This window comes from Phoenix dactylifera, chromosome 11 (genome assembly GCF_009389715.1).
Source record: "Phoenix dactylifera cultivar Barhee BC4 chromosome 11, palm_55x_up_171113_PBpolish2nd_filt_p, whole genome shotgun sequence".
Classification (NCBI taxonomy): Eukaryota; Viridiplantae; Streptophyta; class Magnoliopsida; order Arecales; family Arecaceae; genus Phoenix; species Phoenix dactylifera.
The window spans coordinates 20,919,083-21,063,261 of NC_052402.1; the positions used below are offsets into that span (position 1 = coordinate 20,919,083).

The window sequence follows — 144,179 nt, forward strand, 5'->3', positions numbered from 1 at the left end:
ATCAACATAATATTATATATATATATATATAACTATATAATATTGACATAATATATTGATGGTATATTGATATATCAATTTTTCTGCTAAATTGAGAGGTATTTTTGTCTTTAACTTTCAACCCAGAATCACTGCTCTGGGGTGATCTTGGATTTCCGACCTTAAGGATGGGTATCCATCATCGGTTTGGGCGGTGAGTTGAAGAATGGAGGTGATTTAGAATCACCGCCACGTAAGATAACCGTGGTGCAACCAAACGCGGTGATCTCATCACCTCCACCCACATCACCCTTGATCCTGGGACGATCACTCCATACTAAACACCCCCTTAGCGGATTCTAATGAACTCCATCCATATACGCTCATCTAATGCCTGATCAAAAACTCTCTTTCTCAGACCTCTTCTATTCGTTTTCTTTCTAACTTAGGAATCAGAGGGACTTTTTCTTCCTTGTTTCAGGTCGGATCTGGAGTCCTCGCCCGAGCACAACAATCACCAACCAGTCCCTCTTCCTCAAGCTCAAAGACCGGCAATGAGTTCAAGCCGGACCTTCCCGATCTGAACAAAAATCTCACTGACCTCACAGAAAGCTCCCCATCTCAGTGCCTATCAGGCAGGCCGGGTTTCAACGGCAACAGATGGTACTTGTATCATAAATTTTCAGAATTAATGCTGTCTCTTACTTTGATCCTCCCAAGCATGCATGGCATTCTCGTTGTAGATGAGGAAGGAGGTATCGAGCTAGTGGGGTCAGCGAGGTCCCTCTAGCTCCCTCGAGGGCCTTTCAGATGGTGGGCATAGAAGAGGTTGTCCCTGATAGTAGAATTAATAGAGGCTATCCATGTCCTCGAAGCCAGGCTGGGTGCGGTTGCCATCACCAGTCTACGTCTGCATTGATCCATGGAGAACATACTCGAGTGGGCCACCACCGGGGTTTGGCCTTCTACTGGCTCGGTAGGGATTGACGGAGAAGAACCTTGGTGTTGGAGCATTGGATACTATCTGATAATATAGTTTAGAATTGATCACTTGTTAATCTGCTAGTGTTACTGCAGGTGTGAAGTTAACAGGAATCAGCTTAATGATCATTTGCTATCTTGATCCGTTCTATAAACCCAACAATCATCCATTTTGAAAGAAGGGATTGGCATGCATCGTCAAAAGATTTTGTTTTCCTAGTTCATACTGGGAGGTGAATTGTAACCTTAATTTCCTTCATTTTTTTTATTTACAAAAGAAAAATTATATGATATCTAATTTGAAACATTAAGTAGAGCTAGAAAAAGAGATGGAACTCGCATGATATTTAAATGTAAACTTAATAGTAGGAAAAAAGTGAAACTAGGGGTGGCAGTAGATCAGGTTGGGACTAATTCGGTTTATGTGTCATTAATTCTTGCTTCTCCTGGGTGAAACTTGTATTGACCCAACACTAATTAGATAATTCCTCAAATATTTCTTGATCAAACCATAGATTAAAAAAAGCAGTTCAGTGCATAAGGCTCCCACTATTACATGGTCTAGGAAGGATCAAATATATGCAGCCTTACCTCCGTATACTATTTTTATTTTTCGAACCTATGACTTTCGGTCATAATGGAGCAATCTTATTGTTGCATCAATACTCATCTTATATCTTTGAAATCATGGATACACTCCCTAAACTCCACAATTCATGTGCCATGAATGCAAGGTTGGTAAGCTAGGACCTAGACCACTTCTTACTACTGAACCTAATTTTATATATCTATAAGCTTTTGGCATAGTCAAGCAAGATAAATCTATTGGTGGACCCGGCGACCATCTGCTTATGATCATATGTGCCCTATTAATTTGATATTTAAATTTGCTTTATAAAGAAATTATAACCCTAAATGTGGTCTACCAGCTCAATTGTAGACCAGACCTATACAGCCCCCGCATGAAGCTACAATGTTTTTTAAAAAAAATCAAGAGAAACCCTCCAAGTGATTTTTTTAAAAAATTCACTGCAAAAGAAAAAAAGAAACAATAGAGAATGAAAAAGAATAGAAATAAAGGAGAAAAGAAAAGAAGAGTAAAATGATCTGCAAAGGCTTTGACGTGCAACAAAATTCAAAGAGATTTCAAGATTTTTGAGCAGCAGTGTTGGCAGCCATATGGACATGATATAAGTGGTTTTTACGGACCATATGGATCCTAGTCCCTAGAGGGACTATATGGACTCATATGGTTTTTGCTGACCTTCGGGATTAGTGCTGGCGTGGAAGTGAATGGAATTTGATTCGCGTTTTGATGTGTTTTTCCTCTTCCAGTCTTGGTTGAAAGTATTCCCTCAATAATCCCGTCATCTTGGAGCGTCTGGGTTAATAATTCCCGGCTTAATCTTTATGTATCGCTGCCTTTAGCAATAGCTAAATTTAATATTATGATTGGATATGTGCAATGGCATGGGTTTGAATCTTTGGGTTTGAGAATTTTAAGTACCTGTATTCGGTAATATTTATTGATAAGGAATCCAGGTTGTTTAATTAAAATTAGATTTTAGGCTTTTAGCATTTTCTTAAGCTTTCTAAGGTGCTCCATGCAACCTTTTAGGATGTTGTTTAGGCTATGTAGCCAACGTTAGTAGGTCTCCAAATATCCAAATGTGAATTTCTAGATTTTCTAGTTCATAGCGGTTTTGATTTTCCCATTGCAACCTCCATGCTGCTTGGCATTACTCCGCTTTGTAAATTTGGAAGTTCAAAGAGGAATGCAAACTAGAATATATTAAAACCCAACTTTTTCCAGGTTCATTATTTTGGAGGGTAATAATAAGAGATGGTAACCATGATAGATATATTAAATTTACAAAGCATAGATTGTCCTGCAGCTATCAAAGGCTACCATCATCCTTCTGGTGAATGATGTGGTCTTGGATAACCAAATCAATCCATGAAAATTTCTCTCATTCAGACCCTCTCTTTATGGATTCTGCAATCCCCTTGGAGAGACAGTAGGCGATGGACTGGATTGGGATCATAGGATTAATCCCAGCAGCACTCGGGAGCATACTCCCATCACACACATTCAACTTTCAACAAATTCAAAGTAATGGGAGTCACCGAAAGTAGGCTAAATCTTGAGTTGCCCTAGCCCCCTGACCGAATGAGGGTGTGCTTGCATACGTCCAACTAATGGAGGAGTTTGGGTTTAGGGTTTACGGTTCATGGCACTTGAGTAAACAAATTCATCATCAAACAGCCCCGTGATGGTCCACATTCATTTGACAACTTCAGCTTACTAGAAGTTGACACGTAGCTGCTGAACACTGAGAATCATGTCCTCAGAAAAATGTTCGGTTTCCATTAATTTGAATCTAACAGCTTCCATCTACTATCAGTTGTTCAAGTAATTTAGGCGATGCAACATAGCTGCTAATACAACATTCAATGCACCAACGGGGTCGTTATCATCATTCAAGTTTCACTATCACGATGAGGTCAGCAATGGAGCCAAATGCATTTGAAAAAAAGAAAAAAAGGGGCTTGTAATTCACCACATCCAAGCTTAGATGAATCAGAAATCGAATCCTGCTCACAGGACCCAAACACCGCGGAATACATTCCAAAAAATCAACAGAATTTCTGATTGGATAGCATCAATGGTCTAGCCAAATTTTTTTTCGCAATGATGACTGCTAATCTGTACCATCACTTGCCTTGAATAGGAGAAGAACAACAGAATCTCCAACAACGGGAAGATGGAGCAAGAAACTAAATCCAGAGACACTGCTCACGCCCAGCAAGGGCATGCCACAGGTTTTATTTCAGAATACAACATATTGACTGCCAGCCATCTATCAATGCAGAAATCAAAACATTTATCGAGAATAATATTTGTACAGAAAAATTTCAAATTACCTATATCCAAGGGGCAAATCATGCAAGCGCAATGATACAGCTAAATTAACTTTGACCCCATGTGTAGGGTTATGCTTACTGCAAGTATAAACAGTACTATTGTGGTATGGCTGAATTAGATTATGGGGCTTTGAAGCAAAAGACCATTTGCAGTTTATAACAATATAATAGCATGAACACAGAATATAAGAACCGAGATAAACCAGAAATGGAAGTATTCAAGTTAGAATATGAAATCCACATGACTAATACATCTTATGAGTCACTCTTCCATGGCATCTCCCTCAACAGCCTCCACCTTTCTTTCCTTCAACGGAGTGATCTTGGTAGACAAGACTTCTGAATACAATTCACCCAGGAATTAGAAAGCTACAACCCAAAAGTTAAAAATGAATAGATAAAGAAAGAAATCTAGGAGATCATTGGTGCAGGCCACTGTGACAAATATATGTCCTTTTTTACCATAAAGCCCCTGACATATTGCAAGATCTAGTAAAAGCCCCACATTAGAAAAAAAGTTATCAAACCTTCTTGTCACTATTTGCGGTCAGACCTGTGTTGTTAATACAGGTACTGAAACTCTGGTCAATATGTGATCTTTAGATTGTTTAGCAGTAATCTTCAACTTTGTTTTTCATACTTCTATATATGTTACTCATAGTTTTCTTTTAAAAAAGCTTAGAACAACTAGAGGAAATTCAATCCTTACAAATTTCATGAGAACTTTTTTGCCAATATAAATCCAAAAAAAATTCCAAGTTAGTTTATAAAATAGTCATTTGTTCTTTTTTGAGAATGATATGAAATTTGAAAAGAATATCTCCAAACCAACCCTGATATTATAATTAAATATCTTCAAATAACTCCAATATGAACAATTAACCAAATATTGAGTACTTCAGTGTTTCTATCATTATTCATGAAATGGTCATGAATAACTGAATTTTTGTTATTTGTGATTGCTACAGTTTTCTTTTTGTTGCTTCTCCCATGCTTGTTTTTGGATGTGCTTGCACTCAACATTTACAGCCTAATAATTTCTTAACAAACTGTATTGTTTTTCCAACTTCTCTCAAAACCTCAGATCAACTAGTCTTATTTTTCTTGAAAGATACAGGTAACTCTATGTATATATACACAGACATGATAATACAGGTAAACCCCATGCATATATGGATAAGAAATTACCAGTATGCCCTTTGACAAAGGAATAGCCTTTAGAACTGACATAGGTCCTTGGATTTGGCAATTGATGATTTCTCAAGTAATCTTTGTGGCCCTAATTAGCAAAAGGCAAATTAACAGATAATATTAGGAATGGCCCCATTAGAGAAAAATCAAATGTCACATCAACATGGCAGGCAATTATACAATGTATACCTTTGTTATCACACAAACATCAACATTGCTCCCACTCCCCAAGTCATTGAAGATGCCAGAGCATATTGCCTCACATACAAGTTTTATTCCCTCATCTCTCTGCAAAAGAAACACCAAAATTCAAGATTAATATGAATATTTGAAATGTTACACAAGTAGTCTTGTACATCAGAAGAAAACTCAAACTCCTCTCCTGTTCTAATTTAACATCATAAATGAACAAATTTATTGAACAGATCTCTCATCTCAGGAAAGTGTGTCAAAATACTCCATCAATGATTTGTCAAATATTTGTTGAAAATACATGTTATAACTGTTCCAGATCGCTGAATCTTTTTATGAAGCAAATTCTCTATTTACAAAGTCTATATCCATATAAAGTTCCGGGATCAAGAATTCATATTGAGCTTCTCATTTTCAACAATATTAGATTTTTACCCCTATAAATCCCAACACTTCCAGCTTTCTTGACATTAAACATTTCTTGTGGTATGTTTTCAATGTTATACATGGAATAGTTTCCAAAGCGGCAAAGATTTTCACACACACACACACACACAGAGAGAGAGAGAGAGCAAGCTGCATATGTGTATATCTAAAAACTTGATGGTTTATATCACTTCAGAGATTATCTACTACATAATTACATATGAACTAATGTAATCACTTGAATTTCATATCATTGCTAGGATTTTAGCAGCTTCAATAGGTAGGATCCTCTGAAAGCTCATGCAGGTCATCAGATTTTTCAAGACGAATGCTTTCAAAACAAAAACATATAATGGATTCTTTACAGGTCTGTCCAAAGATTTAGCATAAATTTCCCACCAATAGACATATATGAATGTAATCTACAAACATGCTAATAGAAAGAACAAAAAATGCTAAATGTGTGAGAATTCTAAATGCAACCTATTAACGTGAATTCAGTGTCCAATTCTAGACAATCACATAAATAGGGAACCTGGTTATGACACTTTCACCTGCAATAAGACTAACAATTTTTTAGGGCTGATCTACATGTTCTAATACCATGATTACCCTCAATTATGAGGGTGGAACACTACAAACTTACACATGCAATGTTCCTACTTTACTGTAATCAGAAAGCTACCTTCATGAGTACGAAAATCTCACAAGGAGCCCCAAATCTGTCATGGATAATACATATTGGCTTTACCATATGCATAACATAAACAACATATCACAATTCAGCAAACTTAGTTAACTTACAGTTAGTCCCTCTCTGAATTTTGATTCAAATACAGCCATAGCAGCAAGAGATCCAGAACCCATCGTAGCAAAAGGGAGGGTATCGGTTGAACCATGAGGATAGACCTGCATGATATATGTCCATTGCATATAGCATTCACTGTCAAGAAACAGATCAGAAATGCTTGGAGGACAGCAGACAAATTTGTACTCACTGTGTGCAAATGAGGTCCCGTAACATCAACGCCACCAAGGACCAAGGCAGCGCTAATATGCCCTTGATAACTGTCCAAAAATTCAACATTAAATTTATTTACAAATTGTGCAAAGACAATTTTAGATAGTTTCTGAACTGCCTAACCTGAAAAGGTGTGACTTTAAAAGGGTAAGGGCAGTAATAACCCTTGATTCTCGTCCAGTTGCATAACGGTGCAGCTGCAGTTGAGAGCTGACCATATCTGAAGAAAAATCAATTCCTAAGTTTAACTTCTATGAGAAGTAGGTAGTTGTCAAGTAACTTCAAATAACAGAACGAAAGCTTCAAGTCAGTATAAGTTACTGTCGTGATGCAGTTTCAACATCCAAAAACAAATTCCATGGAGGAAATTATAATTTCTATTATTTATACCAGTAACTGCCTCTGTATCAGCAGCAGTTCCTGCACCACAGCAGTAAATATTTGGTGCCATGTAATGAATCTTTTCACAATTCTTGTCAGCTACTATAGGTCCTTCAGTTGCCCTAGTATCTGCACCTAGAATAACACCATCCTGAAAATGACAATGATAGATGTTGAGATAAGCACAAATGCAAAATGATTCAAACCTAAAAGCCAAACATTGTGATGCACATTTCTATGTTATTTGTACATGTGTGTTTGCAAAATCAAGAATCATAAAGCAAATCTGCCTCCATCCTACAGCAATCAAATAAAACAGTTATAGAAAATCTTAGGAGGTATAAAAGCTGTCGAACTACCACCTAGCATGTCAAACACTTTATAGTGTCAGACTCCAGAGTCCAAAACAGAATTGTAATAGTTTTCAACAAGCAGCATATCGGCAGAAGCATGCTAGGCAGGTTTCTCTTCATATTTGTTTCAGCATAAAATAAATAGCAAGTTGCACTCAGCTTTAGATCTCTAGATGCTTACAACTAAAAAGAAGGCCTGAATTCGTCATATTGCCATTCAACTTGGAAGCCAAAAGAACATCACCATAATACGCAGTAGTCCAACTGTCTTTCCATGCATGAAGGCTCTCAAGCCACATAAATCACTGCACATAGTGCTATTGTTTGTTAATATGAGGATAATCAAACTTTTCCAGGCTCCCAACTTCTTCATGAATATACCTCTTCTCCAGGCCTTCACCTGATTCTAGCCATCCAATTATCTGAGGGATCCAACTACCATGATCCATCATTTTGGTAAAGGAATAATCATAGATCGGAAAAGGCAAACCCTGTCCCAGTAATCTATCAGTGCACAAAAATCACCCAGCAGTGCAAAAGAACAACTTCTTGTACAGTTAGAATGCCTCCAAAGCAGTAGGAACTCCAAATGTGCTCTTCAATAATGTCAATGTTTCCTTACGCTACTCCAAGATGATTTTCATGCATAATCTCTTTCGCTAGTTATATTAGCCCGTAAAAATCTTTCAAGAGCCTCTATTTAGTAGAACCTTGAATGATGATAGCAAATGTATTTTTAGATTATCTAATCATGATAGAAATTATCTACTTTAGATAGCACTCTCAACGCCAATTAACTCAATTTTCTCACTGAGGCCTTATCCAAAATGCTCTCACTAATTTTTGTTACCATTGAAGAGTTCCATTCTATCCCACTTGCATTTACTCAAAGTATAAAGTTTTTTACCAGCAAAATTCTCATCAGTAACATCAGAATATATTCTTGAAATCTACCTTTTAATGTCATTAAGGCTCACTTGAACAAATTGAACCCACTCTCAGAGTTCCTAACATGATCTACATCTCCCTCTTCCCACTAGAACCACTTTGTCTTATATGGCAAAGCCATTAACTTCTTCAAAACTTGACAGCCCTGGATAATGTCAAAAACTCAAAAAAGAGACACAGTAAATCGTCATGCTTGTTCCACAAGTAACTCTTATTGGTGAGTCACACTAGTTGCTATGATTGAATGTAATAAAAAGCAACAAAAATGTCAAAACAAAATCTTCTTTGGACTAGTAGCATAGGAAGATAAAGAAAAAAAAATCACAATCCTTTTAAGCTCTCATACCAGATAGAAAAACACGTATATTACTATCAAATGGGATAAACCAAGTTGGTGCTAGCCATGATTTGATACAGATACTGATATGGGTATTCTACATAACATTTTGGTGCTAAATATTTTATATTCTTTACTATCACATTGAATTAATTCTTTCAAAGAAACCAGAAGAAGCCTCCATTAAGTAGCTGCAGCACCCCCTCCTCATGTTTATAAATCAAGTGCCCAGTGAAAGCATGCCAAACTAGTACAGGTATCTGTTTGTCTTAACTCTTAACCATTAAGTGTACACACTACAATGGACCAAACTTGCAGATGGACAACTTTATGTACCTGAAAGACCAAGCCCACAATGGTGGTTCCAGTCTTCCTGAAAGATGGCATCTGGACCCCTTTCTTCAACAGCATATCATTTCTGCGGCATAAATCAAAGCTGAACCCACCTTTTGGTGGTAAATCTGCTGCAGCTGTTGCCATCTAAACATTTTTTCAAAAAATAAGATCAAAATAATAACAACTTGTACAGAAACTGCATAATAGATAATACTTCATCAGAAAGAAAAGCGTAAATATATAAAATTCTAAATTTTTTATAATCTATGGGAACAAGACCTGGAACTGATATCTATTTTAGGAAAAAAAATGAACATTTTAGTTTCAACAAAAGTAACATGGGTCGTCCTTAAAACCTAATCCCCAAAATTTGGAAGACAATCTGAGAGATATCTCAAGATTAAGAAGCCCATGTTATAAAAAAATCACAACTCGAGTACTAATGAGCACCCATCTGGGAGATTCCCTCAATAATATGTACGTCTAGAAAAAAAATCACTACAGACATAGTTTTCGTTCCTCCAAGAATCAACTTCCAGTTCATTAAATAACAATAAGTTTCAATCACTTCTCTGCTGCGATCTCTTTCACGTCACACTAGCAAACCTTCAAAAGCGTGACTCTTTACGGAAAAGATATCAAGGGGGAAATAAATCTCTCGTTGGCAAAAGAAAGAAAAAAATCTCTCATTTTTTACAGACGAAGCAGATTGATATGCTTACCGATCTGCTCGAGACCGTGCAAGAGATGGGCGACGTCTTGGAGGACAGAAGAATCGGACTCGCGAGGAGGGAGAGCGCCAGAGAGAGAACGGGTGTTTCTTGGAGCCGAAGAGAAGACGGAGGAATGGAGAGGGATTTCTGCGATCGGTTCTCAAACGAAAAAAAAGGGGAAAGAAGAGTTTAAAAAACCCTTTTTTTTCTGTGCGAACCGGACTAGCTTCGTAACCGAACCCAGATTGGGGCAAGTCTAGCTGGGGTCTGATCAAGCTTGGTTTGAGATCAGTTTCAAGCTTGGACTTGATAGCTTGACTTGTTTATAATTATTTCGAAGTCGACTCAAACTTAATTCTAAACCAAGCCAATTACCAGCTTTGTTAAGCAACTCAATTCAAGCTTGAGTTATGGCCTGATTTAATCTTTATTTCAAGTTTGATTTAGACCTGAATTAATATTTAATTGATTCAAAGAACGAATAAAATATACTAATTAAAACTTTAATCCAATCATTTATTATCTATGTAATATATACAACATAAATATATTTGATTCTTACCGAATCGAGTTTGATCAAGGTTGACCAAGGTGAAGATAATTTTCAACTCAGCTTGCCATTAATTTGAGCCTATTTTACTGGTTCATATTGGATTTTGTCTAGCTTCAACATGTTAGATTTCGATCTTGGCCAGATCCATTTATTTATCAATTAGGATCCAAATTTTTGCCAGGTTCAATTTGGATCTGAACTATGAACGATATCAGATCTTGTTTTGAGTTAAGAACTTAAGACTGTTTAATAAGTGTTTAGATATTGTCAACCTTGCACACACGCTCAACCTGTTTGAATTTTTTTTTTTAACCAAATTTAATTGTCTGGAGGTTATTATTGCAAGGCCCAATTCATTTTGTGGAGTGGCTGCTCTTGTAGCCAGGGTGACAATGGATCCATATGAAAGTTGGATCAGCAACAGCATGTCCTTCCCTGAAAGCAATATATTTGTTATCTCTGCATGTTTTTCGCATAGGTAAAAATATTTTTATGCACTTCGATACATTATAATTTTCTTGCTCGATGCACCAGCTTCCGGCTGTGGCTTATGCACATATGTAGACCATCTTCATCAGTGATTTAGGCAAAATTCATGATCCATGAAATCAAAGAGAGATAACCACCTTTTTGAAGGAGGAAAAATGTCTTTGGCAACCCTTTGCCATTTACATTGAAGCATGGTCAACTTTTTTTTTAAACACCATCACTTAAGTTAGTAAATGCTTAAGACAATCCTTCATGCAATTCTAATGAGTTGAGAACATGGATCCTTGTAACTTAAATAAAGCAGTAAATAACAAGGAAGGCACATGATGCAAGTATCCTTAGTTTTCTTAAGCATTCTTTTACTTGACAAAGAGCTCTAGTTATATGGGATCCAAAAATTTGCACAAAAAGTCTTAGAATGAATTCAGATATATAATTTTTATATCTAGAAAATAAAAAGAAATTCTACTTAGTGTTTCAAATAAATATAATATATTCTTGAGACATTAGAATCACTCATTAAATTTCAATGCATTACTTTTATGACATGCATGGTAGAAAGTTCACAAAGCTGGCATAAAATAGGTAAAGAATACTTGCCTTTAGAAAAATGCATTACTTGAGGTCTCCCCACATCATATAGCCGAATCTTCTTTTGCCAAAGCTATAAACATGTTAGACATGGTTCAAAATAAAAAATACCCAAAGATTGGCAAACTATCATCTACCATAACAACCTAACTACCACCTTCTACCAGTATCACTTGACCCAGTTTCTCACTACAAGGCCCCACAAATTATTTCTGGTTTAGCCTAGTCACCATATTAAGGAAACTAGTTTAGCAAAATTCATACTCAATTTCTTTTTTTTTTTTTGCTTTTTTTTTATCCGAAAGAATATTCACACTCAACTTCAAAAAGGCTATCCATGTGGTATGATTCTAAAGCCTCCTGTAAGCAAATTCAGCTGTCACCTTGCAAAGCTCCATTCCTTTGAAGCTTACCATTGACTAATTCATTACTATGAACAAACAGTAAGACCAGCATCTATGTTATACCAGGTAATTCCTATTCGAAAATTCATTTGCATTCACTGAACAACGTAACGACAATAGTACAGTAAAACTTCATTCTGAATTTAGGCTCCAAACTTTCCCACAGGAAAAATGGCATGAAAGTTTTCAAAGCTGCCAAGGTCTTAGCAGTTCCTTCAGAAACTATCCTGGGGTTTACTTTCCTGTTCAAGGAAGCATCCATTTTGTTTCATCTAACCATCCTGTGATAGAACTTGGCCATATCTTGCAAATGTTGGCGACAGTTCACAGCTTGTCCAAGCTCAACATAAAAGTAAACATCCACTTTTTGCATAATTGTATCTTTCACCAGGAATTTAATCAATTCAATTGCAGTTGAACCCCTACCAAAACAACACCAAATTACCACAACTCAGTAGAGAGGGCCTGGTGATCAATAAACGGTTGCCAACATACAGAAGCCATTTTCTGCAGGAAACATCAGGACTTATGCTGAGATTCATTGAACACCCTGCAAACAAATCAGTTTGGATTAATAGGAGTAAGTGAAGCTCTTTCTAAGGCAGCCATAAACAGATGAGATTAAACTAGCAATAAGGAGGTTATGTTAACAGCAAGCCAGCTTATACAACATCACCGCCATGCAGCCCATCAGGCCTAAAAAGTTACCGAGACCCGCTTAACTGCCCCAGAGGTACCTTCCATTGCAGGATAGTACAGGTGTCTAATTAGTATAATGCAGGCCCCACCAAAAGCGAGATACCTGCATGTATTTTATCCACCTGAAATAAAAATTGTCAGGCATTGAGGTCTACCTTAATCATGAAAGCCAGATCAGTGGATATGTCACTGATCTCCAATGCTGCCTGAGTTCAATGTTCAACCAAATACTAGCAGCTCACAATCCAAACGTAAGCTACACAATATTGAGCAAACCATTCTAAACATGTAACTCCACCTGAAAGTGAAATATGTGGGCATTAAGGTAAACCTGAATCATGAAGCCACATCAGAGCTGCTTTAGTTCCATGTTCAATCCAATAACAGTAGTTGAGAATCCAAACATGAGCTACACAGCATGGCAGCAGCCCATTTAAACACACAGTAGGCTTTTCCATTTTTCAGTAATTAACAACCAACAAGCAAATGATATTTGAAAAAAGGTGCATAACTTTCTAAGCCTAGGCTACAAGTCAATCATCCTTCTTATGAAGGAAATTCGCTTATTCACCCAAGCGCAACTTGCATTTTCTCCTTGTTGGAGACCTGTGCTTGTTTTAGCATCCACCATGCTTAACAGCTCATCCAAGCTATCCAAGCAAACAAGGTACAATTTGGCAATTTCCAAATGAATCAGAAAGCTTGCATGAACTAGATTGCATCAATTCACATGTAGATTGTATGAACCTGATTCCATCATTTACATTTACCTTTCCCCACCTAATTTGCTTCAGAAAATTTGAAAATAACTTACCCAAGTTATCAAAATTTGAATACAAGTTACCCAAGTTATCACATGTAGCAACCCTTTTTTAACATATAGCAGCCTTTTTCCTTTTATTTTTTTCTTCCCAAATAACTTGGTACACATGACTTTTAGAAAAGGAGGTGCATATTTTTCTGACTCTAGATTAACCATCAATCATCCATCATATGGAGGAAACTTTCTTCCCTAGTCTGAATGGCCTGTTTCCTTAATGAAAAAGACCTTCGCTTGTTTTAGTAACTGCCATGCTTAACAGTTCACCCAAGCTATTCCTGCAAACTTTCACACACCTAAGTCCAAATTGACACTTTCCAAATGAATCATATAACTTGCATGAACTTAATTCCATCAACTTCATATATCTTTCTTCACATAATTCTCTTTGGCAAAATTTGAATATAAATACCCAAGTATCATATCAATTGATTTATGAAACCACTGATCTCACTAGCTATACCAAGGCCTTGCCTCCATTCTCTCACCTCCTGAGTGCCTGCCAATGGATCTCTTTGCTCGTACTTTCCAAAGCCATTCCTCCAACAAACACAGCACTTAGACCAACCTCATCCAACAAGGTCATGGCTCTCAACTTCATTCAAACAATCGCCAAATTGCATCCTTCTCAGTCCAGTCCAACAAAAACACTGTCTGGATACCAATCATGGTGCATAAGGAGCCAAAGCACACATCACACTGTGCCCGACTGTCCATAATTGAACACCTGACATCCTTCCTGGAGCTCTGGACCAAGAGGTTATTCTGTTACATGATCCAACTATATGGCAGCCACAGGATGCTAGATCAAGCATTCCACACCTCCAAGGAGATTGAAGGTCATGGTATCCACACTACCGCCAGACCACTAGAGGAGCTGATTCGGGCATATATACAGAATAAGAACATCAAGAGAGTGAATCATGCATTTCATGAACTCCGACAAATGCATGGAATGGAACTTGATGCCAGCACATACCATACTGTGTTAGTTGCATATCAGCCTTGGCTCAACTGCTTTAGGATATGCTATTCTGGAAGAGATGTGTACCAAGGAGAGTTGCTTGCCTGCTGAATACAGATATAATATCCTGATCCATGGATTTTATAAAGAAGAGAAGTATGATGAAGTTGAGAAAGTTAAGAGCAAATGGCAAAGAATGGCTGCCCACCAACTGAGTCTGTATACAATCAGATTAAAAGGTTGTGCAAAATAAAAAAAAATGGATGGACACGAGAGCTATGATGGTTGAGATGAGGTCGAAAGGCATGAAACTCGATAGTGATCTCTGTGCACACTTGATTCATGGGATCCACAAGGTCGGAAGCTTTGAAGAGGTTAAGAAGGTTGCAAATGAGATTGCCAAAAAGGAAGTTCTAAAAGGTATATTCAACTGTAGTTTGGTGAAACATCTTCTAAAGAGACATCAACAAGAAGAGCATGGTGAAGTCCATGAAGAATAGTTATATCTATATCTTTGGTAAATAAAGATTGATGAAGACTTTAGTTACTATGCCATTATTTAGAGTCAGAAAATTACAATCAAACTGATAGCGAAAACAATGTTACTTTTATACTGTCATAATTGATGTTCTATTCTCTCTCTCTCTCTCTCTCTCTCTCTCTCTCTCTCTCTCTCTCTCTCTCTCTCTCTCTCTCTCTCTCTCTATATATATATATATATATATATATATATATATGTTATTTTCTTCTCTTTTTTTTTTGTGGGGGGGGGGGGGGGGGGGGGGGGGGGGTTGATTTTTGATGAGCCATCTTGTGTGGCACAGAAAGGCTCTTAATAAAATCTAACGTACCAGTCCTTGGAAACTTAGTTTCTGGTTTTTTTAAAAAAATCTTTAGGAGGGATACCTTTCCTTTTGATATGGTGATACTGGAATTAGTAGAACCAGTATCAAATTTTTCTTTCAGCCCACTGTATTGCCCCTAACCATTCTTTCTGCTCCAGGAATATGGTTACCTCAAGGCATATGCAATTGACTGCATATTGAGTTTATAAAGTCCTCTCTTCTCTCAATAACTCAGTCATAAAAATATTATTCTTAGTTATGTTCCAGAAGTGCTCATTCCCTCCTTTTCACAATAATAGATGATGCAGCAGCCTTCGAATAAAAGGTATTATGACCAATCAAAATCATCAAATAAACAATAACATTACTGACAATGTAGTTGTAGCAGGAGGAAGAGGTGGGTGGTTTTCTTTGGGTGGAGGGTTGCTCTTTTTGTCCTTTTTGTGGTCTCTTATCAATGCTAACCATGGTCACTTTTGTTTCGCAATGAATCAGGCCAAACCAGGAATAGTTGATTTGTGCTGTTCAAAGCCTGTTCTCTACTCTGCTTGTAACCCAAAGTTATTCTCATAAACAAAAGTTGAAATGATCATAATTATGACATTACTTTTCAAATGGCCCTAGTCAGCCAATCCTTTTCTTTCCTCATCAACCAAATATTTCAAGTCTTCATTAACATCAAATTTTAATCATTCCATCTAGTGATACCACACTGGTTTAAAAAGGATCTATGCTTTCATCAAAACTTAATCATCGAATGCCAATAAGCATATTTGCAGCTGAGAACTCTTAATCAGTCATCAACTTGCATGTACATTGATTAAGAAAAAACCATCTACTGAAGTTGGCAGTGATATTCTCATTAAGTATCAATGTAATTAGATCCACAACCTGCCATAATGGTAAACTGTTCGTGTGAAACAAAATGTTTGATAAGGAATTTTTTCTGGAAGACTGAGAGGCTCAAAGCCAAATGAGCATACACCTGTTTTGGCCTCTTTCAGATATTATACTGCCTCTTTCAGATATTATGACTGGATCCACCAGGCATGCAAGGTTTTGAATGAGAGTACTTGGAGTTTATCCAAAACATAAACCAACTGATGGGTAGCATTGAATATTACTCGATAATTGGTCCATATTGTTAGCTTACGTTATGTTTTTTTTACTTTGATTAATTATATTGGCATTTCTCAATACATACGTTTATTGTTTCTTACTCTATAAGACACTAATCCAAATTAGAGTACACTAGTAGTTATAGGTAACATGATTGTTATTTGAACAGATTCTTTTCTAAATTTCGATAGGAAGGACTGCTTCCATACCCTAGACCCTTTCCTTGAAAGTGATCTCATCTCTGGCGCGGTAGGAGCTTTCTTTAAGCGCGACTTTTCTTGCAATGCGACCAACCGATCGAAAAGTGTTTTTCGAACGGATTTGATCCTCTCTGCTTATTGTCATAAATTGTAAGGCCCATATATGGTTGATCAGCTTTATGTTAATGGAAAGCTAAATTAATTGCAACTAAATCCAACAAATGAAGTTCAAGAAAAAGTTAATATCTCCTCTCAGTCTTGTTATATTATCAGTAATCTGTAACATATGATTTCCATCACCCTTTTTTTAATCATATAAAGAGAAGATCATTAATAAACAGTGGGATAACAATATAAATTTTAAAATATCGCCTTCTGTAAAGATGGATCATCACATTACATTTTAACACAGCAACACATGCACATTCATGGAGAGAGCTAGAGGTAGACGGATAGAAAGCAACAAGCATAGACAAATTAATTGTACTTAATACTCACAAAATGGATAGGGAGATCAACTGCAAGAGGACAAGGGACCAGATATGCCACATTTTACCAGTGAAATGAAGCCATTAAGCTAATAAAATTGCATTCTACATCTCTGGAGGAAAAAGAATCAACATTTTAATAATCATGATACTTCATCACCAAAATTCTTTCCCATAATCTAGAGGGTTTCAACAAATTTTACATGATAAAAGAAAAGCACTCAAGAATCTTCAGCACAGACCATTGATATTTTAAACATTCATAAAGATAGAGGAAAAAATCTCAGGAACATTCACTTTCATGCAATTAAGCATTTGCAGCATTTAAGCCATGCACATATAGCTAAATCTTGCTGAATGTAATTTTGGTTCATCCAGAATTTCAACCAATGCCAGCCAACAAGGAATACCTTATCATTCCCTTCAGACTTACTGAGGCAATTCTTCTTCCACTTCCTTCCACATATCAGCATTCCCTGAGAACTTCTCCTTCATCTTCTCAATCAGCTCCCGTGCCTCTTCAACTTTCGCCCCCCTCACAAGCCCATTCACAAGCATCTTCATAGTTGAAAAGCACGGAACCCAATTCCTTGCCATGGTCTCCTTGGCCACTCCCAGCGCCGCTTCAAAGTCTCCACCTTGGCAGAGGTAATAAATTAAAGTAAAGTAGCAGCTACTATCCGCGACACACCCTCTTTTACCCATCTCTTTGTAGAGTTTCTTTCCCTCTTCCAAATCCCCCTCCTTACAGAACCCAAATATCAGATGGTTGTAAGTAACCCAGTTTGGCTTCATGCCTTCCGCCACCATCTCCTTAAACAATGCCTTCGCCTCACCAAGCCTCTTAAGCTTGCACAAGCTCTGTATCCTCACATTGTAGGCGCTGAGTCCGGGATGGCAATCATGCTTCTTCATCAGCTCCAAAACCTTTCCCACATCGTCGAACCGTTCCTCCCGGTAAAATCCGGCGAGCGCCGTGCAAAAAGTCATCATATTTGGCTTAATTCCGATTCGGACCATTTCGTCCAGCACCGAAAAGAACGACCTTGATGTGCCCGACTCGCAAAAAGCCTTGATGACAGTGTTGTAGGTGTCGAGATTGGGGGTGATGCCATAAGAAGTGGGGAAATCTCGGAAGATCCGGCCGACCTCGTCGTGCTTCTTTGCGAGGATGCAGGCGAAGAGGAGGGCGTTGAGGGACCGGACGGAGGGAGAATCAGAGGCCTTGAATGTACGAACGGCGTCATCGAGCATGCCGGCCTGTCCAAAGAGGACGATGGCGTGGGAGCGGAGCCGGTCAGAAGAGATGTCAGGGCGGGGGGAGAGGAAGCCGTCGAGGTAGGAGCGAAGGGCGGCGAAGGAGCCGGAGGTGGCGAGCTTGGAAGTGGCGATGGAGAGGGCGGTTCGGTCGAGGTGGGAGGCAGGGGTCAGGTCGGCGGCGCGGCAGATCTCGACGATGCGGGCGGGGTTCTTCTCGGACTTGAGGAGGGAGAGGGCGGCGCGGGACTTCTGCTTGCTAGTGAGGACGGCGGAGGGGTCGCCGGGGCTCAGGATCGCGGCGGCAGAGGAGAAGCGGCGGAGGAGGAGGTGGGGGAGGAGGAGAGGGAGAGGGAGAAGGCGTTGGCGGAGACGGGCGAGTGTGGCCATGGTTAGGGTTTTGGAGGTGTGAAGAGCTTAGAGAGACAACGGGGTTAGGCTTTTAGACTCGGATTGTAGAGACACTGGAGGAGCTGGGCCGGAGGTTTCGGGGAAGGAAATGGGTGGACCTGCGGAATAGGATAATACGGTGCGGCTTCGTGGGGGAGGCCTGATCAGAACCGTTGACAGGCGGGCACATGAAAAACTTTAGCGGGTCGTGCGGGTCCCAATATGTATGAAGTCCACAAGGGTCAGTTTTTTTTTTTTTTTAATGGTTAAAACAGTGTTTCATTTCGTATACTTGTAATGTGAGTACAGCCTCCATGCCAAAAGAGAGTAAATAATACAAAGAGTATGGAATATAATCTAGGCTAGTGCAGTAGACCTCTGCAATATGTAGGGCAATATAAGAAACGATCCAATCTGCTGCACTGTTCGTCTCCCAATATACATAAGCTAACTGGCAGGAGGTCAACTTCCGCACTAATTTACATGTGTCTCGTATTAGAGGGTGGCCATTTCCATATTTGTCCACTCCTCGGATATAGTCAATCATTGTGGAAGAATCACCTTCGAGAAATAGACTGTCGGCTCCCAGCGCCCGTCTGGCATACAAAATGCCCTCCCAGGATGCCCGCAGCTCTACTCCCACGACCATCAAACCAAGTGTGCTCCGCCCTCCAGCTGTAATAAATCTGTCCCTATGATTCCTTATCACAAAGCCCACGCCCTCAGATGCGCCATCCTTCGCCGTGTCTCCATCAAAGTTTACCTTAAGATAACTCGGACTTGGGGTTACGATTATTAAAAGTCAAGCCGACCTTTGTGTACCCAATTTAAAAAGGGAGGAAGAGAAATGAGGGAGAGTTAATCAATTTTGGCACATGTCACAATATGTGTATGAAGTCGGCAAGACTTAGCTCCGTCCAAGCCGACTTTGTGTAACCATCTTTAAAAAGGAAGAGAGATGAGGAAGAGTGTATCAATTAAAAGTAAGAGTCCAATCAGCAACCGTACCTACCATCCTATGCATTGGATCGATGTATCGAACACCAGTTGTATGCATGTGTAACATGTATTGTTTATTAAGAAAACAAAGGATTTTATCATGAATAATTTTTCTGGTTTCCATTATCCTTCGGCACCTTACATCCTAAGGCTTCCACATTGGCCCCTTCTGCAATATCTTGACAATTGAACTTGAAACAATTCTCAGACTAGTATTGAAAATCCAATGCGAGACGCCATCAGAACATTAACAAGCATGCCTTCTATACAGAATAAATTCAATTTTCTAAAACTATATGCATTTAATGAAGCTGCCACATAACCTCAAAAATATGAGAAATGTCCAACTTTACAAATAAGTTGTACTAAAAAATGTTGAGGAAAAAGCTTGACACACTTGGCACTGAGAGCTTTCCAGTTGTGGAATACAACAATCTTTGAATAATTTAATTTTGAATAGTATGAATCTTCTATACACTTTATCAATAATTTTTTTGATTTTTTACTTTATAAATATTAATTTCATCATTACACCACCAAACTGTAAAATACAAAATCTTACACAACATGAAATACTCCAAAAGTAATGTGCGACAACTTTTCTGGCTTTTCCTTGAACTCACCAGATATCTAGCATGCAGCAGTAATTGAATAACGGTTTCATAGTTCCCCAACAAATTGTCTTTCCCAAAATCCATGTAAATTTCAACGATAGAACTGTTGGAAAGAGCAGAAGGTCATTCCAGTTCTGTGTCTCTAAAAACAGCAGCATCAAGAATTAATCCTGCAGGCGCAGGAAAGAAACAGATCATCAACACTTAAAAAGGAGCAGAAATCAATTGGCTGTGCTGTTATATTATGATAAGCTTTCTATCTCTTCGATGGAAGTCTTTCAATTCTCACTGCTTCACAAGAGTAAGCATGAAACAATTTCATGGCATCAGATAAGTCAACAAATCTCAAGGTGGAAACGACATGTTGATGAGAAGCTTCACTGCTTAAATGTCCGTGCAGGTCTGAAAGTCCAAGCACGTTAATATCATTAAACAACCCTCTGGAAGAGTCACTTGAACCAAATTCATGAGATAAAAAATCATGAAAATCTATCTCAAGCAGGCCATTGGGGTGATCAAAATAAGAGCTGGCGAGGTAAGCTTGAGTGCATGACAGACCGAAAAATATTCTCCGATCACCACTTCCCACATTGCTCACCTGACATTAAATGTAGTATGCAAAAAGAAAAATATTAAAATAATTTATGGTTAAAACTATGGTATGTCGTACTGCCCAACTGGATGGTATGAAATCTACCGTATCGTACTGGATCGATACCGGTATCCGGTACGGATGGCGTATCAAGTATAGGTACACCAAAAAAAATTCAAAAAATAATTTGTATGGTATCATACTAATACTGTACTAGTGTGGTACCAATACGGATCTGGTATGACGAACTTTGGTTAAAACAATGGCCAAAACAACAATAAACATAAAATTGCATGACCAAAATTGTACATTATAGTCAGTGGAAAGATAGCATACATTTCTTTCAAGGCACGCTCAAAGACCGAGTTTATTGCAATCACAAGAATCTTACCTAATGATAATGTTAGGAGACTATAGTGCAGCCCATAATGCAAGACATATAACTCCATGCTAATCTGGTCACGAGACGAAGCAACAGCATAACATGCTCAGTTAAAAAAGTCCAAAATCATCAGCCATTGGACCCTATAGTGGCATTGGATGTCCATATAGCAATGATTTCACTTCCACTGGAACTGCAAATGAGAACAGGCACTAGACATTGTGAGAATCTTAATTGTTCTCCATATATATGGTAGTGGGGTCACAATGAGCATTCATGTTACATTAATTGAAAATAAGAAACAAGAGGGGGAAAAAAATGAAGTTTTAGAGGATTAGTTAGCTGATTCTGATTTTTGAGGGAGCTAAACAAGTCAGTTTGGGGATGTAATTCAGCAGCAACTAAATAATAACTAAGAAAACAAAACACGAGATCCCTCGGTCAGGACAATTTTGAAATTTAGACAATTTTGGGTTTCCAACTCTACGACCTAACCCGAACTTGCCTATGAGATAGCATTATTTAGTTTTCCTGATCCTCATTACTATTAGAAGAAAAAGAAGCATGCCCACTCTAATTATCTGTTAATGATATCTATTTCTTGAGTTGGGCTTTTTTTTTTTTCTTTTTATGAAAGAATGGTAGATTTCAGGGATGCAATCTACCGGAGCATTACTATTGAAGTGTTTGACCCTGAAGAGTTTCCAGCATCAATAAACTTGTCGACGAAGCACAAGGTCCTTGACCTTAAACAACTGGATTGAAACATCCATTGTAATTTGGAAGAGAAAGACGCATAATAAGGATGGCAAGTCATCTTGGGGTTGAGCAGTTTGAAAAGAGAGCATAAACTTACACCTTATCAAACAAAGATTGGATGGCATTCCTCAATCAACCCTTGACATAAGCAAAATCAAGTACAACAGAGTGAACTCTCTCTTTCCTCATTATCCTAAAATAACATGTCTTTCCCTCAACTGAAAAACAATAAAAGCAAGTTCTTAACCATCTATTGAAATTTCGGCAGGATGTTGGACAGGCTGTTATGGAAAGCTACTCGATGGTTCTAGAAAGCTTAGCATTCACCGTGATGTTGCGAATTGAAGATGTCCTTTATGCAGACCCTATTACTGGAGATTTTATCACATAAGGACTCAAACACAAAGCACTCATGGTCCGATCCAGAGCCTGCGTCCAGCCAGTGAGTAGATGGGTTTCAATGTCTCTTCATTTATCTGGCCATCCATCTCAAACCTTGCTTCTGATCCTTATGATATTGGCCTTGACTCTCAAGTTTTATGTGCATAAATATTAGACAAATCGAACCTGACTATCTACAAACCACGTAACAATATTGACCTCGATGTATTATTGCTTGAGTAAATGAACTTTGTTGCCCCCCGTAACTTTTGACTTGATTTTCTTTTTTGCTCTTTTTCTTACTGGTTCTTTGTTTCCGTGTGTGTGATTGCTTTATTTAATTTCTCTTTAGCAAATTGAAGATTTTTATGCAGCAGTTCTCTTTATAAGCTTCTTTGAATTGTCTGTGGTAGACTAAGCTTGGTAAAGAAAAATTTCAGATAAAAAGTTCAACCTTGAAAAAGTAAATTATATTTCTTTATTATGAATTATAGCATGACCCAACACATATCCGAACCGGACCTGACCGGGACTCATTTCAAACCTAATTTTTTTGGATTGGGATCGGATTATACATGGACCCAACCTGTCCCGAATGATCTATTGGATCAAAAATTGTAGCCGTGAACTCAATCCAACCCGATCTAATCTTCTATTGTTTTGTGTTTGGGTCCAACATTAGGACCCGAATAAAAAACTAGATAGGGTTGGGGTGACTCAGGACCTAGTCTGACCCATTTGTGGTCCTGGTTTTAACTACACTCGACAAGCAACTTGTAGTTCAATTTTGACAGAGAGAATTTTACATTTAACTTCCTAATGATGACCACTATTAGTATTAGTATGGAGTCTAACATCTATATATACATGTGTATATATATATATATATATATATATGTATATATATGTATATATATATATATATATATATATATATGTATATATATATATATATGTATATATATATATATATATATATGTATATAAATATATATATATATATATGTAGATATATGTATGTATTATATATGTATGTGTATATATGTCTGTATATGATATTAATTTTGATTTGGTTCTTGCACAGGACAACGACTAGCTTAAATTGGATACATGCAGTTTTACATTTAGGGTGTGTTAGAGAAAATGATATTGGATCTATTGAGATCAAGCGGGATGAGCTAGAGAGAGAGTTGGGGAGTGAGGCTAATCTAGTGAGATTGTTTAATAAAATTCTCCTGAATCGGTAACACCCACACACTTTTTATGCTCTCTCTCTCTCTCTGTCTATATATATATATATATATATATATATATGCACGCACCGAAATGAAGTCTCTGCTTGTACTAAGAGTGGAAACTAATATTAATGATAGAACTTAAGTCCGCATTCCACATTATCATTAAAAAGTTGAAATCCATATATTAATTAAATCAACTTATTAATTAGAATAATATATTAATTGAATGTTGGTTTTAAAATAATAATTTTTAATCATTGGCCACAAGGACACTAACATTAATGACATGATTTAAATCCTTTCCGCATTGCATTTTATCATTAATGAGGTGAAAACTATGTATTAATTAAATCAACGGGACAAGAGTAAACAAACGATTATAGGCTACAAAAATGGTTTTCTAATTTGTTATATAAATATTATAACAATTAGGAAATAATCTATATAATAATTAAAATAATATATCCAGCATTCATAATTTATTTAATATAATATAATAATTATATAATAATATATAAAATAAATATATTTTAATTTATTATAAAAAATATATTTAATATTATATATAATTACATGTTCACAATTAAGTTTTAATTTAAACTCAAGCCAATTGACGCATTTATGACCTTGAAATTTAGTATAATTTATACTCTAACATGCATATACGTAAATTAGTTTGTGATTTCAAGTAGCAATTGTTACGATATCATTATTATACCATAATAGTTGAGACAAACCTACATAATATCTTAAATATAATTTATTATATTATTATATTACACTTCAAGAAAAATTTGAAAATAGAGAAAAAAAATCATATCCGTATATCTCATCAGTTATATGTTACTAAACTAAACTATTAAGTGAACTCGAAAAATGCTTCATCTCTTCCAAAATAGGTATGGGACAATAGGTATTTAGAACGTTAGGATTATTTTTTAAGAAAATGCTTCATCTCTTTCAAAATCCCTCCAAAATTTGTTCAATTCATGTTTTGTTGTCTTTTGAATGGCAAAGTTGGCATCTTGGCCCTAATAAACCATGGCTTGTCATGTTTGGTACAATATTTACATCCGATGTGAGAAGATTATTGGATAAACATAGCAGCATCCATTTTTTTAAAACTTTTGATTGTAAGAAAAATGTGTTTTTTTATGAGACCACATATATTTACACTGTGGGTCCTGTAGTTGTTAGTTTTATTTTTAAAATCTTTTTTGTTTTTCCAATTCTAGGAGTTCCCTTTACATGATAGTGGATTAGAGCTTCGGACACACGTTACAAATACCTTTTTTGTCTGTCCAATTCTAGTTTTCTCTATATAACGCTAGATTAGAAGTTTGCGACTGAAATGTACCTTGGAAATAGATTAAATAATGTGCTTCGGAGTGGAGTCTTATGCACTGTTTATGAGTGTCCTTTCAATGTTGCTACCTTAGTTTCAAATTTAGTCAATTGGATCTAAATGTTAAATAGAAGCCTGATAAAGGATAGCGTTCAAAACTTTTCTAGCTATCCTTGATGGATCTAGCTATTTAATTCAGCGTATATTGATGAGATTTTGGATATCAATGTGATATTATACTGTTTCAACGTAAGTAATGGATCTAATTGTTAGAGTTCAGTCAAACGAGGGACATGGCACTAAGTTTCCCTGAGTTTATCTGAATGGATTTATTTCAGGATATGCTTGGTGACAACGGACCAATAAATTTAGTAACGTCCCGGGTCTCGGTTTCCTGACCATCCCGGCCCCACGTAATGAATGAATCAGCTGGCTCTCGCCCCCCCCGCAAAGTGCCAACTCTGCTTTCCACCCGGAATCAAGTGCTAGCCTCCAATCTTCCACGCAGGAACGACTTTGGTCATGCGGAACATCACACCCCTCTGCCACCTAGCGCGAAGGTTATGTATATATAGGATGACAGGTGGCAGATTTAGCAACCACCTCAACGGCCGGATACGGTAAGACAAAAAAAAAGGCAACCTTTTGAATTCTTTCCTTCTCTAAACCCTTCTTCACCCCCCCTCGCCACTTTCCCATGCCCTCTTCCTTTCACTGAACCCATCTACTCTTTTTCTTCTCCGGGTTTCTCTTCTTTCCCCTTATTCACCCATTAGACCTCTGTTTTCTCCTCTCCTCTTCTCTCTTCTCTGTATCTCCTTCTCTCTCTCTCTCTCTCTCTCTCTCTCTCTCTCTCTCTCTCTCTCTCTCTCTCTCTTATCTTGTGCTCCTTTGGATGAGCCATTGAGACCAAAGGGGAGCAAAAATGGAGGGAGAGGAAAGCAAGGAGGTTCTGGTGGAAGAAAGAGAGGAAGACATGGTGGGAGTAACGGAGCAGAGAAATCCCGTCAGAAGAATGGGTTGGTTCATCAATCCCAGCGGGGGCTCTGGCCGCGCTCCCTTTGTGCCTTCGCGGCATAAAGCCGCCTCCTTTGCCGCTCCCGAGGCCCCAGAGATCCTCTTCAAAGGATGGCGGTCCCACCTGAGGAAGTGGGAGGAGTGGGTCCACAAGCTGGAGCCCATTTATGGCGATTCTTGGAAAAAAGCTGGGATTTCTGAGGCGATCAAGGCCTCTGTTTACAAAATCCGGAGGGACGCCGCTCTGGTTTTGGGGATCGCCGCGTACTGGTGCGAGGAGACCAGCTCCTTTCTCTTCCCCTGGGGGGAGGCCACTATCACGTTAGAAGATGTCATGGTTCTCGGTGGGTTCCCGGTGGTCGGCGAGCCGGTGAGGGGATCGTTGGACGGCGAGCTTGCAGAGATGGAGCTGAGGCTGGCGGTCGAGCACAAGAAATTTTATAAGTATTCTTGCAAGAAACCTGAGCAGAGTGCGTGGATGAGGCACTTTGTCGAGGGCGAGGGCGACGAGTTCGAGCACGTGGCCTTCTTGTCGCTGTGGCTGTCGAGGTTTGTCTTCCCTGCTCATCCAGAGAAAACTGTGTCTCTGCAGATGATACCAATTGCCGTTCGGTTGGCACGAGGGGCGAGGATAGCCCTTGCTCCGGCGCTCCTCGCGAGCCTCTACCGGGACCTGCAGGCAGTGAAGAATTGTCTCATCAGCAAGTGCAGGGAAGAGGTACCATCTTTATTTGTCTGGGCACCTTTTGATCTATTGCAAATGTGGGTATGGGAGCGGTTCGTTGCTCTGAGGCCCGAAATGAAAAATTCTGTGGATTATGGCGAGCCAAGGACCAAAAGATGGCATGATATAAGTAAGAAAATGGAATTCTCATTCATTCGCTGGGTTTTTGAGTCGCCTAGCGAGTTTCAGTGGCGACCGTACGTTAGTAATCTGGATAATTGGAGGAAACCCTCCTTTTATAGAGAGAATGGTGAATGGATTCATGGCTGTGCAGATAAAGATGAGGACTTGAGATCATTCGCTCAGTGCTTGAGAGCTTCTGCGCTAGTAGGAGTAGATTGTGTCAAACAGTATCTTCCACATCGGGTGGCGATGCAGTTTGGATTGGATCAGGACTTGCCTGCTTATGTCCCCCGTTCTTATTCGACATGGGAGGCTGCATGGAAAACATATGAAATTGATGCAGACAATGTCGTGTTCTATGTTCCTCCTCAGCTCTTCGAGTCGGATGTCACGCTCCAGTATTCAGTTTGGTGGAAGAAGTACATGCTGTCTTGTTGTATTGATGTGGTTAAAAGTGTTGTAGGTCCACATATTTCCTTGGTGATTGGCGAAAAAGCTCCGCGGAATGCAGCAGCAGTGAAGAAGAATAAGAAGGAGAAGAAAGATGTCTCTCTGACTATTCATAAGAAGCGAAAGTTGCAAGATTTCTATGATACCCCGCTCTCAGATTGGCCTGATTTTGAAAATCGTCGCTGTGATGGTGAGGAAAAACATGTAAAATCTGACAAGACTTCATCAGCTGCTAATAAAATTCAAAACCAGAAGCTATCTGGAGAGGGCAAAGAAGAGAACAAAGAAAATTTGGAGGCTCTGGGGCATAATGAAGAACAGAGAGCACAGACTGAAGAAGATTTGGCATCTGAACCACTGGACAAGGAGGGTGAGGCAACTGTGGACAAGACGGCTGTGGGAGATGTTGAGAGAACAGAAATAAGTATGAAGCTATCTAAAGAACATGCAGAGCAAAGCAACCAGATTGCAGCGGAAACCAGAGAAAACAAAATAGAGAACAAAACAGAACTGGGAGAAGCTTGTCCACCTGATCCATTGGAAATGATGTATAGGGAACTGCTGGAAGATGTTCAGATAAAGGAACCTGAAGCTTCTGTTCCATTTCTACTACAAGCAAGATTCAAATTGGAACAAGAGCGAAAAGCTAAAGAATTAGAAGAAGAAATGAAGATCAAAAAGCTTAAGGAAGAGATTGCTACTATGCAAGCAAAACTTATGGATCTAGAATCCCAGTCTGAGGTGTGTTCCAAATTAAAATTGCTCTTTCTTTTAGTTTATATCTATTCAGTATTTAGTATATGTACAGTATGTAACTTTGAATTCTAAGTAGGTCTGCTAGTTAGCTTTTAATTAGTCTGATGGTTCTGAAGGTCACTGAGCTATACCTCATAGATGGCTTTTATATGCTAATATAGATGACTACTTTTCCTATTCTTAAGATTGTGTCTTCCCTTCTTTCTTTCTACTCCTTCTTGGGGAAATGCTGTTTGTTTATTCATTATTATTAATGAATTAATTTTGTCCAATCTTTTTCCCAAAAAGTGTCTTGCGGTCAATCATTAACTTGAACAGATACTATAACATTCTGATCCAAGAAAATCCAGTGCTTAGGAACTTTAACACCATTAAAACATTAAAAAAACTTAATGCAATTCACTGTGCTCATTATGTTGCTAATCTGGAAGCAAGACTCATTGTTCTTTGAAGAAAGCCAATTATAACCAGAATCATCAAGTCCTATCTCAACTATTTGGTTAGCCTCTACAAATTCTCATTTGCCAAGAATTCCGATTTATAGCTATCTTTAATGTTATTTTAAGCTGCACTGCTTCTTGGATCCCCCCTCAGATCTTAGTTCTATCCGTCTGTATCATCTTAATTTTTTTGCACCATTTCAGGATAAAGTGATGGAGAAAAATGATAAAAAACTAAGTACTGCTAGAGAATGATGAATCAAGTAAAAGGAAATTTTTGAGCAATATGGTTGTCAAAGTCCAAAATATGGTTTACTTGCATGAACTTTACAAACCTTTATCCTCAGAACTTTGAAAATGAAATTAGCAATTATTTAACTCTTAAGAACTATGAAATGCAGAAAAAATTACAAGAAGAATATATATTTTTTTTTTGAAAAAAAATTGAAGTATGGGCTTTGACAAAAAAGAAGAACTAAGGATATTTGTTACATCTCAAATCATTTTCACTAACATAAATCACTTATTTTGAAATATAATGGAGAAAACTTTTGAAGTTTACATATGGAGTAAATATTAGTATAAAAGGCAAAAAGAACCAAGATAAATGCTGCCAATTCCTAAACTTTCTGTTGCAAAAATCAGATCCAAGAGCCTCATAGTAAATGTTGCTGAAGGAAACAAATATTATGGTAGCAAAAAGATCTGATCAAGCCATCAAAGATAATAGGACTATAATTAATAAGAGTATTACATAAGCAACAAAGTGTCTTCTCTAGTGCCCTAGCTATAAGGTCCGTCTAACTTAATTTGAGGCAATCATCTGCCCAAAAAGCATGGCAGCTGCTCACTCTTGTAGGTGTTTGTTTTCACAGTGACAATCTTGCAGACTAACAAGAGAATTTGGTATGTCTAGAAAATATTTCCAATAAAAGAGGTTATGCTATAAGTTGCATATCTTTTATGTCCATCCTTATCTGCTTACTGATTTACTTTCTGATGCTTCCTCTTTTATCATTTATAAGTCCAACTTAAGACGGGCAAAAATGAGAGGCCTTTATAGTGAATAACATTTTAAGTAGCATGTTGTTAATCATGAGATTTTCTATATGGCTTTAAATTCTCTAGTTTCTCCATTTTGTTTATGTAATACTTTCTGATTCCAATAAACTCAAGTTGTTTGTCTTTAATTTGGTCATACATTGTCTTTGAATGAACTAATGAAACAAAATTGCTTCTAAATAATGTATTTAGAATATTTGGTCTTAACTGCTTCCTACTTCCACTAAAAATGAAACTAAAAATTACATGACCGATTTAATACTTGCTGTCAATGATGTTTGTCCCTCTCTCGAGTTCCAAATCCTCACATGAAAAGTCCATGAGCACATGCAGCCATGTGCTCGCACAGGATTATGCAATGGCTTTCCCAAGTGTGATTAGCCATGCGCCTCTTGAATCATTCATGGACCAGCGAGGACAGTGGTGCACTTCCATGTTAGCGTGCAAGTGTTATGCATGTTCACCCTGCATAGGCATGGGAAGGCTCCTTCTCATATGGTGAATGTTTCATGTCATCTGACACTTCAACGGGTTGTCCTTAAGAAGCCTCACTCATGGATAAATATTATATCTCGAAAGGGGATATTTACAAATGAGTGTTCGCCTTTTAACCAATTTCAAAATAATTGAATGCATGTAATTGGTTAGCCAAATATGAGAAACAAGGTATGCTGTACCGGCCTGTATGGGCCGGTACGAACCAGTCCGGGCAGGGATCGGTACCGGATCAGCGTGGGATCCGGTATCGAAAGTTTTTCATTGAAAAATCAGCCGGTACGACTGCCGTACCGGTATGGAACCGGTACGGATCGATACGGAACCGGTACGTACCGGTCCGGGCCGCCATCGGTACACCGACCGGCACTAGTACACCGGCCCTTGATGAGAACAATACGAAAAGGTGTACAAATGTAGTGCTAATTATCCGGCAATCTTTACAGTGTCCTTATGCAAGTGCTTGTTAAAGAGTTGAGATGGGTGCCCCAAACTGCTTCATGCAAGAACTACAAAGCATGGACGCTAAAACAAAAGGCGGCAACATCATGATATGGATATGTGGATAGAACAAGTTTTGAAAAAAGGGCATGACAACCTAGTATGCAGCAATATATATGTATATATATATATATATTATACACATATTATGAGAAAGCAGCCATAAATCGGACAATAAAGTCCATTTGTATAAAAACATATAACATCCAAAAACTCCATCATTTAATGAACATTTAAGTTTGTAGATCACAATCCACACTTTATGTGGTAACTTCAGCATCACGTACTCTAAAATTGACCATCCATCATGAAAAGTTCAACATTGATTGAAAGAAAGAAAGCACCTCCTCCGCATCTTGGATATGCTACACATCTTGGGCATGTTGCAGAAGTATCTGGAGCCCTTATTTAATTTTAAAAAGTAGAATATGTCAAAACAAGTATCCAACACATATCCTAACCTTCTGCGATGAGTATATGATATATATTGGATAAGAACTTGGCATGCAATTTCCATTATCTAAACTTCCAGTGCATCGACATGGCCAGAGTCCGATCACTTCAATGCTGATACTATAATAAGTGCTCTGGGTTATTTGTATCATGCAAATATGATGCACAAAAATCAATTACTTGTATTACTTTTGTATGAACATCGACCTTTGAATCTATATTTTTTTTCGTCTCATACTTGTTACTGCTAAAACTACTAAAATGCTTGGCCACCGCATATCACTAAATTACTTTACTACCTTTGGCGAGTTAATTTGAGATCTTCTCTGCAATTGTCTGGCCGAGGGAGATTTTATTTCAAAGTTTTTGTGCATTAAAGCCAAAAGGCAGGTGCATCAAAGGAGGGTGATGATCAAGAAATGCCACCTTTGTCGAATGCCTTGATTTACTTTATTCTCCAAATGCCCATAAGGAGTAGTGGGAGCTTGCCTAGCCTTGTATTTGTAGTAGGCGCTTGAAGGAGCTTTAAATCTCATGAGAGTTGGGGAACCAAAAAAGAGATGGGGCTAGTTTCTAGCAAATGACTCCAAAAGAAGCATGAGCTAATTCACGACCAATTCCTCTTGTAAAGCATTTCTTCTAGAATTATATAAGTATCCTATTTTTGATTGCTAACCATAAGAACAATTTCATTTACATTTGTATTTAGGTTAACAATGGGCTTTGGTAGTTTCTCTCTTAATTATGAAGGTGTTGAGGAAGAAGTGGTAAGATTTCACAAAGAACTATTCAAAATAATTCCAACACTGAAATACCTTGATGGAACTAGGTCATGGAGGATGCTCAATAAATGGGTGAATTATGCTGCTAGATCATTGTCAATGTCGCCATCAAAATCATGGGTGATAAGAAATAGAACTGTTGATCTCAAAGGTTTTTAAGGCTAGAATATCCTCATCACAAACAAAAAGAAGTTTGGGAGGCTAGAATATCCTCTTTACGTTGTTGGACCACTATGCGAAAGGGTCAAATATATGCGGCTAGTTTCTATCTAATAGCCTTCTTTTGTAGTATATTCTTGAGATTTGGGTCTTCCAAGGTTCAAAATAGTCTTGCAATAACTATCACATCCACTTGTTAAGAAAAAGCAATACCTAGGCTCCCTTCCGATAGTTCTGTGTACCTAGCCCCCCTAATTGGGCCACATAAGTTTTGATTTTAGTAGTTTTATTTGTTTCACTAGTTCTGGTGGTTTCGGTAACTAAAATCCGAGAAATAAAAATAAATAATAAATAAAAAGTCTAAAAAATATTCCAAATGCTAATTTAGATTGTGTTGGTTCTTAGATATGTTTTGGTGTATGGTTCTTTTGATTGTTTAAGCCAGGACAATTGGATGATTTTCAAAAAAAAAAAAAAAATCATCAATAGCCTCCTTTCAGTGTGCAAACTATAGTTTATGTTTGATGACATTTTTAACATATGAACTTTTTGTCTCTATGAGATTTGATCTCAAATCCAAGTTCAGATCATGCAACTCGTCTTTTCTAGGTCTTGATCTACTCCACAAACTCATCTTCTTCACTTCTTGTATCAAATATCATTCAAACATTGGAAAAAGTTGCCTTTTTCACAAGATTCTTGGAAACAAATGTTTCTAACTCGAAAGGAAAAAGCCCAAGTTTCATATTAGGAAAATGTATCGCGAGGCTTTGGTTTTATAACCCAAAAGTAAGTTCCTTTTTTAACTCAAAGAAATAAAGATATGACTTAAATATAAATCTAATTACGTACATATATTTAAAGAAATAAACAAATAACACTAGAATGACACTAGTTATGTGAGATTTTATTTTAAGCTTCGCTTTAGTGAGTTTGAGTCAATTTTGGAAGACACCACTGAAACTCCTAGTCAATTTAGTTGAAGGTAGTAAAATTTGTTGAAACAAGAGTGAATTTGGATTGATTTTGGTCAAAAGTTAAAAGAGGTATGCCAAACCAACCCGAACTGCTCGATTCGGGGTGAACCGACTGGAATTGGTGGTGTATCAGGTCGCAAAGGCAGGTAAGGGGCCCAAACCAGCTTGAACTGAGTGGAACCACTTGGTTTCGCTATAATTGAGAAGGCATCCCGTGACCATCTCCTCTTTCTTCTACAAAAAGAAAATGGTTTTTGCAAGAAAAATTTAGGGAAGAGGGAAGATATGCTGATTTTTATGCATAAATTCAAGCCAATTAGGTAATCCCCATCTCTTCATTCTTCTCGTTTTTCATTTTCATGCCTAAATAGGCTGAAAATTGGCAACATTAGGAGAAATCATGTCAAAATTTTATAGTGCGCTTGCTAGAGATTTACATTAATTCAAAATAAAATTAATTTTTAGGCTTTTTGTAACTCGGAGTGCATATTTTGGACATGATCTCTAAATCGGGCATTTGGTATAGAATCATGCTAGAAATAGGACCTAATAATAAAGAAACATGCTACAATTATTCAATTGCAATTAGGGACAGTAACTAGACAATAGCTAGACTTTTGGGGGTCGCGTCTGCCTATATATTGGGATACTATGGCTATCTAAATCCATAAATGAAGGCAAAAGCAATAGAGTTAAAAGTAAGGGAAGGATGATAAAAGTCGAAAGTAGATTTGAGAAAAAGGTAGGTGTTCAAAAAATGATGTAGATGACAAAAACTAGAGCATACGATGACATGCATTTGCGTATCGAGTTATCTAGATTTAATTATTACAACTGCATCTATTAAACAATATTATGGTCTTTCGGGCCCAAGGTTCGCCGTACCGGTACCAAACTCCGTATCGGTGCCGCACTAGTATAGGCGTACCAAGTGTCGGTACGGTACGGTATGTGGTACGCCAGGCATACCGGCATTGGCGTACCGATACCGGTACCCATCGGTACGGATACGGTACGTCCGGTACCGTTCATTACCGACCGGTACAGCATACCATGCTCGGGCCAATATAAAATAAAATAACATGAAAACATCCTTAACATGATTATTTAAAGATTCATAAATTTTAAAATAACCTTAAAAATAAAAAATAAAAAAATAATAAAAGGAAAAAAATACTGAATTGGTGCCGAACCGATTTGTATCTGCGTACCTAGTGTCAGTACGGTTCAGTTTGTACTATACTGGTACTTGATTGGTACCATATTGGTATGGTTCAGTTTGTACCATACCATGCTGGTACCTGACTAGTATAGTACTTGGTATTCAGACTGCGGACTTAGCCGAAACCTTTCAAATGACGCTAATTCGCTTTTGAAGCCTATTCAACAAAAATTTTAAAATTCTAACATAAAACTATAGGCGAAGACAAACACACGGAGAGGTTGTACTATAAGTAGAAGTGTGGATAAAAGATTCCATTAACATAACTCTTAATTATTGATAATTGAAAGGTCAATATAGAAGAGGTTGTACTGGAAAATGGTGGGAAAAGGATGGCAATGATATGCCCAATTAGTGATGAGAGAAAGGGATTTGAATTGCTGAAAGCAATTCAGTCTAGGATCCCAAAAATATATGATTTTGATAGATGCTTACCAAGCAGCAAACGAAGATCTGGTTTTGTCCATTTATTCCTCGTCAAAATGCATATAGGAGAAAAATCAACTTAAATTGGAAAGTTCAGTAAATAGTTGAAAAGTAGTAAGTGGCCAATCTTCTTATAATCTTGTGGAAAAGCTGAGCCAATTCGTGCAAGTTTGATCTGTGGATGGAAAGTTTGATCAGTGGCAAACCCCATGACAACCAACAGTAGAAAGGACACACTGGTTGAATCCATGAATCCAAGTTGACTCTTATTATCTTTCCCTCATTCTCCAGTTGCTTTGTTGCTACCATGAGAATCCTTTTCCTCTTCGTCCTACTTCTATAATACTTTTCCTCTTCTTAGATGATGCGACAGTCACCTTTTCAAGGAAAAAAGGCACCTATCTAGATAGAATATTGAATATAGTATTTTTGGAGAAGGCTCGTCAAAAAAGAACACCACTTGAGAGTACACCCATAAGAATGCACATTCTTCTCATTCTTTGACATATAATGGATGGACTTAGATATGTGTGTTGGGTGTGGGTGTGGATGCAGGTGCATGTCCCAGTGTCATAACAATAAAGTGTCAAGTATTGGAACTTAAGGCTAGGTGAAAGAATCGGTAACATTGTTTGTAACTTCATCGCTCAACTTTTCTTATCTCTGTTTCAAACTACTGCATCTATGCAAAAAAATAGGCTTACAATAAAATTTTCCTAGGTCCCATGTATTTGTAATCCCTTGCAAAACATGGCTCCTGAAGCTGCAGCAATTTGCTAGAGTCAGCCTGGTAGTGGTCAATGTAACTCCAAGAACTATCAAATGTGCACATTTTCCATATCAAATTCAAACTACCTCTTTCCAATGTAACTATAATATTTAGTGGCCACAGATAACAAAATATAGCTTCAATCAAGATACATTGTATCAGCCCGAATTGGATGATATAGGGCATATCGTATCATACCGGTACTCGGTACGGGTGGCGTACCAACACTTGATATGCCAAAAAACTCTGTACCGTACCGTACCTACATTGTGCTAGTGTGGTACCGGTACGGGATCCGCTACTGAGATAGGAAACTTTGGCTTCAATAAATAAAAACTGGACACTTATATCATAATGTTGCAATCTATGTCCTTTATAGTGTCACTAAGCCTATTTATCCTGGTATGCAGCTTTACATATAAACATAGTCTGTTGAACCGGTCGGAACCGACCGTTCAGCCTATACCGTACCGGTACCAGCCTCCACCGGTACGGTACTTGCTTGCCCGTACCGGTGCGAACTGGTGCGGTTCGCACCGGTACAAGCCCAATACAGGTGCGAACCGCACTGGTACTCGCAGGGAAGAAGGGGGGAAGAGAGGAGAAGAGAGAAGGAGAGAGGGGAAGAAGACCTCTCTTCACTACTGGGCCTCTTTCTTTCTCTCGAGCACCTCGCGGGGAAGAAGACCTCCCTTGCTCGTAGGAGAAGGAGGGAAAGAGAGGAGGAGAGAGGGAAGAAAAGAGGAGGAGCTCGAGAAGAAGAAGAGGAGAAGAAAAAAAAAAGAAAAGAGAGAGAGAGAGAGGCCGCAGGGAATGCACCCGCGCGCAGGGGTGAGGGCACGAGTGGGGAAATGCATCCTCCGACTCGTGCCCGCGCGTGGTCCACGCAGTGGAAGTTGCGGTCCATGTGCGGAGAACCGCGCACGCGGTTTCTCGCGCGGCGAGCCTGCATGGGGCAGCGAGCCCACGCGCTGCCCCACATGGGTTTTAATGCAGCAAAATGGCATTAAATGCCACTCTGTAGCATTACGCGGACGCACACGCTTCCGCGCGTTTTTTCCTTTTTTTTTTTTCCGAACCGGTTCAGTACTGGTTCCAACCAGTACCAAACCGGTACCAGTCTTTACTGGTACGTCGATTCGTTCGGTTCTGCGTATCTTGCGTATAAACAATATAAAAGGTATCTTATTAGCAAAGAATAGCGGCAACCTTATGACAGCATATCAATTCTTCCTTTCCCCATCTTGAGCAGTAATGGAAAAATGTCATGTATTAGCATTAAAACAGTGCATAGATAGAAAGAAGTATAAGACATTCCAATTACATCCATGGGTTTATTATAAGCATTTTGGATTTTGCATTAATATGTCCTTAATACAAACAGGAGATTCAACATATAATTCTTGTCTATGCAACTATAGGTATATTCTTAGTGTTGGATGTGTTGGTTTAGTGAAATGTCATCTCTTTTTTTCTACCTCCAACTTATTTTACCGAAAAGAAATGTCCAACTTTTGAATGTTGAGTTGATTTTCCTTTTATCTCTTCTGATTAGCTTTGTGCTCAAGAAAATGATTTCATGTACACCAACAGCAGTAGTGAACATGCAGATTTCCAAGAAGTATAAACAAATTGTAATTAGTTGGCTACTGTTTAGGACATTTTTTATGAGACAGTTTTAATATTTTAACTCTTAAGAAGTTTCTTCATCTTAACAAGCAAGTTTTTTTTATTCTTATGCAGAGTTCAGGTAGTCATGGGGGACGAAGTTAGACCAGTTGATGTGAAAGACTGCTGCATCAATGTGTAAGAGATTAATAATTTTGAAACCTTCGTATGACCATTGCATGTAAGGAATGACACCATTCTTTGGCTATGGTTTACTATCTTGACTTTTGAGAAGATGAACGGACAAGAGGATAATTTTATTTGCATAGAAATCTATTAAAAAGTTAATTTAGATTAACGGGTTGAGACAAACTTGGGGCAGGTAATAAAAGGATCCCAAACTTTGATGTACCATACCTTGATCAAGTGACTTTGGAGGAAATCATGGGACATGGTGATGGTGGATGTATGCTGGGCGATCTGTATAGAAAGGAATGCCAGAATTTTCAGCAGGAAGAAGCAACTGCAATGCAAATTAACAGAAGTGTCAGGGGCTGACGGAGGACTGGTTTAGAGTGTGCCCCAGCAAAATTCAGGGGGTTGAAAATCTGTTCAGGAAACTTTAAGTATTTAAACATGGTTGGAAGTTTGGGCTGGGTTTTGTTTTTCTTTTTCCGTTGCTGTTATGTGGCTTATATTGTTAGGTGGTATCTTTGATCCTTGTCTAACTTGAGGAGCCTTCCTTTCATCATCTCAATGAACTTGATTTGGCACATTGTGCGATGTGCCCTACTTTAATACATGAAGTAGATTGCACAGACAAAGTATAAGGCTTGATATTTAGGTGTTCAATTGGACTTGTGACATATACCTTCCAATTCTGAAGAGCTATGCATCTTCTTATTGTCATTAGTGAATGGTTTTTATATCCTACCTGTGGATAAATTGACGTAGACTTGGTTGTTTCTTGTTATAAACTGGATTTATGATGTTTTCTCCAAATTGTCCATATTTCCATCATTAGTGAATGGTGAACTCGTGAGTAGTAAAATATGAAGGATATGCTGTCAGCTGAACCAGTCTTGCACATGTCTCCCTGGTTTTGTAGTTATCATCTGGTGAATGCTTCTTCTTATATGATACTTAAATCAGTTGTCCTACAATGTTGTCTTACAAACTATGAAAGACGTACTTCATTCATGGATGTGGTAGGCCTGTTTTGGACCTACAGGTGTAATATGATTAGTATCTTGTGGGTATAAAGCACTCACAAGTTGTATTAGTATTGATATGCATTAGGATCTGCTTGCTCAATTGTTTTTCTTGGTTATATATTTTTGCAGATGATTATATCAAAGGTCCATAATGATCATGCAGCATTGATTGTCCTTTATCCGAGATAGGATATATGATATAAAGCTTAACCACTACTTGCAGATTTCTATGTGCAATTGCAGTTCAGATAAATGGGAGTACTAAAGAAACAAAAAATGAAAAGAAAATTGAAAGACAAAGCATATCCACTGTCCATCAAGGGTAGTTTCTTTTTAGTGTTATGGTCTCATCCACTGAAGGAAATTTCAGTGCCAGGGACAATGTTTTTGTATCTAATTAGTTTCTTTCTGATGGTTTCCCCCAGATTAGTTATTATTCTAATTTAAGATGACAAGCACATTGTTTATTAGCTTTCATAGTAAGCGTGATTGCCAATTGTGGAACGAGCTGTAATGACGAGAGTAGCAGAAACTGCCATATGTACCTTCAGATCCTGCAGAAATATTCATTTCTTCATGCAGCCATGAAAGTTCCCATTAGCTTATGGCAATTTTATTGGTCCATACTGTTCCTATATTTCCATTGTTTATACACTCAGCTCTGTATTGTTCTTTTTTCCCCTTTTACAATCCTCGGTGACTGTTTCTTGCTGCATACATTTAAATTGGTTGTATACTTTAAGTCACATTACAGTTATTATAGTCATTTCTCTACTTTGTAAATGAAGTTTTAGAACCATTAAATTCATCTTCCAATAACCTGTGAAGTGATCTATGTGGCAAGAACTTTTAGTTACCATAGCTATTGAATTATCCGATAAAGCAAGTACTCTTCTGTGTTTCATGGTAGGACTCTTGCTTAGCATTTTCCTTGGACTTCTTAGAGGTGTCGTGGCCGTGAAAATATGCTTGATCCTTCTTGTAAGCCTTTGAATACAGATTTGCTTCATAAACCCCTGTTACAATGGGACACAATGCTCCATTTTTTTGAACAAAAGTTTGCAGACTAAAACTACTTCAACATGAATTCTTTTGGAACCGTACTCCATTCTTTTGAGCAACAATTTTGTTTCAGTAATATTCTGTACTCTTGTTTACCGGATATCATGAATATTCACTAATATTCAGTAATATTCTTTTAGAAGTCTCATAATAATAATTTAGCAAAAAATTCGTTGCAATAATATGTGTACTTCATTGCTGGAAACTCTTAATACATGCTAGTTTTTCAAATTAAGTGATTTTTAAGAATATAAAGCTATAGTCAATGCTTTGGTGGAGGTGATCAAGAGGTTTCCTGGATCACTGAGAAAGTAATGAGACTAGATATACACAATGTTTCTCTTATTTTAAAGAAAATTGGGCCCAATAATTTTCTGCCGGGGATAATATTAAAGCTTAATTACGATGATTATTAACTACTGTATCCCCCCTCCCTGCCTTGTTTTAGGGTGCATAAATTCTTGGTCTCTGAAGATGCTGACTTGAGTACATTTTCATGTAACATTCCTTTAAGAAAAATTCAATTACCATTTCGAATAATAAAAATTAAGAATGTATAATTTCTCTGTCTCATCTTAATTGAAAGGCAAGGCTGAGTACAAATAATATATGTATCTTGTATGAAGGTAAATAAAGCAACAGGTCTACTAGGAGAAGACTGGCATCTTACACCAAAATTACTACATAAGGAACACCAAATGAAAATTTCTTAAATGTGCTGACAAAAATATGTTCAAGTACAAAAAAGACTGACATTTATTATAAAGAGGTGGTTATAGGAAATCCCATAAAACATCATTCTTTGGTTGGGGAAGTTGTGGAAATATTAACTCATATATTGTAATTTTGCTCATGCTTATGGTGCTTTGCTAAGCATGATCTCTAAGAACAGTGTGACATGTGAAACAGGGACGAAAAGCCATTCTAAGTGCAACCTTGTTGTCTTACTTGGCTATTGTGTGAAAAAGGAGATTGTTTCCTCAATTCTCCACATTTGTCTAATTTTCGAGGCTATTTGCATCTAATATGAGCTTAGTATATGGCATGTAACTTTAAAAAATAATACGAACGTTTTGGATCTGGGAGAAGAAATAATTTCAGAAAATAAATTCAAAGAACAAAGACCAGTTTTGTAAAGCTCGGTATGTTTGATTGGTTCCTGTTAGATTGAGTCATGGACTCGGCTAATTTCCCTCCTCACCTTGCTTCTCTTGAGGGTCTTGTATAATATATAAGAAATAACAGAACTATAGGATGTAGCCAACACAAAATGAAACTGTAGTTTGTAACATAAATCTCAGGCTATTATCCTCTAATGCTATCGTCCATAACTCCAATCATAACATTCAGCTCAATCTGCATTTCTCCATACCAATCTTATGCACAAGCATTAGATACCATGGCATTTCCATAGAATCATGGTTAAGTATATCACTTTATCTAAAAAAGTAAAAGGAAAAAAGAGATGCAAACACAGCATCAACCCTTTTTTTATGATTATTATTAAAAGATACCCTCCAATCCTTACAGATTCACCAACCCCAAGGGCAAGCAAATGCTAAACACTTCAGGCAATCGTCATTATATTCAGGAATTATTCATGAACATAAAACAAATACCACCATAGGCAAGCTAGTTGAATTGACACATATTGAATGGTGATATATTTGCCCTGCCCGTTCCTGTATCCTTCAGAGCACATGCCATAGAAAGACATTTAAAAAAAAAGCCTGCTCATTACACCTCAATAACTCTTATTATAGTGATTGTATCACAAATTCTTAAAAGTTAAGATTGATTCAGACTAGGTAATACATGATAGGTCCCTTCAGTGATCTAACCTCTGTGCTGGCTTGGTCATAGCTGGATAAGAGGAATTTTAGTATATTTCAACCAATAATTAATAGAATCTAGCCATATGACCTCTATCATTATTGCTACGACAAACAATGTTATCACCTGGAATGACAAAATCTTTAACAAGATTTTAGAAGTCAGAACATGGAAGAAAAATCCAAACAATTGCAAAGATTACAGTGCAAGAAAAAAAATTTGTCATTCAAGACCGACACAGTTAGAAGGGCAAATAGTGACTTGATCTCTCGAGTTAGACTTTGAAGATCAATATACAAATTGAAGCAAACTGAATTGAAGAACCCTTCATTACTCTCTAAAAAATTCTATCAATATGTCAAAAAGCCACTCTCATATAATGTATTAGAAGTATATATAGAATATGACCCCTCATCCTAATTCAGACATTAAACTAGGCACAAATCATATTTGAGATAAGGCTGAATAATAAGGAAATATGCTAGAATTATTTAATTCCAAATATAGAAAACTAACTAAAATTTGGTAATGTTGCTGGAAATTGAATCCGGGGGCGATCGTCGATCGAAGAGAGGGAGCGGCAGGTGTTCACAGGGGAGCGACGGTCCGTCGGCGGGCGGCGTCCTCCGTCCGGGTGCCTGCAGGAAAGCCGGTGGCCGGGTCTTCCGGCGCCGGCCCTCCGACGCTTAAGTCAGAAGGGGGGCAAATTGTATGAGAAGAGAAGAAGAAGAACAGTATTTGTAGAGTGCGGAGTCTCCAACCCCCCTCTGAGAAGCAAGGGCTCCCTTTTATAGGGGGGTCGGTTTACCTGTGATGTGATGGGGCGAGGCCATTGTACGGCTCGGCATGTTGCTCGGATCGGCGCACGATTGGGTGAATCATCGCATTGATGTCGGAGGTGAGGTCGTTGTACGACCCGAGCTGGCACGCGATCGAGTGAATCATTGCATTGATGTCGGAGGTAAGGCCGAGATCAGAGACTTATCATGGTTGATTGGACTCTGCGGAGCTGACTTGCCGTGGAGAGCTGCGGGTCCGTAGATAACAGGAGCCATGCGCATTAATTGTGGAGTAAGCCGGAGATCCGCATTAATTGTTGAGTGAACCGGGGGTTTGCAGGGGTCATGCGCAATAAATGCCGGGGCAGTGGCAGGATATGGCCCTCGGCCGGACCTCGGGGGGTACGGCCGTAGTAGGTGGTCGATAAAAACAGACCTCGGGTGTCGGGAGTTTTCCGGATCGGAGGTTCTGAGATCGGACGTTCCAAGGTCGGACGCCGACTTCGGCTGTCCAAGGTCGGCGGTTGTGCGACTCCTTAGGGGTAATTATGTCGCTGGGGGAAAACCATATTCCCCCAACACTACCCCCCGACTTCCGAGTTCGAGCAGCTTGCAGGCTCGGACGCGGGAAGTAGAGATTATTATTATTAAAGTTGGAGGGAATCACGTCCGCACCCTTACGCTTCTCGGAGCTTTTATAACGGAACCTGCGCCCTTTGGCGCTTCGAGGTCGCTTTAGTCGGCGAGCTTATGATGGGGTCTGCGTCCTTACGTTTTCCGAAGCAGCCGCAACGGGGATGACGCCTTTTGGATCTCCGAGATCGCTTCGTGCGGCGAACCCATGATGAGGGTCCCCGGGCCCGACGAGGCGGCGCCTCGATCTCGTGGTCGAGGCCTCCCTCATAAATAAGTATGCCGTTTCGTGCTTCAAAATGAACACGCGGCGTGATCCGAGGTCGGACGCTTCCGATCTCGTATTAGTGGATCACTGATCTGGGGAGGTGGAGGCTACATCGGCACTCCACGTGTCCCGGAGACTTATTAAATGAAGGGAGCGGGGGTGACGTCCGCTCGTCTTTCAAGGAGGTCCGATTTTGCGGACCCATGATGAGGCCGTGAGATCCGATGGGACAGCGTTTCGATTTTGTACCCGACTTATTGATCCGGAGTGAATGTGGTGCCTCGGCTTCTGAGGCCGACACGCGGCGCAATCCGGTCGGGGGATGGGAACCGATCCGGTCGATCTGGGCCGTCAGGGGGGTCTATATAAACCCCACGAGTCTGCCCTAAGAATTCTATTTGGTTGCTTCTCATTTTTGCCGTCTCCTCCTTCGCTCCACCCTTCGACCAAATTTTGCCGACGGTGCCCGGAGCGATTTCCGGCGACTTCCCGTAGGTTCCCACCCTGTACTAGCTAGGGTTCCTTTTCCTCCTCCCTCCTCTATCTTCAGTTTTATTTCATCTTTCTGCAAAATGGGTCTCGGTCCCGAGGAAGTAGGGTCGAGTTTGTCGGGGGAGGAGTTGGAGTTGATCCGCTCCCGGTTCTTCTTCCAGCCCGGATTTCGTCTCGAAACTGCGGGACCGGAGGATAGGGCGACGCGGCCGCCCCCAGGTCGGATCGCGGTTCACCGCGAGACGCTCTGGGCCGGCCTGCGGTTCCCTGTTCACGAGTTCGTGAACAGCTTGCTGGTAGAGTACCAACTCGTTCCAGCACAGCTTGCTCCGAACTCGTGGAGGACCATAATCGGGTTCTTGTCCTTGTGTCTTGCGCACGGGATCCCGACCTCGGTGAGTGTTTTCCGCCGGTGTTTTTTATTAAAGAAAAATCCGGCGGATGCAGGGTAGCTATACTTCGCCTTACGGGGCGGTATGTCACTTTTTCAGGGTGCCCCTTCCTCTATTCATGAGTGGAAGGGGAAATTTTTCTTTCTTGCATCCGAGGTGCCGTGGGGGTTCAACCCGAGGTGGGGGCACCCTCGGTTGAAGGCTCTCAATAGGCTCTCCGAGCCTTCGGGGAGGGAGTTGAGGGTCTTGGACTCCCTACGGGCCCTCGGGAAGGGGTTCAACCTGACCGAGCTCTTACGGGAGGACGCCTTGGCGAGCGTAGGCTTGAGTTCAGCGCGCCCCGAGGGTAAGGGTAGTCGCATCGCTTCGTTTTTATCTGCTTTCTCTTCTCATAAATATTGGTCTGACACTTAAGAAAATTTTTGGTTTCAGATATCCCCCACATGCCGACCAGCAACACGTCCCTTTTCTCTCGAATAAAGAGGCGAGAGGCCGAGGCCGGGGGGGCTATTCCCCAGCCTCGGAAAAAGTCGAGATCGGCCGGTGCTTCTTCATCGGCCGGGACGAGAGGCCCAGAGGCGGGGGCCTCCGCAGCCGACCAGGGGCGGACGTCGGCCGCCGGTGATGCGGGCTCGGCGGCCCCGCCTTGTCCTGCCCCCGTCGCCCAGCGGGGGCCGACCATGATCCACCTGCAACGATCGGGGCCTGAGCCGAGAAGAGGCCCCGAGGTCCCCAGTTCGGGAGAGCCGAGCTCTTCAAGGGGGCCAAGGGAGGAATCGGCCGAGCCGGGGTCCCCTCTCCTCGAGGGGAGCTCGGCTATACACGACGCCGATGTCGCACGAGCCGTGTTTCGGCGTGCGATGCTTCCAGCGGACCGGGCCGAGTTCCGGAACTTGCCGCTGGAAGAGATCGTCGACGGTACCTACCGCAATACCGTTCGGGTAAGCTACTTTCCCAACTTTCCTTAGGCTACTGGCGAACACGCTGTATGTTTTTCGACTCATAATTGCTTCATCCTTTTCCTCTTGCAGCACATTCACGAGGTCGACACCCTGGTATTCATTGCCCAAGGGTGTCAAGAAGAGACTCGGCGGCTCAGCCGGCAATTGGAGCCGGCTAAGAAAAGAATTGCTGAGTTGGAGGCGGCACTGGCCGAGGCCGAGGCCGAGGCGCGGAGGGAGGCCACTGAGGCCGGGCGCCTAGCTATGGTCGAGGTGCTCGAGGAGGAAAGGGCCGCCCATTCGCTGGCCAAGTCGGCCCTGCGCGCCTCGGAGGCGCGACTGGGGGAGGCCCAGTCCAAGATCGCGGGCCTCAAGTACGAGGGCGGGGTCTTCCGCCTCAAGATCGAGCAGCTTGAGGCCCGGGAGAAGAGGGCGCTCGAGCGAGCCGAGAATGCCGTGGAGCTCTTCAAGGAGTCGGAGGAGTTCCGCGACATGCTAGAGGAGGAGACTGTGGACGGGTTTCTCCGGGGCTTTGATAACTTCCGAAAGCAGATGGCTCGGATCTGCCCCCAGTTCGACCTTTCGACGATCCGTCCGAGGATGAGGCTGGGGTACAGCTCCGACTCTGACGACGTTCCTGCCGCCCTTATGTCCGAAGAAGATCTCGCTGAGGCCGAAGCCGAGGCAGCCGAGCCGGCGGTGGCGGAGGCCCTCCCTCACGAAACCAGCGAGAACGTTCCCGCGGCGCCAGCCGAGGCCCCCGCCGCAGACCCCGAGTCCGTACCCGCCGAAGGCCCCCAGGTCATCGCCGTGGACGACCCCGAGGGTGACGCGGACGCTGCTGCCGCCTCTTAGGACTTAGGCTTTTATCTTCTCTTTACTGTAAATGAGGTCGGCCTTCACATTTGTTAAACGGCCGACCTCCAATTTTGTACTTAGCCTTTCGGCATTTTGCTAATGAAAGTATCTTTTTTTTTGCCATTCTGTGCTTACTTTTCCTTTTTTCTCCTTTAGTCGTAAGCGAGACCGGTGCTTTAACTCATTATTTTACCGACCCTCGACTTTTCGTCCTAGCCTTTGGGCTGCTTGATAAAGACATGTTCTTTGGCTGTGTTTTGCTCTTCTTTTCCTTAGCTTATTTAAGTGTCCAACAAATTTCACCAGGTGTTGGAGCTCGGATTTTAGAGCTCACAGGGGTTGTTGGGCTCGGTTTTCGGATTCTTGAGGCACCAAGTTCGGGCCTCGGACCCCCGGAAGGGGCCTTATCAGACTTGCATAAGTCATTATTGGGGCACTTGGCCGAGCTTTCGAGTTCGGCTTTTTGGGGCGTAGGTTCACAAGAATGTCAGGGCTGTTCCCTGACGGGGGCATGAGCCAATAGCCAAGCCGCCGTCGGGGCTTTCACGGTCGTTGCCCTCGGACTTCACCGAGGTTCCGGCAAGCAGAGTTGGAAACTGTAGAGGGTACCTCGGCCTTCTTGGGCTCGATTAGCACGCCCGCGGTCGAGGTCATCTTCGATTGATGCCTCGATGTATGGGGGCCGAATCGGACCCTTGCTCGAAAAGGTTTGCATGAGTTGTCATGGGGGTTATCGGTAGGGGGAGCATGCATGAGGTCGATGGGACCTTGGTCTTAGACCGACTTGTAGGGGCGACCCGGCCTTGGCCGGGGTAAATTCCCAACCTCGATCGGGATTTCGCTAGCAATATGTAGATAAATATAACAAGGCGGGCGTCGAGCGGGATGTACCTTTTGCGCCTCCGTAGTTGCGCGCTTTATAGCGGAGCGGATTGCCTTGTTCCCTCGTCGACCTTCGGAGTCACTCTTCGGCTTGGGATCGTGGGAGCTTGGGCTTCCTACGAGCCTGGCGGCGCCTTCCGAGGTCGAGGGAGTTTGCGACTCTACGGTCGATTCTCGGGACATCTCGAACATAGTTGAGGGATAACACACTAGATTGAGGGGGCCGGGGCCACATTCCCGATCCGGGATGCTTCCCGAGGTCGATGGAGTTTGGAACTCTACGGTCGACCTTCGGGGCATCCCGGCCTTAATTGAGGAATCTTGCGTCAGGTCGGTGGGTCTGGAAACGCTCTACCGACCTGCGATACGTCCCGGGGTCGAGGGAGTTTGGGATTCTACGGTCGACCCCCGGGGCATCCCGACCTTAGTCGAGGAATCGTTCGCCAGGTCGACGGGTCTGGGTACGCTCTATCGACCTGCGACGCTTCCCGATGTCGAGGGAGTTTGGGACTCTACGGTCGACCCTCGGGGCATCCCGACCTTAGTCGAGGAATCTTGCGTCAGGTCGGTGGGTCTGGGAACGCTCTACCGACCTGCGATACGTCCCGGGATCGAGGGAGTTTGGGACTCTACGGTCGACCCCCGGGGCATCCCGACCTTAGTCGAGGAATCGTTCGTCAGGTCGACGGATCTGGGTACGCTCTATCGACCTGCGACGCTTCCCGAGGTCGAGGGAGTTTGGGACTCTACGGTCGACCCTCGGGGCATCCCGACCTTAGTCGAGGAATCTTGCGTCAGGTCGGTGGGTCTGGGAACGCTCTACCGACCTGCGATACGTCCCGGGGTCGAAGGAGTTTGGGACTCTACGGTCGACCCCCGGGGCATCCCGACCTTAGTCGAGGAATCGTTCGTCAGGTCGACGGGTCTGGGTACGCTCTATCGACCTGCGACGCTTCCCGAGGTCGAGGGAGTTTGGGACTCTACGGTCGACCCTCGGGGCATCCCGACCTTAGTCGAGGAATCTGAGGATCACAGATGACCCAACATTAGAAGAAATAATCATAATCATTGAAATGGGCGAATTATTTGTAGAAAGGAGACTGAGTTCATATTCCTGATCGTCTTGAACCCCTAGGGGTTTCATTGGTAGTACATTCGTAGATTCTCGGAGTTCCAGCTTCGCGGAATTGGAGTTCCCTCTAGGGATTTCAACTTGTATGCTCCGGGTCGTTGTACTCGGGCGATTTGATACGGCCCTTCCCAATTTGGGGCGAGTTTTCCCTGCTCGGTCGGTTGAGAAGCCTCGGCTCTCCTGAGGACAAGATCCCCTACTTTGAAGAGCTTGGGCTTAACTCTGGAGTTGTAGTATTGGGCCGTTTTCTGTTGGTATCTTGCCATACGGACCCGGGCGACCTCTCGTGTCTCTTCAACGAGGTCCAGGTTGTTTCTGAGCCGGAAAGAGTTGGTGTCGGGGTCGTAATGCTCCACCCTTGAAGAAGGGAGGCCGATTTCCAGCGGGATGACGGCCTCAGTGCCATATGCTAGGTTGAAGGGGGTCTCTCCTGTGGGCAGTCGGAACGTAGTCCGGTACGCCTAGAGGACGTTGTACAAGTCCTCGACCCACTGTCCTTTGGACCGATCAAGCCTAGCTTTGAGTCCCTGCAAAATGGTACGGTTAGTTACCTCAGTTTCCCCGTTTGTCTGGGGATGGGCGACCGAGGTGAAGCGGTGGTCGATGCCGAGCTCAGAGCAAAATTTCCTGAAGTGGACATTGTCGAACTGTCGGCCATTGTCGGATATAAGGATACGGAGAAGTCCGAATCTGCAAATTATGGACTTCCACACGAAGTCCCGCATCTTTTGCTCGGTGATCCGGGCTGCAGGTTCGGCTTCGACCCATTTGGTGAAGTAGTCGATGGAGACGACCAGAAATTTTCTTTGCCCGGTGGCCAGAGGAAAGGGCCCCAGAATGTCAATCCCCCATTGGGCAAACGGCCAGGGGGCGATGATTGAAGTTAGCAGGGCCGAAGGTCAGCGTTGGATGTTAGCATTCCGTTGGCACCGGTCACACTTCCGAACGAAATCCGTCGCATCTTTCTGGAGCGTGGGCCAGTAATATCCTTGTCGCAGAATCTTATGGGCTAATGCCCGACCTCCCAGGTGATTGCCGCAGATTCCTTCGTGGACCTCTCGGAGGGCATAGTCCGCCTCAGAGGGGCGGATGCATCTGAGAAGAGGAGAAGTAAATGATCGACGATAGAGTCTGTTTTCATATAAGACATACCGGGGAGCTTGGCGCTTGATCCGGCGAGCCTCTGTCTCATCATGGGAAAGGGTTCCGTCCTGGAGATAGCAGACGAACCCGTCGATCCAGCTCGGTTCAAAGTCGATGCACATGGTGGGTTCTGGTTCATCCGTGCTGGGAGTCCGAAGATACTCGAGCGTTGTCCCCGTGGAAAGCTCGCTCATGCGGGAGGTCGCTAGGTTGGACAACTGGTCTGCCCTGAGATTCTCCGCTCTGGAAATGTGTTGGATACTGAAAGAGCTCAGGGTAGACACGAGTTCCCGTACTTTTTGGAGATATTTCTGCATGGATGGCTCTTTTGCTTCAAAGTCCCCCTGGATCTGGCTTACTACCAGCTGGAAATCACTGAAGGCCTTCAGGTCTTCTACTTTCAGCTCCTTTGCTAACTTGAGCCCGGCGATGAGAGCCTCATACTCGGCCTCGTTGTTCGAGGCCGGAAACTCGAGGCGTAAGGCTTGCTCGGCCACCACTCCTTCTGGGCTGGTGAGGATGAGTCCAGCCCCGCTACCCCCCGAAGTTGACGACCCGTCTGAGTGTAGGACCCATGGTAGTCTTGGGGTTTCCTCTATGGATACGGATGGTAGCTCGGGGTCGTCCGGCAGGGTGCACTCTACGATGAAGTCGGCGAGTATTTGAGCTTTAATAGCCGGCCTGGGCCGATATTCGAGGTCAAATTCTCCGAGCTCGACCGCCCATTTGGCGATCCTCCCCGCATGATCCGACCTTTGCAGTATTTGCTTCATAGGCTGGTCGGTCAGTATGGTTATTGTGTGGGCTTGGAAGTAAGGCCTGAGTCTCCGAGCTGAAATGATAAGAGCAAAGATCGTCTTCTCAAGTTTGGAATATCGAGTCTCAGCATCCCTGAGGACCCGGCTGATGTAGTAGACCGGCTTTTGGAGCTTGTCCTCTTTCCGGACGAGGACTGAGCTCACTGCAACTGGGGAGACGGCCAGGTATAAGTAAAGGACTTCGTCCCTCTGAGGCTTGGTGAGCAGCGGGGGAGAGGCCAGAAGGCTCCTGAGCTCTTCAAAGGCCTGCTGGCATTCTTCTGACCACCGGAAATCCTTTGGCCGCTTGAGGATCTTGAAGAATGGGAGGCAGCGCTCAGCCGATCGGGAGACAAATCTCCCCAAGGCGGCAACCCGCCCGGTAAGCCGCTGCACCTCCTTGACTGTCCTCGGGGGCGTCATTTCTTGCAGCGCTCGGATTTTCTCGGGATTGGCTTCAATTCCGCGCTGGGTTACTATGAAACCCAGAAACTTGCCCGAGGTGACTCCGAACGCGCACTTCGCTGGGTTGAGCTTCATTCGATATCCCCTGAGCTTGGAGAACGTTTCGTTGAGGTCAGCTACATGGTGCTCCGCCGCTCGGCTCTTCACCAGCATGTCGTCCACGTAAACTTCCATATTTCGGCCGATCTGGTCTTTAAAAATTTGGCTGACCAGCCTCTGATAGGTGGCTCCAGCATTTTTCAGGCCGAAGGGCATCACCTTGTAGCAATAGGTGCCCTTGTCGGTGATGAAGGCCGTCTTCTCCTCGTCTTCTGGCGCCATTCGAATTTGATTGTACCCCGAGAAGGCGTTCATAAAAGTCAGCAGTTGGTGTCCTGAGGTGGAATCGACGAGCTGGTCGATGCTTGGGAGGGGGAAACTGTCTTTTGGGCAAGCCTTGTTCAGGTCGGTGTAGTCCACGCACATGCGCCATTTTCCGTTGGCCTTCTTTACGAGGACTATGATGAGAGCACAAAAGTGCGACCTACATGTTACTAAAATTAGTGTTATTGTTAACCGATAATAATAAATTCACTAGATTAATATTATATTTGGATTTAACATAGATTAGTATAAATTATAGATAAAATGCACATTGAGTACAAATTTGACTTCAGATCGGGTCCGAATCGGATCCATTTCTTTTGAGCTTTTGGAAAATAATTTTGGGCAAATCTAAATTTGCCATAAGGTGCTGGGTGACCCATGACTTGAAAGAATTGCACTTGACCTCCAGCCAGAATAGATGACCCAAAATTTCATATCATACTATATGACTAATCGGATGGAACTTGATGTCTCCCATATCCTCCCAGCCGTCCGCACGCATCACAAAGCTCTCGGCTCCTCCCTCCTTCCGCGTTCAAGATCCACCGCATCCGTGACACACCTCTGCACCCACGGATCCATGTCCTTCCCGTGGTCCCGTTCTTCAACGCCTCAGCCCGCCAGCCAGCCACACCTTCCGCTCCTTCCCAGCAACCAAAGAAGGAAGTCCTTCCGCGTGCCAGCCACCGTGCCAGCAACGCCCGGAATCCCATCATCCCGAAATCCCAGCACCCAAAGAAGGAAGCCCCAGCCGTGATCCAATCTTCGGCGATCCCGCACCGCGTTCCCACCTTTCGTTTCAGCTTCCAGCATCTTTCCTCTTCCGCTTCCAATCCCGACGATCCCCCACCGCGTCTTCATCGCATCTCCTTCCGTTTGTGATCAAGGAACCGCATCTCACTGCTTCCCGAATCAGCATCCACTGCATCCGTGGTCAATCTCCTCAACGGATCACGCCAAGATCGCTCCTCCTCCGCCTCGCAGCCGTCCATCTCACCGCATCCAGCTCCTCCCAGCAGCCGTCCACGAAGCTTCCGCCCGTGATCAGCGATCCAGCCTGCTCCCAGCGCCCGGATCTCGTCCGTGATCGACTCCTCCCCGCGTCCTCACCGCGTCTGCCATCTCCCTTCCGCATCAGGCGTCCGTCCGCGGCTATAAGAAGAGAAGGAGGAAGAGGGAAGGAGGGTGTGCTCGGTTGGGGTGGGAACCAAAGGAGGAGTCGGCTGGGTGTTGAGAAGAAGAAACAGAGCAAGGCTCTGTTCTTGGGAAGAAGAAAGGAATAAAGAAAGTATTTTATTTTGGGAGCTCCACCGTGGGAGAGAGAGGGAGAAGAAAAGTGACTTGTTCTACTTTCTTTTTCTTTATTTTATTTACAAAAGAGAAGGAGTATTAGGTCTAATCTCCATTGTTATTTGTAATCGGTGTTATTTTTTATCAAATCTATCATTTCTTTTTCATGCAATCCTTGTTCTAGGTTTAGTTTAATTTCTATTTTCTTCATGCAATGGTTTAATTTTTCTTTTTATACAATACATTAAATTTTCCTTTATGCAGTTTCTTCTTGTTTTCATCCATTTTTATTTATGCCAGAGCTTTTTTTTTGATTAGTTAAAAATATAAATGCTCTTTAAATCTAAGTACATGTCTTTTTATTATTTTTAAATAGAAAAATAATTCTCCAGTAGACTAGAGAATTCATCATCATCCCCGATACAATGTTTTTCTTCTATTATTCAAAAATCGACTTTGAATCCGAGTGAACGTTCTAATTTTTATGCAACTCCAATCACCTCCCTGTGGATCGACCTCTTACAACCACTATTCTTCGAGTAGAACAGGTAAGAGTAAAATTAAATTTAACTTTTGTCCGTCGGTTCTAACAACGATCTGTCTAGCATATTTTTAGTTAGACAGGAATCGGACGAACAAAATTTTGGCGCCGTTGCCGGGAAGGCAAATCGAGAAGCAAGAACGATCACGAAGATCAAATCAAATTTTGGATGTCCGAAGTGAACGTACTCCGGTAGTAAGTTTTTATTTTTATTAATTTTCCTTATTTTGATAATTTCTAGTTAATAATTTCGTAGTTATTAAATTCTGAAATTTGAAATTCAAAAAAAAAAATTAAAATTAAAAAAAAAATTCAAAAATTCAAAAAATTTTTAAATTCAAAATTTGAATTCTGAGATTCGAAATTTGAAGTTTAAAAAAAAAAATTTTCTAATTAAATCAAAAAAATATAAAAAAAAATTATTATTTTTGCTAGTAATTGATAGGGTGCAATCCCCCGAGGTTATCATGCCTCTATTGGGACTCCTCACGGAGTAATCTCCAGAGCTTATTCAACGGGTATTCGGAGATTGACTGACGCATAAGAATTGTGTTTAGTTTACATTCAAGTTATTGCTATATAAATAATAATAATAAAAAAAAATATAAATAAAAATAAAAAAAAATTATAAAAAAAAATAAAATAAAAAAAAAATTTTGCTTGCTCATTTAATCAATACAACCTAATGACATTGCGTAAACTTTAAAAAAAAAATATTGATTATTTGCTGCATTTAGTATTAAGCATTTGCATAAAGTAATTAAGGGCAAAACCCATTAAAAAGATAAGGTCGGGAAGTCATTACCTGTCCTTAGCCCAAAAATCACCACCTTGCATACTTATCCTAAGCCAAATTAAATTAAAATCAAATTAGACGTTGGCCTTAGGGTTTTCGAGCTCAATTAGGCTCTTGGAAAGAAGCGGCTGAAAGCCACTCCAGTGAGGATTTAGTAATTGGTGATGTCTAGGAAAGTTTTACAACAGTAAGAACTGTTACGGGTATTGTGGTATCGGTGTATCCCTTCTGGCACCACCGCACACCCCGGGACTTTCCTGGTCACTGGTTACTGGATCACTTAACTGGTAAGCTCAAGCTTAATCTGAAAGAGAGATTAGGAGCTGTCTAATCTAGAGAGAATTTCAGAAACTTTTTAACCTGATAAGTCTCTGTGCAACTAGATTTAAGAAGCTACTAAACCTCACTTAGCTCTAAGACTAATAGGGTCAAATTGTTGTGTGGTGTTGATTGTGGTCATCTTGGTCTAGCCCTTCTTCTTATCTTTTAGGATTTCGTTTAAAAAATTGAGTCTAATTAAGTTGTGGAAAATGTATGTATGGTAGAAGGTCATTAAGGGATAAGTTAACCCCATTTGATCCTGAGATTGAAAGAACTTTTCATCACAACCTGCGAACTGTAAACCAACCGTCGATCACTACAATGGGTGAACATATTAGAACCCTGAATGAATTATTCGCTCCTGCATCCGCTAGTCCACCTACATGTATAGTATTGCCAATAAATAATGCAACCCAATTTGAAATTCGGGCTGCAACAATAAACATGTTACCCAAGTTTCATGGGTTCGAGAGTGAACAACCCTATATTCATCTAAACAAATTTTTGACAATATGTCAAACGTTTAGAAATCAAAACTTAGATGAAGAGGGTATTAAATTAAGGTTATTTCCCATGACTTTAGAGGATCGTGCTGCTGCATGGCTGTATTCCCTAGCTTCAAATTCCATTACATCATGGGAACAACTATCTAGGAAGTTTATGGCTAAGTTCTATCCTATGGTAAAGACTGAAAAAATTAAGGATGCCATCAGAACTTTTAGAGAAAAATCTGAGGAGGAATTTTCCCAAACTTGGGAACGGTTCCATGACTTGTTGGTCAAATGCCCACACAATGGGCTTGATAAGGCTGATCTAGTACATTTCTTTTACAAAGGACTACCTCCGGCACATAGAAACATGATTGAGTCCATGCACAAGGGTAGGTTCATGGACCAAATCCCGGATCAAGCCTATGAATTTCTTGTTGACTTAGCCGAGAACGCCCAAAATTGGAGTAGCTATGGTGAGGAAGTAAATAGAGATGAGTTCGGGTCCAGAAAACTAAGTAATTATGAAATGAAAGCAAACCCAGAACTCAAAAATGTCATGTCCAATCTGGTGACTGGAATGAACAACTTAAGCAAAAAGTTTGATGCTTTCACTGTTTCCACTAGCTCGAGTTCATATAAAGAGTTAAATCCCATCATGAAAGTGGATCATGAGTCACATAGTTTATGTATCTTGTGTAATAGTTCTGAGCATCTAGTGGAGTGTTGTCCTAGTTTACCCACCATAAAGGCCGAGCAAGCAAATGCTCTAAATTCATATAGTGCCTTCAAAAAGCCCACTCCTAATTCATTCAGTCCAGTCTACCACCCTGATAATAGGTTCCATCCAAATTTCTCATACAAGCAAAATGAACCTATTCAGTATCAAAGTGGTCCACCAGGTTTTCAGAACAACTTCCCCAGGATAGGTCCACCACAAATGAACCAACCTTTGGTTCCATCTGTACCGCCTTATAATGCCCCTATCCCACAGCAACCTTCACAATTAGAAACCATGATGGCTAATATGATGAAACAACAACAAGATTTTATCAAGCAACAATAACAGACCAATACAGCCCAAGCCCAGACTAACCAATTCCATGCGCAAGCAATTGCAAAACTTGAGGTTAGTCTGAGCCAAATAGCTAACTCTCTAGGGGATAGGAAGAAAGGTGAACTACCTAGTCAACCAGTGCCTAACCCTAGTAGACAACAAAATCAAGGTCAGATAGGTCAGTATCAAATCAATTCTAATGGAAATCCGACCTATGAAGTCCAAGCAATTACCACTTTAAGGTCTGGCAAGCAAGTGGACAATAAAGTCCAACTTCCTGAAAATGAAAAAGAAAATAAAACTGAATCCAATAAAAACCCTATTCAGAAGAGGGGTCAAGAACAGGACAAACCGGAAAAAAGGGAAGAACCCATAGAAACATACAAACCCAAGGTTCCCTTTCCCAGTAGACTTCAGGACTCCAAGAAACAATCTAACTTTGATGAAATCATGGAAGTCTTTAAAACTGTTCAAATAAATATACCTTTTCTCAATGCCATAAGACAAATTCCCTCCTATACAAAATTCTTGAAAGACCTCACCACGGTCAAAAGAAAAACAAGTATTCCTAGGCAAGCTGTTATGGCTGCACAAGCCTCATCCCTCATTCAACAACAGATTGCCCCGAAATTCAAAGACCCTGGTTGCCCAACTATTGAAATAAAAATAGGAGAGACGATCATCCAAAGAGCTCTATTAGATTTAGGAGCCAGTGTAAATCTACTTCCCTATTATGTGTACCAAAAGTTAGGTTTGGGAGAATTAAAGCCTACAAATATTACCCTTTCCTTAGCAGATAGGACAGTGAAGTACCCCAAGGGAATTGTAGAGGATGTAATAGTGAAAGTAAATGAGTTTTACTATCCTGTGGACTTCGTTATCCTTGAGACCGAACCTGTAATACATCCAGACAATCACACACCTATAATCTTAGGTAGACCCTTCTTAGCCACAGCAAATGCTGTGATCAATTGTCGGAATGGGATGCTGAAGTTATCTTTTGGCAATATGAAAGTCGAACTTAATGTCTTTAATATAAGTAAACAACCACCAGACGACAAAGAAATCAATGAAGTTGACATGATTGAAAGTCTGGTTCAGGAGACTTTCTTACAAACTTATAATAAGGACCCTTTAGAAGTTTACCTTGCCCATTCTGAGGAAGTGGTCGAGCATGCACCCCCTAGTTCTGTTCCTCTTATAAGCATAGATCGTCACCAGCCAACTGTTCTTCCTTGGACTCTTCCAAAACTATTCTTAGATAATGGTTGAAAAAAATGGCGATTTACATTTTGTCTGGCTGAAGACATAAAACTTAGCGCTCTTGGGAGGCAACCCAACATGTAAATATTTTCAAAAAAAAAAATGCAGGTTTGTGATTTTTGCCCCTATTGTCACTTTACCTACCCATATTAGGTAACTTCTCCTCTATCCTATTACTGTTTTAAATTTTCTTTCACATTGAGGACAATGTTAGATTTAGGTGTGGGGGAGAGAATATTTTTGATGCAATTAAAAAAAAATATTAAAATTAAAAAAAAAATAAAAAAAAGGGGGATTTCAAATTTTTAACTCAAAATCTAATCTTTTTGGCTGTATAAAGTAGGAATTGCTTTGACAATAGCTTTGAGTTAAGGAATATGATAGCAGTTTTAGCTTGAGTTGTCGTCCCACCTATCTTCTGCTAACATGATACAAGATGAGTTAGCACCTACACATAAGCACATGAATAGTGGGGTATGTAAACTTACGACTAATATGAATACTTTTAATCTTCGGGATAATTTAGAGTTATATGTGTGATGAACACCCTAACCTAACCAAAAAAAAAAAAAAAGAAAAAAAAGAAGAAGAGATAAAATAAAATAATGAGTTTAATTTAAGTCTCCTCACTGAGTAACCGGGCCTCCTGCCTGGCAAGCAGCGAGTGTTCGCGTAAAAAGGTGAGGACATTGAGATTAAACTCTGAGTGACTAATTTGGCCTTGAAGCCTAGTTAACTTGAGTTATTAAGCCTATTAGGGTGTCTCTACACCTAGTGCCCTGAGCCATCTGGATCGGGAGTCATTGGCCTAACACTCGCTACATGGGTTAGCTAGAAAGCTTAATAAGGCTAGATATTGCACAAGTCATTCTTCTTAGCATTCAGTCTGAAAAAAAAAAAAGAATAAATAAATCCGGGGTGTTCATTACCATTTAACTCTAGAAAGTCTTGAAAATTGGAGTGATCATGTTGGAAGTAAGTGAAAGCCACTCATTTATATGATACTATCTTGCACCTCACTACATTCTTGACTTGTTAGCAGATAGATGGGGTGTAATGAAACTTGAGTTAGAGTCTGTTTAAATATGATAACAACAAGTCTCTATTGTCCTTGCAATTCTAGTTTCATACAATAATACTTGTTCAAATTTCGAGTTAAAATTTGGAAATTCCTGACTGATGAAGTTTGTGGGTAACTTCACTGCAAACCCTCACGAGACAACACTCGTCCGCTAAGGGTAACCTAGGGGTTTAACGGCTTGTTGCACATGCTAAGTGCAATCGTAATGCTCTACGAAAGTGAGTATTTATCTTAGGATATTTATATAATAAATAACACTTTTGCTCTCTCATTTTATCATTTTTGCACTGAATTGCTAGAGACTAGCAATAAGCTAGTTGGGGGGTGTGATAAGAGCACAAAAGTGCGACCTACATGTTACTAAAATTAGTGTTATTGTTAACCGATAATAATAAATTCACTAGATTAATATTATATTTGGATTTAACATAGATTAGTATAAATTATAGATAAAATGCACATTGAGTACAAATTTGACTTCAGATCGGGTCCGAATCGGATCCATTTCTTTTGAGCTTTTGGAAAATAATTTTGGGCAAATCTAAATTTGCCATAAGGTGCTGGGTGACCCATGACTTGAAAGAATTGCACTTGACCTCCAGCCAGAATAGATGACCCAAAATTTCGTATCATACTATATGACTAATCGGATGGAACTTGATGTCTCCCATATCCTCCCAGCCGTCCGCACGCATCACAAAGCTCCCGGCTCCTCCCTCCTTCCGCGTTCAAGATCCACCGCATCCGTGACACACCTCTGCACCCACGGATCCATGTCCTTCCCGTGGTCCCGTTCTTCAACGCCTCAGCCCGCCAGCCGGCCACACCTTCCGCTCCTTCCCAGCAACCAAAGAAGGAAGTCCTTCCGCGTGCCAGCCACCGTGCCAGCAACGCCCGGAATCCCATCATCCCGAAATCCCAGCACCCAAAGAAGGAAGCCCCAGCCGTGATCCAATCTTCGGCGATCCTGCACCGCGTTCCCACCTTCCGTTTCAGCTTCCAGCATCTTTCCTCTTCCGCTTCCAATCCCGACGATCCCCCACCGCGTCTTCATCGCATCTCCTTCCGTTTGTGATCAAGGAACCGCATCTCACTGCTTCCCGAATCAGCATCCACTGCATCCGTGGTCAATCTCCTCAACGGATCACGCCAAGATCGCTCCTCCTCCGCCTCGCAGCCGTCCATCTCACCGCATCCAGCTCCTCCCAGCAGCCGTCCACGAAGCTTCCGCCCGTGATCAGCGATCCAGCCTGCTCCCAGCGCCCGGATCTCGTCCGTGATCGACTCCTCCCCGCGTCCTCACCGCGTCTGCCATCTCCCTTCCGCATCAGGCGTCCGTCCGCGGCTATAAGAAGAGAAGGAGGAAGAGGGAAGGAGGGTGTGCTCGGTTGGGGTGGGAACCAAAGGAGGAGTCGGCTGGGTGTTGAGAAGAAGAAACAGAGCAAGGCTCTGTTCTTGGGAAGAAGAAAGGAATAAAGAAAGTATTTTATTTTGGGAGCTCCACCGTGGGAGAGAGAGGGAGAAGAAAAGTGACTTGTTCTACTTTCTTTTTCTTTATTTTATTTACAAAAGAGAAGGAGTATTAGGTCTAATCTCCATTGTTATTTGTAATCGATGTTATTTTTTATCAAATCTATCATTTCTTTTTCATGCAATCCTTGTTCTAGGTTTAGTTTAATTTCTGTTTTCTTCATGCAATGGTTTAATTTTTCTTTTTATACAATACATTAAATTTTCCTTTATGCAGTTTCTTCTTGTTTTCATCCATTTTTATTTATGCCAGAGCTTTTTTTTGATTAGTTAAAAATATAAATGCTCTTTAAATCTAAGTACATGTCTTTTTATTATTTTTAAATAGAAAAATAATTCTCCAGTAGACTAGAGAATTCATCATCATCCCCGATACAATGTTTTTCTTCTATTATTCAAAAATCGACTTTGAATCCGAGTGAACGTTCTAATTTTTATGCAACTCCAATCACCTCCCTGTGGATCGACCTCTTACAACCACTATTCTTCGAGTAGAACAGGTAAGAGTAAAATTAAATTTAACTTTTGTCCGTCGGTTCTAACAACGATCTGTCTAGCATATTTTTAGTTAGACAGGAATCGGACGAACAGACTACGTTGGCGAGCCAGTCTGGGTAAGAGACCTCCCGGATGAAGCCGGCTTCAAGGAGTTTATCCACCTCCTCGGCCGCAGCTCGTTGCCGTTCCGGGGCGGAGCCTCTTTTCTTCTGCTTTATAGGTCTGCTGGTTGGCTTCACCTGAAGTCGATGGACCATGACCTCAGGGTCAATTCCCGGTACGTCCGCGGGCGACCAGGCGAAGATATCGGCATTGTCCCGCAGGAAGCTGATGAGGTGATTCCTCTCGCGGGCGCCAAGGCCGGAGCCGACCTGCACAGTTAGCTCGGAAAAATTTTCTCGTAGTGGAACTTGAACAAGAAGCTCACCAGGCTCTACTTGCTTCTTCCAAAGGGTGTCCCTCGCATCCAGGGTTTCTATGGGTAGTGAGGGGCCCATTGGCTGAATCGGCGCCTCGGTCGGTTGCCTTACTCGGTAGGCCGCCATGTAGCACTGCTTGGCAACCAACTGGTCTCCACGGACCTCGCCTACTCCTTGGCCGGCGAGGAACCGCATGAGCAGATGGCGGGTTGAGACCACGGCTCGAAGGGCGTTTAGCCCTGGCCGCCCAAGGATGGCGTTGTAGACTGAGGGCAGGCGGACCACAAGGAAGTCCGTCCTCACAGTGCTCTCCTGGGGAGCGAGGCCAACTGTGACAAGGAAGCTGGCCTCGCCTTCAACTGGGACCGAGTCCCCGGTGAACCCAACCAGTGGGGTATTGATTTTTCGGAGATGTCCTTCTGGCAACCCCATTTTTTGGTAGGCATGATAATACAAAACGTTGGCTGAACTTCCATTGTCAACTAGGACACGTTTTACATCAAACCTGTTTACAATCATAGAGATGACCACAGCGTCATCGTGGGGGGTCTCAATCCCTTCCAGGTCCTCGTCCGAGAACAAGATGACTTTATCAGTACGCAGGCGCTTCGGGGAGGCTCCCTGGGCTGCTTCTCCTGCCGAGGCTCCTCCGATCATATTGATGGTGCCGGCGATAGGCCTGTTGTCGTCCGGGTTTTCGGGCGGTGTGACGTTTTCCGTCGGCCTCCTTTCCTCACGTCGGTTCCTCACGAACCGGTTGAGTACTCCTCGACGGATGAGCGCTTCTATCTCGTCCCGGAGCTGGAAGCAATCTTCCGTGTCGTGCCCACGGTCTCGATGGAAGCGGCAGTACTTCCTGGGATTGCGGGGAACTCCCGTATCCCGCATAGGAGGCGGGGGTCGGAAGAAATCCCGACCCTCGATTTCCATCAAGATCTCGGCCCGGGGGGCATTGATAGGCGTGTAGTTCTCGTACCTCCCTGGGTACGTCCGGGGCCGTGGTGGAGACCTTGGTCGAGGTGGGGTCCTCCGCTGAGGTCGTCCCTGCTGCCGAGGCGGGCTCCTCGGTCGGGGGAGGTTCTTCTCTCGACGGGGGGATCGACTCCTTTGTCGGCCGCGCTCCTCGCGGCGTTTCTTCTGCTTCCTTGAGGCGGGCTCAATCGCACCCCGCCTGGAGGCGACCGCCTCCTCGGCCTTGGCATACTTCCGGGCTCGGGCTAGCATTTCGGTGAAGTCGGCCGGGAAGCTCTTCTCAATGGAGAAGAGGAATCGATAGGAGCGAACTCCAGTCTTCAGGGCCGACATGGCTATTGACTGGTCTAGCTCGCGAACTTCCCACGTAGCGGCAGTAAAACGGTCCAGATACTCCTTGAGGGATTCCCCCTCGTTCTGCTTGACGTCCAGGAGGGAGTCTGACGTCCGCCGTTGGCGTCGGCTGGCAGCGAAATTGGTAGCGAACTGCCTGCCGAGTTGCTCAAAGGAGGATACCGTGTTCGGCTTTAGTCCAGAAAACCAAAGCCGAGCTATCCCTCGAAGAGTCGCTGGGAAGGCCTTACAAAGTACGGCCTCCGAGGATCCTTGTAGAGCCATGAGGGCTCGGTAGCTCTCTAGGTGGTCGAGGGGGTCGGTAATTCCGCTGTAGGGCTCCACCTGAGGCATTTTGAACCTCGTGGGGACCGGCTCATCCTCGATCTGGCGGGAAAAGGGGGATTTGGTGGTGAACTCAAAATCTCCCTCCTGCCTTGCTTTCTTACTGTGGAGCGCTTCAATCTGGCGCTCCAAGTGCTCAACTTTCCTGTCGAGCTCCCCAACCCGTGGAATCGTCGCCGTGGTTTGCTCCGGCTCACGGTGGTCTGGGGCTGATTCAGCTTCAGAGGGTTGGGGTCTTCTGCCGAGACCTTCCCCTAGTAGCTCTCTCTGGGGGGAGGTTCGCCCCTCATTGTTGGCTCTGGAGGAGCCATGAAAGTTCTGGCCTGGGAGAACCGGGCCGTTGGGAGGAAACTCCGGCTGGACCTGGGCCTGCGGGGGGAGCGTTGGTAAGGCCTCCTCGCGTCGCAGGCTTTGAACGGCGGCGGCCAGGGCCTGGACTTGCTGTACCAGAGCATTGAATTGCTCCGGCCGGACCTGAGGAACTGGGTCAGCCGGAGTAGGTGAATTCTGGACGGAATGTCCAGGACTCTGTGGGGGACGCCGGGAGATGTTGGAGGCTCCCTTGCTTCTCAACTTCATGATCGCTACTCGGGCCCTCCTTCTAGCGCCAACTGTTGCTGGAAAATGAATCCGGGGGCGATCGTCGATCGAAGAGAGGGAGCGGCAGGTGTTCACAGGGGAGCGGCGGTCCGTCGGCGGGCGGCGTCCTCCGTCCGGGTGCCTGCAGGAAAGCCGGTGGCCGGGTCTTCCGGCGCCGGCCCTCCGACGCTTAAGTCAGAAGGGGGGCAAATTGTATGAGAAGAGAAGAAGAAGAACAGTATTTGTAGAGTGCGGAGTCTCCAACCCCCCTCTGAGAAGCAAGGGCTCCCTTTTATAGGGGGGGTCGGTTTACCTGTGATGTGATGGGGCGAGGCCATTGTACGGCTCGGCATGTTGCTCGGATCGGCGCACGATTGGGTGAATCATCGCATTGATGTCGGAGGTGAGGTCGTTGTACGACCCGAGCTGGCACGCGATCGAGTGAATCATTGCATTGATGTCGGAGGTAAGGCCGAGATCAGAGACTTATCATGGTTGATTGGACTCTGCGGAGCTGACTTGCCGTGGAGAGCTGCGGGTCCGTAGATAACAGGAGCCATGCGCATTAATTGTGGAGTAAGCCGGAGATCCGCATTAATTGTTGAGTGAACCGGGGGTTTGCAGGGGTCATGCGCAATAAATGCCGGGGCAGTGGCAGGATATGGCCCTCGGCCGGACCTCGGGGGGTACGGCCGTAGTAGGTGGTCGATAAAAACAGACCTCGGATGTCGGGAGTTTTCCGGGTCGGAGGTTGATGAGAGCACAAAAGTGCGATCTACATACCACTTAAATTAGTATTATTGCTAACAAGACAATGATAATATGGCTGATTTAATATTATATTTTTGTTGGCACAGGTTATTGTAAATTAGAGTTTGAATACGCATTTTGTATAGTTTGGGATAAGGCATGGCTCCAAGCCTGATGATGTTAGGAGCGTAATTGAACCTGGTCAAGCATACTTGCACCGGAGCTACACAAGCCTACATGCCACAGCTTTTTGAGCACATTGGGGATCAAAATAAAGAAAGATCACGTGTAATTGGGGAATTATTCCGAGTATTGGCTGGCTATCCCACGCTTCATCTTCAGCTGTCCAAGCCCCCAATCCAGCCATCTGCAGTCAGCTTCCTGATTCCAAATCAAGGACTTCCCAGATTGAGCATTCCCTTTCCCAGCCGTCCACGACCCTCTCGCAATGCATGCCAAAGATCCCGCGGCAGGCTTCTTCGTCGACAATCTCGTGCTATCCCACGCGTCCGTCCGCTCCTCCCAAGGCTCATCCGTCCGCATCCAAGCTTCCACGTCCAGCTCTCACGATTTCCTTCCCCATCCAGCGCGTCTCACAATCCTCAGCATCCGCGTCCGGGTATCTCGCAGCTGGTTAGGATGCTCCTCACGAACGCACTCCTCGTCCGCTCATCCCGTTCGCCTTACGAGCCACAGCCTCATCGAGCCGTCCGCCTCTTCTGCATCTTCCAGGCGCCAGCCGTTCAATCACCCCACGATCAGCCTTCCTCCCAGCCGAGATTAGCATCTCCTTCTTCCGCGATGGAACAGCAGCGGATTCCGGACTCGCGATCGTCCTAGCATCTCGTTCTTCAGCCAAACCAGCGCATCAACCGAATCCCAGCGTCCCGAGCTCGCGATCCAGCCGTCCGTGGCGATTCTCCCGCGTCCAATTCCCTGCAGTCGTCCGTTTCCGCACCTCAAACTTCTTCCGCGATCCCAGCATCCGCAATCCATTTCCGTTCGCGTCTCAGCTTCATCTCAGCCATCCAAGCGTCTTCATCCGGGGGGCATCAGAATCCTATCCGTCGGTCTCCACCGCGTACGAGAAGGGGATCAAAGGCCAGCTTGATATCTTCCGCTCGGCTGGGGGAGAGCCGAATATCCTCATTCGGTGAAAACAGAGGAGTCCCCATTCAAAGAAAAAAAACAGAGAGAGGAAACAGGGGAGGCCCTGTTTCCAAAAAGAAAAAAAAAAAAAAAAAAATTTTTTTTCTGCTGTTTTTATTTCCTGCACAGTCTGCATCAAACTCTGATATCTGAGTAATCCACCGTCTGATTGCATTCAAATTTTGTCGACTGGTGTAGGACACAGGATGCTTTCATCTGAACGGTCTGATTGATATTCTGAGTTGTTTCGACCATTAAATTAATATACAACCTTGCTGCTGTCTGCTTTGAATTTTCTGTGTTTAATTTTTTTGTTTAGAATCAGAATTTTATTATCATCATATCTCATTAACCCTTGTTGCTACTTGAAAATTGATAAGAACTTTAAGAAAAGATCAAGGGTAATCATTTAACCAAAAAGAAAAAACAAAAAAAAAACAAACAAATAAATAAACTCTGAAATTTTGTATGCTAGGTTGGAATAGGGACAACACTGGACGTCTGAGTCGACAAACATTTGACAATTCCTTAGATCACATTATTGAAACTTTTTCGCAAAATCTCAGATCTGGTGAGATGGCTGATGATGATGTAGGAAGTCACCATGGTGATGAAGGTAGACCCCCAGTTATGACACTTCGACAATACTTACATCCCACTAGGACTAGTCAACCTTCATGCATGATTATTCCTGAAAATGTAGGACACTTTGAAATCAAACCAGGAGTAATTCAATTGCTGCCCAAGTATCATGGGATGGAATCCGAGAACCCTTATCTTCACCTTAAGGATTTTGAGGAAATTAGCATCACATTTAGAGTGCCAAATGTATCGGAAGATGTCCTTAAATTAACCTTGTTTCCTTTTTCCTTGAAGGATAAAGCCAAAACATGGCTGAACTCCTTGAGACCAAGATCGTTAGGAACATGGCATGATATGCAAAGAGAATTCTTGAAAAAGTTCTTTCCCGCACAAAGGACTAACTTTTTGAAAAGGCACATTAGTAATTTCCAACAAAAAGACCATGAAACATTTTATGAATGCTGGGAGAGATTTAAAGATTTGCTTCTCTCTTGTCCTCATCATGGGTTTGAAACATGGAGAACCATTAGTTTCTTTTACGAAGGGTTGTCCCCACAGTTGAAACAATTTATAGAGACTATGTGCAATGGTCTATTTCTGGAAAAGCAACCCGATGAGGCATGGGACTATTTAGACTCTCTCGCAGAGACTGCACAATTATGGGATACAGGGGATAGAGTGAATAAACCTTTGCCTAAGCCTACTAGCATTCCACACGGGGGCCTTTACAACCTTAATACTCAGGATGATATTCAAGCTAAAATGGCAGCCCTTACTCGGAAGGTAGAGGAAATTGAACTTAGAAGGATTGAACCCGTCAAGACCGTAGAACATAACAGCGAGTGTTGTAGGATTTGCGAGATGCCTGGCCATCTCATCACTGATTGCCCCACAATACCCGCATTCAAGGAAGTCTTGCACGATCAGGCCAATGTTATGAATACCTATCAAAAATTTTTCAATAATCCTTTTTCGGGTACTTACAACCCTGGATGGAAGAACCATCCAAATTTCAGGTGGAGGAATGACCAACCTCAACAAGTATATAACCCAACTCCTCCACCTCCGCCACCTCATTATGCACACGCACCCCCTCAAAAACCCAGTCTCGAAGAAACTTTACAATCTTTCATGCAAGGTCAAGCTAAAATCAATGATGAATTAAGAAATCAACTGACAACGCTGACCACTGCTTTAAGTGCTCAAGAGAAGGGTAAGCTACCAGCTCAACCACAAACTAACCCTCAAGTCTACGGCGGTAGCAATGCATCATCTTCAACTTCGCATAAAGAGCAAGCAAAGAGTATAATAACTTTGCGAAGTGGAAAGATTATTGACCGACCAGTCCCGGAACAAACTCAAGTCATACCTGATTTTGACCCTCCCAAGACAAAAGAAAAGGATAATGAAGAAACTGAAGCATCAACATCTACTGAAAAAATTGAATGTCCTTTTCCTGCACCATTTCCACAAAGGTTAAAGCCCTTGCAAAAGCTTGAACCAAACTCTGAAATTCTTGAGCTTTTTAAGCAAGTAAAAATCAATGTACCTCTTCTTGATGCAATAAAACAAGTGCCTTCCTATGCAAAATTTTTAAAAGATTTGTGCACTGTCAAGCGTCGTTTAAATGTCAAGAAGAAGGCATTTCTGGCTGAAAATGTGAGCGCAATTTTACAGCATAACATTCTTCCTAAATATAAGGATCCAAGTTGCCCAACTATCTCGTGCATCATTGGCAATTTTAGGATTGAGCGAGCATTGCTAGATTTAGGAGCGAGTGTGAATTTGTTGCCATATACGGTATATGAGCAACTCGGTTTGGGTGAGTTGAAGCCAACAACTGTGACCTTACAACTAGCTGACAGGTCAGTGAAAGTCCCTAGAGGGATTATCGAAGATGTGTTGGTCCAAGTAGACAAGTTCTATTTTCCTGTTGATTTTATCGTACTGGACACACATCCGGCTTCCAATTCACCACATCAGATTCCGGTCATCTTAGGACGTCCATTCCTTGCAACTTCTAATGCATTGATCAATTGTAGGAATGGTGTCATGAAGCTTTCTTTTAGCAATATGACCTTGGAACTGAACGTCTTTAGTATAGGTAAACAACCCAGTGATCATGAAGAAAGTAAAGAAGTTGAATGGGTTGAAACCATTGCGGAAGAATATTTGTTAAAAGAAACATTTACTGAATCGGCCGACAATGGTTTGATAGATTGGTGTTCTGAAGGTACTGCTAATGATGAGGTCCCACCTGGTTTAGATAATTCGGATGTTATGATGGTCAATGGGTGGAGACCGCGAATAGAGGAATTTGAACATTTGCCATCTCGAGGAATAAAGATAGTACCATCCCATGAACAAGCACCTAAGCTCGAGTTGAAACCTTTACCGAAGGAACTCAAGTATGCCTTTCTTGGATCCGATGACACTTTTTCTATAATCATCTCATCTGATCTTGATCATGCCCAAGAAAGAAAATTACTTGGTGTTCTAAAGAATCATAGAGGAGCTTTAGGGTGGTCTATTGCAGACTTGAAGGGGATTAGCCCTTTGATTTGCACGCACCGGATATATTTGGAGGATAATGCCAAAATCACAAGGCAAATGCAATGCAGGTTGAACCCTACGATGAGAGATGTGGTTAAAGCAGAAGTCCTCAAGTTGCTTGATGTGGGTATTATTTACCCAATTTCCGATAGCAAGTGGGTAAGTCCTACTCAAGTTGTGCCCAAAAAAGCAGGTCTAACGGTAGTCAAAAATGAGCAGGGTGAGTTAGTCCCGACTCGTGTCCCCACGAGTTGGCGCATGTGTGTTGACTATCGAAAATTGAATTTGGTCACTAGGAAAGATCACTTTCCCTTACCCTTCCTAGACCAAGTTTTGGAAAGAGCTGCAGGACATAATTTTTATTGTTTTCTCGATGGCTATTCCGGATACTATCAAATCGAGATTTCACCAGAAGATCAAGAGAAGACTACTTTCACTTGTCCTTTTGGTACATTCGCTTTCCGTCGGATGCCGTTCGGGTTATGTAATGCACCTGCAACATTTCAAAGATGCATGCTCAGTATTTTTGAAGACATGAATGAGAAGTTTTTGGAAGTGTTCATGGATGATTTTTCTGTTTTTGGCGATTCTTTTGATGATTGTTTACTACATTTACAAGCTGTCTTAGCTCGGTGTATAGAAAAGAACCTGATACTGAATTGGGAGAAATGCCACTTCATGGTGCCAAAGGGAATTGTCCTAGGACATATTGTTTCATCGAAGGGCATGTAAGTTGATAGAGCCAAGATTGACTTAATCGCCAAGCTACCTGCACCCAAGACGGTTAGAGATGTTAGATCATTTTTGGGTCATGCCGGATTTTATAGGAGGTTCATCAAGGACTTTAGTGTCATAGCCCGACCATTATGTAACCTCCTATCCCTTGATACACCGTACAATTGGACTGAAACCTGTCAAGAGGCATTCGAAAAGTTGAAGTCTATGCTTAGCACTGCACCCATCGTGCGACCACCCGATTGGTCATTACCTTTTGAGATCATGTGCGATGCTAGTGACTCTGCGATAGGAGCTGTCCTAGGACAACGCAAGGATAATAAGCCATATGTCATTTACTATGCAAGCAAAACTTTAAATGATGCTCAAATGAATTACACCACCACCGAAAAGGAATTGCTTGCAGTAGTATTTGCATTAGACAAATTTCGCTCTTATATCCTTGGTGCTCCTATTGTTATCTTTACGGATCATGCAGCGCTAAAATATTTACTGGATAAGAAAGAGGCTAAACCACGCTTAATATGATGGATACTTCTACTCCAAGAATTTGACATCACTATCAAAGATAAAAAGGGAGTAGAGAATGTGGTTGCTGACCATTTATCACGGCTAGTTTTTAATGATTCGGTGCCACAGTTGCCCATCAAGGACTCGTTCCCTGAAGAGCAATTGTTTGCACTTTCTACTATGCCATGGTATGCTGATATTGTAAACTTTTTTGTCACTAACCGGATGCCGGAGCATTGGGGATCGAATGATAAGAATAATTTCTTGCGTGAAGTAAGAAATTATTATTATAATGCTCCTTATTTGTTCAAGTATTGCAATGATCAAATCTTTAGAAGATGCATTCCGGAACATGAGATACAAAGTGTACTCTCTTTTTGTCATGCCAGTGCTTGTGGAGGACACTTTGCATCTAAGAAAACGGCAGCTAAGGTGTTGCAATGTGGTTTTTATTGGCCTACACTATTTAAAGATGCCCACGAGTTCTGTAGGACATGTGACCCATGTCAACGTGTTGGAAGTCTAACTCGTAGGCAAATGATGCCTCTTCAGCCTATTACTGCTATTGAAATTTTTGACATGTGGGGCATCGATTTCATGGGCCCATTCCCACCGTCGTTTGGATATGAGTATATTTTAGTTGGTGTTGAGTATGTGTCAAAATGGGTAGAAGCTGTTGCCTGTAGAACTAATGATCACAAACCTGTTTTGAAATTTCTAAAAGAAAATATTTTTTCACGATTTGGGATGCCCAAGGTTATAATTAGTGATGGGGGAAAACATTTCTGTAATAAGCCTTTTGAGATCCTATTACGAAAGTACGGTATCACTCATAGAATTGCAACTCCTTATCACCCGCAGACTAGTGGCCAAGTAGAGCTAGCCAATCGGGAGATTAAACGAATTTTAGAGAAAACGGTGAATCCATCACGCAAAGACTGGTCTTTAAAACTTTCTGATGCATTGTGGGCTTACCGTACTGCTTATAAAACTATTCTTGGTATGTCCCCGTATCGGCTAGTCTATGGAAAAGCATGTCATCTACCTGTTGAATTAGAGCATAAATCATATTGGGCCATTAGAAAATTGAACTTTGAATTGTCAGATGCTGGTTTAATTCGAAAATTACAATTAAGTGAGTTGAATGAAATTCGTCGGGATGCGTATGACAATGCTAGACTTTGTAAAGAACGAATGAAAATTAGGCATGATAAATCAATTCTAAGAAAATCTTTTGAACCTGCACAAAAAGTTCTTTTGTATGACTCTCGCTTACATCTGTTTCCTAGAAAGTTACGATCAAGATGGACAGGTCCTTTCATTGTAAAAACTGTTTTTCCACACGGGGCAGTTGAAATTGAGAATCCACAGGATGGTCAAATTTTTAAGGTAAATGGACACAGATTAAAACCTTTTCTTGAGAATTTTGCAGATGAAGAGGACTCCTTTCCCTTGGAGGAGCCTTCTTATGACTGAGCATGACGGCCAAGGTATGTGTATATTAGTTAGAATTAAATTTTTTCTTTTATTTCTAGTTTTCTTCTTATTTTGTAGGTCTTCTTTTCTGAAAATCAACAGCTCAAGGTATTCTTCTTCTCTCTATTATTTTCTCTATTGTCTCTAATATATAATTTTCTTGCATTTTTTTTTACATTGAGGACAATGCAATGTTTAAGTTGGGGGGAGGAAAATATTTTGAAAAAAAAAAAAAACTTGTTTTTGCATTTGATTTATTCTACTACTTTCTTTTCTGAGCAAATGCACATGTATTTTCATATTGAGTGTGTACAACTATTAAGGCAAGGAACACATGCATACTATGACTGATCAGAGACCTATTATTAGATCCCCACACGTGTACTTAATGACAATAGGAAGGCCTCAGGAGTTCATATTTGTTAACTGCATTTTTGTTAGCTTTATCCATAAAAGAAGTATGAGTATCCTTGTTCGTACCATAAGGTTCAGGATTTGGTTTTCACATAAAGATAGAGGTTGAATATCCCGACTAGATTACTTAGGTGCCTTATGATCCGACTTTGGTTGACCTATAGTCACGATGCAGTCACATATATAATAAAAATATTTATATGGTTCAGTCTATCATTTCTTTTCTTGCATATTTATTATTCAAAAAATAATAATAATAATAATAATACTTATGATGACAAGTCTGGCCTCGTGGCGTAGTCTGGTTCGAGTAATTAAGTCCGAGGGGTGTTTCACCTAATGTCTTGAGCCAACTGGATCGGGGGTCATTGACTGAAAGCTCGCTACATGGACCTTACTAGAGCCTAATGGGGTTGGATAGCTGTAGTTGTCATGTGTATTGAAAAAAAAAATGAAAATGAAATAAAAATAAGCATGAATGAGTTGGTTAGGCTGAACCTAGTGACATGTGGTAATGGCTGGTTTGACTCCATTGTATTGGACCTCTGTGTACCCGGGTTGTTTAGTTGAGATTGATAGCTCTTTCTTTACATGCGAACCATTCTTGACAAATTTAGACAACATGTGATATTCTGAAAATTTGATGGATCAGGTTCTAATAAAGTGTAGAAAACATTTGTGGACTTGAGTAGTGCACCTAAAACTCAGGCGGTGCTCTGTTGTGGTGGAGGTATTAGTACTCTGAGAAAGTCATATGATTTGATGCACACTACACTTTTATATTCCTTGCTTTGACAGTTGCAATGCTTGAAAATATATATCGATTAATTACATGTGTATTAGCTTAGAATTTATTTCACATTTTTTTATTAGGATCTCATCTCATGCCATATAATTCATGATGTTTGTGGATAACATCCCTGAAAACCCTCACGAGACAACACTCGTCCACTAGGGTAACCTAGGGGTTTAACGGCTTGTTGCACGTGCTAAGTGCAATCGTGATTCCTACGAAAGTGAGTACTTATCTTAATTTTATGCAATTAGTTCTAATAAAACATCAAAGGATCAACCAACACTTTTCGTACTCTCATGTTATTGTTTACTCTGAATTGCTAGAGACTAGCAATAAGCTAGTTGGGGGGTATGATGAGAGCACAAAAGTGCGATCTACATACCACTTAAATTAGTATTATTGCTAACAAGACAATGATAATATGGCTGATTTAATATTATATTTTTGTTGGCACAGGTTATTGTAAATTAGAGTTTGAATACGCATTTTGTATAGTTTGGGATAAGGCATGGCTCCAAGCCTGATGATGTTAGGAGCGTAATTGAACCTGGTCAAGCATACTTGCACCGGAGCTACACAAGCCTACATGCCACAGCTTTTTGAGCACATTGGGGATCAAAATAAAGAAAGATCACGTGTAATTGGGGAATTATTCCGAGTATTGGCTGGCTATCCCACGCTTCATCTTCAGCTGTCCAAGCCCCCAATCCAGCCATCTGCAGTCAGCTTCCTGATTCCAAATCAAGGACTTCTCAGATTGAGCATTCCCTTTCCCAGCCGTCCACGACCCTCTCGCAATGCATGCCAAAGATCCCGCGGCAGGCTTCTTCGTCGACAATCTCGTGCTATCCCACGCGTCCGTCCGCTCCTCCCAAGGCTCATCCGTCCGCATCCAAGCTTCCACGTCCAGCTCTCACGATTTCCTTCCCCATCCAGCGCGTCTCACAATCCTCAGCATCCGCGTCCGGGTATCTCGCAGCTGGTTAGGATGCTCCTCACGAACGCACTCCTCGTCCGCTCATCCCGTTCGCCTTACGAGCCACAGCCTCATCGAGCCGTCCGCCTCTTCTGCATCTTCCAGGCGCCAGCCGTTCAATCACCCCACGATCAGCCTTCCTCCCAGCCGAGATTAGCATCTCCTTCTTCCGCGATGGAACAGCAGCGGATTCCGGACTCGCGATCGTCCTAGCATCTCGTTCTTCAGCCAAACCAGCGCATCAACCGAATCCCAGCGTCCCGAGCTCGCGATCCAGCCGTCCGTGGCGATTCTCCCGCGTCCAATTCCCTGCAGTCGTCCGTTTCCGCACCTCAAACTTCTTCCGCGATCCCAGCATCCGCAATCCATTTCCGTTCGCGTCTCAGCTTCATCTCAGCCATCCAAGCGTCTTCATCCGGGGGGCATCAGAATCCTATCCGTCGGTCTCCACCGCGTACGAGAAGGGGATCAAAGGCCAGCTTGATATCTTCCGCTCGGCTGGGGGAGAGCCGAATATCCCTCATTCGGTGAAAATAGAGGAGTCCCCATTCAAAGAAAAAAAACAGAGAGAGGAAACAGGGGAGGCCCTATTTCCAAAAAGAAAAGAGAAAAAAAAAAAGAAAGAAAATGAAAGGGGGATTAACGTGTGAAATGGAAGGCTAAAGTCCTAGGGAGGGTGATGGAGGAACCTTTGATGTATTGCTCTTTGAAGTAAACTCTAAACTTTTGCTTTCAATGATTTATATTTATTGACATGTTCTTGATCCATGCGTAGTTATTTCGTAGATAGATCTTTAATGGATTATGATTATTGATATATGAATTGCTTTAGTATTTGATTCATCGTAGACGTAGAAAGCACGATGAATGCTTAGAAATTGAGTTCATATGTTCATGAAACATATACCATGATTCGATCTATCCTACATTTCATCTTTAATCAAGAACCATAGAGTTTATTCCTTGGATGCAATATCATCAAGGGGGATTCCAGATCCCTACCATTTTTTTATTTCATTGAATTGTGTTTATTATTCTCTGCATTTAGTTTCTGAAAATCAAAACATCATTTTAATCCACAAATTTATTTAATTAATTAATCTGAAAATTACGCTAATAATCTATAAATTTCGTTCCCTGAGGATTCGACCTCGGACTCCCGAGATTTTACTACTTGTGCGATTCTCCTGCACTTGGGAGAACAATTTTATTTCTGCATCAGAGGTTCTGAGGTCGGACGTTCCAAGGTCGGACGCCGACTTCGGCTGTCCAAGGTCGGCGGTTGTGCGACTCCTTAGGGGTAATTATGTCGCTGGGGGAAAACCATATTCCCCCAACAAGTACTATCTCCAATGAAAATTTGTAGGAACCAGTGAAAACCTCTAAATCCTATGAGTGAGGAAAATAAAATCAAATACTTATATGTTGAAGTCTTTGCCCACGAATCTGATGGCTCCTACAAAGTTTGGCATAGTTCAGTAGATCTAGTACCTATTTTAGTTGCACCCTGTGCTACATCGAAGATAGTCTCTATTTAACTTAAATTCTGGACACAAGTAGCCAAAGAAGCCTTAAGCAAAAAATATTAACTATTCTATTTCCTACAAAAAGGTGATGAACTTATTTATCAACTATTCCAAACATCAAAACCTTTAGATGCAATTGGCTTGGAACGATAAACATGATCAGCGCTTCCATCAGCCTCATTACACCGACAAGAAAATGACTTGTGGAATCATGAAGGCCTGTTGCTTGAGCATATACACCATTTCTCCATGTTAGAAGCTGATCCCTTACTGGTGTGTTTTGCTCCATTCGCTACTGAAGGAGCTGCTGTTGTTTGGTGGCAGACAAATAATTTGTTACAGAACTTGCTTTGTAGCCATCTACATAATTTCCCTGTTAAATAAATTTAGCAATATGCTAAGTATTATACTAAAGTAATACACTAGCAGGTGTCAGCTAGAGTTACAGTGCACAAATACTTTGATCCATACATATCCATATCAGCATATATTCACCTGATTTTTCCAGTCCAATATTGGTTGACTATAGAGAACAGCTCCCATATTATTGTTCAAAGTCATTCTTATGGTTTAAAGCCCTTTCTGAATAAACATTTTATTACTTTATCGGATCGTTGCTAGGCACCAAGTCCCCAATATTAATTTTTCTGGATCTTATATAAGTACCCAAGATCTATCAAGTGAATAATTGATGTGTGACTAAACACACATCTGCGCGGATCCTCATATGCTCCCCATATTTAAGCCCTGACGTCCTCATCAGACTAAGGGTTCAAATCCTTTCAAATTTAATCATAAGCATCATGATCGGCCCATAGTCAGCCCTAATGGATCTGTGCTGCAGTGTCCCTTAGTCCACATAAGTTATAGGACAGATCCACTCTGATACCATTTGTAACAATTTAGGACCTTACCTAAAAATGGCTAGCCGGAATGTATTATTTGGGTTCCTTGATCCTATATAAGTATCCAAAATTTACTCAGCGAATAATCAATATGGGACTAAACATACGCTTGTACGGGTCCTCACATAAAGAGAATAATTTTAAGAGAGAGTCACCAAGATGGCTATGGAAAAAACACTGCCAGCCAAGAGGAAAAATTTGCATGTGCTACTTTAGGGGAACATTTCATTTAAAACAAACCACTCAAGTGTGCAAGTGAACTAAACACCAGGGTCACAACCTTTAGTGATTGAAGGAAAAGAGAAAAAAAATATATACAAGCATATGACCTGGGGGTGCTTTTTGCCTTTCACCTATGTATGATATTCAAAAACACAAACATTTCTAGCATCAAATTTCAGTAAATCATGTTAGATCAGTTTAAATAGTTGCTCTAGCCCATCCGAAAGGGCATATGAATATTGAAATAAATGCCACATGACAAGAAAAGATCAAGATGTATGCTCAACTGTGATAGGTATTCCTTAAAATGGTACTACTCGTGTCTCGGCGACAAGGTTGTTCAAAGCACTTACAATGTAGGAGGTTTCTTATCCATCATAGCTGGCGAGACACATCCAATTAAAACCTGTATTGAAAAGATACGAAATGTTTGAACATTTTCACATTGATTACATGATTTATGATGAAATACTAACAATTGAAGATGAAATTAAATAAATCACTAGTTCAATGCAAGACAATTTGACCTTGTGAGCAAGGGGATGAAGAAATGATCCAATCACTGAATCTTTCTTGCGGTAACCCATCCAACTATAACAACAAGAAGACGAAAACTCTGTCAGAAACGGGGATGATATTATGATAATTCTGCTGGCATTGATTTGCAGAGTGAGGTAGTCTGACCCAATCACTTGATCTTGAGATGACCAACCCAACGAAAGCAGGAAGATACGACTCATTCATTATCATCCTACACAGCATGAATAGGTCATTAGAAATCCAAGTGGACATCAAAAGTGTGCAGGGGTTTTGAACCCCATCTCCATGGGGATTTGAGCATGACATTAGTGTCCCACGATGTATAACAAGTTCATGATAGAAATGATGATTCTGAAAAAAATCCTTCTGTATCTTCCATGTCATATATTTTTTTTTTCTCTTCTTAAAAATGACTACTTTGTTGTAGCTGTTTGACCGTTTAAAACCATTGAATAAGTATCATGAAATTTGAAAAGCTCAGCATAAGCATTTATATATGAGTGTCGCATAATGCATGTCTGTGTTGGATTCACTAGTTGTCATTTGTCACTGCATGCACTCAGTCTCTCTCTTCCCCTTCCCAACCAGCATATACATGTACATGCAAAAAAAAAGACAAGAGAGAGAGAGACAGAAGAAAAAGAAGAGCAAACCTCCAAACTTCAAATGGAAATAGCAGCACAATATAATAATGTACCGAATGACAACCATGACAACCAACAAAAAATGACATCTAGGGTGTTTCTACTTTGTAGTTCACAACTAGCAAGGGCAAGATCTTAGAATCATAGCTAATATTATAACAGGACATATTTCTTGTCAGATCTCTTTCTGCAAGCAGTTGTCAACATGATGTCAACCATTTGGATAATCTTCTGAGCAGGGAAGTAGCATCAACAATATCTACAAGATAGAAAGGAACTTGAAGAAACAAGACAAGTAAATGACTAAATGGACAATTGAGACGAAGATGAAGAAGGAATTTTCAAGCAGTTTTAAGAGTTTGGAGCATTCCAAATTATCCAAGGGGATTTGAACATAAGATATTAGTGTGACACCTGAAGTTCCAAGTACACAAATGACAAAGATCAGGAGGGACAAGCCAAGTGGAAGTTCCAGATTTTGAATATAGCTCCCTTCTGTTTTCCTCGAATTTGGATATATGATTTTGATTTCCTTTAATCTTATATATGGTGCCCTTCACGCTCAGCGGAGTTCATGGTTGTTTTTCACATATTGCTAAGAACTAGCATTGTATATATATTGGGAACATATTGTACACCGGCCTAGAAATTTTGCCTACTCCGTCATGATTTTTCAGTAATAATAGCTGAGCTGCAACCAAATCTACATGTTGGGCCTCACAGCCCACCCTTGAAATCGGGTAGGCTTGGACACTAAATACAGGCTTGTAGGAAGGGCTAAGGCTAACAAACATGCCCAATTTGACAGTAGTGGTGGACTTTCGAGGGCTTCGAAAGACATGTGGGGGGCTTGGAGGGGGGTGGAGGGATAGTGAGGAGGGTGGGGGCGAGCGAAGGGTGAATCGGGAGGGGCAGTGAGATTGTCTGGTCTGCTTGACCAGCCCATCTCTAAAACAGCCCCAAGCCCACACACACACATGAAAAAAAAAACAAACAAAAGAAATTTTTTGGGGTACGTGCCTTGCACGTGTCTAGCTGGAAGAGGACCCCTGATGGGAGTCTTCTTCCTCGATGACTCCTAGTGGGAGTTGGAGTTCTTTAAAGGGACTGGAAATTAGAAAATCGTAGCCTCCACCTATATTTAAGAGCCTCCACACCACAGCTTAGCTCCAACGCCTATGATCTACCCTCATCACCGAATGCCACCTTCGTCCCTCTCTTACTATTGTCCCCTATTATTGTGCTTGCTAGAAATTAAGGCTCTTGTTGGAGCCAAGATAGGCCCCCACCTCTCTTCTCTTTACTATGTCATTCTTCCTTGGACCTTAAATCACCACTGCCAACTTCGATTTTTTGCCAAAAAACAACCAAGAAGAAAGCCATTATTCCATCCCCTCTTTTTGGCCATCTTCTCTTCCTCTTTTCGGCAATGTCTGCCAGCGACGCTCGTTGCCGAAGCCCTCGATTGGTCCTCCACGTTGGCTTGTGGCTATCATTGGAGACCAAGCCAGCTTGGACCTAAAAATGACCGAACAAAGGGCCTCTTGCTTAGTCCTATTTTTGGTTGATTTCCACACCTCTTTTCCATCGGTCACTATCGCCAGCCATGCATTGCTGCTTCTGCCATACCTTTGGCCAAGGTCCATCAGCGCCACTGCCCAATCACCAGCCCTTCTCCTCCACCATTCTTCCCCTGTAAAGGAAAAAAAAAAGAAAGAAGAACAAAAGTTCCCTATGTAATCACCCTCTTTCTCTCTCCTATTCTTGACCCATGGGCCCCACCAGTGTCCTTGCAACATTAGTTGAATCATAGTAAAGGATCCCCCATCCACCAGTGTCGTGGCCCCTTAATTGAGTTCCTTAACCTCTTTATGACTCCCCAAGACGAAGCCATGACCACCAATGGATGGCCAACAACCATAAAAAAAAAGAAAATCTCCTTGTCACCTATTTTTCCAGCCCTTTTTTCTTTTGATTTGTTGCCAATCGGTCTCTACTGCCAGCTATCCAATACCTCTAGTCGTCAACCATGCCCCCTGGCATGGTCTCCAACGATCGTCACCGCCCCTTTCTTTTTTCTAGGAGAGACGAAGCCTTCTCTTTCTCTCTCTACTTTCTTTCTGTTTTTCCTGTTTCTCTCTAAGCAAACCCAAAGATTCTAGTACAGAGTTTTGCCTCTTCTTGCTATGGACTCGAGTTGACCCCCACAAAGAGGCCCTAAACTGTCCTGGTGCCTAGGCAATTTGTCGGACTGATCATCTTGGCTCTTGTTGAGTATTATAGAAATCCACTATTGATGAACCCTATCAAATAATTTTGGCTTGGATTAAGCTCGTTCTTTATGATTCATCGATTGAATCGCTTAGACCCACCTAGAGCTGCCAAACATCACCTGACCAACCTTCACCCTTTTTCTTGTCATGTTAATACTATTAAAGTTATCAAAATAGGAATTAATTGTATGTTTAATATCTTTAAAAAGATCTAGCTGATTTGCCTAATGAATTTTGAAGGTTCAAAGTGGAAAAGGTAAGTATATCTTAGACTCCTTATTAGTTTTCAAATTATTATATATTTTCTATGCATATGGTTTGTCATTGATGATATCATTTTTTTAAGAGAAAATATCGACATATATATTACAAAAATGATACTTTGTTATGAAAAATGGTTTATTTTTAGTGAATATAGTTTGTTTTGTGAAACACGAATTTTGTCATACCATTTAGTGTTTTCTACTTAGTTATGTGTATGGGTTAAGAAAAAGGTATAAATGCTTTTAAGAGCCCTCAATTCTCAAATAGCTATAACACCCTATAGAATTAGGGGTCAATTGATACCCTAGAGCTAGCACCATATGAAATACAACTCTGCTAACACGTATAAAGTTGGCATATGAAATACGATACTTTGTCAATTACGAAATATGGCCCTATCACGAGTATAAAGTGATCTTAGCACAAATATCTATGAACAATGCTTTAAACTGTGATACGACTAAATGGAAAAGAATGGTTTATGATTTTGTTTGTAATATAAACTTGAAACTATGTTTATGAAATATGAATAATTTGTACTTTTGCATAATTTGTTTTATAACTTGCTTTATCATGTACTATAAAATACTTTATTTTGAAGTAATTATTACTTTCTTTAATGATGTATTGTTTAAATAAAAGCTTATACTCCGGTAAGGAAATGCAAGTTTTACTTATTAAGCACTGTAGCTCATATTTCTTCTTTCCAACTTTTTCAAATGAGTGACGTTACTAGGAATAAGAGTTGATATAGACTTGGAAGGTTCATGCTAGCAAGTTCGGAGGTTTTAGTAGTAGGATTTTAATTTATTAATTGCTTATGAACTTGTAGTTGGTGACTTATGGTATTTAAATTTGAATTTAGATGCTCTGAACTGGTATTTATTTAATTACTTAAAGAATGATGGAATTGGACCTTTTTATTATAATTTATTTATGATGGATTTGTATGCAGATTATGATCGTTGGCTTCATATTATCGTGGGCGGTACCTTATAGTAGCATAGCCATGTTATATTCCGAATTTGGGGCATGATAGGTTATTTAATAGTTTGGCCCATTCACCAAGTATCAAGCTTACAGGGTGAATCATTTTATTTCCCCATCGGTTCGGTTTAGTATGCCCCAAATCCTACAGTTTTGGGTAGTACCACAATTCAGGGCCCAGAGAACTTCTAATAGCCGGGCCCATAGAACTTTTGATGTGCACTAAAGTGCACCAAATCGTTCTTCCATTTCAATATATTATACAGTTGAATCTTGAGATCTCTAATTCGTCATGGTTCTCTTCATAGGAAATAATATGATTGGCCTTATCTTCGTTGCCCACCTCCAATGACTTATGGTTGTCCATCAAGCCCGGTCTCTTTCCATGGACTGCACCAGAAGGTTAGGATTTTTGGGCTCAATAAGTGAGGGCCTACTCCTGACCATACTCGGAAGCACAAAAGACCGTTAATAAGTCTTTCATCCCTCCACCTGCATTCTTATCAGTTTCTTCCCAACCGAAATCCCAGGCCAGCCCAAGTCTCAAGCAAAATTAAATAACTGATTAAATAAATAAGAAACAAATGAACTCAAAGTTAAAACTAAGAAAAAAAGAATCCAAATTTAGCCCACGCTCTCTGTCCAACCATCAGGCCAAACAAACCCGGCCATTTCTGTCCATTGGAAACAGGCAAAAATCAAAAACTAAATAACCATAAAGCACTTTTTTCTTCAAAAATCCCAGATTTCTTCTGTAATTGTTTTTTTTAAAAAAATCATAATCCTCAATCTTTATTCTTATGGTTTCAGCTTGAGAGTGGATTGATTCACTCTTGGGTTGATACACAGAAGCACAATATCCATCATGGGGATAATAAGCTGCACAAAGAGGAGAGGAAAGAAGATGATGAGTTGTGTCTGTTGTAACGAGTCGCCGGAGGAGAACAAAAAGCAAACAAAGAAGAGGAAGACAAAGTGGCCATGGAGGATGAGGAAGGAAAGGAAGAAGAAAGGGAATGGACTTAAGTCCCTTGTTAGCAACATGTCCTTCAGATCCAGTATGCACTTTCTTCCCTGCTCTTATCTTATCAAGACAATAATTATCATGGTCGAAATGATAATTCATTTTTTCTGTTTCAATATATAAGCTAAAAATTTGTTGACATTGATATTGAAATTGAGTTTTTTTTGATAGTTTGAAGGATAATTTTTTAAATTTGCATCATTTATTAGGTTTATTTCATGTTGCAGTTCTTAATAGAATTTTTAAGAAGTTATGTGCTGCCATCTCAATTTTTCTTCCACATTCAATGTCATATTTTGGTGATACATTAGGATAGAGTTAGCTTGGACTAATTCAGATGTGTCGATAAAAATGGTTCATCAAGTATGAGTTTATAATTGCTTTGTATTGATGATTGAATATCATACCGAAATATGCCATATTTTTTCCCTCACAGACAAAAATAAAGAAAAAATCATATCATTACAAAATTCTCCTGTCAATGAAGGCAAAAGTTTTAAAATTTCCCGATAACTTAATCTTATTCAATAGCTTTTAACTAAATATTTTATAGATGAATGAGTGCTATATTTAGGCCTTTAAAGGCAATACCTTCTTATACAACCATTCTACCTAAGAGGGTATTCACCAATAGGTGAGTCAACTACTAAAGAATTTTTTTTCCATTATATATGAGCTACAGCTATATAGGGCATGGCAAACTAACAAGTAACAAATAGGCCAGCATATTAAATAAAAAAGTTTAGCAGGACACTAGCTTGACCCTGAACTAAACATTAGAAAGCCCTTGTTTAATAATTCTTCAAGGAAGATGAACAAAATCAAGAGAGCACCATATTTCCATTCTAATATTGCTTCATCCCACTTATAGTGTTTCAAAGTGGCTTTATCTATTGGTTATTTATTTATTTTCCTTTCTTTTCCCTTCATAAAAAAATAATTATTTCCTTCATTCCTTGTTTCAAATAAATGGTTGAATGAAAACTCTGTTGCAGCTTTAGGACCAATTTCTATAGTTCATTTTGTCGAACCAAACCAATTTTACTTCTAGTTCAGATCCACTTTTCCATTTCTGAGGAAACCAAAATTTTATGTTTGCAGATAGTGACAAGCATAGGTCTGCAGCTGAGGAAATTTTGCGGATTGGCAATGAAAATATTGCATCTCGGGTATTCAAATTTCATGAATTGGCAGCAGCTACCAAGAACTTCAGCACCTCGAACCTACTTGGTGAAGGTGGATTTGGAAGAGTGTATAAAGGACGCCTTGAAGGCACGAATGAAGTAACGCCATTTCTAGCAATCTTTCTTCTGCTATAGACTATAAAAGGAGCCTGATCTAATTCTCAGTTTAACTTCCTCAGGTTGTAGCAGTTAAAAAACTCGATAGGAATGGATTTCAGGGAAACAGAGAGTTCCTTGTTGAAGTACTAATGCTCAGTCTCCTACACCACCAGAATCTTGTCAGCTTGCTTGGATATTGTTCTGGTGGTGACCAAAAGATTCTAGTATATGAATACATGCCACAGGGTTCATTGGAGGATCATCTCTTAGGTATAATTCATGAGACTGTTGATTCCTTTCTTTATACAATGAGCCAAGGTTTCTCCAATTAACCTTTGGTTTTACTTAATTACCTACAGATCTATCACCAAATAAGAAGCCACTGGATTGGTATACAAGAATCAAAATCGCAGTTGGTGCAGCCAAAGGCCTTGAGTACTTGCATGATATAGCCAACCCGCCTGTGATTTACCGTGATTTAAAAGCATCGAATATACTTCTTGATGAAGATTACAACCCAAAGTTATCTGATTTTGGCCTAGCCAAGCTTGGTCCAGTAGGAGATAAGAGCCATGTTTCTACAAGAGTGATGGGGACTTATGGCTACTGTGCTCCAGAGTATGCATTAACAGGCCAGCTAACAAAAATGTCGGATGTATATAGTTTCGGAATTGTGTTTTTGGAGCTAATTACTGGAAGGAGAGCCATAGACTTTACAAAACCAACACATGAGCAACACCTTGTTCATTGGGTATGTCTACTAATCTGACTTTACCTTATGGGGCTTACAAAATATACATTACATACAGTTTGGTGGCATAAGAAGTTAAAATGTACTTTGTTTCAGTTCAATTGATTGCCCAATTAAAGCTTGTGTGGCTTAAGCACTTACAACCATGAGAGATAAGGTGTGACCTTTCTATGATAACTGCTCACAAGATATTTTATGACCAAGATGAAGAGATGTGAAGCCTGTTTGTATCAAGGCTAAACTGAGCACTGATTAATTTGCTAACCTAGCTCAACTTTGAGTTTGATGCTCACTGAGGCACTAGATTCTCAAAGAGCTTTGTAATGTTACATCTTCAAAGATCCACTCTCCTTTCCACCACTACTGTATTATACAACCGTAAGTTTAATCTACGAAGAAAACAAAGCTGGATAATATTATGTCTTAAAAACTAGAGTGAATTATGCATGAAACCATTCGGAGATTTTCTTTATAATTTGATGCATGCTTCCATGTTGTTTGCAACATCACAATGTGAATGTGCGTGTATATATACGTATGTGTGCATGTATCTGTATATGTACATAAGCTTGTATATGTTTGTATGTATATATGATAGGGTCCGATTCAAGTTACACTTTGTGTAACTCTTACAGAGATGTACATCCTGTGTGTTGGATGATGGAGTCCCATATCGATAATTTGAGTTATTGGAAATGATGTACTATCTCTAAACTATTTACAATCATCTGATTTAAAAATCTCCAACCTATGCATCAAGTGGTTAAAATTTGGACAATTTATTGACTTTTTGATCATAAGCTAAAAGCCTCCAAATCACATGACTTTTTATATGTAAGTAGTTTAGAAATAATAGAATATATCCAATAAATTGATCATCAATGTGGGATCCTCACAGTCCAATTCAAAAAAGGTATAACTCTATAAGATTTACACCAAGTGTAGCTCGAACACATCCTATATATTTATATGTAAGCATACAAGTATGTATGTATAAGTGCAAGTATATACGTATGCATGTATACATGAATGTTTTTGTGTGTATGTTAATGATTGTATTTCTTCTAATGGCTTAAATTAAACAGTTTAACTTCTCTACCGCGAGTCTAAACATGATATCATCTTTTGGTGCAATTGTGCAGGCAGAGCCACTCTTGAGAGATAAGAGGAAGTTTGTACAAATGGCTGACCCATTGCTTCAGGGGAAATTTCCCATAAAGGGTCTATACCAAGCTCTTGCAGTTGCTGCTCTGTGTCTTCATAAGGAAGCAAGTTCTCGTCCACTAATTGGTGATGTTGTAACTGCTCTCCAGTTTCTGATTAATCCAAATACTGCAGAAGACTGTGAAGAGTCGATCCCTAAGAAATCACCTCCTCCTGATTCAGAGATAGAAAGAAATATTGCTGGGAATGACAATGTACTTATATAACAAAGAAAATCTAAAAAGGATGAGAAAAGCTGTTCTCCAAGCAGAGTGTAGGAGCTCAAAATACATGGTCTTATAACTTCATCACATTAGAGCTACAATGCTTGAAACTAGAGTATGGATCTAGGAGCTTCAAAAGCAACTTTCAAACTAGTTGCTTTTTTGATCTTATAATGCAAAATTTAACACATCCAAGGTATACATGAAGTGCTTTAGATACATTGTTTTTCAATTAAACTTTGTTGGCTAGGCTTGTGGAATCTACTAATTCAAGTTTAGTTTTTCAAAAAAAGAAAAGAGCTTTAGTTCTTGTTAAAAATTCAATGAAGTCAATGATGCAAGTTCTAACATTAAGAATTTGCATGACAAATTTCGTTTTACTCTCCATAAAGATGCATTTATAAAGCTTATTCAAAAATAATTTGTTTATCATAAACAAATCAGGGACTTATACTTTCTTTCATGAGAAACAACTTTTGCGGTGAAGGGTTGAAGCTTGATAGAAGGGAAAAACAGGATCTATAATGTAAGTACTTATGCTTACTAATAATATAATGGTCCTGAAACAGGTTGAGTGGTGCACCACCCCCCCCCCCCCCATGGGAGAATCATTCCGTCTGGCAAATTTATTCTCCCAATTAGAGTATTAAGGAACAGAAGAAAAAAATATAAAAGTGGATCAAACTGCACAATGCCAATATCATGGCTTAATTATATAACTGTGGCATAGCATGTAGCCTTATCAATAACAGCAACAACTGCCAGCTACTGTGACAAAAACACTGGCTAATTTGTTGAAAAACCTAATGTTAAAAATAAATGTTGAGGATTACTAGCTAATCCTCAAGTTTTTTTCTTTTTGTTTTAAAAAACTTTTTGGGGTAAGAAATAAGATAGGAACACTAAGGGATGCAATTTATGACCTAAAGAATCCATCCAACCCGCAATTGATATACTTTAAGTAGGTTTGGATACAGCGTAAAAACGTTTAAGGCTATAAATGGGTCAACCTGCCTAAACCCATTTATTAAATGGGCCGGGTTCAGATTTGGACCTTTGGTCTATTTAACCCAGTTTGATTAGTTTAATAATTTGGGTCGGATCATAACCCGGCCATTTAAGATTTGTTTAAGCTATATAAGGCATGTTTGACCCTTTTAGACCCGTCCATCGCAATGTGCTTAACCTGTTTCATCTATTTAAACCCATTTAACTCATTAAAATGCCACCTAACACATTTAAACCATTTAATCTAATTTGACATGTGCAGTAAATGGGTTATGTGGGTTATTTCAGGTTAACTGTTTAATAAAATGATCAGGTTTGGACCTGAATTTTTGACCTATTTGATAGATATGCCTAATTCGGATTTACAAATTTTTGACCCCATCAGTATTGATCCACCTGACCCACCCAATTGCCACCCATAGGGAACAGCTCGATAGGGTTCAAACCCAGGACCTCACTCCAGCAGGAGAGGGATGGAAACCACTAATCAACCGGGAATTTTATAATGAGAAATGGCAGCAAAAGTCTTCTCAAAGAGAAGGAAAGCAAAAGCATGCAACCAAATAAAGTTCAGAATTGTTGCTAATGGAAGTTGCTACTCTTGTTGGATAACCAGCAAATTCCTTCAAGCTAGTGGATCGCCCAACCCAGTCCGACATACGCAGTTGCTTTGCTTGACAAGCAAGGTGGTGAATCCCTCAATAAGAAACAAAGTGCAAGGTTTAAAGATTAGGGAGACATTTTTTAAAAGGGCACTGCTAGCATAACTTCTTCACTATCATGACGTCAAACAAATGATGTTTTAATTAAATGCATGAGGGAATGGAGATATTGTTGAATACATGGTCACTAATTTGAATTCTAGAACATTTCCCTTTCGCAAAGTTTTGCCAAGTATTGTGGAATTTGGCTGATTTCTTTACGCAAATTGTGTTTAGTGCCTCCTTCACATTATCCATGCGAAAATTTTTTTGGGCAACTTCATTACCTTGGACAGGATCAGATTGTAACAACCATGCTAGTCGGTGTTAGAGAGAAAGTTGCTAAAGATTATCGAGACTCATGAAATAATTCTACTTATCGACACCACCTGCCAACTTCATATATCACAAAAAAAAAAAAGGTCCAGTAGAAAATTTTAAGTCAATTTAAGGCCCTGTGAAATTTGACACATTACATATTAACATATCCCATATAAAGACTGCAAATTAACTGCAGTCTAGATTAGGATTTGGCACATGCAACCCAAGAAATAAAGAGATGAAACCATCACACATTTGGTGGTTTTAATATCAGCTTCAATCTCTATCTGAATTTCTCTCTCTCTCTCTCTCTCCCCCCCTCCCTCCCTCCCCCCCTTTCTCAGTCACCGCTCACTCTCTCTCCTTATGGGCCCTCTACGTTCCTATAGCTACATTTCTCACAAAAGTTTTCTCCTACCAATAATCTTGATTTGGAGGAATATATGTATTCCTCAAAAGCCCTATATCTTCAAGTAGATATATTTTACCTCCATTGTTCCCCATCTATACTCCACTCTTGCACTTAGTCCTCAAAGGAAAATCCTAGACTGAGCTTATTCAGCCATTAAAGATGTCAAATACATGCCAATTCCATCCAATTAAACATTATCCATTTGTTTTTTCTAGATTGGGATCACCAAGCTAGCAACAAGGCTATGTTAAATCTACTGGCATGCTATTGGATTAGTCGGAAAAAGAGAATAGTGTAAAGAGGATAATAATAGTAGCATGAATCTAAAAACCTTTAAGAACTTTCGTTATTATTATATCATTGAAAAAGAAAATAAAGGGATAGGATGTAGCCCAAGGCTATGATCAAATTATTACGAACCCTAAAGGTAACTAAAGTCATACTTAGTAAACTATAAACAATAAAAAGTAAGATAAAATAAAATAATTAAAAATAAACTAAATTCATTAATATATCAAAAGATTTTTTCATCCATGTTATAATTCATTTGTTAATACTCATAAATAAATAATATTATAACTACCCATTTGGTGATAAAAGTTCAAATATGACCTTCACTTCTGACAGTTCTGTTAATTATTATCATACGGTAGAAACCATGCCTCCGACATAAGGGCTGGTATTCCCACCAGTCTGAAGGATACAGATATACATGGGGCAAAACTATTAGGCTTTTGCTGCAAAATCTATTAACTAGCGGACTTCTTTTTGTTTTTGCAAAATCCACTAAAGTTGTAGGAAGAACAGATTTAAATGTGTGCCGTAAACGTGCAACCGTGGTAGTCATAATCAATGCAGAAGACCAAAATAATTGGACGGTAACTTTTTGGCTTATTGATTTAGCTGGCAAGCTTGTACATCCACTAGAGCTCTATTTATTCAGAAAATTTTGCATGAAGTCTTCTACAATTATACAAACAATGGAGATCAAACAAGAACAGGAGAGGCCACAGCCCTGCTCGATAGCTTGCCTGGGCAACCCTCACAATCAACTACACTGGGCAAGCCCAATGTATTCACCTGGATGAAACATTCATCAAATCGATACATACATGCAATGACTGTTTTGATAGTAAGAAAAAGAAACCGTTTAATAATAATAAAAAAAAACCAAAGTGATTTTTGTGGCTTAAATGCATGCTCTTCCATCTTCCTATATTTCATTACATATAATGTTAAATGCTTCAAAAGAACCAAGACAAACAAATAATTATAAGAAAACAAAGTACACAACCATGAGAGATTATCCAAGACACTACTTGACAAGCTGTTGTAAATTGATTCCCCAACATGAAGCTAACTGCATCATTATCTGGACAGGGGTAGCCCCTTCCCAATCCTCCGGTGGTTCCACTGCAGAAGCTTCACGAAGGCTCAACAAGATCTCTCTCTTCCCTTCAACAGGGATGCTGAGGACGTCTGCTCCATTTTCTATGACCAGATCAGTCAACTGCAAACAACATTCAGTATACACGGTTACAGACATGCTACTATTATATTAAAAGGCAATACAACTTTGTGCTGCAAATGATGTGCAAGATGAAATGGTGTGCAACAGACTGTATATTATGCATTCAAGAGTGGCCTGTACATGAAGATGACATGGATGGACTGGGCAGAAGATTCTAGACAGATGAGACTGACTGATAATGTTCTGATAAACTAATGGAGTGAAGCAGAAGCTCCTGAGACCGGTGAGCATTTGGATGTATTTCAAGATCATGGTTCTTTATGATTTTACATATATTTTGAAATTTGAAGTTTGCGAGTTTCTAATATCTAGTGCTTGATTGTGCAACAAAATTACATTAATGTCCTCAAATCATAAGACTCAAGTAGAATTTTCTGAGGGAATGTTTTTAGTAGAATTTTCAAAATTCATGTCTCTCTGTGCCGCTGCCATGTTACAATTTGTCCCCTTATAAAGATTCCATTTTCAATAACCAAATACCTCCTAAAAAAATCTTAACTTTTGAAATTAAATCATGACTCTGAGAACTGATTTTCTGCCAAATCTGCAGATTTGAACCTTGAACAAGTGTAAAGGTTAAATACCAGTAAAAATCCTGGAAAGTGTGGCGCATTCTAGCATGCGTCCAACCCATTTACAAACCTAGGCTTCCTCCTCTCTCCTCCACTGTATCATGGACCTCTATGAATTAATGGTACAATTTGCTTTGCAAGAATTAGTTCTATTTCTCAGATTCAAACGTAGAGTAGGAAAAAAAAAGTGAGATTGCTACTAAAATAATATTCCAATGCCTTGTCCTCCTTCCCTGCATGCTTACATATATATAGCCATGCAAAACCGTGCAAATGTGCACATAAATTGTAAACAGGAAAGTTCCCATGCATGTACAATTGGTTCCTTTACGTAGCTACTCCGTTAAAAAGCAGCTTCACAAACTTCACATATTTTTTGTTCCAGTCTAGATAAACAGAATTTAGATAAAACAGCTGTGGAAGCAAACTTCCCAGAAGCATCATGCAACAAGCAGCCATGCATACATGCATTGAGATATCTCATGTAACATATCTTAGACATACTATCATAAACTATAATCATATTAACCAATAGTTTCCAGACAGAACAACAAATTTAGAGACATACCTGTTGAAGCCAGGTCAGAGCTATATCAAACAAGCTTTGTTCCATAAGAAACTGTCCAACCACATGCAAGACTTCACTTGCTATTTCATTGGAAAGTTGATCGACAACTGGACCAGATTTATCCATCAACTTTATGAGTAATATATCATCACTTGTAGACAGAACCTCAGCATATGCTGAATCCATGTCACCAACATGAAGCGAATCCATAGCACGGGTCCAGGAAGCCCAAAGTGGACCCCTTTCCTGCCCTGGGTTATCATCTGTCAAAGCTTCAGCATCCAGCTCCGGCATAGCTATTCGTGTTGTGATTCGAGAGGTCCCATTATCTTCGCCAGCCACTCGGATAGCTTCCAACGTAGCCTCATCCTTTGACGCTTGCCAAACACTTCTTGCAGAAGGACCCTCACCAAGCCTAAATGGTCCTTGCCCCTTATCCCAAGCTCGCCTGGCGCCAACTTGATCACCATCCTGTTCAGTTCTAGGTACCCTAACATCAACAGAAGCAGCACCAGGACCTCTCCTCGAGTTCATGACTCCATTTCTTGGAGCAGTATATGCATAAGGATCCCGTGCTTCAGCATCTGATCTCCAAGGGGGATCTCTTCCCCTATATCCAGAAATTATACTATCTGATGAGAGATACCTTTCTGCAAAAGGAATCCATCCATCACCGCCCCTGCCAAACTTTGAGCTTGAATAGTCATGAAGGCCATTATATTTGGTTGAGGACCTACCAGGAGATGCCTCAAAACCCAGCATCATGTTAACGCCTCTCCTTCCTGATGATATTGCCAAATCTCGTGCCATCTCCTCAACAACCCTCTCAAGACCCCGAACTCTGTTTTCTAGTGTTACCATGCTGTCATGGGAGCCTCCCATAAAATCCTGAAATTTGTAAAACAAAACAAATAGAACATGTAATAGCAATTTGCTGGCATAGATGCGAATTAGATAAAGATAGTTGCTGATTAAACAATGCAGTATAAGATAGTCTCTTCATCCCCAGATCTACATACTCTTATTTGATGCTTTATAAAATAAAGATTTTATTTCTTGAGCATTAGTTGATTTTTTAACCTTATCTAATTAAGAGATGTTCATGTTCAATGTCCAAATGACAATTAAAAATGTTCAGCTAGGATCAGCAGCACATAGCCTGTAATAAAGACCTCACTTGACAAAAACAAGTAGGCACATTATGAATTCAAAGGAGAGAAGTTGTTTTATTAATGCTTCAGCTGAATTTCTTTGTCTAGGGAAAACTTCGTCTGAATTTCATTCTCATACGAGGGAACATGCATGGAAATAGATCTGCAAGCACACCATGCAGAGCTAACCTGAGGGACAAATTAAAACCTGGGATAAAACAGTTATTGAAGTCTCTGGCTACAAATTTAAGTTGCCGGATGTCATCTGGGAAAAGGAGAACAGGGATGTTTCATCCAAAATTGTAGAGAATTTTCTCAGGGTGAGTCTTAAGAATGTGCAAAACACACATAAGATGCTTGTTTCAAGTTTCCTTTATCTATAAATGGCGGGTTTCATGGCAGTCGACAATGTGCATGTATTCACATTATACACTGCAGAGATGCTGAAGAGTTGGAAAGCTACTACAAGATTCAAATGGCACTTCTGAGATTACCAAGAGGTCTTGCCCATGCATATAGTCTAGAAGACCAAAAGAACATATTCTATTGCAAAACCCAGCCCTTCTGTTTACTGTATCAATTGTCAGCATATTAGATGGTGAACCTCTATCCAGCTTGATGTAGAAGAAATACTTTTCAAGAATCCACAAAATACAAGGTGTATTTCAATGTTCCACTAGCTTCCAGTGTCAAGACAAAGATGGTTTAAATTGGAAACTTAGGGCATGTTTGGATGATTGGGCTGAACTGGTCTTTTTTTTTTCTCCCTATGGGATTCGGACCAGCCCACTCCAATGTTATTCCTAGGTATTTATGAATATAGGCCTAACCCAGCCTGTAATCTTATGATCTTGCTAGTTGTACCGGCCTAATCCATAAGTCCTATAGGATTTTCAGCTAAATCATCCAAATAGGTCCTCAAAAGGGCAAGCAATATGTAAGGTCGGCATATAAGCAATATGTGCTGTGTAAATCTTAATATGTTGTAGCATTTTCGAGAAGAAAGGAGAAAAAATGATCTCTCTATATCAGTAGCATTGTTCAAACATAGATGACAAGAATCATAACATCGCTTCAGAAAATACAATAAGCAACTCCAAAAAGTTAAGAAATGTTAGTTCTGATGAATTTGAAATTCAACAAGTTCATTCATCAACCCTCTTTTTCTTTCTTTCTTTTTTTTTTTGATGATGTATCTTTAGAAATTTCAAAAAATGATCATTTAGATCCATCTGACACCAGTGCATCACCCCCATCAATTTGGACACCACCTTCGATATACTAAGCATAGAAGTATTACCAATTGAGTGGTTTTCAGTCTTCATCTATTTTCCACCCCAAACCAACAATAGAAACTCCACAAACCTCCTAACTTTATTTCCAGAGTTAGTTCATTCAATCCCATTAATGTTTGTCCCTTCACCCATCTGCTATCTTGTAAAAAAATATGGCGCCACTTACCCTTCTTAAATTAAAAATATTTGGGACTTGTCTCCAATTCAATGCTTTAGGGTTAAGCCATTCACCATATTTAATTTTCAGCTGACCCCTTCAAGTTTTATAGCCAGCAAGGGATTAGTACAATGAAGGAATTGCTATATTTTTCCTTTTATAGAATTAGTAAATCTGACGTGACAATGAAGCTTGTTTTCCACAGGTTACTGAGAATTTTGCTGTTCCCAAAGTTTTTCATGAATCAGCTTCCAATCAACTAAACCACATTGTTCCTTTAATGCAAGCAATAATCAAAAAACCTCATACTGGTTTTGCTAGCTCTAGCATGGCATCTCTTAGGTTGATCCCCTAAAATGTCAGGATTGAACACAAAATTTTCTCATGTTAAAATCCAGCTTCACAATAAATTACAGCATAGAAAACATGAATGGTATGTTGCCAAATCAATTTGGTAAATAAGAACACTCATTTTTCATGGCCTATCGAACAAAAGCCTACAAGAAAACAAAAGGAAAATAAATTGCAATTAGACAAACAACTGATATGATGGTACTAAGACAATCGCTGGTAAGGCCATCGAGCATGTAATGCACCATATCTGTTTATCTATCCCCTCTCCCCCCCCCCCCCCCCCCCTCTTCTTAATCTCCTCATATATATTCCATCATGTATAAATAAAAGGAACATGTGCAAAAAGTTCACTGACTGTTATTTTGGATAATAGAACTGCAGCTATCAACTTCATTTATAAACAAACCTGCAACATGTTCACGAGATTGGTTTGTTGCCTCTCCAATTGTGATAACTGCCTTTGAATGGCCAACCAATTCCCTTTGTTGTTCATGAAGGACCCTTCAGTTTGGCCATCACCTCTGGTGATATTCACACGGGCAGAGGGATCCTTCTGACTGACTTCAATCCTATCCTCAATATCAAAAGCCCTTGCTTTTGAGTCATTAGCCCTAGATCCTCTTTGTTCTGTCCACTTATCCCGAGCAAAATCATCAGAGTGTTGTGGCCTATCATATTTCCCTGATCTTTTCTCGGCATTCTGATAATTAGGATTGATGCGTCCATGAGTGTCGTTCGACTCACGACATGTCAAGCCATCATGATTTGGTATGCCCCGAGAATCACTATCAGACAATTCTGGTTTTTCTTCACCTTGTGAGTGGGAAGACTGATGACAGCTACGAGGTACCACAACTTCTACAGGCAAGTCATCTGAACTTCTTGTTTCAAGTTTTTGGAAAAATTCTGGATTCAACTCTTTGTCGGTTAAAGTAGGAGGTCTTTTCTTTAATAAAACTGCTGCTTTCTCTGGTATGCTAGTACCTTTTCCTTTGGACACAGGATTAGTAGGTGAAGAACCAGCAGATGAATCTTTTATGGATTCTGATCTTCTACAACTGGAATTTGACCTTTTAATCTCTGACTTTTCTTCAGTATCAGGTGATTCACAATTTTTACCATCTGCAACAAAGGGTGTAAATCGAAAATAAATTCAAGTAGTACTGTATCATGGAGAAAAATAAAAAAAACAAACTGAGAAAGAAGAACAAGACAAATAATCATTGTATAATACAGACTTTTTAAGTCTTCTGAATTTTCATCTTCTCCCTTTCCTGTAATCTTCTTCCCCTTTCCTGTAATCTTCTTCCATGACAACAATGCCTCTATCATGCTATCTCTAACAGGTTTCACCTGAAATGCAGACAACATTTGACTAATTCATTTAGCAGCCTGACATGAAAAAATAGCAACATCAAGCTTATTGAACAAAATACTTTCACTATAATATATGGACTTCAAAACGATGCATTTGTAAATAAGAAAGCTACCTTATCAAAACGGCAAGCCTCAAGAGCAGCTATTGTTGGAGTAGCCCCATCGGCAATCAAATGGCTTGAAGAAGATGTCAACACACTCAATGTATCAGCTGCTGCCTTACGGGTAGCCCCAGTCACTATTCTCAAGGCATTCACGAACACTTTGCAGCATTTGTTGCATATTCTGAGGACTAATAGCTCCTACCTGAAACAGATTTATATAGTAAGTACTCTTGCTACAGATCAATTAAATTTGTATAGCTACTTTTCCTTCAGAATTTTAGAACTAAACTTCTTCTCCATCATTGATTCGAGATGGGCCATCAGCTTCAACACTAAAACTGAACAAACTATGGTGTTAATGCAGAAGCTACCGACTCAAAACACATAAAGATTTATTTACGTATTAATTTTATATGGGCAAGATTTCTGTTTTTCAATATGTTTGATCCATCAGCACTTGGAAACTTTATTGGACGGCAAAATGCACATTACTTAACTTTTGAAAGGGTCAAAATACATCTATCAGCACGCATCTAAACTTGTCCAACATTTTCACTTAGGATGGAGTTGCATTCACAACGGAGACGGTTTAAGTGGCTCATTTATGATGAGATCATGTATCGTTAGATACAGGAAAATATCAGAAAGATTAGAATCAAAACCTCGTGACACCAAAGACAAACAATTGGAAGAGAAATACAAGAAACAGAATGGATACCTAAAAGAAAACAATGAGAGCAATAAACAAGATCAAGAAAACCCTGCTGACTTCTAGACGCCCTGTCTGGAGCAGGTTAGATCAAGCAACAATCAACTCGAATAACACAGAGCTCATTTGCTTTAATAAGAAAAAGGATAGCTTTTTCCTTAAAGAAAAAAAGAGTTACAGATCCCATCTCCTTCAATTGGGCGATGTGGGTTCTCCTGAATTCCGTGGTAAGAATCCACCTATAGGAGCCCAAGAATCCCCTAAAATCACAACTTTAACATAAAATAAAGAAATAGTGCCCATCAAAAACACCTACATTCATTTTCTCTGTTCGGTAAACTGAAATCTAATCACAGGACAAACCTGAGCCAAGCTGGAAACGACCAACAGAAGCGCTCCCTTGGCCAGAAAGCTCTGCCCGCCAAGCAGCTTGCAGATCCTGGGGCACAGCCCTCTGAAACGCCGCCCCAGCCATCGCCGGCCGTCCCCCTTCCCCATCCCCGCCACCGCCGGCGCACTCCACCACCTTAGCGAGGCACATCGCCGCCCCGGCCTGCACCGCCTTGTTCTGCTCCCCCATTGCCTCGAACAAGGGCTTCACAAAGAGGGAAACGACGGGAGAAGAGGACCCACCGCCGCCGGCAGCGGCGGAGGTGTCCTCACGGTTGTCGGCGGCGGCGGCGGCGGCGGAGGGGCGGAGGTAGATGGAGGCAAGGGAGCCGGCGGCGTCGCGGCAGGCGTCGCGGACGGAGGAATCGGAGGCGGGGTCCTTGAGGCGGCGGACGAGGTGAGCAATGATCTTGGGGAGGTGGGCGGCGGCGGGTCGGGTTGGAAGGAGCAGAGGAGGGCGAGGAGACGGAGTGACTCGCGGCGGGCGACGGTCGGAGTCTGCCGGGAATTGGGATCGGGAGGGGGGGAAGGGTCGTGGAGGAGGGAGTTGAGGAGCATGGGGACTCCGTCGGAGGGGAGGGTACGGATGATCTTCTCGAGGTCGTCGACGGCGATCTGGTGGGTATCGCGGTCGGAGAGCTTGGAGAGGGCGGAAAGGATCCGAGACTTGAGCTCCACCATAGCCAAATGAGAAGAAAGCGAGGAAGAGGAGGACTTGGAATTGGAGGATTGGGAAGGGGATTTTGAGAGCTTTGAGGAGGGTTTTGAGATGGTAGTGGCCATCTTTCTTGGCTCTACTCTAGAGAGAGAGGGAGAGAGGAGTTAAATTAAGGGGGAAGCGAAATGATGGGAGGCATTGGGAAAAGGAATGGAAGAGGACTTCTTGTGTGAAGGTTGGAAGTGGGAGATGTTGAGTGGATTTAGTAATTGGGAGTGAGATGTGTTTAAAATTTTATTGGAGGGTGTACGTTGTAGGGGTCGAGAAAGAAACGGGAATGAATGAGAAGGGGGTGAATGAGGCTTGTAGTTCGCTACCGCTATGGGGAGGAGATTGGGGAGGGGCAAGGGTTTGAAGGAGAATGGGGGGGGGAAGAGAGAAGACGGAATTTGAGAGAGAAGAGGGAAGAGTGTTGGGAGTGATGAAATTGAGTGAATCACAAGGTTTGGTTGAGCCCACAATTGGGTGTGAAGTTTGTTGATGGAACACAATGGGGTGGGAAGTTAAAACGAGGATTGAGGTGCAAGCCGGACAAACCAGATTGGGACGGAGGGAGGCCCCACTGTGGGTTTGGGATCTTTGGTGTATCCACTACCGAAAGCGAGAAAAGGCGTATAATCAAAGAAAAAAATTACGGTGGCATCTTCCATATTTAAGCTATTTATGTTTAGATCCTAAAGATTTGAAAATTATTAATCCTCGTTTCTTAAATTAGGCATCAAAATCTTAAATTCGCTGCAATTTGGCCCAACTGTCTATTTTTGTTATAAAATATTATTACTTGAAGGTCACCTATAACTTTTATAAAATTTCAGAACTACCCTTCCCGCTAAGTTAGCAAGATGATCTTCTTTTGGCACAAACGATGAAGGGAGGGAGGGAGAGTTAGAAGAACAAAGTACTTTGAGTATTGTGCAAGCGAATAAATGACAAAGAATTGAGCATTTTAAGATCTATGCAGATAGATGGATGAAAAGGATTGTGCGCTTTGAAATCTATGCAAGCAGATGAATAATAAAGGGCGAAATACTTTAAGCTTTGTGCAAACAAATGACGGAGAACGAAGTGATTTGAGATATGTATGAGTGAATGGACAATAAAGGCTGGAGCGCTCTGAAATCTATGCAAAAGATAGATGATAGAGGATGAAGCACTTTGAGATCTGTGTAAGATGGATGCATAATAGAGGATAGAGCGCTTTGAGATCTAGGGCAGACGGATGAATAACAGAAATAAAAGCTTTGAGATTTGTGCAGATGGATGCATAATAAAAGATACAGTGCTTTGAGATCTAAGTAGATGGATGGATGATAGAGAACGAAGTGCTTAGAGATCTATGCAGGCAGATGAATGATAGAGGACGAAGCGCTTTGAGATCTATCCAAGCAAATAAATGATAGAGGATGGGATGCTTTAAGATATGTGCAGGTGGATGGCTGACAAATGATGGAGTGCTTTGAAATCTGTGTAGATGAATAGATAATGAAGGATAGAGTGTTTTGAGATCTATACAGGCAAATGGATGATAAAGGATGGAGCGCTTTGAGATCTATGCAGGTGAATAGCTGATAAAGAATGGAGGGCTTTGAGATCTATACAAGCGAATGGATGACAGAGGATCGAGCGCTTTGAGATCTATGCGGTTGGATGGATGATAAAGGATGAAACATTTCAAGATCTGCCATGATCTGGCCTCTTTGAATCAAGGTTTATTCTGTCTTTCTTTTCATTTCATTAACAATGTCAAGATCCAGATAGATGGTTAGACCACATTAAAATGAAAAGGAAGTTTTGGTGGTGAATTAAAAACTTCTTTTATTTTTGAGGTCTAAGTGTAACGGGCCCAAACTTGAAGAGTGTCCCTATAAATTTTTCTCCTAAATTAAAATTTATAGTCATTTGAACTTATGAAACGGCCATAATTAACATGACATTTGATAAAACTATCAATATATATTCTAAATTAAATACATAGGTCAGCAGTAATAAGAAATGTTAGGTATGTAACTTGTGTACATGGCACTCAGCTCCACAACTAAGATAAAATTTCTGCTGAACAAGCAAATGCAATAAATCTCCTATAGTAAAACCTTGGCCTGCACCAAGTTGACTCCACGCCCATAAATTTGGCCAAACTTTATGAATTAAATCATCAAAACGGGCTTCCACCAATTTTTTATTACATTCAAGTGGTCCTATTCGAAGTCCTATTTAATTCCGGTTATACTAAAGACGATGGACCGCAGTAGATCCCAGTGTCATTTGGCTGTTATGGAAGATGTGCCATCCACCCCTATGACACCATCCTTGGATTGCCCAAGAATGTAGTAATTGGAGTCTTTCAGTGTATAAGCCGCACACCGGATCACTCGCGTTCTTTTCCAGTGTCAGGTGAGCTAGCCTTTTTTAAGTGTCCTCTTCCAACTCAAATGGCATTTATTTACTAATTTCTTGGTGCAGAAGCGGGTAGATGGGACCCTGATCTCGTGATATATATCCAAGTGTCAATCATGTGAAAGAATTTATACACCATTCTTAAATCAGCCCCCCACCTAACAAGCACAACCTCTCAACCTTCACAAGCTCCCACGAACCAATTCCTACATCCTTGGCTCCGAGCTACTCCATGGAAGCTAATGTTGCTACTTCTTACTAGCTGGCTAGTTGTTACTCCACCAAAACTCGAACATATCCTCTCTCTCTCTCTCTCTCTCTAACATGAATTATATGGACCACTTACAATGCAGTCCACTACGTTGCCAAATAAGTTGGGCAGTCATGCTAGCAAACAAGATCTGAGACATGATTGACCTTAAGAATGGAGTCTCTGTTTATGTTATATCACTTCATTGGAGTTTTGGAAAGGTCCCTCTTATGATCAACATTTACTGATGTGAGAATGTTAAAACTGAAGGCCATGTGCAGGATGTAATTAAAACGATAGGCCATATTTTGAGGCAAAGGGATTCCATATGTGCACATCTTAAATTAAATTTTCCTTGTCCAATACCTAATGTTGCCGTTGAAAACCGACTAGCCTTAGGCACCGTGGTGAGAGATGTGACAACACTTTGGCTGGCACGTTGATCGGAATTGGAGAAAACGAGCGATGCTTGGTCGCTGCGGCTGAGATCCTCGTCGAATAGCAGCATCTCGACCTGAACCAACACAAAACAAGAAAGTCCTCTTACCGGAATGAATCCGACGGGGACCCTCCGATACCTAAGTTAGTAGTTCTCAAGAAATAGAAGGAGGCAATCTCTTTGGTTGTAAAAGTGTTCTTCTTTTGCTGACCTCTCCTCCTTTGTGTATATTAAAAGGAAGAGTTTATTTGCCACCAGACGATGTGGGCATGTGGGTTGACCAAAAGTAGATGGTTTGAGTACGACCTAGATATCGGGTATGAATTCTTTGCACATGGACGACATTCCACCTGTCAAATCAGTGATATCGTGATGATACTGGGTCCCCTAGTAAGGATGTGACCAACTGTAGAGAGCTCCCGATAGGCAAGCTCAACGATATGGCATCGGGCCCATCCGGTGGCTGCCCTCAATCTGCTACGTGTTGGCGTCATGGCATGTTTTGATTGGTTGGTCCTTTTGATGAACTGTAGCCGGTTTGGAGGCGTATCATTTGCCTCCACTTTCGCAATCCGAGCCAAGTATCATGCTCGGGCTGTGAAAGTAGATTTTGTAGAAGGGCCGCTTTAAACAAAGATCGCCAAGCTGTATTTATGGTGCCTTCTTTTTGGGGAAACAGAGATTTTTTAAATCCCACATATATGGAGGACATGGCCCCACTATTCTTTCCAGAGCACTATAATCATGGGCGAGGCGTCCGTGAGTTTAATTGGCATCCAAGTCTTGCGGTGAACTGAATAGGTCGTCTCAAGGCGAACGCCCAAGAGACACGCATTCGAGGCTAGGTGAAGTGTCACTTCGGAAGAGGTTGCTCAAACCCTCGATAAATATGGGAGGTTGTTGTCGTAACCCATTTACCTCATTTCTTTTACTCTCCAGAACTCGGAGAGAAAGAAGGTATGAAGTTGCAGGGTTTAACTTGTGTACTCCTATTGCAACTTGCAAGGTTCTCCTTCCTTGTTCCGACCAGAATCTTGCTATTGTTTTCTGGTGGGTTATTTTGCTTTTTTCTCCCCTTGTCGTCTCCTTCTTTCTGTTTTCTTCTTCCTTTTTCTTTGGACCCATCTATTGGAGGTCGGTCCTCCGATGATGAGGTAGTGGGTCAGGGTTCTCCTAACCAAGTTTCTACAACCTCAGGAAAATTCATCCCACTATGACTACTGTCGAAAATGCTCTCAAGCATATTAGGCTTGGCATGCCAACTAACCTCTCTAGTTTGAAAACAGCCTAAGCAAAAGGCCGGCCTCCACGCCGAAGGCTTGGTATGCCAACCGACCTCTCTAGGTCGAAAATGGCCCAAGCATAGTCGAGGCGACCCAAGGAAGGTTGCTTGTCCACAGTTGGCTAGCTTGACTACTTTCTTCACCCAAGTCGGAAAGAATGGCTCATACTCAGAAGTCGGGGGGCAACTGATTTGGCCAAAATCTGATCCTCCCATCACAGGTCGACACGTAGCGAGCATTTTGGAAAGATCTAGATTTCAATTCTTTTCGAATCCTTGGCAGGGTCCACAAATTAGACAAGAAGATATGGCAAACCCTTGATATTTGCCCCCAAATCATAACGGATCCAGGCTCCCTTCTCTTTAAAAACAAAGATAGGAGGAACAAGAATGGGAGAGAGGAGGAGCAACTAGAGGCTCCTAAGCACAGAAAGTTTCCAATGAGAGGCTCTCAAGCTTTTATGGCAATAAGCTCTTGTAGCTACCTCTACACCTGACTCCTCTTCTAGGGCCATTCCCACACACTATCTCATCTCCAAAAGGGATCTGAATCCTTAGTGATCAGGATGCAAGCCCTACGAGGGTAGGACCTGAGACCTCCAACTAGAGCCTTGCCGAGCTCACAAGTTGAACTCCCAAGCTAAGCTACTAGTCTACGCTCCTAATACGTGCATGCTTCATGACTAGGATGTGACTCCCATAAGGCTAGGACCCGTGACCTCCAACCAAAGCTATGTCGAGCTCACAAGTTGTGCTCCCATGATGAGCTCCCAAGCTAAGCTTCAGTCTGCGCTCCCAGTACGTGCATTCTTGGTAATCAAGATGCGAGTCTTAGGTGGCCAGGACCCGTGACCTCCAACCAGAGTCATGCCGAGCTCACAAGTTCAGCTTTGATGTCGAGCTCCCAAGCTAAGCTCCCATACTGCACTCCTAGTACGCGTATCCTTAGTGATCAAGACACGAGTTCTAGGAGGCCGGGACCCACAACCTCCGACTAGAGCCATGCAGAGCTCCCAAGCCGAGCACCCAGGCCATGCTCCAAGCCGAGCACTCTAGGCCGAGCTCCTATTACGAGCTCCCAGGTCGCGCTCCAATGCTGAACACTCAGGGCGAAGTACTCTAGGCTAGACACCCAAGGCCTAATGATCTAGGAAGATCATTTTACTTCGATGCTTTCTATTCTCTTGTTATTTCATGCTGTTGTTCTAAAGTATTGCCTAATTTAAGAATTGGAGGAGGCCCGGCTAGAGCCACCCCGGTGGGCCTTTTCTTATCCACGATACTCCACAATAGTTGGTGTTTCATCTTCCACCATCGTGGATCGAGCTAGTTAATCTGCACCATCCTCACCTCTGGATCATCAGAGTATGGTCGGGCTGGATTTGGGCATCAACACCTAAAGCTAATGTGTTATATATTCAAAATCCAGTGCTGTCAACCTATGGACACAAGAAGGACAATGGATCTCACCCAAGAATGACATGTTACTTTCTTATAGACAGGCTAACATGTTTTTTTTGGACTGATATATGGCTCTGCAGGGACTGCCACGAAGGCCCCTCCATGTGGTTTATATTTTTAAGGATTAGGTTCAGATTGCCTAGCAATTGAAAAGATCCAGATTACACTTCCATGATTGATTTCTCATGTCGTTCAGTATTTTGGATAAGGTGATTCCAAAATATAGAGTTTCTCTTCAGTTTTCACCTTTTTTTTTGGTGCCGGGGAGTTAAAAACATTCACTACAATTGGATGAAAGATAAGTCTGTTATGGAAATGTTGGACACTCCGACCTTAAGCTAGACCTTCCTCCTCGACCTTGGACGTGAACGAAGGCCAACAACTCTAGCTCCAGTCGAGCAACCAATCAACCGAGGTAAGCGAATTCAGCTTCGACCGAAGAGCCGATCAGCTGAGGAGCCATCATCCGAGAAGAACAATTCATATGTGTCGACAACGATCGACAATCCTAACAACTGACAGTCCTGACAGCCTGCAGTTATAGCAGTACTGCGGCCCGCGCCTCACTGGTGTTGCCCGCCGCCCATGCAAACTGGCACCCATGCGTCGGTCGTACGATCGGCCGTTATCTGACCATCATTGTACACCATATTAGATCTGGTAACGACAAAGTGAACTTTCCTATATAAAGGAGTAGCCCGGAAAACATCATGTACGCATACAATATTACTCATAGAGACCACACTCTGCTGAAATTCTCTCTCTTTTGCACTTTTGTCTTATTATTCTGACTTAGGCATCAAAGGGTTCTCGGACAAAAACTCTCCGACAAAAAAACTTTTTGCAGGCCACACACGGAGGAGATCCACCTCGGCACCTCCGTCAACCTACTCAGCCCATCTCCAGCTGATCTCAGGGTCATCCGAGTTGCGCTCCGATCTCGGCCCAAATTTGGCGGCAAAAAAGCCTATTGCATCCGCTCTAGTGGATTCAACCAGCAAAGGAGTAAAATCCTCTTGCCACACTCACTATTTATTTTGGATTAATCTTAGAGAATAAAATAATGCTATTTATTTTGGACTACATTAAGGACACATGAGTGCATTCATTGAGTTCCAAGTCACAAACATCTTGCCTCCCGGGTCGCCTATTCTACCATCCTCGCGATCTTTCGTGGCAAGTTGGCAATAAAAGCTTTCGTAGAAGATGATTTGTAAAGGGTCAAATATTAAATACTTGTACTGGGGGCTAGATCTCAAATGTTAGATCATTTGGTCAACCATAAAGCGTGCATTCCGGTCAAGACCTTAGAGGAAATAGTCTGGCGTAGTTTTCTAACTCAAAAATCTAATTGAGTCAATATCAACGGGCCATCTGTGACAGGGTTTCAGAAGAAACAACGGTGCATGAAATATCTTCCGTTTTCAGTTATTCTTTCTAGGAGACAAATTATATGAAGGGATTATTTTGAAAAATAAACTTAGAATTTATAGTTATACATTTTGGGCGATGGAGCTCGATTGGTAACTCAATTAAATTTATCTTAGAATATTTACATTTAAATCTGAGAAATTGCAGGGTGTCAACTTGATGGAGTTGGTGAAGTCTTTCAAATTGATATCGCAGATGCAGGTTCGAGTCGATTTCGGTGAAAGTAGGCTTATGGATTGCGCCCAAATCTCATCATTGTCTCCTACGGGGTCAGATCCATTTGGTGTTATTACTACATCTGGCCAACAAACGGGCCAGGCTCAACTCAAGGTACCACTTCATTTAGTCAAGCTCGGGTCGGCCTGGTCTGGCCTTCAAGCCAACTTTCTAAATCGAGTCTGCTACTTATCGGGCTTCAGACTTCCAGGCCAGACCCTCGAGGAGATAAGAAAAGCGAAGAGAATACTTTTTTTATCTAAATTTCCCGTGATTCACATTATGAAGATGGTCTCGTTTCCATGGAACTCTGATCTTTTCAAAATCTTCGGTCCTCTCTGTATTTCCTGAAAGAAAGTTCTTACAATATCTGCAAACAGCCTCATATTGAAGCCTACAGACTCCAAGCTCACAGCTACCAGCAGAGCAAGAAATAATCCTGGATTGCAACTCCATGAACTTCTGGCCTGTCGCCTCCATATACCTTTGCAGCTGAAAGGCTTCTTTCAATAAGTGCTCGAGTGCTTCAGTTTGCTCTTTGGTCCTGCCAATTTGCGAATTCCTGCTACTTCCAGATGGGTAGTTCCCGTGCTGACACAATAAGAAAAAGAGAAGAAAAGGTGAGTTTGCATCTTAAATTGTCAACAAAAATCAAGAAATAAATAGATATTAACCTGAAATGAATTCTTACCATTCTCTGGCACAAGTTGTCAGTCTTCTCTTCCAGACGTTGATACCTTTTTACATGTTTATTTAGCAAAGCTATCATTATCATGAACCCCTTGCTGCCTCTTCTCATCAGCCTGGGTGTCTTGAGGAGGAGATGAGAGATAGAGTTACCCTGTTCGGTAGTCTGGCGGACCAAGATGAGGAGGGCAATTTTGAAGAGGAGGAGGAGATGAGAGATAGAGTTACCCTGTTCGGTAGTCTGGCGGACCAAGATGAGGAGGGCAAGTGGACCGATGGTGGTTGATTGAGTAGGGCTGAAATCGGATTAGATACACATAAGATACCAATATGCTTATTTCCATGTTTCTTTTGTTTGATGAACAGATGCAAAAGTTTATATCTATATTTATTTTAAACAGATATGGATATAATTAAATTTTATGACCATAGGATCAAATAAATTACAAGATGGAAGGCAATCAAGTTAATAGCATATTAATATCGTCATTTATTTCTCTTAAAAATTCATAATTACTATATAAAATTAAATATAATTATAAATAGAATCGGATATTCAGATATGGATGGAATAGTCGTTTATTGATATCTATATCCATTTTTCTTTTTATACATAGTTAGATACTTAAATTTATATCCACATTCGGATATAAAAATAGATTTAGACAGATGTTATCCAATCCAATTTCATCCCTATGATTGAGGCAAGGATGCGAAGGAGATAACCCTAGCTGCCTTGTTCTTTTCTTTATCAAATGAACTGGGTGGTTGGTCACCATTCACCAAAATAGCCATGGGTGGGCTACGGGCTATATATAATACATAATATATATTATATACATCTGGGCTTGGGTCGAGCTGATGTTAGATTGATATAAATCTGAGTCCAATCCATTTAATGCTCGAGCTCAAATTTTAGGCGAAGCTCAGCCTGTCGGGCTTAAAATTCAAGCATAGGCCAATTCGGAACTCTTCGAGCCTGAGTGAGCTGTTCTAATTCCCACTTATCTTAAAAGAATTTAATACAAGTTTGGATTCTACCCACACCCTTCCCTCTTCCGCATGAGTTTCACACATGAAGAGAACTCCATCTCCTCCCATCCTCTTCGAGGTCAACAAGCTGAATGACGTCTAGTGAATGATGGGAAAAGTTCGCCTCTTTGTTGACAAACTACAGATAAGACTTATATGTCCAATGAACGATACAACCAACAATTCAAAGGAATATCACTACAACAAAGGAGACTACTAGTGACAAAAAGATTGTTGGCAAAAAAAATTTCATCAACAAAGGTATAACTTTGGTGACAAAAATTAGTTTTCATCATACTACTAGAGTTAATGATTTTTTTCATGACGAAAATTATTTTTGCTGTGTCTGGCACCAATTTCCACCATATGGAATGTATTTTTTTGTGATGACCTTTACTATATCATGACAAAATTTATCATTATTAAGAATTTGTAAATTTCGAAATAAAATATCTTGGGTCACTAAACATTTTTGTTTTTGGTAACCTAAATTTCTCATCACCTATTCTTATTTTATTTACATAAACTAGAAATTATTTATGATTGCTTTCATGACAAAAATAATAGCATTACTGTTTACATCCCACTTAACAATCTTGCTGGTGACCGAGAGCAAGTGCCACATAGATCAAGTTCGGTGAAACCAGAGCAGGTGAGAATCACGTGACTTTTACTAGACCCAGAAAAGTTCGGCCATGATAAATTTTAGCAAATGTGGAGGCATAGACTAAAGAAGGAAAGTTTGGTCATAAATAGATCAAGAGCGTAGAATTTACCCATGATCAACCTTAATACATGAAAATAAACTAAGATGATTAAAGCAGCCTAAGAGATACTATCAAGTATAAGAATTATATTATAGACCAAAAAAAAGAGATAGCCAATATGAGCCATATCAGGATAAACTAAGACTAATGAAATATGATTATCAGTCAGATAATTAGTACAGAGTGACCGTCCTAATGAACATACGTAGTGGAAGATAAATGATGTCAGTTATTGGAACTGCTAGAGTTGAGGCCAGATGTGGGAGCAAGTGTTAGAGGGTGCAATTGTTGTCTGTTAGTATAAATCAAGAAATTCTGAACCAGCCCGTACCGGTTGTTCAGCCTGTATCGAATTGGTCTGGTCTCTGACCGGGTCGGTTCAGGCATAGAAAAATATTCGGGCCCCATTGGAGCCAGAACCAATCGGTACAAGAGCGAACTAGATGGAACCGAATCGGTTCCATTTGGTTCGGCCAGGACTCGGTGCGAACTAGTTGGTTCGCACCAAGTTCGATTAGATTTGCCACAGCGCGCCATGCACTGTAGCATTTTTGGCCACAGCGCGCGTGCTATGGCTTGGCGACCGGTTCGGACCAATTTGGTCTGGTCCGAACCGGTACTGACCCGGATCGGAAGTCGACCAGTACGACATTCGGTACTAGTTCGGCAATCCTTGGTATAAATAAGTAAAAATTATACTCTATAATGCCTTAAACCCATTGACAATCAATCCAATATATTTTATCTTATCTTAGTCCACCATAGTTTTTACATTAGGAGTAACAGTAACTTAGCTTTCAGTATTATGGCTTAGTGCTACACCCTTATTATAGCCCAGTGTTACACCTTTTATCATAGCCTAGCATTATATCCTTCACCATCTCCATCGAACGGTGGAGTGATGGTGATGAAAGTCCTTGAAGGTTAATCTATCCTCCCTTCGATCACTTTCTGGCTAACATGCCCATGCACACCAACCCTGCCATTTTGCTTGTCACGACTCTTCTCTACCACACCTCAAAATGATTATGCTAGTGAGCCTTACACCTATGAATAGGACGGAAGGAGCACCAACAATCACCAAACATGTAGTGTCAATATCCACCATATGGGAGGATTATTTTTGTGAGAATCTTTACTATATCGTGACAAAGTTTATTATTGCTAAACATTTACAAATTTTGTGATGAAATATCTTTGGTCACTAAATATTTATATTTTAGTGATTTAAATTTCTTGTCATCTATTCTTGCTTTATTTTGAAAAATCAAAAATTTGCTATGACTGCTGTTCGTGATGAAAATAATAGCATTACTAATGATTGTGATTTTTCTAATGAAATAAGGTTTCACCATCAAACTATTATTAGCAATTTGTTTAGTGACGACATTATTTTTTTAAAAAAATACATCATGACAAGTATGGTGCCAATTTTGCACAGTCTTGAGAAAATTTTCCTATGAAGATTTTTTACTAGATTATGAAAAAAAAATATTGCCACTAACAACCATACAATTCTCACTGAAAGTTATCATATCACTATATGTTGCTGTAATTTTCATTTAAAATGTGTAAAAATTAATCATATGTAATTATTTTGGTGAGTAAAATGTTGCATCGCCCATGATTGCATGTTGTTGATGGAAACAAAGCTTTGTCATCAAATTATTATTATTTTTAATATATTCATGAAAAACAATTACCGTAATAAATATGGCACCAAAATTATGATAGCCAGATAATGGTCTATGATGTAATTCTTAAATTTGCATAAAGTTCGATTCAACTAAGGGTTTGGATCACTGATCCGACCGAATTTAAATTAATATTAAAATTTTTAACTTTTTAAAGTATTAAAGTTTTCTATATTAAGTACCATTATTATTTCTAATTACAGCATGAATAAAAAGAATCATAAATTATCTATTTCTAAAAACTTTAAAAAATATATACAAATATCAGAATATGTAAAATTATTGAAAAGGTTTTCAAAATATTATAAAGATTAAAAGGAAGTTAATTATTTTTTATTTTTTGTCAAAAGAAAGAGGATTAATTTTTTTATTAAAATAACTAGTTATGAAAATATGAAATAACATAATAGGTATGAATTGACTATATTTGATAATGTGAATAAGTTTTCAATAAGCATAATAAACCTTAATTATACATCAGATGTCAATGCTATTATGGTGGCTGAGTAGCAAGCAACCATAATTATTAAATTTGATTATATACAAGAATTTCTATGAAAACTGTATATGGAAATGGACTTAGTCGGATAATATCTGATCCGCTTTCAACTTTAAGATTCATTATTGAATCTTTTAGTCACAAAGAGTATCCTTTATTGATGATTTTTTTTATTTTTTGTAATAAATAATATTGTCACGAAAATATAACCTCTTTAATGACAAGTTTGTTTACATCACCACAGATTAATCTTTGGTGATGAAAAATATGCTATATCGTGACAAAATTTTTAATTTTTTGTGCTGGAAACTATTGTTACCAAATACTTTACCATTTGATGAGGAATACATTTTCATTACAATTAATATATATTTATTAACAAAATATGTCTATCACCGTCATATATCTTTAATGACGCACTTTTTTTTTGACAAGTGTCATAATGATCTTTTTTGTCACTAAATGTTTTTATGATGAAATTGGTTTTTCTGATAACGATTTCTTCATCAAGAATATTGTTTTTTGTTGTAGTTCATGGCAAAATCAAGCAACCGGAGTATAAAAACATCGACACGTTGCATGGAATATCCTTTAGAGAAAAAAAATATATGAGGTAGTAACTAGGGATCGACTAATCAATGACATGAAAAGTACAAAAGGTCTACAACAATAAAAAAATTTCTTAGACCAAGGGCTTGTTTTAAGCTACATAAGCTTCTTCTTTTTTTTTTTGAGTTTGCAAACCAAGTGTCTTTACCCTTGCAATAAAATCTTGAGGTTGTTACATGTAAATTTTCTCCTCCATGTCATTGTAAAGGAAAATAGTTTTGATATTTAGTGGCTCCAACTCTAGGTCTAAACTTGCATCAAGATGTAGAATAACCCGATAGAAGAATCTTGACAATTGGTAAAAAAATCTCAAAAGTCAACACTCTCTTATTGCTCGAAACCTTTCACAACTAGCAAACCTTATGCTTGACTTGCATAATATACATTTATGGTATGATTGGTCAAATTCAAAATAAATTATTCTGACCAGGTGGAGAGCAAAGATGTTACATAATGATCATTATTTTTGTTATGTATAAATTCGCATAAGTGTATAGCATGACGACAGCTTAATTATTGCTAAGGCTAGTTTGGTTAGAGATAATCTAGCATGGAAAAATAAATCACATGTTAGATTACTATGTTTGGTATGAAAAATGTATGAGAGAGATGGTTAAATAAATTGTGGGTCTCATATTTATTTTTTTAAGAGAGAAAGTAAAACAAATACGACCAGTGGAGTAGTATTTGTTTTCCCATACTTGATTACCAGATAGAGATAATCTAAAATTATCATTTTTTGATGAAAATAAGCTCACTTGTATTATATTAATATTATATTAGCTATATTATATAATTAATATTAATTATATTAATATATATTATCTTAATATTATATTTATATTATATTAATATATTATTAATATATTAATATATTGATTAATAGTATTTATAAATAATTATATATTTAATATATTAAGAAATTTATTAATATGTGTTAGTTATTAATAAATAATAAACAAATATTTATTAATTATCAATAAAACTAACATAAGATTTATTAATAATTAATATATTCTTTATATGCCAAAACATATTAAATATATTTTAATATATGTATAATTAATTTAAAATAATTTATTAAATCATGTAAATAGATTTTCATATTTGACATAGTCAATATTAACGGGCATAATTGGCCAACAAATGGATTGTGAAAAAAATATTACTATCTGAATTATTCATTTAGAAATATGTTCAAAAATTTGGTAAAATTCTCATTTGAGGTTACCTCCAATCAAACATAGAAACTTTTTTTTGGTGTTAATTTTTAGAATAATTTTTTCACCAACCAAATACAATAAAATTTATTTTTTTATATTTATTTTTTAGATAAATATTTTTTTGAAATCCTCTAATTATCCCTCCAACTTGTCCTAACAAAACGGACCTTTTATAGCGCGAAGGGGCCCTTGAAATTCTTTTCTTAGCGGGAATAGTAATATTACGACCGAATCGCACTGTAAACCATGATATCTTCAAAAAAAGTGTAAACCATGATCATATTGTTTCAAAATTCTAATAATAATTCCAGTCCTTGCCGAAGATGTAGGTTAAGAAAAGAGATCCGGGGGGACACAGGAACGATGCTGGACGGCGAGAGATTAGGGTGGACGCGTGGTATAAATTCCGAAGAGAGATCAATTCGTTGGCGACGCAAACCCTTGCTCTCCGAGAAGTCCGCTTTTCGGACCGACATTTTTAAGTCAAGAATTTATTTTCCCCGAAATTGTCGTTCTTGTTTTCAGCATCTCTTTAAAAAAGGAGAGAAGAGATCTGGCAATGGCGTGACAGACCGAGCACTGGCTGGTACGCGTTTTCACCTCCGTCAATTTATTTCTTATCTCTCCCTCTCTCTCTATATATTAGATTTTTTTTGTCCTCCGAATTGTATCGGTCTGGAGTTGTTTCTACTTGTCTCTTTTTGGTTTGAAAAAGAAATTTGGATGTTGTCGTTTAATCGAAGCAAGTTTTGTATTGAATGGATTTAGGAGTATATTCGTGGACTAGAGGATTTTCTATTACCTTTCCTGGTGTTCTTTGTTTGCTCTTATTTGAAGCAGCGATGCAAAAGTTTTGATCGGATTTTGGGCAGTCTTCCACCTTTGGATCGTGAGAAAGGAGGGATTTCGTGGGTTTTTTAAGGAAATCTGTGGGGCTTTTAACTGATTCTTGTCTTTGGAACCTTTGAATCTTGCTCTTGCCGGTGACGTTTTTCTATGGGGACTGTGACTGTGACTCGTTCAGTATGCAAGCTAATGGGTCGCCTTCAGTCTTTGAAAATGTAATGTTTTGGAGCTTTTCTATATGAATGTGGGATCACGGAATTGTTTATTTGTGTTGATCAGGTTTTTAAATACTTCTATTTATCTATCTGATTGTCTGACTGTTGACAACATCATCGTAACTATATTCGTTCAGGGTTTATGTACCTGATTTGAAGGTGGTGTTAGAAAAAGTTTTAGTATGATCTTTTGGGATTTTTCCATGGGGGAAAATAGTTTATCTCATTGTTGGGAGCTTTGAGTTAATAAAACTTCTTAGAAGATCTTAGGAAAGGGAAGACCTAAGGCAACATGGATGGGGTTGTGAGAAAAGATATGGAAGAACTTGAAATTGCATCAGACATGGCTCTAAAGATTAAAGCTTGGTGAATGGGGATCCTGAAACCTGACCCTAAATAGTTTGAACAAGACTGATGGTTACAGTTTTGTTCATGTGGAAGTTCTTAATATTGTGAGAGTTTTTCCAATGCGGCTACAGTTTTGTTCATGTGGAAGTTCTTAATATTGTGAGAGTTTTTCCAATGCAAATCAGGAATCCCATAGGAATTAGGACGCAATCAGCTTTTTGATCTACTCAACAAGCTTCCTTTCCATGGCATGTCTTTCAAATATGCATGTATGTTTGAAGGATGTGATTACTTGTGTTAGGCTGTATTCAAGCCCTGCATATTTTGTGTTTGAGTTTCAGTTGATTTGGTTGTTATGATGGCCACTGTTGGTCTAGAGTTATGACACAGGATCAGACTGGAGTTTCTGCCCTTGTAAGAAATGTATTTTATGGTTTTCAGGGGGAATCAAGTGTTCTGACTAAGATTCTTTAGTTGATAACTCATTTTTAATAGTAGTAAGTTGGTTTAAGAGTTGTTGGTGAGGCACCAAGGCTTTTTATATCGAGAAAGTCATGCCTATGAATTAATGAAGTATCAATTTTACTTTTAAATAGAATTATATCCGTCAGGGTGGATTGCATAAAATCTAAAGGATGACCTATTGGCCCCTATATCTTCTGTTTGCATTAGTTGGTATCAGAGCCTCATACATTTGTCCATATAATCATGGACATGGTCTGGCTTGGATAATTCAGAGAGAAAGTAGTAAAATTAGCTCTAATGCATCTAGTCAAAATTAGATCCTAGGACATGAACTAAAAGATCACACTGATCTTGGTGCATTTCAGAATCTGAAGAACTGATAGTGCTGATGGTGCTGCCAAGATTCATTATTTCATTGTGATCAGCAAGCTCTTTTGACATTCTTTCATTCCTCGCAAGGAACTAGTGAGTTTGGAGAGGCTTGGTCATTACGAGAATGTATCAGAGGTTACTTTCACTTCTTTTTCTCTTATTTAGAGGTTGCAACCCTTGATTTATCTCAAAAAAAAAAGAAGATAGTATCTCCATATATCATGTTTATAACATCAATGATGAATGTGTTGGATGATAACATTTTTGATGATTTTCATCACTCGAGGAGATTGATCATCACGAAGATTTGAAACTTTCTTTATGAGGAGTAGCATGAGGGTTAGCTCATGCATAAATTTAATGTTTAAGTTCAGGCACAAATGTTCCTTCTTAACATTCTTTACAAAGAATTCATTGCTCGGTATAAGCATCCATGGATTTCGAACCATTTCATCAAGTTACGCAAGCATTAGGTTGGATCATAAAGTGAATAAATGTGTCTTAGTTCAAAATGAAACTCACTTAAGATTGAGATCAGCTTCTTGCAAGCTAGTACATGAGAAGACAAGTTGCTATGTGTTTAGGATTTTTTATGTTAGATATTTCAATGATGTAAGTCTTTTCTTATCGAGTCTAGGGTTTAAAGAGTCTCGTCGAACTCTGGAACTTGGGGACAATTCTTTTTTCTTCCCAAAGAGGAAGGGCTGATGCAAATCAGGAATCTACTTAGAGTTAGGACTGGGTCAATTTCTGGATTTTAACAGTTTCGGAGGTGCATATTATACAAATATATAATATTATATGTGTATATATATATATATATATATGTATATGTGTGTGTATATATATTGTTTAAGGCATGAGTACTCATCTTTTGTAGATCACTTTTATTCATACAAATTTTATGTTTTCAGTTTCATTTATTTGGTCATTATATTGGCAAAAGTTGGCTAAAAACATTAGCATTATATTAGCACTAAGTTTGAGGCCTTTTAAGGAACGATTTTTATGTTTTCTACATGGAATTAAGTTTCGTAAATGAGATACCTTATAAGCAACATGGTTGTGAAACGGTATACTTTGTTTAAAATTTGCTTTTATATTGCTCATGCAATTTTTGATCCTCATTTACACAAATATGAGTGATATATTCTATTTGGCTTATTAAGAAGGTTATTGTTGTTATGACGGATTTGTGAAGCCTTAAGGCTGATTCTGAGCCCTCATGTTTCTCCTTGTGATAATTTTGTTTGAGACTCTGCAGAACAAAGCAACTTTAAATGCACTTGGCCTGCTAAGATATTGAAAACTCAACTCACTTGTCCTGTCAGATTGTAGGTAATTGATGGTTTTTCTCTTACTCTCAGGGGATAATTTTGTGTAATAAATTACTTGCACAAGGAGTGGTCAGGCTGTGCACACCTTTTCATAAAATGATCTGGAGTTTTTCGTCGCATCTGCAATGATTGGAGTTGGACATTGACGCTTGGCATGCACTACAGGCTAAAGTTCTCAGAGATTAGAGTTTTCAAGTCTAAGTAACTGTTCTGCCAAGGTTGGAATGTGCTTGAGCATGCATGCTTGAAATTCAATTGGGATCATGTTGTCTTTTATCTATCAATTTTTGCCCTAGAGATGAATATAATTCCTCAAAACAAATCTTATCTTCAAAGTGCTTCATCTAGATTCTTTCCTTATCTAGGGGATTATTAAGGGTTGCTTCCTTTATAACATGAATTCAATTGCATAACGATCAGAGTCGTTTCACGTTCCTTGGATTGGCCTTCCAGAGTTCATGACAAGCCTTTCTGTCTTTGTAATTCTACCAGCTGGAGATTCAGCACTAGGTCATAAAAGTTGATATCAGGCTGAACACAAGTTATGGTAAATTATACAAGTTCTGACATCTGATGGATGATCTGATGAACCCCCACATTAAGGCTTAAGTTTATGTCCATCTGGACCAGAACCTTATGCTTGATAATTTTTAGGACCTGTTTTTTGTTTCATCTTCCATCTTGCTGTGTTTGTTTCCTATATACATACAATTTTGGGCACAAGAATCTATTTGCAACTTATATAACTGGTTTTAGAAGCTGTTTTTTTTTGTTGAATCATTTCTGTGAATTAAAAAGCACTAATTAGTTGCTGAAACCCAGAATAAACACCTTTTTGGACTTTAAGATCTTGCATTTCTTTCTAGAACCCAAATAATGTTATATGTAATGCATTGATCTTTTTTTTTATATAAATTTCTTGCTGACCCTCTACTAATTCCATTATAAGGAGGGGGAAAATTTCTTCACCATCCTGTTTCTCTACAAAATCTACTGGTATGCTAGTCTTGTTCTTCTTAGGGATTGAATGTAAAAAAATAAATATTAAGTTGGATGAATTAATAATCACAACTCACAGTTTGCTTCTGTACATTCTACTACACCTAACCAGGACTCTGGGCAGCAATTTATCGGAGCACCCATCTGATTCAAGCAATACCACCTTGCTGACCTTCCATTGAGTTCACTTATGGAAAGCACCTAGAACTCCTTATCAGAAGAAAATATTATGCCTTGGACAACGGAAGTCATCAATGGGAATGGAGACTCAATTAAGGTGGGAACTACCGGTACAATTGGATCCCTGATGTCACAAGAGTTAGAGTCCATGAAACAATCATCACAAGCATCCTCTTCTACACGAGGAAAACATCAAACAGGCCCAGTTACAGTACCCTGTGGTGCTAGTCCTAAGAAAACATTGCAGAGGAAAAATCCACCTAATGAATCTGGCAGCAGCAGAAGCAGCAGTGACACAGATCACAGAACCCCTGGATATGGCCATAAGCCCCGACACAACCCCCGGAAAAATGGACACCGAGTTCCAATGCTTGGCTCTGATGATATCCCTATAGACAGAAATTCAAATATAGACAAAATGGAAAAGAAAGGACAACCTTACATTGTGGAAATTGTAGATCTAAAATGCAGCAACCCCATGAGCAGCCGGCTCAAAAAGCTTGGCTTCTCCAAGCTCTCTGAATCCATTGCCTAGTCCTGAGGCAGCTTGTCATCATCCATCCTCAGTCTTCTGTATCTGATCCCTTTGATCCTTTCCGTCTGGCTGGAGTTAGCTATCTCTGCTGCAGAGCAGATGCTTGGCAGCAATCCTCCACTGCTCACCTTCTTGTACTTCTTCTTTTTCCTTGGAGTTGTGCCGTCAGAGCTCGACTTGTGCCTGGTGCTGTCACTGGATGAAGCTGCATCCATTGTCAGGTTCTTTTGTTTCTGGTAAGAGACTTCTTGATAGCCTAGATCAAGCCTTCTGAAGTACTCAATCTCCAGTGTGACAAGAGACCCAATTGTCCCTCGAGTGCCAGCCTCGACTGGAGCAGGTCTTGCTGCCATTTTCTTGAGGTACAATGGTGGTTCTTGGTGTTTGCTTTTATGGCATGATGTGGAAGATGGTGTGGAGTAACTTAGAAGGGTCTTTTGGTTTGGTGGAACTGCTTTTTATGATTTGAGGTGGTGGGGCAGTTGTGTCTCACCTTTTTTTCCTATAAATGCTTCTGCAGCAAAAATTAGAGATCGGATGAAATGATGATTGGGTCATCTTACTCTTGCATCTTCACTCTATAATATATGAACTTGGTATATTTCTGTTTTGTGACTAGTGTTTTCACTTTGATTTTTGAGGCCTTTAGGAGGAAGATATTGGGATAATTGTCCTGTGGTGCTATTCTATTATATTTATAGCTTCTACCTTAGTTTAATCTCTTTCACTGATTTGGGAGCACTCTGAGATGGGTCCAAGAATAGGGGATTTCCATCTACGGTGAAAGGCAATGGTTTCTCTCTGCGGTACCTTGTCTGTGGAAGAATACAACTGGTGCGGTTTACCATCTATACCAGATTTCAATTCTGAGATTTGATAGAACTTTGTCTATAATAATAGCAAACCTTAAAACTTAATGCATTTATTTAACATAACTAAGGTTGGTGCATCCGGGAAAAAAAAGGACAGTAATGATGAATTCGGAATTTGAACACTCTTAAATTGTAAGGATGATGGAGTGGTTCATCTCTTAACAGAAGGTTTAGATGCCTATGCCAATTTGACTGATTACCAACTTCAGAAAAGGCTTGTCCTTAAATTTCCATAACCCACTTCTCTAATGGATATTAAAACTTACAGATAATTGGACCAGATCGGATCTGACCTGAAGAAAGAATCTTGATTTGGTTGACTTGGAAATGACCAGATGGTTGTGATGGTTGTGATGAATTTTGTGAAATTGCTTACTCGTAAACATGTACAACCATCATCTAACTTAATACAGTAGATGAATCACCGAAAATATTATAGCTTCATGTAGGTTTACTGCAAATTGTTATAATCCAACTCTAAACATGCTAGCCAAACCCAAGCCAACCAGGCCTCTAGTCTATAGTCTAAAGCATGGATGGTCAAACATGGTGCTGTTGCACTTCCAAACAAAAGAGGAACTCACATTTTCACTCAAAAACTATCACCTCCAGGTGTAAATGTTTTCATTACATATCACGAAGTGGAAATTAATTTTCAAATTTTTATTTTAAACTTGTCTATCTTTCAAAGTGAATTTTGAGATATATTTGTCATTACCTGATAAGCAGCATACTAATAACTTGCCGATGAACCACTTTCATCCCATATTAATATGCTGAAGTAGAAGGATTAAGGGCCTATTTTTTATGCAAAAGAAGGATTCACCTCCTTCATACGTGGGATCATCTATTGCATAGTTTTCAAAACACTTCAAACTTTGTTATTCATCCATGGTGGATTTGTGCAAAGAAAGATAAATCTTTCTTTTGCGCAAAAAATACACCCCCGACCCAAAGAAGAAACTTAAACTGCAGTCCTCCATTCACTGGCCCTGTACAAGCTGCATTACCTAAAGCCAGCGAAAAATTGCAAACATATAGGCGACATTGCTGAGTTAATCTTTGACAACCCAATTTGCTAAGTGAATCGGTCCGTAACTGAGCTCAATTTCGTGGATGAGATTTCCCCTCTCTGCCTCCACCACCTGCCGACCAACTAAACCCCACGAAATCCGATCCTTATCCATTGAATGAGTAATATTTCCTCATCCAAACCGAAATAAATGCCGCCAATCCCTTCATTTATCTCACAACAGATTCCAGATTCCAGCACACAAAAAAAAGCCTTTCCATATCCTCTCTCTCTCTCTCTCTCTCTCTCTTCTTTTTGGTGCTGGACCGGATAAAATCCCACCCGAAGGACGACAAAGGAAACCAATAAAATTCCTGACATTTTCCTGCCATCAACACAAGAGTGCGCGCGAGAGAGAGCCAGAGCCAGCCATGGCGTCGATTCCTTGCGCTATCTATGTCTCCATCCCTCCTTCTTCTTCTTCGGGGCTGAGATCTCCGTTCCTGGCTCTCACCAGGCGGCTCGGTTGGCTCCGGGACTCGAGGATGAGGGCCAAGGTGGGGCCCGGCTGCGCCGGCTCGAGGGCCAGGTGCTGGTTCCGCTTCGGGAACAAGGGCGTCGACGCCGAGGGCGCCGGGATCTACGGCAGCCAGTCCCGCGACGATTTCGACCGGGACGACGTCGAACAGGTGACTCCAGTGCATTTTTATTTCCTTCTTTAAATTTCCTTAGGTTGTTCATATTCCCAAGTGATTTCCTAATTGTAACCATGATTTTGTACAAATTGGTTGCATATAGCTTTCAATTCTGCATGCATTGAGAATTATCAAATTCCTTCTTTTATTTATAGGATATTCTTGTAGTTTTGATGCATTTTTAGTTGTTTGTGCTGAATGTTTCGGTCTCTTGGAGAAGATGGCTCCTCTTTTTTACTGAAATCTCCCACAAATTTTGCTCTAGAACCTTTTGTTGGGGCTAATAAAGGTATACCAGACAATCATTTGAGAAGAGATGCAGTCTTTTAGTCTCGATTTAACATTGTAAGGTTTCACTGCCAAATATAAAAGTCTAACAGTGTTAGGAATTTGCTCATGTAGCCGTGCATAACCGCTTCCATGTCGCCCTCTGGAAGCACAAAGAGCTATTGTTCCTTGCCACCCTAATAGCTATGGGGATCTCTTATCCTTCGGTTTGCATGCTTTGCTTCTCTAACTACTCAAACATTAAAGTTTTCCCCTCTATCTATCAATTGCAATTCCTTATTTCCAGGTACAAGGCTTATTTCTACATTTTACCATCCAAAATCTCTCATCAAGGCACCAAGCTACCTTTGCTACGGGAGTACTGTAGTGTTGTTCTCATGCATTCCCGGATCATGCCACTGATTCAGTTTTGACCACCGTTTCTCTCCCTTCTTTTCTGTGTTGCTCTTGCACTGCCAAAGCTTACTCCTGCTTTAGTTGATAGCTACAATCTCCTGCATAATATTGAATTCCATCCACAATGTGTTGAAAACGTCCCAACTGAAGGGTGCAAAAGAACTTCCTCTTGCGGGCACCCGCTTGCATCCAAACCCATTCATTTAGTCTCTTTAGAAAATCCTGCGGCAAGGGCTACTATTGTGAGAGAACTAGAGAGGTGGGAAGTCGATGCCCGTGGAAGATCTACATGACAAAATTTGTGCAAAGAAGACATTTTATCCATCAAGTATTAGATAACATCAAGAATCTTCAGCGATCCCAGGAGCCCGGCATGGTGACTGCAAGAAGGGGTCGGCAGTAGCTCTCCACGTGGAAGTTCAACCGGAGGTAGCGCTCGAGCTTTGATGACCGGAGGAAACTTCAGTCAGATGGAAGACTTCAAGTGAAATTGAAAGAGATAGAAAATGGAGATGCTTGCAATCTGCATAATCGTGGAAGGGACAGACTCTTTAAGGTTTTCTCCACCCTCCTGCTGTTGCAAGGAGGCCAAACACTGTGCTCCTTGGGAGTAGGGCACTTGGTGGCCCTTCCTTCCATCTAGGACCCAGAAGTGTTAGAGCCCCCCTCGGGCCCCCTTCTTCTGTTGGCCTTCTTGGTAGCAAACCCTCCAATGCTGCGATACTCATCTCTGGCCAGCCTCATTACTTATCCTCCCTCCTCAAAACCATTCAAACCTGGGGTAGGCCTTTGTCCTTTGAACTTGTGGCTCCCCAAGTTAATGCTGCTAGGCCTACCTGCAGCAACTCCTCCCGCAGGCCAAATCGCCTTTACTCTTACCTACCAAAGGAGGCTCTCCATTCAAGAAAAGACTTTGCTTCCATTAAGGGGATAAGGGCCACTTCAAGAGGGAGTGCAAGAATCCTATAGTTTGCTTTAGAAAATCCATCAAACCATAGCTTTAGGGAAAAATGGCAGCAAACGAAGGCCTGAAAGGTTGTTGGTTTTTCTCCTTGTGGATCTGGAGGTCAGAAATGCTTTCATGGAGGTCCAATGTATGGGAAACATCCATGTTCATACCTGCAGCAACAAGAAAGTCACCGGCGCCTAGCTTTCTAGGACTCTTTGGCTTATTCTCTTTGGCTATGATTGGGAACCAAAACACTTTGACCCCAATCGCTTTATTGTCCAATTTCTCAATAGGCAAGAGGCCTTGGATGCTTTTCAAAGAGGAGAGATTAGAACTAGACATTTCTCCTTCACAATCTTCCCTTGGTCTGTTCACTATGAATAGCTTAGAGGTTATTTTGCATCAATTTGATTGTATTTGAAACTTTTGCATATTATATTGTATGCTTATATGTGAATTTTGTTTTCCTCACACCTTTTTCCTCTAGTGTGATAGCGAAAATTAATATAAATAGCCCATTTGTTGGGTTAAATACAATCAGAAGCTTGACTGTGTTACTAACACTGTGGGGTTCACTATACCCAATAAATGGGAGGCTACATGCTTCTAAGCTATTCAAAACTGGAGGGGGGTACTTATAAGCGAATCTTATGTTTTTATTTTTCTTTCTTTAGTCCTTAACTACTTTTTTATTAAGTCGAAAATAAAGATTTAAATTCTGTGGGATGTAGCTGTCCTGGTTTCTCTAGGAAACAATATAGCCCATTGTCCCGGCCCATCTTGATGGCTGTTCTTGTTGAGCATCCTGGTAAGTACCCTCCATCTTTCTTCTCTTCTTTTTTTCTTTATTTCTTTCTTTTTCTTCTTGTTTTACTTTCTTACTTCTTTCATTCCTTTTTTTTTTTCTTTTTTCTTCTTCTTTCCTCTCTTTCTTTCCCCTTTTTTCTTCTTCTTTCTTTCCCTTCTTTTGTCTTCCTTTTCCCCTTTCTTTCTTTTCTTCTCCCTTCCTTTCTTTCTTTCCTTTTTTTTCGTTTTTCCGTTTTTCCTTTTCTTCTTCTTTCCTCTCTTTTTTTTTCTTCTGTCCTTCCTTTCTTTTCTCTTTCTTCTTCTTTCCTCATGTGGATGGGCTTCGAAGTCTCAACTCCATCTTAGTCCCGTTTTCTCACTAGAACAAAGATGGGATGGCTGGGATGTCTCTCATCCCACCAGGGCTTAAACATTGGTCAAAAATATTGTTCTGATATTAGCTTACAGACAAACACAAGTGTGATTGCATGTGCACAAACATACACACTTACACACATGCACATACATAGACACACACATAAATACATGCATGTATTTGTACTTCAATGTCTGAAGTTTTGGAAATTGCCACATTCCAAACTTAATAACCTTTTTCATCTTATCATAGGTCATTTAAATAGGTACCCAATCATAATGTTTTGTTTGTTGCCAAAGTCCTTTCTCTTTTTAGTTGCATCATACAGAAAATGAATCAGTCTAGTTTTTTAAGTCATACTCCTGTTCTAAACTGTGTTTTTTCTTTGAGATCTTTATGATATTTGGTGGAAGTTAGAGAAAGAACAAATACGCTGGAGGTGGCACGGTCATCAAATTCTTTTTTCACTCTAAAAACTATTATGCCCAGTTATTGCTCTGAAAATTATTGCTGGCTTATGTAGTTTGTGATCCACCTCAGAAGACTCAGAAGATTGATTTGCAGTCCTTGACACAAACAGACATCTGGAAAATCTACGTCATACTACTCTGTTATTTCTTTTCATCTCTGTACTTTTTTGGCAAGAAACAAGAACACTGTAGTTGGAGATAACAGTGTTTGTTGCCAGGAAAATAAAAAAACATTAATGTCAGATTACTGATGAATGTCTTCCAATTGTTTGCAGTACTTCAATTATATGGGGATGCTTGCTGTCGAGGGTTCATATGATAAGATGGAGGCCCTTCTAAACCAGAACATTCATCCAGTGGATATCTTGTTGATATTGGCAGCCTCAGAAGGTGATAAGCCAAAAATCGAGGAACTATTGCGAGCTGGTGCAAATTATGATGTTAAAGATGCAGATGGAAGGACAGCTTTAGATAGAGCAACTAGTGATGAGATCAAGGACTTCATCCTAGGGTTTTCTGTTCCGAAAGGATGACTTCTGAGTTTCTGTAATGCAAAATTATCTCCCCTTTTTTTCTTTTATATTTTTTTGGTCAGTTTTACTCTTGTAGATTGCTAGAATATATTTAAATGTTTTGCAGAATGTGAACCAAATCTTGCCTGGATGTTGCAATTGTGACTATAAACTCACGATGCCATTCTTGTCCCTTGTTAATACGTTCCATGCAAGCCACAAAGTACTCAAAAAGTTCATTTAATTGCACTAGAATGATCACCTAAGGTGCCATGTGCAAGTAGTGATGAGCTCCATTGACTTCTAATGAAGATATTCAATGTCTGAATCAATTTAAGAATATTCAGCCTATCAAGTTAAACTGTTTTCTCAATTATCTAAGCATCGGTTGCCAATTGAGATGTAGTTTCTCTATTAATATGTTCTATGCAAGCCACAAAGTGCTCAAAAAGTTGATTCAATGCTGTAGATATGATCATATTAGCTGTCATGTGCATGTAGTCATAAGCTCCATGGACTTCTCATGAGGACATTTGATATCTGAATCAATCTAAACATATTCAGCAATCTGGCTGATCGATTTTCAGGTTAGATCTGCTTAGTTGACTGGATGATCAGGATCCAATGTCGATGATCTACCATCTCTAAATATCTCTAAATTTCTTACATATCAGAAATTATGTAATTTATAGACCACGTGCGCGCGTGCACGTGCGCGTACTAACAATGATTTTTTAGTGACCCTAACAGGTGGAATCACAGCCATCCATCCAAAAACCACGAGCATGTAAGAGTCAGCACAATCTTCAACAACTTACCATTTTGCAGAATGCAAGGCCATATCATTACAAACAAAAGCATAACAGCCATGCATCACAAGACAAAATTTCAACATTATATAACAGAAATGACACAAAAAACCTATAATATGACTGAGTGTATATAGGGAGCTGGGAACAATTTTTTTCTGATACAACTGCAAAAGTATAGAAAAATAAAGGTCTGAAAGGACCCCATGCTTATGCATTAAACTGTAACTTATATATACAACAACGTATCAATTGCTGCAAGGGTGTGCACATGGTTACCGAAACTTTTTCTGGTGCATAAGGAAACATGCTCTATAGCCCAAAACTTGATTTTACTCTTTACCTTAAATATTCTAATTTTTACTATATTAAATTATTTATAGTTTTAAATGTTGTTTTCTGTTACAACTAAAGTATGTTTGGTAGGTGGCAAGTGTATTTGAATTTCGGATGGGAGCGGAGTGCATGCTGCAAAGCAGCATCTACTCTTGATCCCTCTTGGAACAATGTGTCATACAAAAGGCATATGAACTGGGATAAATCCTCTTCATTGTCATCAATCAGGTTCAATGGGTGGTCACTACCTTTCTCTGCATCGCTGTCTTCCCAATCACTTGCAGGACTGGGTGGCTCTGGCTCTTCATCCTCAGCCTCTTCGTCCCCAATAACGAATTTTCCATTCTCACAACCATTATATTCAGCTGTCCCATGGAATAACACAGACTGGGGGTCAGGAGGTTCAAGTGATGATGCAACAACAGCTTTGGCGCCTGAATCCAGAAAAGCCTTCACGAGGCTATTAGCAAGCCCATACTTTCCAGTGCAGATTATAATTCTGTCTCTCCATGCTCCAACCTGGAAAAAAATTCAGAAAGTTCAGGAGCATGCTTCATAAGAAAGAAAACTGGAGATAAATGAACTTGTAAGCCTTAAAAATAGACAATTTTTTAGCTCATATACAAGGGGAAAAGCCAGAAGCAAAATGGCAAATAATTTTTGTACCATTATCAAGAGTTTGCACCAAAGAAATGACATGAACTATCTGTTGACACAAAAATCATAGCTGAAGCCGATCTATGTAACAAAACGCCAAAACTGATTTGTCCATGAACCCACTAATAAGCGTAACTTTCTGAGAATATGAAAAGCAAAGCCATGTGCCTTCACCCGTCACACCCCTGAAATAGTTATGTACCTTTGCTTTTAAATAATGAAAAATGTTCTCTTACATAAAACTCTCATCACCTTTACAACTATAATGAACCAATAACAATGTTGTGGCCTCTTTTTCCCTTAACTATGTCCTTCTGCATCACAGAAGCCATGCTAATCTAGTGATACACTTGTTTATGACATGATAATATTACCTTCTGGTAACCTTCGATGTGTCCCCTTGGCCCTTGCTATCTAAACTCCATGGCCACCTGCCAGGCAAAAACTTAATCTAGTGTGGGAAGTCCTCTAATTCTGAAATCCCTTGCAGACCAACACCCCCTCTCTCAGTAAACAACATGATTCCCCTATATGCCGCATGGATTACAACCCTTTTACATTAATACCCATTGGTTTCCCAATGATGGAACAATGTAAATATAGTGTCATAATCACAAGAAAGTTTTTCAAAGCTAAATAGCTTCCAGTTCACATTTAGTTGCAATGAAACTACAAATCTGTGTAAACATTCTGATTCCAAATGATAAATCTAGTTAAAAACTTTTCATACTAATAACTTTTCAGAGAACAAGATACCTAAAGAAACATTCTTCAAATAATTGTTTCCAATGGTAAAGATCAATGGTAAGATCACTTACCCTATAAGAGTTCCACTCCCATGATGCTTCAGCAGATATTCTAGTGAGACTCCTGGTGCATGGACTAAACCCTATCATTTTTCTTTCATTTTAAACCTTACTGAGAACAAAATTATGTAACTAAGATTTCCTGGCAGTGGAAGAAAATCCTACTATAATTAGAGCATTAAAATGGCATTTCAAGCCCTACCATAACAAGAAGCTGAATTTTCATCGTCACAGCAGTCTATAAAAACCAAGTGGATGAAAATAGTATTCATGTTTTTCCTGTTTTTACCATTGTCTTATCAATAAAGCCAAACTCAAATAGTTGGGAGAACACTTGATAGTCATTGTTAGATTATAAAGGTGTATTCAAAAAAAAATATCCCACATTGAATGAGTTTACAGAGCAACAGGTAACTTAGATATTCTTACTCGCCAACTCAACTCAGGTGTTCATTGCAGGACACTCTCTTGCTTAAATTTGCATTGGCCAGGAAGCCAACATCAATCAATAGAGAGGTTGCATTACATGGAAAATAGGTTGTAAAATCTGCTCAAGCCTTTCATGGAGCTTTCTCAGCTTGAAGATACACTCCATCAACCTGATATTTGACAGTAGGTGTCTTGGATGATGAAGATGAAAAAAGGGTGTCGAGATGCCATGCTGTAGAACTTTTGAATAATTTATATAAGATAATCCATGAGGTCCTACCTTATAGCAAGTACCTGTGACAGGTATCTTACAAGTTTTAAATGCACTAATTCTATGTTCTCAGCTTGCTTAAGTTCCTAAGGAGGTCCCAGCCTCATGGAATATTGAATAGAAAACTTTTAGGGTTTGTTCTTTTGAGGGCATGAAACTTAACCAGGAATCTGCATTTCCTGGATAAGTGTTACCCAGGCAACACTTTGAAAAATAATTCACCTATGTTCCCTTATGCATTGGAAAATGGCTTCGGAATCTGTTACCCATGTTCATTCGCATTACAATTGTAACGCAAAAAAACCAATGAACCAACAATTTCCACCATGTTCACTATGTACAAAGAAGCCACATATGGGACAGTCAAGATGAGTCAATTCTGAATTGGAAACAGTAGAAGGGGCACTCAGTTTCTTTGCTTATGATTGCAGTACTTCTACAAAGATTTAATAAATTGCAAAGTGCAAAGATCAGATACACATCATTAGCTTGCTTTCAAAAGAGTAAGAAAATGTGGAAGGCTTCTGACTCGGTGTTTTGACCTTTTTGAACAATAGAACAAATCTAAGAAAACCAACAGAGAACTTTAATGTTTTGTTCTCTCTAACTTCCTACTCTATTTTTTGATGGAACTTATTTCCCAAGTGTTTGATTTGACCAATCAAAAGTGGCAGTATATGAAAACTATCCAATATTTACCATAGCAATCAGCACAATGATAAGGTATGCTCTTTCTACAATCCAAGAAGGTAGAGTACTACAAATTGTTACACATCTCACCATCCAGCGAACATCCTCAGATGTCAAGTGAACAGCAGGAACTGTCCTTCGAAACATAAAGGCACTAATTTCTTGGTTATCCTCCATCACCTTCAATCATAAAAATGACAATTATACATCACTAACAGCCTAGTAAAGGTGAAGAAATAATATAGAAGAAATTGAAAAAAATAAAAATACATACTTGTGTTTGCCGTCCTATATAACGATGGACGATCCCTCCAACTTGAAACCAGGGCCATCGTGCAACCAAATCAGCGACACATGAAACCTTTGTTAATGAATAAGCCTCTTTTCTGTTATGCCCTCGCATCATTGATGACAAGCTCAGCTTAACACTCTGAAGAAATCTATCAGCAAGCTCCCCAGGTTCCGCAACCACAAACACGTCATTCTGCCAACTGATAGAAAGATCACCATGTCAGGTTACAACCAGATTAAAAAATAATCAAACCAAAGATGCGCGCTACAATATATCAAAGAAAGAAGGGCAATATTAGACCTTAATATTGAACCTGTCGAGTCATTTTGAAGAGCCAGATGTATTACGCCTACTTGGGGTAAATTCTGTAATTTATCGTGTAATGCACGAACATGTATAGAGGGTTGCCTAGACAATAATGGAGATGTTGGTGGTGACCCCGGTGCCTTCACAATTGCATGACCATCCAGGCTAAGTGGTGGAACTAAATCAATCCGATTTGCTCGCTGAGGACCAAATTCAGGACTATATAGAAGTGGACTTGATGGAAAGCTTCCAGTAAACAATGGTGATGTAAATGGTGAAGGAAATGCAGTTGCTGGCTTGGAAAATCCTGATGCTCGATTCAGAAGAGATAATCTAATGCCATTTCGAGCACAAAAGGTCTCAAGAGAACGAGCATGATGAATAGTCCTTCCAGAATCAGGACTATGTGAAGATTCCACAAGTAGTACCATGCGCCTCCAGCCTAACGAAGGGCTGTTTTCGTCAAGCCCTGGGGGAAAAGATACATTAAACTCCAGCAACTTACAAAAGACTAGAATGAGTTTAAGTTTAATAACACTCAAGCAACAGAGAAAAATGATAGAAACCTGAGTTTGATGGTTTTGATTTAGAAAATTGCTGAATCTTCAATTTCTCCATTATTTTTTCTTCACTATGGTATCTTGGAACTAGTCGCTCGCAGAGATTTTTAAAAGATTCAGAATTTTTCTGAATGTACTCCTCAGTTGCAGCTTCCAGCTTAAGCCAAATGGCAGGATCAGTCTCATCTAGTTCCATTCCATATCGCTCATCAACTGTCAATGTGAAACAAGTTCACACTGTATCATTGTTCTCAATAACTTACAAGCCAAACAGAGCACAAAAAGGCTTCCTTGAAATTAGCTGATATTATCTAGATTAATCACACATTAGAAGTCTATGGCTGAAACTGAAACATTGACATAGATGAAAGAAAATCCACAGATTCTTCAATTCATGCACAAATTTCTCAGTTAATGAATCACCTGGGTTAAATCGAAAATAATGCATTTGAGGAAGCATGGGTATCAAACTGTCCATCGCTTCCTCCACTCGCTCCACTGAGCATGCACTCTCAATCAAGACTTGTCCTGTATCTAGATAACGCCAACCACCTTTTCGAGCCTAAATATTGCCAGTAAAAGCAAAAGAGTTTAAGAACATGAAGAATTTATATAACATGTGTTCATCAAAGTAATGCCAATCAACATTCAAGTCTCCAATGAGAATATAGAAAATCGAATTTATATAAGTGTTAATGTATTTTAAATTGCTATACAACACCTTCAGATTATAATTTTCATACATTTGTAGTAAGCTACGAGTATATTGTTAATTACTGACTAGTCAATAATTTTCGTATCATCTTGCCAGTCTGCGTGGTGGGTTATCCATTGGTTAATTCCAAATACACAGGCAACATGTTCAGACAGCCAAGAGGGGACATTAAGCAAAAAGTGCAACTTACCTTGGTTGGAACTGAACCACATCCTATTGAAACTATACAATCAATTTGTGTATCAGGCCATAAAAGTTGTGCTTCTCTTATAGCAAAGATAGTTGGATTATTTGCTACAATAGCTCCATCTTGCCAACGATTTACATCTGTAAGAAATTGCAAAGGATAACAAAATTGCCACCAATTACGAAGTTTTCAGAGAAGGTCAACCACATGCACATGATTTAAAAGAATCCAAGGCAAGATGTAGTTAAAAGGCTAGGAATGATTACCATCCGAGTAATCATCAAGATAATATGGAGCAGCAGATGATGCTCTTATAGCTTGCCATATCTGATGCTTGCAGCTTCCAATAAAAGCACTACGCCGGATACCAATTTGAGTACCAGGGGCAGATGTTCCAATTGCACTGATCGCAGGACTCTCAGCCATTCCTGAAGGGAGCTCTGGGGTGCCAGCCGGATACTAGAAGACATGCAGAAGCTGTTATTTGCCAATTCAGTATTCATAGAGAGAGAGAGAGAGGGAAATCTAACTCCCATGCTGCTTATATCAGATTATGTAAACCATGATAGTTAAGGAGGAAAAAGATTATCATGAGCATCCAGACAAGAATTTTTGTGAGAGATCTTTCAGCTATTGCATTATAAGAAAAATTCTAAACACAAGGTAGATCAATCATTCCATGGAAAGAACTTCAGAATGCATTTTCTGTAACAAAATAGCTGGATAATTATAAAGATATAAAAGGCAACTTTATTCATGAAGAGATTGCTTCCAAAAATGAGTAAACATGTAAGAAGCAGCTTTTATAAGCGTACTAGGTCATTAATGCGCATATGAACTAGCATGGAACATACTGCAAATGGACAAACCTGATAATTTCGGAAAAGAAATGGTTGAGCTGGCATAACGCTGACCAGAGTTGATACTACAAAAACCTTTGGGATGCCCTTCACAGCAGACTCTATTAAAAGGTCACCCTCTTCATCAACACACATCTCTTTCAGTAACCTTTCAAATTGATCTGCACTGTGCTGAAAGAAAGCTCTTGAGGTAAGGTCCTGAAGAACAGAAATAAATCAGACAAAAAAAATGCAAATATCCTTACTTTAGATCCATGCACAACTACTCTAAAGCTTTGTGACGAACTTTTGTAAAGTTGATCGAGTTTCTCTCTCCAGGAAGTAGCTTCATCTTTAGGGACAGGCTCAGCAAATACGAGCTTTCCTGAGAAAGAAAACAGCACTTAAGCATGGGTCTGATACTTAGAAAAAATGAACATGACATAACTTTTACGGTCACAGTCCAGACTCTTCACCTAGTTTTTTGTATATTTCTTCACATTGATCCAAAGTCATTTGTTTAATGCCAAGAGCTACAGCAAGCATACCACCCGTGGATGTACCACAGATAAGGTCAAACATTTCATGTATACGCTTTCCAGTTCCTTCTTCAATCTGTCTAAGCATCTGAACTGTTGCCAAACCCTTCATCCCACCCCCATCCATTGATAGTATCCGTAGTCCTTGCTTCCCAACTGGCTTTCCTCTTACTGCTCGACGCAAATTCTCATTCTCTCCTGAAGTGAGGACAATAGAATACAAAGATTAAATTAATGACAAAATGATATAAACAGAACCATGATTAAAAAAATAACATACCAAGAATTGCCAAAGCACGTGCAGCAGCCTTGTTCACACGTGACTCTGGTGTAACTGTCAGGCGTAGAAGAAGTTCATGCAAGCTTTCAGATTGAGCTAGGGTGTGACGATTCTCCAAACAGAAAGCTAAATTGCCAACTGCAAATAAAGATAGGCGTTGCACCTGATAAAAGAACAGATTGTATAATGCATGTGATTATGGCAAAACTGAGAAAGCAATTCATCAACAAGAATCTTATCTCTGGGTTATCTTGCCTCTATGTTCTTGTGTGCACACAGTGCTTTAAGTGATTTCAGGACGTCTTTGGTCAGCATCTTTTGAGCAACACTATCAGAGGCAAAAGCCAAGGTGACCACAACTTGCAATACAGATATCAACTCTTCTTGGTCAACTGATCTCAGAACTAATTCAATAGGTTGCATTATGTCAGATTTAATCAATTGCATTGCCAAAGAAACATCAGCTGCCAGTGAAGAAAGAGCAGAACATGCTTGTTCAACCTGCAACATGTGGTAACCATTGTAAAAGATATTATCGAATTGAGAACTGGAGTTAAAGACTACATTAATCTGGTTTCTTGAAAGAATTTGCAGCTACATACCACATGGCGATTGTCACTGCTTATCATACTTATGAGCTGCCTTATAGCATTTTCTTCTTTGCTAACAGCTATACGATTGCTATGATCTTGCATAATCTTGGCTAGTGCAGATGCCAGCAAAGGATGATGACATGAAGAAAACCGGAAGATTAGAGAGAAGAAGGCACTAAGCTTGTGTCTAGATGCAGTGAAATAGGAACTGTTATCTGTCTGAAATGACCAAAGGAGGTTATAACCATTACATAACTTAAAAGGCTAGCACAAGACTCGTAAAAGTTGCAGGAGAGCTATACCTCAATTTGTACGGTTACAGATTTTAGATTCTCAGTTGCCTCGATTCTGATATTAGCAAGCGATAAATGTCGAAGATTTTGCAACGGCAAAATTTCTGGAAGAAACTCAAGAGGATTCCCAAACAATCTCAGAATACGAAGCTCTGCCATAGCCCTGCCATATAACTGAAAAGAAATGTTAAGGCTAAGAACATCTCAGAGCAATTTGGAATGGAGAAGGTAAAGGCATCAAGACAACTGATAATCGAATGACCTGAAATCCAGAAGTGGGCGGACAAGTTTGTTATGTTCCAGTGATAACTCCACCAGCATAACACACTGCCTAAGCTCAACTGCTCAAAAGACAAAAATTTGTGGTTCAATTAGGTTAGCAAGTTTTGCAACTTGAATGGGCAATTTTTTTCAGTTTCTGTACAATCGCAAATAGTATAATCCAACAATCTATGGATGAAATAGTCTTAGGTAAAGGTCATAAAAGATTCAAACTTACCAGGGACAGAAACCAACATGTTATAGTCAACTCCTAACACTTTCAGAGTTCTCAATTCACCAAGTTCTGGTGGCAAAAGTGTTAGCTTATTGTTATCAAGGTATAATCTCTCAAGTAGTGGCAGTTGTGTTAACTCTACTGGAAGGACCTGTTATTTTCATAAGACCAATTCACAGTAAGGGCCACATCATTGCATAAAGATAATACTACAAAGCTCCATCAATCTATCAGCAATATAATTGAGATCTACAACAGCATCATGCCACAAGAAACTCAGAAAGCACATCAGATGATCTCAACTCCTTCATAACTATAAAAAGAGAAGAATGCAAATAATAACAAGTATAAATCAAGTAAAATGTAAAATTTACAAGACAATAACCAGAATTTTTAATGTGACAATGATCATCAATAGTAAAATAAAATTAAATTAAAAAAGAAACTAAACAAAGATATAAAGTGTAAGAGCACCACATGAGAGAGTGGTCACAAAATGTTTTACCTGAAGTGTCTGAAAAATCAGTTATATCCATATTCTCAGAACATGCCTATCAAGAAATAGTATGAAGCTTATATTCATATTCTCAAAACGTGACAATAAGTAATGAGATTCTCTCATCTCATCAGTTTGCAGAAATTTTACCCATTTCCCTCAAGGAGTCCATTTTACTTTGGCAACAATACCTCTTTACTTAAACTTTTCTTCTTCACCCACCAATTTTTATTTTCAGAATAGCGACAAACAGATGTTGGATATGCCAACATAGCAGATACTAATCACACGTTTACCTTGTATGTGATATTGGTTTCCATCTCCTTTTAAACTTGGTGCCTCCAGAAGAGTCTCTCACCTTTCGAGTATGTGTTTAAGAAGCTGTGATGTTTTTAACTGGATTAAAAATTAGCTTGGCGATGGACAGTCTAGTCAGTTTTGGAAGGATGCATGGTGTTGAACTCCTTGGCAAATCAATTTCCAATGCTATTTATAATTGAAAAGAGGATGATAATGCTAATGCTGATTCTCAATTGGATAGTGGGGGTTGGTCTCATAAGTTTCAAAGGAAATTTTGTAGGGAGCTTAATAAGCAACTAGGTACATTGAGTCAGACTTATTTAATCATCATTTGGAAGGCAAAGAGGTTATGAATGGCAAAATTTGGAGATGGAGTTCTCCATGGATCTTTACAGTCAGATCTTTATACAGTTTCTTAACTCATTAAAGATATACATCATTGCAACTTAACAAATAAAAAAGTATACATATTCATATAATATACAATCTTCAATCCCCATTAAAATTGTCATGAATGTGCATGCCATCCTGTGAGCCACAATTAAGAAAAAAACGTTAAAGGGTGCAAACAGGTGGTGGTAGAGATCGGAGAACATAACCAATAGACCAGAGACCAGATCATTTACAATCTTCAATGGCGGGTCCCATAATCAAAAAAGTTTAGAAAATCATCCAGCTCGTAATGGTTAATCCATCCACACTCGCATCCTCATCCACATGAGCTAACAAAAATAATGATATCGACATGATAGGCCATTAGCCTCTCATGTCTCATGATTCTATGCTCACATTACAACTATCTGCAAGGTCATGTTGTTGATCTCATAACCTAAAGCTGCATGCAGCTGCAGATTTGTTGAAGCCTTGTCTTGGGACATCAAGCGGGCAGGAGGTCACCAATTTCTCCTATAGCCATTTGCTGCATCTCTTCTGAACACCATTACAGACTCCTAGTCATATTTCTATTATCCCATTCTAAGTGCTTGATCGAGATACAAATGGGTGGCACCTTTGGTCATCAAGAAAGACAAATATTGTATCACTGAAGTAGGTGAATCAAGTAGACCCAGATTCATCTGATTTGAAATAATCCATCACCAAATCCAAACCCAATATTGTTCGAGATCACCATCTTCTCTTCAATGTAAGCGTCACATACACCACTACTCCACCCAATTGTGATAAATAGAATGTTGTTCAGAATATTAGTAAGCCTTTTCCAGAAGTGAACAATGCTTGTGAGATTGATCACCTTACCCAACATTGATATTTCAAAAATATTTATGAGTTTGTTGAGTCAAGAAGTTCGCATACTTTTCAACAGAGATGTAAACCATCACATGCTTCTAATCTACTAGGCAAAATCTCAATCTCCAATCCATCATGAGTTTGAATGTCAATGAAAATTTGTTGTATTTCATATGCAAACCAATTATTTGGTTAACAAGCCACATTGTGTAATCATATGAGAAGTCCATTGTCTAGTTTACACAGTATGCTACTGGATCCAAAGGCGGACCATTGCATTTATGTAACATTTGTAGCAGCTGTTCCTTATGTTATAAGGGCAATATAAGAAGCATAAATATTATCACTGTGGAGAGTGATTGATAACTGATCCGAGAATATGCCGTGTAATTCAGAGATGAAGCCTATAAGGATTCAAGAGGTCAGCTCAACAGTAAGAGTAAGGCACCTTAAAAGTCCTATATTGGTGTATTTGAGCAAATATTAGATTAATTCCTTGCATCTTTTATCAGCTACAAATCCTATATTGACCAACAGGAAGAGAACCATGACACAAATCGGGAAAAAAAACAAAAATTAACATTGAATATTCTAACGAACATCGCATGGTAATAGCAGAAAAAAATGATAGGTTGAGCTCCTTGGATCACATATAAAATCCCGGTGCAATCTGAATTTGAAATCCAAAAAAAAAATTCAAGAAAGCGCCATACGAGATCACGAATCTATTGATAAACATAAGATCAAACGAAGCAAATGAACGAAAACCTTGAAGACCTAACAACATCAGTCTCACCGACAAACCACATCCACCCAGGTTTAGAACCTTAAGGCTCTTCCAGTGATCCGCAAGCCTTGGAGACTCTTCCCCAGACCCTGCCAGATCTGACCTAATCAACCGCGTCAAAACGCCAATCCCATCGCTCTGCTGCCCGGAATTCAGAACCTTCGACATCTTCACCGATCTCAGAGGCTCCCGCCGCTTCACGACCTTCATGCCCACTTTGATCCATCCCTCCTCATCCTGGTGGAGATCTAGGACTACAGTGTCCTGCGGCAGGGGGAGGGCAACCATGAGCTGGGACTGGAGGCGGAGGGCGACCTGGTCCTCGTCCTCGCCGGCCGACCAGTCGAGATCGATCCGGAACCCTAATCCCGCGGAGGAAGGAGATGGCGGAGGCGACAAGGACGGCGGCGGTGGGGAAGAAGAGGGGGAGGGGTTATCGGCATTGTCGTCGGATTCGCCATAGTCGAGGGCCAGATGGAAGATCTCGGAAAGCCGCTTCCACCCCAAACCCCATGACATGGCCTCGGGGTGGATGGAATTCTAGGGTTTCTCCAAGAATGGGATCGTGCTTAGGGTTGAGATTATCGGGCGGGGAGGCTGGGCGAAACGGTGGGAGACAAAATATGTCGAGTCGGTCGGAGGTTCGGAGAGACGAAAAGAAGGAAGGAGCGCTGCAGGCTTTTCTTGTTTAGTTAGCTACCTGGTCAGAGCCCTCGAAGTCGGCAAAAACTGTAAGCACGCGGAAATTTGGCACGAGCGACGCTAAGACCTCTTTTTATCTTTTTATTATAATTATTTTAGTAAAAATGACATTTCATATTACTCTTAAATAAATACAACCTGCCAAATCAAAGTAAAAGATACAAAAAAAGCGGTATATTCGCAATGCTAGTCTAGGTAACCTCTCCGGAGTGCCGAGCAATATAGGTAGCAACACAGTCTAAAGCTATGTTCGTCTTCCGGTAAATATGTGCTGTCTAGAATGAGCCTATCTCCCTGACCAGTCTACGAGTCTCACGAATCATCAGGTGACCATCTCCATAGGGATCCACCCTCCGAATCCAATCGATCACTGTAGAAGAGTCCCCCTCGAGGTATATCCTATCAGCTCCAATATCCTCCTCGCACAAGAAATGCCCTCCCATGCTGCCCAAAGCTCCACCTCATGGCGGTAAAGTCCGGGGTGCCGTGGCCTCTCGCCACAATCAGCTTGCCATGGTGGTCTCTAATCACAAAGCCCACTCTTCCATGCACTCCATCCACTATCATGCTGCCATCGAAATTGATTTTGAGATGACCAAGGGATGGGGGCATCCAAAAAAAGAGGGAAACCTGGGCGCTGCGGCAGCAAAACGGATGTCCCAGATATTTCTAGCCATCCTAAAGGATCTCAACACGACTGTTGTAGTGATCTCCATGCTAAGAGCTTTATCCAAGCCATAAAGCTACAACACCAACGATCAATTTATTTAGAATAAATGTAATAATTAAAATCTCAATTTAATATAATGCAATGTAGCTTTTTCTTGGTCTTTAGTCTTAGGGTATACATTGATGTTTTAAAGAGTACATTGTCCGACCACCCACTTCTAGATGACATCCGGTGGTTGCTGAGGGAGTGTGATGCCTTTCAGGTTGTACATGTGTTTCGAGAGACGAATAGAGCTGCTGACTGGATTACCTCTTTTGCTACTCACCATTCTAAAGAGTTTATCTGAACCAATTTTGTATCCGTTCCTCCAAATATATGTAGTATCTTATCTCTTAACTCAGATGGTAATGCTCACGCGAGACTAGTGTGAGCTATCGATGTACCAAAAAAAAAATAAAATGAATTATCCTGTTATAATAGTCATAACCAAAATTACTATTGATTGTCACAATAGTTATAACAAGGTTCTGGAGTCGTACCACTACAGGGCCAAACCAAGGATCGAGAGCGGAGGAGGGGAGAGAAGGTGAAACCCTAATCTTAATCTTCGATGGAAGAGAACTGGGGTAGAGGGAGAGGGCGGAGGGAGTCAAAAAGGGGAAAGGGAGAGGGGGAGAGAGAGAAGGAGGGTGAAGGAGAGAGAAATGTATTATTGTTCAAATCTTTGGAAGGGGATGGAATCAATGTCGGCATCGAATAAGAGTACTAACATCAATGTTAGGTTGGCTAGGTTCCAAGAAAAGAGGGAAGAGAGACTGAAGTCGAATGTGGTCGAGAGGTAAGGGGTTTTATTATAACAAGGCAAAGTATTTTGAATGATTGAATCGTCCCGGATCAGTTCAGTTTGATGCGCCCTAAACCACTCAGATCATGACAGTTCGACATATCTTGCATCTCAAAAATATTACTTTAACTTTTAGATTAAAATATTTACTATTGCAAGAACATTATAATAAAGTAATAGTAAGAAAATAGCATTGTTACCTTTTTGTTTACTTTTTTTTTTGCTAAAGCGGGTAGATCATACCTAACGAGTACGGATGCACCCAATAAAATCAAAAAACAAAATACCTTGTAGTACCTGGGGCAGCTCTCCATCTCCAGCCCATAGGGTACTACCACAGTGACTGGCTACATAAGCAATCACCCAGTCCTCATTGGATAAGGAAATAATTTTTTGATTGTAAAATCATTTTTAAAAATTGGGGTAAAAATATATAAAATTTTGAAAAAAATATTGAATAAAGTTACAAATAAAAAATCATTATTTAGATTAAAAAAATCATTACAATGCTAAATAATATGTTATAATGTTACTATATACCCATCCCCCATACATATAGACATGAGGAGCCATACACATAGTGTTAAAACTATTGTAATAGTTACAATAATGTTATTTTAAATGTTGGTCCGCATAAAGAGTAAATATATTGGAGAACAAGAAAATGCAATAGAAGGTCAAAGATACTCCTACTTTAGAAGTATTTTGAAGAAACCAAATAATCCATAGTAGAGGCTATAAATTAATATATTAATAATATATCTAAATATTGATATTGTTATAGCATTCTTATTATTTTATTGTTATATTTTATATTACATATTATTTATGTTGTAATACTATAATATTTTTATATTATTATAGCGTACTATGTTTTATAATTGATAAAATATAAATTGTATTGCCATGACATGCCTATTATTACATATGGTGATACATTAATATTGTAACATTATATATCATAAAACTATAATATAAATTATTAGTTTCATGCTATTCTCCTTTCAAAAAGATCAACGCCCCTCCATCCTATTAATACAAAACCAACAATGAACATTTTAAACAAAAAATCCACACTATTCACAATAATTTACATCACAAGATTATCAAAAAAATGTTATGCATTTTAAAAGCTCCTACCTATCCATCAAGTGAACACAAAAATTGACTGCAGTATTTGTTATAATAAAGCACATCAATTAAAGACTAAAACTATGGATCATGATATACATGCATGCATGCATGCATACATACATACATACATACATATATATATATATGAACTAAAATTTAAGAAATTTAGATGCTTCCAAGTCATGAATCATATAGAATAATATATTTAGCAGTTGAAACAATATATTTTCGATCCACTTGATGCATGGGTAAGTGATATTTAAAACACGTTATTTTAATATCATAGATACATTATATAGAAACTCCATATTGATTTTGCCGGTAGAGTCGAGATCTCAACCCTTTAGATGGAATATACGAACTATAATAATATATTAGAATTATTATAATAATATAATAATGTTGATATAATATATGGAAAAATAAATTATAATGTTCTTATTTTATTTCCAACTTTTTTAAATAAATAAATCCTACCCATGCAGTGTTTTAATTTGAGCATATATAATCATCAAAGTGATTCATATATCCTCTTATCCTCCACAAAACATTTATCGGCATCTCTTTTTATCTATTAGGAGCTCCATCTTTCTAGAAGCCTTCTAATCTCATATCATACATTCAAGAATAGTATTTTTTGACTAGAATTGGTTGGTCTTGGTGGAGCTATGGCATGGGCAATTTGGTGATGAAGAAAAACTACAACATATACTACAATGGTAGTAACTAGTGCTATAGTGAAGCAACCCATAACTTTTTCCCCTCTAGGTTCCAAACTTGAGTGTCGGAGAAAAAGAGAAATTGCTTACCTCTCTAGCTAGCTTGGGTCATGGTGGTGATGATCCGAGCTAGATGAGGACGGAGGACTTATAGCATAGAGATGATGGCCGACATCTTTTAAGAGGCTAGAGCAAAATCTGCTAAACCAGTATTGAAATCCGTACTAGTTGGTGGGCGGTTCGATATAGTACTGGTTTGATACGTGCCAACATACAGTATGTTTAGGTGTGCACGTTCGAAACTGGCATGCCCATTTTTTTAAGCTTTCCATATTTGATTAATTAATAATCAATCTTTTTAACTTTTTCAATAATTTTAAGTATAATTTGATATTTTTGGATCTTTCTATGATCTCAGTATTATCTAAATGATACATCTTATTATTTTAAAATAATACAAAATATAAAATAATTAGTGAGATATTGTATGCAAGTAAAAAATAATATAAAATATTCTAAAATCAACTAGTAAGATAAAAAATATAAAATAATACAATCAATTACATATATTTAAAGTACAATATATATTTAAAGTAAAATCAACTCTAGCCTTGCTGGCTACAAAATTAGCCGGTCGTGAAAGTGATCCTGGCTCATCAAGCTTTGGCTCTTGCTGTTGGTCTATAAAACATCCGATCATAGGATCATCATCATCATTTACGAAAGCATTATAGATTGGATCTGTGTAATTTAGCTCCACTTCCTTCTAAATGCACTTCAACCTCAATCTCAGGCTATAGTGAACATATACAAGGTTGTTGAGGTGCTTCTATGTCAGACAATTCTTCTGCTTGCTATGGATGAAAGCGAAGGTGGACCAATTGCACTCACAACCACTCGAGAAGACCGCTTGGGAGAAGATCTGGATAGCTAGTCACTTAAGATTTCTGATGGACAAACTAAAATAAATCTACTATTCAGGTATAAAAATATTGAAGAAAATTATATATAAAATAGTATCATATTAGAAACCATCTAATGTTAGGTATTAGTTATCACTGATATGTAATATATCTGGATTTATACTTTTCTTACTTATAACAGCTGCCAAGACTCCAAAACTGTTACTACCCTCTCTAAATATTTTAGTCTGTTAAAGTAAAATGTATTATAATATGTTAATAATTGAAGATACTAGTTAAATTATGCATGTTACTTAAGTTAACTTATCTCTTCATGATCTAGGGTCGCAACTTCTAGATCAAGCTCCATCTTGTAAATCATATTACACAGAGCGGCCAAAAGTTTGCCTTCTATATTGATTCTAGGTACAGTGTACTGAAACTTCAAATTTCAGTAGTAAACTGCAAATAGAGTTCGTAATTGTTTTAGTAAAATTATACAAGTACAGAGAAGTCTAAATTTTAATATTTTTGTTTACTTGCTAGATGCAAGTTTTTACCTATCTGGTAGTCCCACCACTACTCAATGATATTGATGTACTAGTGTGAATGTCTTGAATCTACCTCCCTAATTTGTTTCTTTACCCTCTCTATTATATGATACAAAAAGCTTATCTAAGAGTATCTCTCACTGCCCATAGTCTAAAGCACTTTGTATAATGGCTTGATAGCCTTCACTACCTTTTCAGCCTGCTACCATAATGTCTGCCTCGTTACCAAGTCCTCAACAGTGCCCCTCAATGCCGGCCTCGTAAATCCATCTATTCTGCCATTCAGAATTGACAAATATCTGATGTAGAGCTGCTATCCTCTCAAAAAGGCTATCAAGTGCAATATAGTTGGTAGCAAACTGTGTCACACTTGGTCTTTGTATTTCTTCCCCTACATACCTTCTTATCAGTGATATGACTCATGTATTGTTATAAATATATCTGGTGATGGTTTAGGCTATCTCCATTGTCACGCCCTTGGCCCAAGATCGCGATCCGAGGGTCCGCGCCAACCGCCGTACATCCGTAGAAAACTTTCCTCACGAGCATGCAAGGCATCTTAACCAAATATCTCAATATATAAAATAATTCAACTAAATAAATGCAATCTTATTCCATTGACTAACTCAAATCATAAAGTCTCACAGTTCTAAATATGCAGCAGAACAATAATTTAGCAACATGCAAACTTAGTTTTTAAAATAACAAAACCTCGCAATGTCCAGCAATCATAATAAATATCTAAGATAACAGATCAACTTAAATAACCCTAATCTAAGATAACTTGTGCCACAATCCTTCTAGTCGCTCTCCCATTTTGGAACCCCAATAGACTAGTTCTCGGAATCTGTAAAACAACAAGAAATTGTATAATGAGCTAAACAGCCCAGTAAGTAATGAACAATCTAGCTAGATAAATCAAGCAATAATATATAGAAAATAAATATATATGCAGTTCCAAGGTACAAGTCAAATATTTCTTAAATTCTTACGATTCTTTTCATAGTTTTGAGATTCTTTCACATGTTCAATTCATCTTATCGATCCTGGACTATGACCATATGTTTCCTGTGGCAAGGTCATCAACACCGACTAATCTTCTTGCGGTGAGTCCTTCGGGACAATCAATTGCCAACGTATCTGCCCCCATTGGTGGGGTCCTCAACATAGCCAGGTCGAAGTTCAATTAGTTCTCTATTTCATATGCAGTCATGAAAATATACAGTGTCAAAACCAAATATCGTTCATATCTTAATTTCTTTCAATTTATCAGATTCAACTCAACACCAGGAACTATGACCATATGTTCCCTGTGGTAGGATCATATCACCGACTATTCTTCTTGCGGTACCAATGTATTAGCCCCCATTGGCAGGGTCCTCAACATAGCCCGACTGCAAGTCTGAATCTATTTCAAGTCATTATCTTTTCTCACATTATGTTCAGTGTTCCAAGCCGAAAGGTACAATGTCAGAGCAATTAAACACAATTGAAATCAGAAGCAAATACGTTCAATTAGTCATACAATATTCTAAAAATATACATATAATCCATGCATCAAATCCGAAATCACGAATAATTCGATTCGTAAAATATATATATAGTTTGCCGATAAATCTAGTAAAGAGGTTACATCACTTACCTTGCGAACGCGATCCACAATAAATCCAATTAATTCCGTAAATCCCCCGCAGAACCTAATATCCAAAAATCATATTCTTTTTTTAAAATTCATCACAATATATGTGTGCAAAAACTTAAATTTTAATATTCTCCCATGGCTGATCCTACAGAAGTGCCTAACACCCCGAGTTCGGGTTCATACCTGTAAACCACCCCCTCTCTTTATTCATTTTTTTTCTTTTTCTTTCTTCTTTTCTTTTTTTTTCTTTCTTTTCTTTTTCTTTTTCCTTCTTTTCTTTTTTTTTCTTTTCTTTCCTTTCCTTTTCTTTTTCTTTTCTTCTCTTCTTCTCCAGAAACTTCTTCCGACTTCTTTCTTCCTTCCCCTTCGGCGAAACAGAGGATTCGTGACCCCCCTGCCCCCTTCTTCTTCCCTCTCGGTCGAGCCCAAGGGCGGCCGTGGTGGCCAGCTCTGACAGCGGCAGGAGGTGGCGGAGCAAGCCCGGCCACTCCCGGCGGCGAACAAGGCCAGCGGCGGAGCACTCGGCCGACCAATTTTTGGACCCAAGTTTCCGGCAATTGGCCGGTTCCAAAACCTCAACACATCATGTCTAATCACCAAGAGAGTAGGAGAAGGCCTTACCTCGCCCCGATGAAAGTCCAGCAGCTTTCTTCCTCTCCGGCGGTAAGGAAGAAGAAGACCCCTCATACCGAAGAAGACCCAAAGCCCTCTATCTCCCTCTCTCTTTCTCTCTCTCTCTCTCTGTCGGCAGCCCGAGGAGGAAGAACTCGGGCGTGGCGGCTCTACCTCGAGTGGTCTCAAAGGGGAGGAGGAGAATGCCCTAAAATAGGGGATCCCGGCTTCTTCGGGATGGATCCCCTCCACCTCCTCACCGTGTGCCCTTACGTGCAACGCACGTGAGGCCGGAACTAGTGGCTGGGCCAGTCAAGTGGACCGGGCCCAGTTCGGTCAATGCTTGGGTCTCACATCCATTGCCTGTTGTACCCTATGAATCTTCAGAATGTCCATCAACATAAGGTCGTATGCAGCATATGGGGTTTAGAAAATATGTGGTCGCAGCTCTATCAAGATCTCTTCGACAGCCTTATATTGTGGCCAATTATAAGTGATGACCCGTATGACAGTCTCCTCTCTTACTTGATTAATCACTTCCTCCATCAATCTGAAAATGTACATGGTGTTGTATACCTAATCAAAAGCATTAACCAACTTATAGAAGAAAATTTTTGTATCACAATATGTCAAAAAATTGATGATGCTCCGCCTGGTAGGATCGATCCAACCATCACACATCACCGTCGTAGATGTAATTCAGTGCTGAAGAATCTACACCAGGACTGGCAGTATATATGGAGTGAATGACAAATCTATAGTATGTATTGTCTGTTGCATTCGCTGGGATATAGCTGAAGTGAAACAATGATCGATAGCTTGCCGCATATCCATTTTTAGCATTGCGTCAACCCTCTGCTGCTTTAAGCCCTTGCTGGAGAAGGCATGTATATCTAAATCATAGATGGTGTCTTCTGGTGTAATCTCCCTAGATGACTTCTTTCTACTACCAAAAGCCTCCAGCATAGATATAATACAACCACCACCTTTGTTGGCAGCCTTCCTAACTCAAAAGGTTCTTCCAAACTTTGGATCTACTCTATTGCTCGCAAAACTAAAGCCCGACTCGTAGTGTAAGGGCCTAAATCGAGCCCTATGCCTAGCTATTTCATTATGTTGCTACGGATCATTCAGGCTCGCCTAAATGATAGTCTGGATTTGTGCATCCTCGTTATCTAGAGCGGATGCTTCATCTAAATCCCTCGAGTGATAGAAAGGTGATTCTACTACTCGACGATCTACCTCCACTTCTTCTTAGCCACCCTCTTCTTCGCTGCTCTGAAATTAGCGAAGTGTTTCTTCATCAGCTGCTCAACCTTCTGTAAACATTTTTGGCATATAGATATGTTGGGGTAACCACCAGCTAAATAGTGCTTCAACCTGATTGCCCCTCCTCTCTTAAACTTTGTATTACGCCAGTTACACTTTCAGTAGTGTCGACTTGAGAGCATTTGCTTATGATACCATCCAATATCATGCTCTAGTTCTTTTTTTTCCATGATAACTTAATTCTTGCAGGTTTATCGAGTATGTAAGTTTATCAATTATTTAAAATAGTTAAATTTTGTTATGATTAAAAAATATTTTTTACTTCAAAAAATACATCAGACTTATCTAATACATAGTATCAATTTATTTATTTATTTATATATTTTTAATAATTTTTAAACTAAAAATAAGTTTAAATACTGTAAATTTTTAAAAAATATATTTTTACCTTAGAAAATACTTCTAAAATATGTAATACTTATTACTAATTTTTTATAATATTTGGTATTAATTTTATATATTTTTAATCTTTTTAAAAAATTAAAAAAATTAAATATAAATATTTTTTAAAAAAATAATTTGAGCTCAAATCAATATAGAATCCTACTATGGATGCTACATATATTTTTTTGAGACCTATAGGCATGCATCAAAGGCTACTTATTTTTTATTATTTTAAAATTTAAATCTAGGCCACTATGCGCAAGACTGCATCAAAACTTGAATAAAGATACCAAATTTAGATAAAAAGTAGCTTTCATAGCTCTAAATATACTTTTGATTTTACAGTTTTTTTAATTTTATTTTTTATTTTTTAATCCAAAAATATATTTTTAAATTTTTAAAATTATACATAATCCAAAAATTAAATTTTTTTATGATTGTGTAGATCATTGATAAATCTACAACATATTATGAAATCATACCAAAATAAAAAAATTTGGTATAATCTCCTCCTATTTTGAAAATTTTGAGGTATTTTTCGATGTCCAAAAAAAGAGAGAAAATGAGGTAAGAGAGAGAAAGCATACCTTATTTAGGGTTGGATCCTCCTTCAATCGTGATGAATCGGCATGTTTTTTGCTGTAGGAAGAGGGGTGTTGTTCGATAGGTTGGGAAGGTTGGAGAAACTTCTCAAGCCTTCCCAAATTACCTTTAAAACAAAAAAAGAGGAACTGGTCCGACTCAATGTGACTGCACCGGTTCCGCACGGAATCGACTGGTTTAGAGCAAGTCTGTGTGGTTCACAACTAGTTCTAGCTAGTTTCGATCAGTTCTAGACTATTTTCGGCTGGTTCCGATCGGTTTTGGATCAGTTCCTGCCAGTTCAGAGTTGGTTTCGAAAAAATTAGGTGAACCGACCCGATACCCCGTTGGATCAGCTCAGTACGGGCTGAACCGAGTGGTTCAGACTCCGTTCAGCCTGGTTCATGTGGAGTGATTGATTAAAACCCTATTTGATTTTGATGAGCTCAAAGCATTAGAGTATATATGTTGTTTACTAATGAATTCAATTGAGTGTTTCAGTGAAAATCTTGTCTAAGTGTCTCAAGACTTGGTCATAATATTTTGATAAGTTAAGAAGTCAGTTTGAACCAAAGTCTGAGACTCGAGTCGACTCCAGAGTATTACGAGTCGACTCCAAGCGTATCAGGATCACTGGCACGGGCTCGAGTCGACTCCTGACCATTACGAGTCGACTCCAACTGAGAACAGACAGACAAACAGAAAGCATCAACTCAAAATCTGTCAGCGAGTCGACTCCTGAAGTGCGCGAGTCGACTCCGATATTTACCGAGTCGACTCCGGAGAAGTATGAGTCGACTCCAAGGAGTCACAGGCAGAAAAGTCAGAGAGCGATTTTCGACCCTGAGATTCGAGTCGACTCCTGTGGAACGCGAGTCGACTCCGATGGTTGGCAGGTCGACTCCAAAGGTAGTGAGAGTCGACTCTCAGAGGAACACAAGGAAAAAGTCAGAGAGCAGTTTTCGGACTCTGAGATTCGAGTCGACTCCCGCATTGCACGAGTCGACTCCGAGATACCGCGACCCCAAAGAAGACAGAAGACCAATTTGCTGTCTCTGAGATTCGAGTCGACTCTCAGACAGCTCGAGTCGACTCCAAGGCAGCGCTTCACCAAAAACACAGAAGACTAAGTTTCGAAAACTGAGAGCCGAGTCGACTCCGGAACAGTTCGAGTCGACTCCAAGACTGGACGAGCCAAAAGACAGTAGATCGAGAGTTCGGGCTCTGAGCGTCGAGTCGACTCCCAGGATTGTCGAGTCGACTCGAGTGGACCAAGTTCAAAAATAGATCCACGGACTCCATGGGATGAGCCGACTCCGAAAATGCCAAGTCAGCTCCAGAAGTTGGCGAGTCGACTCCGGGTCAAGTCGAGTCGACTCCCAGTCGAAGAGGCGACTTTAATTCAAATCCGGAACAGTTGCCGAGTCGACTCCAGAAAAGCATGAGTCGACTCCCGCTACAGCCGAGTCGACTCCTGATCGCGCGAGTCGACTCCAACCCACCAACGGACATATTGTCAGGCTGTGCAGAGTGTGCAGAACGGGCAGAAAAAGGTCTCTAACGGCTAGTTTCCGTGGGGGATGGCTTAAATAGCCACAGAGGACTGTAGCAAGGCAGAGAACAACTATTCCACTCAAAGTAATCAAGCTTTCAATCTCTGCAATCTGGTTTTCAACGGAAAAGAGGGTAGAGCAACATTAACTGCATCCACCTACTTCTTCCCAACATTGAAAGAGATCTC

General features: G+C 40.0%; 8 protein-coding genes and 1 pseudogene across 15 annotated transcripts; 4 read left to right on the forward strand and 5 right to left on the reverse strand.

The window, feature by feature from the left end:
• Nucleotides 1–3,848: 3,848 nt before the first annotated feature.
• LOC103717140 (proteasome subunit beta type-7-B-like) lies at nt 3,849–9,956 on the reverse strand. Its single transcript, XM_008805416.4, has 9 exons — nt 9,793–9,956; nt 9,071–9,214; nt 7,106–7,247; nt 6,839–6,935; nt 6,693–6,762; nt 6,499–6,603; nt 5,266–5,364; nt 5,074–5,164; nt 3,849–4,224 (listed from the first exon to the last, which is right to left on the reverse strand). Exons 2-9 carry the CDS (start codon nt 9,212–9,214, stop codon nt 4,148–4,150), a joined length of 825 nt encoding a protein of 274 aa, XP_008803638.2. The 5' UTR covers nt 9,793–9,956; the 3' UTR covers nt 3,849–4,147.
• Nucleotides 9,957–11,890: 1,934 nt separating this feature from the next.
• Nucleotides 11,891–18,701, reverse strand: LOC103717141 (pentatricopeptide repeat-containing protein At1g61870, mitochondrial). Its single transcript, XM_008805417.4, has 2 exons — nt 17,366–18,701; nt 11,891–12,370 (listed from the first exon to the last, which is right to left on the reverse strand). The coding sequence occupies exon 1, from the start codon at nt 18,600–18,602 to the stop codon at nt 17,385–17,387; it is 1,218 nt and encodes a 405-aa protein (XP_008803639.2). The 5' UTR covers nt 18,603–18,701; the 3' UTR covers nt 11,891–12,370; nt 17,366–17,384.
• Nucleotides 18,702–25,601: 6,900 nt separating this feature from the next.
• LOC103717142 lies at nt 25,602–37,551 on the forward strand. The gene is made up of 2 exons (XM_008805418.4): nt 25,602–27,967; nt 37,012–37,551. Exons 1-2 carry the CDS (start codon nt 25,838–25,840, stop codon nt 37,039–37,041), a joined length of 2,160 nt encoding a protein of 719 aa, XP_008803640.4. The 5' UTR covers nt 25,602–25,837; the 3' UTR covers nt 37,042–37,551.
• A 7,431-nt stretch (nt 37,552–44,982) lies between these two features.
• LOC103695863 (probable serine/threonine-protein kinase PBL23) lies at nt 44,983–83,463 on the forward strand. The gene is made up of 5 exons (XM_039132141.1): nt 44,983–45,316; nt 81,074–81,255; nt 81,336–81,525; nt 81,615–82,006; nt 83,149–83,463. Exons 1-5 carry the CDS (start codon nt 44,983–44,985, stop codon nt 83,434–83,436), a joined length of 1,386 nt encoding a protein of 461 aa, XP_038988069.1. The 3' UTR covers nt 83,437–83,463.
• LOC120112674 lies at nt 64,539–64,636 on the reverse strand (annotated as a pseudogene).
• A 3,485-nt stretch (nt 83,464–86,948) lies between the features above and the next one.
• On the reverse strand, nt 86,949–95,265 carry LOC103695861 (microtubule-associated protein TORTIFOLIA1). The gene is given in 10 exon segments (XM_008777291.4): nt 86,949–87,385; nt 88,547–89,196; nt 89,284–89,434; nt 91,910–92,625; nt 92,742–92,856; nt 92,994–93,110; nt 93,112–93,186; nt 94,057–94,155; nt 94,157–94,515; nt 94,518–95,265. Coding segments are annotated over 10 exon segments (2,826 nt in total). The 5' UTR covers nt 94,867–95,265; the 3' UTR covers nt 86,949–87,190.
• Nucleotides 95,266–109,202: 13,937 nt separating this feature from the next.
• LOC103695858 lies at nt 109,203–114,692 on the forward strand. 6 transcript variants are annotated; one of them, XM_026800686.2, is made up of 4 exons: nt 109,204–109,371; nt 112,399–112,586; nt 113,318–113,364; nt 113,480–114,692. In XM_026800686.2, the coding sequence occupies exon 4, from the start codon at nt 113,597–113,599 to the stop codon at nt 114,080–114,082; it is 486 nt and encodes a 161-aa protein (XP_026656487.1). In that variant the 5' UTR covers nt 109,204–109,371; nt 112,399–112,586; nt 113,318–113,364; nt 113,480–113,596; the 3' UTR covers nt 114,083–114,692. The 6 variants fall into 6 exon arrangements, with proteins under 6 accessions (XP_038987801.1, XP_026656489.1, XP_026656487.1 ...); XM_039131873.1 differs by adding an exon at nt 109,554–109,846 and having other exon boundaries at nt 109,203–109,371; nt 112,399–114,692; XM_026800687.2 differs by lacking the exon at nt 113,318–113,364.
• Nucleotides 114,693–116,237: 1,545 nt separating this feature from the next.
• LOC103695857 (protein LHCP TRANSLOCATION DEFECT) lies at nt 116,238–120,611 on the forward strand. The gene is made up of 2 exons (XM_008777283.4): nt 116,238–116,655; nt 120,202–120,611. The coding sequence occupies exons 1-2, from the start codon at nt 116,398–116,400 to the stop codon at nt 120,457–120,459; spliced, it is 516 nt and encodes a 171-aa protein (XP_008775505.1). The 5' UTR covers nt 116,238–116,397; the 3' UTR covers nt 120,460–120,611.
• A 700-nt stretch (nt 120,612–121,311) lies between these two features.
• Nucleotides 121,312–132,886, reverse strand: LOC103717146 (phospholipase A I). Of its 3 annotated transcripts, none has more exons than XM_039131869.1 (18): nt 132,377–132,886; nt 129,540–129,687; nt 129,303–129,381; nt 129,050–129,203; nt 128,757–128,966; nt 128,410–128,655; nt 128,155–128,317; nt 127,812–128,072; nt 127,602–127,720; nt 127,366–127,527; nt 126,763–126,955; nt 126,500–126,636; nt 126,018–126,156; nt 125,601–125,807; nt 125,029–125,503; nt 124,711–124,927; nt 124,527–124,616; nt 121,312–122,102 (listed from the first exon to the last, which is right to left on the reverse strand). In XM_039131869.1, exons 1-18 carry the CDS (start codon nt 132,884–132,886, stop codon nt 121,656–121,658), a joined length of 3,957 nt encoding a protein of 1,318 aa, XP_038987797.1. In that variant the 3' UTR covers nt 121,312–121,655. The 3 variants fall into 3 exon arrangements, with proteins under 3 accessions (XP_038987797.1, XP_038987798.1, XP_038987799.1); XM_039131870.1 differs by lacking the exon at nt 132,377–132,886 and adding an exon at nt 132,349–132,367; XM_039131871.1 differs by lacking the exon at nt 132,377–132,886 and having other exon boundaries at nt 129,050–129,214.
• Nucleotides 132,887–144,179: the final 11,293 nt, after the last annotated feature.

Coding starts and splice junctions, on each gene's coding strand:
- LOC103717140 (XM_008805416.4), bottom strand. CDS start 9,214: ATGGCAACAGCTGCAGCAGATTTACCACCAAAAGGTGGGTTCAGCTTT. Junction 6,763..6,838: donor TTAAAGTCACACCTTTTCAG/GTTAGGCAGTTC, acceptor ATTTTTGGACAG/TTATCAAGGGCATATTAGCG. Junction 6,604..6,692: donor CGGGACCTCATTTGCACACA/GTGAGTACAAAT, acceptor TATATCATGCAG/GTCTATCCTCATGGTTCAAC.
- LOC103717141 (XM_008805417.4), bottom strand. CDS start 18,602: ATGGCCACACTCGCCCGTCTCCGCCAACGCCTTCTCCCTCTCCCTCTC.
- LOC103717142 (XM_008805418.4), top strand. CDS start 25,838: ATGGAGGGAGAGGAAAGCAAGGAGGTTCTGGTGGAAGAAAGAGAGGAA. Junction 27,968..37,011: donor ATCTAGAATCCCAGTCTGAG/GTGTGTTCCAAA, acceptor ATTCTTATGCAG/AGTTCAGGTAGTCATGGGGG.
- LOC103695863 (XM_039132141.1), top strand. CDS start 44,983: ATGCTAGAGGAGGAGACTGTGGACGGGTTTCTCCGGGGCTTTGATAAC. Junction 81,256..81,335: donor GCCTTGAAGGCACGAATGAA/GTAACGCCATTT, acceptor TAACTTCCTCAG/GTTGTAGCAGTTAAAAAACT. Junction 81,526..81,614: donor ATTGGAGGATCATCTCTTAG/GTATAATTCATG, acceptor AATTACCTACAG/ATCTATCACCAAATAAGAAG.
- LOC103695858 (XM_039131873.1), top strand. CDS start 113,597: ATGCCTTGGACAACGGAAGTCATCAATGGGAATGGAGACTCAATTAAG.
- LOC103695857 (XM_008777283.4), top strand. CDS start 116,398: ATGGCGTCGATTCCTTGCGCTATCTATGTCTCCATCCCTCCTTCTTCT. Junction 116,656..120,201: donor ACCGGGACGACGTCGAACAG/GTGACTCCAGTG, acceptor AATTGTTTGCAG/TACTTCAATTATATGGGGAT.
- LOC103717146 (XM_039131869.1), bottom strand. CDS start 132,886: ATGTCATGGGGTTTGGGGTGGAAGCGGCTTTCCGAGATCTTCCATCTG. Junction 129,688..132,376: donor TGGGTGGATGTGGTTTGTCG/GTGAGACTGATG, acceptor TGAAAATAACAG/GTCCTTCCAGTAGAGTTAAC. Junction 127,721..127,811: donor AGAAATATACAAAAAACTAG/GTGAAGAGTCTG, acceptor TTTCTTTCTCAG/GAAAGCTCGTATTTGCTGAG.